At 43.5% G+C, this 121,896-nt stretch overlaps 3 protein-coding genes across 3 annotated transcripts in view; 2 read left to right on the forward strand and 1 right to left on the reverse strand.

Moving 5' to 3' along the window:
- Nucleotides 1-8,016, forward strand: part of LOC134624301 (uncharacterized) — a 22,773-nt gene extending 14,757 nt beyond the window's left edge. Inside the window, exons 3-6 of the mRNA XM_063469271.1 lie at nt 5,999-6,942; nt 7,060-7,129; nt 7,533-7,707; nt 7,851-8,016. Of these exons, the coding sequence (XP_063325341.1) occupies nt 5,999-6,942; nt 7,060-7,129; nt 7,533-7,707; nt 7,851-8,016 (1,355 nt within the window). The remainder of the gene's footprint in view (nt 1-5,998; nt 6,943-7,059; nt 7,130-7,532; nt 7,708-7,850) is intronic.
- A 51,072-nt stretch (nt 8,017-59,088) lies between these two features.
- c1qtnf4 (C1q and TNF related 4) lies at nt 59,089-106,085 on the forward strand. Its single transcript, XM_063469435.1, has 3 exons — nt 59,089-59,145; nt 100,448-100,809; nt 101,866-106,085. Exons 2-3 carry the CDS (start codon nt 100,453-100,455, stop codon nt 102,661-102,663), a joined length of 1,155 nt encoding a protein of 384 aa, XP_063325505.1. The 5' UTR covers nt 59,089-59,145; nt 100,448-100,452; the 3' UTR covers nt 102,664-106,085.
- Nucleotides 106,086-107,338: 1,253 nt separating this feature from the next.
- ndufs3 (NADH:ubiquinone oxidoreductase core subunit S3) lies at nt 107,339-120,780 on the reverse strand. The gene is made up of 7 exons (XM_063469449.1): nt 120,673-120,780; nt 120,385-120,450; nt 110,765-110,862; nt 110,346-110,495; nt 107,918-108,043; nt 107,712-107,831; nt 107,339-107,625 (listed from the first exon to the last, which is right to left on the reverse strand). The coding sequence occupies exons 1-7, from the start codon at nt 120,725-120,727 to the stop codon at nt 107,455-107,457; spliced, it is 786 nt and encodes a 261-aa protein (XP_063325519.1). The 5' UTR covers nt 120,728-120,780; the 3' UTR covers nt 107,339-107,454.
- Between the last annotated feature and the right edge of the window lie 1,116 nt (nt 120,781-121,896).

Below are 121,896 nucleotides of genomic sequence, written 5' to 3' on the forward strand. Positions count from 1 at the left end.
TACTAAAAGTAATTAATTACTTGAAAAGTAACTATTGCGTTACTTTTTAACCCTCTGGGGTCCAGGTTATAATTGGCCATTTTTAACTACTTTTGATGTTTCCTCTACATTTCACCTAAAACTATTTCCTTTGCCTTGTTTGGTATCATCAGCACAACCTCATGTGTCTGAATTTACAGTCATGTTTTCATGTTGACATACTGTATTAACACAATTGATCTAAATTCAGGCAAAAAACATAAAATCAGAGTAGAAAAAGTTATATTTTTACTGTAACAACCACAAACATGTTTATTGAATCATATTTCATAACTTTAAATGCAAATATAAATTGTCAGTTTTAAAATTATATGCACAAGTTTTGCAAACAACAAAGTTATTTGCATCCATTTACCTTTTACCCTTTTTAAAATAACCATTTCAAACTATTTACAGAACAATCAGCTGTTCTTCAATAAGATGCCACAAATTATTTGTGCCACTCCAAAAATAAGAATAAGAATAAGAACAACTTTATTTATCCCGAGGGAAATTCTTTTGTCATGTACATGCTCAAAGCAGCAGGAGAGACAGAGGAACAGATAAATAAGATATACAATATATACACTGTTAACCTTTGCTGTATTTTTCACAGTAAAATACCACAAAATGCCCAGTAACTTACCTGAAAACATTTCTACAGTTAATTACTGTAATTTGCTATGCATTATGGGTATATTAAGGTTATTTACAGTAACTTACTGTATTTTTTAAAATTGCGGTAGTAGTTATACCTACCGTTAACACATTAGCAGTAGTGCTACTGTATTATGTGATTTGAATGGTTCATCATACTGTTTGTGTATTTTTACTCTTTCAGTGGTTGGTTGCAATAGTGCATTACATTTTAACTCTTGAACCCTGAACAAGATTCACACTTCCTTTTATTAATTTTTGTACTTGCCACTATTCTGTTGTTGGATTTCACTTAGGCTGTTGCTGCTGTCTGTTTTTTTGTGTAATTTTGTACTTGTGACAAGTAGTGAATAAAGTTATTTAAAAAAGACGCAGAAAGGCGAACTTTAGTCAGTGGAGAATATTGTAATAATTTGGCGGAGGCTTCTCAGTCGAGCAGTAACTGAATTGCTCATTTACTGAACGTGCAACATGTACAGAAATCTTCTGGGAACTAGTCAACCCAACTTGGTGAAACACACACTGAATGTATGCTGGCCCCGCCCACCCACCTACCTCTACCAACCACCACTCCATATCCTGACTGACATGACCTGTGATCCAGTGATTGACAGGAGAGGAAAGACAGGCCAACTTTGTTAGCTCTTCGTTAGGATATGCTCGAGAGGACAAAAGATTTTGCACCTCGTTATTGTTGGAACTCTGTGTGGAAACAGCGAACGGGACGTCATAAGGTAATGCAAATGACTCTCCTACCTAACATACTCGTTTATTAATTTTTAAGAGCATATATATTTTTTGTGCGTGTGGGGGGGAGGGGGGGGCTTAAACTCAGTGTTAGCTTGGTCGAAATAGCACATTAGCTGAATTATTCTGGAAAAAATAGGTTGTGTGTGTTTTTTTTCTTTTCTTATTTAAATATATATTTAGATATATATTTTCCACGGGGAGGGACGAGGAACACAGGCGCAACGACAGTCTTTGTCTTTTTCCCGCCGAGTGTGGTGCATTGTCCTCCTGCGCTTCTGTTCTATGACTATTGAGAAGCTGGCCATGCTAACAGTGGCACATTTAGCTTCAGCTCTTTGAAAGACAAGACAAAGCAGCAGGTAAAAATACACATTTAATGAGAATAAAGAAAGACAACTCTTTTTTTTGGAAATTTAGAGACTGCTAAAACAATCTTATCCAGTTTTGAGCTTGCTCATGTAGGTTAGCCTGCTTTATTTAATTTTGTGTGAGCTGCAGTACACAACATTAAAAAGTTAAGATAACATTAGGTTGGTCGCACGAGGAACTCCAACCTAAGTTTAATATTTATTATTTTTTTAAGTGGGAAGGGGAGCATGTCTTTTTTCTTTTCTTTTTCATAGGAAAACCATGTAACCTCTGTGTTAGGTTAGTCAAAAGAGCAATTAGTTGAATTATTCTGGAAAAGATGGGTTGTGTGTTTTTTTCTTTTATTTACTTATGTAAATATATTTTTCAAGGGTTAAATAAATGCAACATTAAATTAACAATTGTCTCTCTGTCTTTTCCCGCCCAGTGTGGTGCATTGCTGTCCTCCTGCCCTTGCTGGCCGCGCTGACAGTGTGATGTAGCCTCAGTTCTTTGAGAGACAAGACAAAACAGCAGGTAAAAAGACATATTTATTGAGAATAAAGTTAGACAACATTTTTTTGGAAATTTAAAGACTGCTAAAACAATCTAACCCAGTTTTGAAGTTTCTCGTGCAGGTTAGCCTGCTCTAATCTCAACTGTGGTTTATTGTTTCATAGGTTCCATTTAAAAAGCAAGACAGTGTAGTGGTCTGTAAATTAGTCGCAGTTAGTTGCAGTGCCATTGTTAAGGGGTTTAACGTCCTCCAGTGTTTCAGGGTCTGCATGGTTTAAGTTAATAACATTGATCTATAGATAGTTTTTCTTTTAACTTTTTCCCATTTTTTGATACAACCCAAGCAATGTAGATCCCTTCTTTAATAATAGAACAAACAGATAATAGATTGAGATGTTTTTCAGTCACTGTTGTGTTGTTGCCATGCTCTTTGCAAATTAAAAGTTAAGTCAAATTCACACACATGCAGCCATGTACAGGTGTAAATTTTGTGGTGTTTGTAGTTCAGAATTAAGACAATTTTGTTATCATATGAAGAAACATCAGCACACAGCTAATTATCGATTCACATGTGGAATAGAGCAATGTCCTTCTTCCTATCGAACATTTTCTGCATTCAGATCCCATATGCACAGGAACCACCGCTATCGCAGGGCTCAGACTAAACACACCCATTTTAAAGGAAATCTTGCTTGTGGAGTTGAGGCGTGTTTCTATGTGGCAGAGAATATTTCAGCATTATGCACTCACTTGAGATTTCATATTAAAGATGGCAAGAAAGTTGTCTGTCCTTACGATGACTGCCACAAACATTTCAGAGTGCGCTCATCTTTTGCCACACATTTATCCAGGAAACATAAGCCGGTGATAACAACTCAGGTGTCAACTCTCCCCGAAAATATAGACTGTACTCAGCCTTCTGAGGAGAATCTGACTCCAACTCCATGTGATCATCTAGAGGAGTGTGATAATCAAGAAGAGACATTTTTACATAATTTGGCTCTTTTCTACCTGAAAATGCAAGCCAAGATGCTGTTGCCAGCGAGCACAATACAGTGTATTCTTGATGGATTTCAGCATGTCCATAGCACTTCTATGTCAGATGTTTTTGACAAGTTGAAGGGCAAGCTTTCTGAGCTAGACATACCACAAACTGAGATAGAAACGATTATTCAAAATCTCTCTAAAGAGGATGTCTTCACAATATACAACAAAGGAATACTCAGATCTGACAAAACAAGGAGAACATTTTACAAGCAGTATTTTGACTATGTTGAACCCACCCAGATTTATCTGGGAAGTGATGCTGCTGGAAAGGAATGCTTTTGCCAGTACATTTCCATCAAAGAGACATTAAAATCCCTCCTTAGACAGTCAAGTGTTAAAGAACAATATCACCAATCCAAAAATCATACCTCTTCCAACATGGTTGTAGAGGATGTGGCAGATGGAAGAAATGTAAAAGAAAATGCTCTGTTAAAAGACAATCCTTCTTCATTGTCCATCATCCTTTACCAGGATGGATTTGAGGTTGTGAATCCTCTTGGGTCAGGGAAGAAAAAACATAAAGTTTTGGGGGTTTACATGAGTCTAGGTGAGGTCCAGCCACACAATCGCTCTTCAGTTGATCCCATTAAGTTGGTGATGCTGTGCAGAGAAAGGGACTTCAAGACATTTGGTCAGGAGAAAGTTTTCTCAAGTATTATCACAGACCTTAAAGATCTAGAAGATACAGGGATTGAGACAGATGATGGAAATACCCTCAAAGCGGCCTTGATTTCCATTTGTGGAGATAATCTTGGTTCACACTGCTTAGGTGGTTTCACTGAAAACTTCAGTTGTAGTACGCATTTTTGTAGATACTGCTTGATTGAAAGGAGAGACTTTGAAAAGACACCACTAAAGCTTGGTCCAAAAAGAAGCATCACTGGTCTCAAGGAGAGTGTACAACAGCTATCCACCACTGACCAAGACATGGTACAGGGGGTAAAGTTTGACTCACCTTTCAATTCTCTGAAATATTTTCATGTCTGCACTGGGCTTCCCCCATGTTTGGGTCATGATTTATTTGAAGGTGTAGTCTCTGATGACTTGGCATTGTACATCAGTCATTTAGTGAAACAGGAAAAGCATTTCACTTATGCACAACTAAACAGGTCGATCACACAGTTTAAATACTCAGGGAATGATAGTCTCAGTAAACCATGTGAGGTTAAGGAGTGTGGCAAAAAACTTTCTGGTTCTGCAACACAGAACTGGTGTCTGTTGCGACTGTTTCCATTGTTGGTTGGTGACAGGATAAAAAATCCTGAGGACAGTCAGGTCTGGCAACTGTATCTACAGCTCAAGGAAATGGTTGAGCTCATATGTGCTCCCAAGATCCATCATGACCAGATTGCATACCTTAAGATAATAACTGAGGAGTATGTTCATTTAAGACACACAATTTTCCCTAATCACCCACTCAAGCCCAAGCATCACTATTTACTGCACTATAGTGACCTCTTTTTGCACTTTGGGCCTCTTATTCGTTTGTGGACTCTCCGGTTTGAGAGTAAGCATTCGTATTTCAAGGAATGCGCCCGGAAACTGCACAACTTTGTTCACCTTTGTAAAACACTGGCAGAAAGGCACCAGCTGCTTCAGGCGTACCTCAGCAGTGGACCATTGTTTGCTCCAGCAGTTCAAGCAGTTGGTGAAACTAGTGAATATGATGAGCAGTTGTACAATGGTCTAATTCAGGAGTCTGTCAGGACAGCTGGCTTGATGAAAGAAACTACGTCAGAGGTATCAGCAGTAGTTTACAAAGGAACAAAATATTGCAAAGGGCTTGTTGTTGCGATGGGTCATGATGAATGTGGCCACATCTTTGGAAAAATCTCAGTGATCCTCATCAGTCACAAACAAGTACACTTTGTTTTGGACATCCTTCAATCTGTGATACTGATCAACCTTGGACTTCACTGTCTACACAATTCTGAGAAAAGATTCATATGTGTTCAAGCAGACAGTTTGTTTGATTACTACCCTCTGCCAGTGTATATCGCTTCAGGTTTAACCGTTGTATCTTTGCATCATTCAGTATCATCCTCTTAATTCATTGCAGATATGCACAGTGGCAGCCTACGTCATGAAATTAACCTGGCATTACCTGACCTGCATGAAGAGACAAAGAGGGCAGTTATTGAGCACCTGACAGACATTATTGGTGTCAGAAACAGAGAAGATCTCCTGTTTGTTGAGCCTGATGATATCAAGCCTTTCTTGACACCAATTCAAAGTCGAAGACTTGTTCAAGTATTCAGAAAAGGTGAGAATGCATTAATGTCATAAATGGTTGCAGACCTATCTTGAAAATAGTTGTAAATTAGTTATTTTGAGAGTTATTTTGAAATTGTACTTTATTTTTCAATTCATAGTTCATAAAAAATCTAGCTTTCAAAACTAAAACTAGCTTTCATTGCCATTGGTATTATTTCTCCAACACTCTTGCTTTTGTGTCTCATATAAGAGTATTACTCAATAAATACTCCAAAAAACCCATCTGTACATAGTTAATGTGGAATTGTTCCGCTGTGTTTATGTGTGTGTGTGAATATCGACGACCAAGTGGAGTCTGGCTCTTCAAACAACCCAAAGGAACCTGAAACCACCTGCTCAACAACTGTGCAAGTGCCACTACAGGGTAATTCACTCTGTTCTGCACAAGCATCAGGTCAACTCCCTTCCACACAACCAAATGTAAGCAACACCTCCTGGATCAGCAATTTTTCAGTTCCCTGGGAGAAGATGCCAACAAGACTTTCACAGGCCTTGGCATCCGGTGGAATGGCTCACCCAGAAGACAGGAGAATAATGATTAGGACTGTTGTAGAAGAAATGCGAGTACACTGCCCCAACCCTAACAGAGCTGCTTTTGGGGAGGTAGCTAGAGCTATTGTATCTAAGTATCCCGCTACCTTTGCAGATAAGACTGCAGAAGGTGAGCAATTAGGCTGTGGTTATTATTCCCTACTCAAACAGCTTAAAACAAGAGTTGAACATGTAAATAGAGACAATGTCAGCAGCAGAATCCGGCAGCCAAGGAAAAGGTCTACCAGGGAAAACAATGAGGGTGATGTTGCCATCAAAAGGGCGAGATCTGAACTTGATAGCTATGGTTGCATCAACTGGCAACCCACAACCCTACCAGAAGGAGAAACGACTGAAACTTTGGAGACAAAAAGACAGACTATGTCAACTGTCTTCAGATCAGCAGGTCCTCAAGCAATTGAAACAACAGATGTAAATACTTATATGTCTTTGACTTATATTTACCAGAGGCACATGCTTAATTCTTGGCCTGCCCCCACCTTATGTGAGGTTCAAGAGCATTGGCCATTTCTTTTTACTAAAAGAGGCCTCTGCACTCACTTCCACACACTCACAGATATTGAGGTAGATACACGTCTCAGTGAAGCCCTTCTTACGAAAGGAAGGAGAATTTTGAACTTCTTTCAAAGCCAGAGACTTCAGTGGAACAAGGAGATTGAACATCTGCTACGTGAGTGCGACAGTGCAAAGCTGAACCACAACCAGATCGTCACAGCAGCCATCCTTCTTCTGATGAAGTACTTCCAAGAAAAAGAGGACTCAATCTTCATCTTGGCTGATGTAATTATATTTAAAATTTTACACATGCACTCTCAATACTGTGAACATAAACAAAGGAAAAATATTTCAATGATTTTGGGTATCATCATTCAAATCATTTCCTTTTGTGTTTTAAAGGCTTTTTCCACCAAGATGTCTGTTGAGAGAGAGATGACCTTACCCATCACACCAAGGGTAATAGCGCTTGGTAAGTAAATAGTTTCAATCCTCTTATAATATTTTTGTAAAAAGTCTAGGTAATTATTGTGGTATTTGTACCCACAACAACTTACTTAACAGGGGTTTGTCTGTTTTATATTGTATAAAAATAGAATAGTTTGCTGCTGTTTCTCTTATTATTTATTATACACAATGACCAACAGGAAAAAACAGCCTAACTTTTCAGCACAGGCCAAAATGCCAAAACATTAGGCAGTTTTTTTCCTGTAATTGATCATAATTTTCATTACATAATAAATAATAAGAGAAATAGCAGCAAACCGTGTGGATTCTATTTTTGTACAGTGTGAGGCCTGCTATCCAGCATTCTTGTGGAAACCTTATTTGTAAGGGTGAGCACATTGTCTTATTGGACTCTTGTCTGTTTTTAGGGAATAATTTCATGTCTGCAAGCCGCTGGATGGTCAGTTTGGAGGGCAAGGTATTTTATGAGCCAGAGCAGATGCATGACTTTGCCAGCACCCTTGCTGTCTTCTTTGCGTCATACTACGTTTTCAACCTTGAGTATCAGGAGTCAGCGTCCATCACACTGGAGATGATACAGAGGTAAATACTTTACACCATTAAAGCTTAGACCATTTAAGAATGAAATATATGTGATAGCTTGACTACAGTTGCAGAAACATATAGGTGATTGCTGTAATGTATGTTTTAATTTTGAAATTAAAGCAGCCTTTTTCCGTTAAAAGGTTCTTTGTGAGGATCAATCCAGACATGGGAACAAAATGCCCTGCAAAACTTGGTACAAGCCGCAAGACAGGTCGTGTCGTAAAGAGGAAGGTTACAAGCGTCAGCCCTCGGATCACCACCTTCCTCCAGCGGCTCTCTGAGTTTGAATGGAGGACTTCCAACTAGGTAAGAATACAGAGATGATAATATCTTTTACATAGCTGATAATTATATACATACTGTACACACATCCATACAACAGTATGAATGATCTCAGACAGATGTGAACAAGTGAATAACCTGAGCAAACATGAATATTGATGATGTGTCTTTGACAGGTGGTGATGAAGACTACGCTGAACCCGACCATCCTGGTAACGGAAATCTAAATCCCATTTCACATTCTATTTCCTGGGACCCACTGATAATTATTACATTTTGTAAATGATTTTTGTTTTACAATTGTAATAGTTTATTTAATGTTCATGCTGGTGGGTTTGTCCTGTTTTTAGTGGAATGAAAAACTGTTTTCCTTAAAAAAAATCAGACACAGAAAGGTGAAGGACTGTGTAGTTTTCATGTACGCTTCTATTTATTTTGGTTATTGACATTGTTTTTATTCAGTTGTAAAATGTTTTTCTTGTTAAAATGTTTTTTATCAACAATAAATGTTGGTTTAATTCACTATTCTGAGACTACTTTATTGAATTATATTGTTTTTTGTTAATGTTCTTATATTGAATATGAATGTTAATATTATTTTATATGCTGTAAAACACAATTACAGTGTTATACCATAAACCACATTTGCAGTACAGTGATACTATAAAACTTAATCACGGTAAGTCTTTCTAACTGTAAACCACGTTTACAGTAAAGCTGTCATACTGTAATATATGTTTACAGTAAAGTGGTTGAACTGTAAAACATCACAACAGTAAAGATACTGTAGATCAGTAATTACAGCAACTTACTGGCAATAGTGTTGCCAGTAAGTTGCTGTAAAAATACAATAAAATGTCTAACAGTGTACAATAAGAATAGTAGTGTACAGTAATATACAGTAGGATAGTGCAAGACATAGTATCGGCTAACTCTAACGAAGTAATATCCTGGTGAATAAATAACTTAACTATCAGTGCAGGCGATTCTAGAAAGTGACAAAGTACTGTGCAATAGAATAAAGGGAGTAGCAGCGTATGATGGGGGGATGAAACAAATATTCAATAAGTACTCTTGGGTAATATTGCACGGTCTGGAAGGGAACAGAATAACATTGGTAATAGTCTCAGGAGAATCACCTACAGAGTGAGGAGGAGTTAAACAGTCTTATTGCCACCGGTACAAAGGATTTCCTGTGGCGGTCAGTTCTGCATTTTGGGGCAATGAGTCTTTTGCTGCGTTTGCTCCGATGGTCCATCATGGGGGCGTGCATGGGGTGGGAGGGGTTGTCCATGATAGAAAGAAGCTTTTTTAGCATTCTCCTCTCAGACACCTCCTCCAGGTTCTCAAGTCTGACACCCAGGACAGAACCAGCCTTTCTGATCAGTTTGTTCAGCCTGTTGGCATCAGCTGTCTTCACCCCACTTCCCCAGCACACAGCTGCAAAGAACACGACGCTCTCCAACACCGAGTGATAGAACATGGTCAGCATTTTCCTACCAACATTGAAGGACCTGAGCCGCCTCAGTAGGAAAAGCCGACTCTGCCCTTTTTTGAAGATAGCATTGTTGTTCTTGGTCCAGTCCAGTTTACAGTCCAAGTGTACCCCCAGGTACCGGTAGTCCTCAACGATCTCCACATCAGCCCCTCTGATGGTGACAGGGGTAGGAGGAGGAGCCTGCTTCCTAAAGTCCATAATCAGTTCCTTTGTCTTTGTGATGTTAAGTTGTAGGTGGTTTAGCTCACACCACTCGACAAAGCTGTCCACCACACTCCTGTACTCCTCCTCCTGTCCATCCCTGATACAGCCCACGATGGCAGAGTCATCCGAGAATTTCTGCAGATGACATGACTGAGACTTGTACCTGAAGTCAGATGTGTAGAGAGTGCAGAGGAAGGGTGATAGGACCGTCCCCTGCGGCGCCCCTGTGCTGCTCAGGATGTTATCTGAGCGGCAGCTCTTCAGTCGGACATGCTGTGGTCGATTTGTTAAATAGTCCGTAATCCAACCTACCAGCTGGGCGTCCACCTGCATTTCCGTGAGCTTATTCCCCAGCAGTGATGGGGACATAATGTCTGTCCACTATAAAGGAGAACATCACAGCCTGATACCTGCAGGTCTGACAGCAGCAGGTGTATCACTCCTGTTTCTACCTGGAGACAGCAGTCGCCTCATTGTTCTGACACACAACACAAAACTATCCACAACACTACACACTAACTACACAAGACAACACCTTAACTACACGCTAAACGTCACAAATCTCTCACATCTCAAAACTAACTCTCTCTCTCTCTCTCTCTCTCTCTCTCTCTCTCTCTCTCTCTCTCTCTCGCCGTCACTCCTAAAACTTCCCCCTCTTTCTAAATGTTGCACACTTGGATTAAAATGAATTGAAACCAGTGTGGCTTTGTGAGTTCGCCTTTACTGTATCATCTTGTATCTGCTTACCTGCAAACAGATATATTGGCATAGCACAACGTTACACACATTTGCAGTCTCACACAACTCTTATAGGCGCACTGCCTTATGGTTAGTGGCTGGGCTTATTTACTCCCGCTAGAGCTGCTCATTTTAGGGGATACTCCCTCTTGTGGTGTAACGGAGGAATAACTACCCTTCCTGAACTATGTCATTTTTGGAGACTGGGGCACACATTATTTTATAACAATCAAAGAAAATACATATTTGAACAATCAGAACATTTAACTGAATATAATATTGTAACTAAAGATTATGGGGGGTGTATGGGGGGTGTCCTGTTTTGTCCACAGTGTCTTTCTTGTCCTTACATAAACAACCAAATGTCATGTTTCCATATCAGTTTTTGATTGGTCGACATGGTGCATTTTTCCACCAACACGAAAGGGCTGTTTTTTGGGGTTTTTTTTGTTTTTTCTTTGCTCATAAGCAGAGAGTGCTTGCTGTGCTGTCCTTAGACAGTAAACGTGACGAAACTATTGAGGAAAAACACGCGTATATATTGTTTATCATGATTCTGGTTTTACGTGGCCTATCAACACAAAAACTGGTATATATCACCTTGTTGCTTTGTCTTTAAGTGGTCGTGTGATTGGCTTACCACGACTACTTTATTCTTCCTCAGTCAAACAGCAGCACTCATGCGATTGTTTTGCCCCCTTAGCTCCAGGTGTTCTGCTAGACAGTGATCGTGATTGCCGTCCGCGGGAGCGCACAGCTGCTTAAAGCTGTAGCGTCCAGACGTAGTCAGCTACTTCCGTGCTACTGATATAAGATGCGGTAAGCTGAACACAGCTTCAACCGTCTGTTTGTTGAAAAATAGTAACGGATCGCATTTTCTTGTTAGTAACTGTAACGGCGTTGTAACGATAGGAATAGTAATTAGTTAGATTACTCGTTACTGAAAAAAGTAACGCCGTTAGTAACGCCGTTACTTGTAACACCGTTATTCCCATCACTGAACATATGTAAGTTATTCAGTAATTGTGTAATTTGATTCAATTTTATTTTATTAATCTATCGTTAAATCACAACAGCAGTTTCCTCAAACGTGTTCAAAGTGGTTTGTTAGGTAAAAACAGCAATAATGCAATGAATACTGAGTTCAGTTTCTAATTATTCTGACATTCCCTTTTTTTAAATGTTCAAATAAAAATATCTGTTAAATTTCCTTCATGAAACAGTTGGGGGTCACTTTCCTGCCTCGCTGCATACGAATGCACCCACATCCTCCATCAGCACATTCACAGTCACAAATGAAGGTGAGATGTACGAGCGCCAAAACATTTTCACCAACTCATGTTAACAAAAACATTATTCTAAAAAGTGAAGAGCACTCATTCTCACAGTGAATTACACACTCGGTGTTTAATTCTGACAACTAAATAAATACATAAAGCTTTAATTTTCTGCCCTGTTGGACACACCTGATATATTGTGCTTGCCTACTTCATTTGATGTGATGCCCACGTTTGAGTGGATTCGTATGTCGCGGCTCAGAGTGCACAATAACCACACCAGGTGTTTAATGGCTGAGCAGCTTAGTCTCCAACACGTTTCACTTGAAATTCAACTTCGTTGTTTTGCCCATTAATTTGTTGGCATATTAATGGCAAAGGTGTGTGTGTGTGTGTGTGTGTGTGTGTGTGTGGTTGAATGGCTGTGCTCAGCATTCACACTTTGTTATGGGATGAAAAGTGTTCCCACAGAAGAGAGCAGAAAATCATTGGAGCTCATTATGTGGCTGAGCTGTGCTGGTTGTGGAGCTGTCATTAGCAGCGTCTCGGAGGAGCTAATGAGAGACGTCCTTCTGCTTCTACAAAGCTCTTTACAAACTCCAGCTGTAGGCTGAAGGCTTACCTTACCATTATTCTTTCACGTGATTGGCCAAAGCTCCAAACATAGTGTAGCAAAGAGTCCAGAGCAGGTGCAGGAGTACGCTTCTTCCACATCACATAAATTAAGATATACTTAAAAGGTTCATATGTAATTATTATGAGACACAAATACTGTGACAGATGTGACCACTGCTCTTTGCAGAGTGTGAGAGAGACGGGCCCTGAATGAACAAGGGATACAACAAGATGCCCGTCACTGAGAGGCTACAAACTGCCAAACAAAGACTCCCAGCTCTACCCACCAGACTGTAGAGAAAGACCAAAGAAGCAGAAAGGGCAGCACAGAGCAGATCCATAATGGTAGGAGTCTACCAGAACCCAAGCTGTAAACTGTGCAGGTCCTCCAGAGACTATTGAGCAGGCAGGATGAAAGGTGCAAGCTGGGACCGCACTGAGAGGCACAACCAAGTGGCTGTGATAGTGTACAGGAACATTTGTGCTAAGTATGGATTAGTGCAGACCTTCCCAAAGTGTGGGGCCCGCCCCCTAGGGGGGGCGCAGAGCCATTGTAGGGGGGGGCGCAGTGTGAAAAGGGAAAAAAAACAAAACAACAACGCTTGGACACTGCTAGCACGGGGCGCCCACACAAACGCAAAGCAGGAGATGAAGCATCGCTGAATATGTTTCCAAACCAACTTCATTCTAAGCCAAAGACTAGAAAATATGGTGAAGCATATCTTCCCTTTGGCTTCACCTTGCACAAGTGCCGAGGTAGGTCTCCCCTGCAGAATTGGTTTTCCCTGCATCAGGAGCACGTGTTGGGTTCTCCAAATCACGAGTAACCAGTATCCCACATTCTTGATTTTTAGTTCACAAACACTTGTTGTAATGACTAACTACTCCTGACATGTTGGAGATGTTAGCTGTTTATACAGTAAAGTTACAGCGGGATACAAATAACATCAGGCTGATCCTGCCACAATTTGTTCCCCGGTTCAAATCACAGACAAACAGCATCCCACAGCTGTTTATGTTTTTGAACCCATTTAGCACAGAGAGGCATTTTTTGAAAAATGTATTGATAGCAATGTTGAATATTATTACACAGGAAAAAACAACTACATGTAAAATAATCACACCGTGACGCCTCTGCCTTTGTAAATGGAGGGACAGTAACTGCGTGTGTATGTAAGCGTGTAAAACCTGCAGATAGAGACAAAATACTGTTAATCTATCTGCCATTCTGCAGTTCATCTCATGTAAACAATAATGTGGCACACAGCGTGACATGAAAAAAGGCACATACCTTTGATGTTGCGTAACGAACTCTGTATTCCTCGTCCACACTAAACGCAAAAACTGAGTTTTAAAAAATCTCCGTTTTCAGTGATTCGAAACGCCGTTTACGTGTGGACGAAAGGTCCAAACGCATAGAAACAGCTGCGTTTTCAAAAATACCCGTGTAGGTGTGGATGTAGTGTAAAAGAGTTAGTAGTTTATTTCCTTACTACCTGTAATTTATTGCAGATTACTTGTATTTGCTTAATTGTTTACTAAATGTTTGAGGTGTGAAATAAACCGCAATGGAGCAAAATATGGGTGTGTGTGGTTGGAGGATGTGTTTGTGAGCGCGCGAACATTTTTCTTGTAAAACAAAGGGGGGCTTAGCAAAAAAAAGTTTGGGAACCACTGGATTAGTGGCATGATGATGGGTCATTGACCCAGCATTTGGAGTTTTTATATATTTAGATTTTTATGGTTTAAGTTCATCAGGTTGTTCATTTCTGTTATGCCTAGGTTGCCTTTATAGTTCACTGTTCATTAGATTCCCCTCGTGTCTACCCCCTGTGTTTAAGTCTCCCTCGCCCTTCATGTGTTTCATGTCTGCATGTCTGATATTGTCATGTTTGTCTCATTATGCTTTCTGTTTTATTTTGAAGAGGTCTGGTGTCCCATTGTGTTTAGTTTCACTTCCCCTGTTTAGTCTGTGTGTTTCCACTCACTCCTTCTCCGATCGTTTGCTTTGTCTCCATGTGATGTTTCCAGGTTTATGAATTCATGTCAGGTTTCTCCATGTTCTTGTTCGAGGGTTTTTATATTTAGCTCACCCAGATTAGGTTATTGTTAGTTTCGCCTTTGCTTTTGTATTGTTTACCAGCCTACAATTAACGGCTCGCTTTCAGTTAGTATTAAGTAGGGCTGGGTATCGTCACTGATTTCTAGAATCGATTCGATTCCGATTCACAAGGTCCTGAATCGATTCGGTCCACGATTCAATTCAATTCGATTTGAATCGGGGAAATTTTGCCTCAGACAGTCAGAAATATTATAATTCAGATCATGCATCAGTACATTTCCATATTTTTATATCTATAAAAAGAAAGCTGACCCTTGCAAGTCTTTATCAAAGGTGTGAGCATCACAGCAGATGCCTTTGTGTCAAAGTAGCTGAAGATAAAACACAGAAAAACATGAAGGTAGTTTTCCTGGCCTGGATTTTATAAAAATATTCTGCAGTAGATCAAAAACGAAAGAAAACCATTAATCAACATCTGAACATTACCTGATGCTGCTGAAGTGAAGCAGAGCAAAGTTACAGAGGTTTGATCAGAGACACGGCTGGGCGTTTTGCATTTTGCATAATTTTAAAAAGTTTAAATTTCTTCAGTATTGAACAGCAGAAATGAGGTTTTCTTTTCGGAAGTAAGTAAAAGTAAAAAAACAGCGGCCGACAGTGCTGTAAGCAACGGTAGACTTGTGCGTAACAAGCAAGCGAATAATGCAGAAAACAGATTTTTAGACGGGAAACTGTTCATGAAGTACAGAGAGAGAGAGAGAGAGAGAGCTGTGCATGAAGTGTGATTTTATCGTGGTGGAAGCAAAACAGCAAAAGTCAGAGTGAATTCATGACGATATTTATGTGAAGTGTAGTTTGGATCTTCTTTTGCTGCTGGTTCAGTCAATATTGTCTGGAGAGAGATAAAAACCTGCAGCTTCAGAATTGAGCACAAAAAGGGCGTAAACACAAAGCGCGGACGCGGCGAAACATCAGAATCAGCGAGGTGTCGGCTTTCAGCCCCGACCGTGTCCGTGCCATTGGTGAGAAAGGCGACATCTCACTGATTCTGATCCGTCGGCGGGTCAGCGCTTTGTGTTTACGTCTTTGTGCAGAATCTGTGTTCCTGCTCATATATTTTTTTTTATTATTTTTTTTTTGCCTGTCCCGTTTGGTTCTTTTGCCATCAGAATTGTTGTCTAAAGGCGAAGAAAGATGCCCAACGGATTTACTTTACCAAATGGACCATCCCAGCCTTGCCGTAATGGTCTATTTGATTCACCTTTTATTATTTATTTTATTTTCACTTGCTGAATACAGGACAGACTTGACTGGGGGAAAGAAAGGGGAGAAAGAAAGAGGGACAGAAAAACAGCGGAGAAGAGGGACGGGGAAAAAGGGCAAAAAACAAAAACCAACAGAATAAGCAGACAAAAAATACATATATCGATCACCTGGATCACCTGTTGAGAAAGAAAAAAGAAAACAAGCAGAAGAAAACGAGAGCAACATAATAAACAACATCACAATGATATATGGGAATATAAATAGTAAATATTAAACATTATTGTGCAGCACGTAAGATCGACAGAGCACAGTGTGCTTTGAGGTAGCAGCCAAAAAGGGTGTAGTTTGTGTGTGTGATCACCCGTGTGTACACCTGTGAGCATGAGCGCGCTTGTTTTTTTAAAAGGTTCCTTAATGTAATGATCTGCTAGAGGGTGTGGGGGGCCACAGTCCCATCCTCCAGGGCATGAAGCAGGTATGGAGGAGATCAAAACTCCAGACATCCAGAGGCCCCCAGAACACAAGAGACCAAGGAAGACCAACAGAGGGGCAGCCGCGCCACTATCCCAGAAAGAGCTGAGGAGAGTCCCAGATGAGGGGTCACTCAGCAGCCGTGGAGCAGAAGCCAGGGGGGGTTGCAGTGACGTGCCCGTGAGCTCCGCCGGCAGCCAGCTGTGCCAGAGTGACCGAGCCCCAGGCCGAGAGGCCGAGGGCACCCCACCTCCGAAGTGGCCCGAGCGAGCCCCAGGCTCCAGGCCCCGATAAGCAGCTGCCAGGGAGTGAGCTGGTGTGTACCTGGGCGCCCATCCCCGGACACAAAGAACCACCAACGCACCGATGTCTGAGGGCGTCCGCCACCGGCAGGGGAAGTGGTGGGGGGAGATAGGCCTCCATACCTTGGAGGGCCTGAGATGTCCCCAGAGAGGTGGCGTCTGATACCCAACCTGACATATAGACACAGACATACAGGCACACACAGATACAAACATCCACTCCCACCCTCATGCTCTCAATTGCAATTACTCCACACTCAACCAACGTGGAGACAGACATAAAGAGACACTGTACACACAATCACACTCCCCAAGCGTACTCTAAGAACCGGGTCTAGGTACCCTTGCCCCTGGAGGGGGAAACTGCACTCAGGCCTAGGTGGTGTTCCTGCTCTCATTTACTGTTTGAGCTGGTTGGTGGTTGTTGAAATTTTGTGAGGTTTAACCTGAGATTCTGTCATTTCAGGCAAAATAAATTTATATTAAAAAAATCGATTCAGGATTTTAATGAATCGATATCACTTTATCCAAGCTAGAATCGATTTTAATCGATAAATCGATAATCAAAACTCACCCCTAGTATTAAGTCTGTTTCCACGCTGTGTTTCATCTGCATTTGGGTGCATTATTCACACACTCCACACAGTCTGCTTCAACCACACTGTAACATTAGAAGTCTCGAAGTCCTGAAAGAAGACACCACCAAAGTCGGTTTAACTAAGGTTAGACTGGTGTTAATTCATCATGACTGCCATTAAGTTTCCTAGAAACAACTTCTTTCATTAAAGCTAGCTGAAAGGCACTTCTCGCATTCCAAGTAGTCGAACAACATTTCTTTCCTTATGCCCAATTTAAAGCTGATTTACTTTTTATTGTGGGTTCTGCGTTTGCACATTTGTGCCTGAAGATTCATTGATGACCATCCAGTCGATAGCTGCTAGTCCAGGAGCCAGGGCTCAGCAGCTTTAGATGTTTCTGTCAGGTCTAATCAGTGTGATGGAGCAGAACACAGACAAACAGCACAGTATTATACCACAAAGGTTGCTGCAAGGAAAACGTCTCTTTAGCAAGTCTATAATATCGTTTACATCTGCTTAGAAACCATTTCATCTGACGTTTGTGTGATTTTCTGGCAACATAATTGCAATACTGTGCTCAGATAGTGTTTTAACATATAGTTAAACACATACTTTAGCTGAATGGTGCATAACACCATCATACCATGACATGACACAGGTCAGGAACACAAGAGAGTCTTTATAAATGTCCACAACTGATGTCAATCAGTTTGGTTTGATGTGATTAAACTTAACCATAAACCCTGAGGATAATGCACCAAGTGTTTGTCCTCAGCTCTCTGATCTTTGGTTTCTCTCATTGGGTCTGTTTTTTTGTTTTGTTTGTTTACAATATTATGCTTTAAGGTGATATATTGTAAACAGCTGCTATATAAATAAAACTGAATTGAAATAAATAGCACAAACCTAATGATCATACCTGATCAGGCACGTGCACAGACAAAACCCAGCTTCATCCAGCCAGCTGCCCTTTAGGCCCCGTGATAAGTGTCTGTATGCAGGACAGCTCTTTGCTGATTTTACTTTATAACTTTATATTTAGTTTTACATTTTGCACATGGTATCAATTCCCAATTGTATTTTTGAAGTTCTGCTAGACCACACGTTTGATCTTTGTTTGGAGCCGCAGTATATCTCAAAATATATCTCAGTACCTTCCGGCGCCGCTCCGAGCTGGCAGCCAGTATCAGCAGCTCCGACCTGACCGAGTCCTTTTTTCTCTTTAATATATGTTTCTTTGTTGTTTTTGTGTTTATTGTTTTTGTTTTTCTATTGTGGACTGCTGTCCCCCACAATGGAGCTCAGAATTCTATGGACAATGGTGTTCTTTTTTAAATTTTTTACGGCGTCTTTGTCCGGAGAGCGCGTGGAGGTCCGACCTCCCATTGTTTACAGCAGGGATCAGCTGTTAGCCCTCGGAGCCTCCGCTGCCATGCCTACCGCTGAGCAAGCTAACATCCCCCGCGAGGTGAGGAGGAAGAGACGCGGTACTCGGGCCAGGATCGGGCGTCGCAGTAAAGTTAGGAGGTACCGGCCATCGATTCCATCTATTATTATGGGGAATGTGAGATCTCTCCCCAATAAAGACGAGCTGGCGGCTCTAATCAGACATCAGAGGAGCTACAGGGAGTGCAGCGTGATGTGCTTCACAGAGTCGTGGCTAACTGCGCTAACTCTGGACTCACACGTAAACATGGATGGTTTTCATCTGATCCGGGCCGACAGAACAACGGAGAGCGGTAAGAAGAGAGGAGGGGGTCTGGCTGTGTTTGTGAACGATAGATGGTGTAACTCTGGGCATTTATCTATCAAAGAGACGCTATGCTGTAAGGACATTGAGCTGCTAGCGGTTAGCATGAGACCGTACTATCTACCGCGAGAGTTTACACACGTGATTATGATAGCTGTGTATGTCCCGCCCTCTGCTAGCGCTGCAGCAGCCTGTGAGGTCCTGCACACTGTAACCAGCAGACTCCAAACACAGCACCCTCAGGCCCTTTTCCTGATCTCTGGGGACTTTAAACACATCTCGCTGTCCTCCACTCTCCCCACCTTCACCCAGTATGTTACCTGCCACACCAGAGACAATAAAACATTGGATTTATTGTATGCCAACAACAAGGAGGCATACGGCTCATCACCTCTCCCTCCCCTGGGGGGCTCAGATCACAATCTGGTTCATCTCCAGCCTGTGTATAAACCTCTAGTACACAGACAACCAGTAGTGAAACGCACAGTAAGGAAATGGTCGGCAGAGACTGAAGAGGCCCTGAGGGACTGTTTCCATTCTACTGTGTGGGACAACCTCTGCAGCCCCCTGGAGGATGACCTCAACAGCATCACAGACTGCATTACGGATTACATGAACTTCTGTGTGGACAACACCGCACCCAGCATAAAGGTACGGTGTTTTTCTAACAACAAGCCATGGATAAATCCTGAAATTAAGGCTCTCCTCAAGGAGAAGAAGAGAGTCTTTAGATCTGGAGACAAACAGGAGCTGAGAGTTGTTCAGAAGAAGCTGAAATGGAAGATAAGGCAAGGAAAGGAAAACTACAGGAGGAAGATGGAAGAGCAGCTGCAACAAGACAACATCAGAGGGGTTTGGAACAGCCTGAAGACAATCTCAGGACAAAAACCAACCCCCCAGGCTGCAGGAGACTTGGGGTGGGTGAATGACCTAAATAAATATTTTAATAGGTTTGATCAACCACCCACCCCTCTCCCAGCATTGTTCCCCCTGCTGCAATCTCCTTCATCTTCAGGGACTGCCTGTCCTTCATCTCAGGACTTCACACCTCTCAGCTTCACACCTCCCAGCTCCCAGTCATTACACCCACCCCCGGCTTCTGTGGACTCCAACACTCCCCTCCCCCAAAATCCACTCTTTCTATCTCAGCACTTCAAGTGAGGAATGAGCTTCGCAAGATCAAGGTGCGGAAGGCTGCAGGTCCAGATGGCGTCAGCTCCAGGCTCCTGAGATGCTGCGCAGATGAACTGTGTGGCATCCTAGGTCATCTGTTCAACCTGAGCCTGTCACTGGGGAAAGTACCACAGCTGTGGAAGACCTCCTGTGTGGTACCGGTACCAAAGACCTCCCATCCCAAGGACCTCAGCAGCTACAGGCCGGTAGCCCTGACATCACATCTGATGAAGACCCTCGAGAGGTTGGTTCTAAACCATCTGCGCCCCCTGGTGAGGTCTTCATTGGATCCGCTGCAGTTTGCTTACCAGCCTGGCATCGGGGTGGAGGACGCCATCATCTACCTCCTGCACCGAACTCTGACTCACCTGGAGAAGCCTGGAAGCACTGTGAGGATCATGTTCTTTGATTTCTCCAGTGCTTTCAACACCATCCAGCCACGACTTCTGAGAGACAAGCTGGAGCTATCGGGAGTGGACCACCACGTGTCCCAGTGGATACTGGACTACCCCACAAGACGCCCACAGTATGTGAGGACACAGGGCTGTGTCTCTGACACACTGGTCTGCAGTACGGGGGCCCCACAGGGAACTGTGCTGGCACCGTTCCTCTTCACCCTCTACACTGCAGACTTCTCCATCAACTCCCCACGCTGCCACCTACAGAAGTTCTCTGATGACTCTGCCATAGTCGGCCTCATCACAGGTGAGGATGACTCAGAGTACAGACAGTGGACTCTGGACTTTGTGGACTGGTGCCAGCAGAACCACCTGCTGATCAACGCCGGGAAAATCAAGGAGTCGGTGGTGGACTTCCGGAGACGCAGACCCACCACACTGACACCGGTGAACATCCAGGGAGTGGACATTGAAACAGTGGACTCTTACAGGTACCTGGGTGTTCACTTGAATAATAAACTGGACTGGAGCCACAACACTGATGCTCTTTACAGGAAGGGTCAGAGCAGACTCTACCTGCTGAGGCGGCTGAGGTCATTTGGAGTCCAGGGAGCGCTTTTAAAGACCTTCTATGACTCTGTGGTGGCATCTGTCATTTTTTACAGTGTGGTATGTTGGAGCAGCGGTTTATCGGCAGCTGAGAGGAAGAGGCTGGATAAACTCATCAGGAAGGCCAGCTCTGTTCTGGGATGCACCCTGGACCCAGTGCAGGTGGTGGGAGACAGAAGGACTCTGGCCAAAATAACATCTCTGATGGACAGAGTCTCCCACCCCATGCATGTAAATGTTGTTGAACTGCAGAGCTCCTTCAGTGCCAGACTGCTGCATCCTAGATGCATGAAGGAGCGTTTCCACAGGTCCTTCCTCCCTGCAGCTGTCAGACTGTACAATCAGAACTGCTCCCAACAAACACAGATGTTTACATCAGCGCTGTAACTGCAATAAGTTAATCAACCGATTCGCACTACAACCTGGTTTGCCTCTTATCCTTAGTTATTTTTATTTAATTTAATAACTGTACAGTACTCTCTGTATATAGTAATTTTGTCCTTAATGTAAATATGTAAGAAAAATTGTGTATGTTTCTGTTCTGTCCTGTGTTCTGTTTGTTTGTATATGTGTCTTTTTGGCTGCTGTTACAACCAAATTTCCCCTTGTGGGACAATTAAAGGATTATTCTATTCTATTCTATTCTATTCTCTAAAATTCCTTTACTGCTGACAGCCAGGTGACAAGTTGTCCAACCTGTCCATGTTTCCCATCATTAGAAAATAATGATATTACTACAACTTGTACAACTTATTATTTTATATATACAAAACCAGCCTGGTCTTGGGACGTTTTCTCCACCTGCGGGTGCAGCTGCCCCATGTGGTACCCCAGATACTCTACCTCCCTGCACACTTCTTCGGGTTGGCTGCGTGCCTCAGGGACTCCAGGACTATTATAAAGAAGAGAGAAAGGTGAAACCCTCCTCAGAAGGTCTGACTCGCATACCTGCAGTCTGATGGACTCCAGTTTGGTGTTCACGTCATCCCAGCGGCGGCCGCACACCCTCGCCAATGCCAGCAGCCGAGTCTGCAGGGTGCCCTGGAAGAGCAGAGTTAATGTTCGACTCCTCCTGGTCAGGCTCTCCAGCTGGATGAGCCGAGGTCTCCCCTCTTGCCGCAGCCTCTGAACACAGAAACACAAATTGCATGTGAAGCAGGAGGTGCAGATTTTTTTGCTATTGTTTTCTAAATCCAGGCTTGATCACGTGGAGGTATTTGGAAAACCTTTTTAGCCAGCGGACGACTGTTGTCTCGCAGAAAGTCAAATCAAATGTATGCGACACACAATTAATTCACAAGAACACATTATAAAAAACAAGTCCAGTTCTTGCCTGATTTCAACTGAATTCTGCATCAAAACAGGGTGACAGAGTTAAAACGAGTGTTTGCAGCAAATGTGAGCACAAAGCCTCACTTTGTACAAGCCTGCTATTAAAGTTCTCCTCTATGCAGACGACTTTCCTGTTTTCAAGGCACAACTTGGATCTGCTGTACAAATCTTATGGATACACACTAAATGAAACAGTAGTGTGCACGACTCCAGATTCTGATCCCTCATCCTAATATGGTCCCAAAAGGCTCACAAAAAACAACATAGCAATAGCAATAAAGCAAATGTTGAGGCTTCAAAATACAAAGTCCATAAACCAATGACTGACATGGGTTTTATCATAAGGGTGATAAATATACAACATATGTTCTTAAGACTAAAAGTATAATACAGATTTTAGTCTGAGAGATTTGATGTTCATTTACCTGCAGATGCACTATACGTGCCTGCTCTGTGGTTTTCCAGAACGTTTTGCAAATAACTATTTAATACAGGAAGTAAGTGAACTAAAACAAGTCATCTTTCTTTGTGAGAGGACAATATTAATGAAACAAACCTCAATGACATCACAGAGATCCCTAAAGATGCTCCTGCTGCTTCTCTTCCTCCTCATCCTAAGCTTCCTTCTCCTTGTCCTCGACTTCCATCCAATTGTAATTCAATCTAAGTGTGTTTCTCCCTCCTCTTCCTCATTTTGTTGGAGCTGTGAACAGAATTAGTGTGAATCTGAACTAATTTGTACAAACGAGAAAAATCTACAGCTTTTTGGTCAGAGGTGGTCTTGTGATTTAAGCCGGGTAGATTTATGTGTTGATGCTACCTGCTTCAGCTCTACGACTGGCTTCTGAGTGATATTTACATCCTGGCTGGATTACAAACTTTAGCCACGTGCTGAACTTTGGCCCAGCGTTGATACGACTTGTTAGTATAATGACTTCTTCTTGGCTTAATGTATGATGGTGGATAAATGAAATGTACAAAGAAAAATTAACTATATTACAAAAGGACATCTATCTTGGTAACATCAAATGACCGGAGCATAACTTGTCAACTAGTCTGAAAATAAGTTATACAGGAACAGTCAAAGACACACCTTCTCATGTGTCACATTTCTATTCATTCAAAACACTTATGCATAGCTGTATTCTATACAGCTCTTACAGAATGCAAAGTACAGGCTGATGTGAGTATTTAATGTACGGCTCAGCTCTACTGAATTTTGAATGAGTTTCTAGAGCAGACACAGCTCACATCACAACAGGCTTCAGGCGCCATTTTAGTGACTTTAACAATATAAATTTTAATTTCGGTCTAGCTGACATTAGGTTATGTACGCAGCACGCAACAGAACCACATATTTTAGAAGCCAAAGGTTCAAATCAGTTGGGAGCACCTTCACTTAATTATAACAGTGGTTTTCTTAGAAAAACAGTTCTGTATACCGGATACTAAATTGCGTTAACGTCAACGGCTAACGTATCTAACATAGCTAACCGTTATTGTTAGCACAACATTAACAGCAAGCTACAATGACGAGTAACAAAAACAAAACAGTAAAAAAGTTTTAATGAAAATGTTTTACCTTTTCCAACAGTCCCAGAATCCAGAGCTTCAAAGACGAGCAGGTACTGAAGACTGTTATCCGTTTCGCTGTCACCGGCCGTGAGAAAGTGTTTTTTTTCCCTTAGAAAGGTCAAGGCCCGCCGCTCGCGCAATCTGTCTGCGCATGCGCATCCCAACAACTCACCCCGCAAACCCACTTATCTGTGATCAGTGGGTTTGCGGGGTTAGGGGTGTGGGGGTAGCGTCTTTAGGCTTTGGCCCCCACCCCTGCCACCAGTATATTTTGAAGCAAGTATTTCTAACTTTTATTTGAATATTCAGTTTCCTACCATCTGCTCTTAAAGGGTAATTGCCAGGTAACCCGTCCTCCCCCTTCGCACACACATGCACCCAAACAAAACACACAGTATAATTCACAGCCTCATTATAGTGAATAAATATTTATGCCATTTTACACCATCAAACTTAGATAGCTAAGGATAAAGAAAGAACCATCTACAAAATAAAAAGGTTCTTTGACGTATGATGGTTCTTTAAAGAACCATGAAGACATCTGAAGAACCATTTAAGAACCATAATTTTTCTGAGAGTGGATGATGACATCATCCAGGTAGGTGGCAGCATATGCAGCATCCGGACGGAGCACCCAGTCCATGAGGTGCTGGAAAGTGGCAGGGGCTCCGAACAAGCTGAACGGAAGTGTGAGGAACTGTTACAAACTGTACGGAGTGGAGAAGGATGTTTTCCTTGGACTCTGCAGACAAAGGCAAAGCCGCCACAGTGCCCACTCCACCACAGGCCACTGAAACACCTCTGCTATGGCCTGGAATGACTCCAGGAACACCTGGGGGTTGCCATCCGCCCTGATCTGAAGCATCATCACCGACAACGCTAGGAGGGGCAGCAGCGCAGTCGCCCCAGTCTGTCCAGTACTTCAGTCTGGTCTGGTTCTAGGGTTTGTCCACATGCTGCCTTCTGCTGATGCATCAGGAAAGGAGGGGGACTGAGGAAAGGAGGGGGACTGGCAGTGTTTGTGAATGACAGATGGTGTAACCCTGGGCACATCACTGTAAAAGAACAACTCTGCAGCAGAGACATTGAGCTGTTAGCCGTTAGCATGCGTCCGTACTACCTGCCCCGGGAATTCTCGCATGTTATCGCGATAACAGCGTATGTCCCCCCCTCGGCCAACGCGGATGCAGCCTGTGACACTCTCCACTCAGTGGTCAGCAGACTGCAAACACAATCTCCGAGAGCCCTCCTCATAATATCAGGGGACTTCAGTCATGCCTCACTGGACTCCACACTGCCCACCTTCACCCAGTATGTGACCTGCCCAACCAGAGACAATAAAACACTGGACTTACTGTATGCCAATGCAGAAGAGGCATACAGTTCATCACCTCTCCCTCCCCTGGGCAGATCTGATCACAACCTGGTGCACCTTGTCCCTGTGTATGAGCCCTTAGTGCGCAGGGAGCCACCAGCCACCCGCACAGTACAGAGATGGTCGCAGGAGAGCGAGGAGGCTCTTAAGGATTGTTTTGAGTCGACTGTGTGGGAGGTGATCTGTGACGACCACAGAGAGGACATCGACAGCCTTACTACATGCATTACTGACTATATTAATTTCTGTGTGGATAACACCGTACCTACCAGGACTGTACGGTGTTTCTCCAACAACAAACCTTGGATTACCCCGGAAATTAAAGCTGTCCTCAAGCAGAAGAGGAGGGCCTTCAAATCCAGAGACAAAGAGGAGTTGAAAAGGGTGCAGAGAGAGCTGAGGGGACTGATAAGGAATGGGAAGGACAGCTACAGGCAGAAGATGGAGAACCAGCTTCAGCAAAATAACGTTGGTGAAGTCTGGAGAGGCCTCAGAATGATCTCGGGCCACAAACATCAGAACTCTCTGCCTGGGAGGGATGTGAGGTGGGCAAATGAACTGAATCATTTCTTCAACAGATTTGATTCAGCCATGAGGCAGTCTCCAACATCGGCTGCAGACTCACCCACCCCCACTGCTGCTGTTCCACCTCTGACACCTCAGACACTTCACACCTCCTCTATTCACCCTGCTCACTCCTCCCCACCCCCAACAACAGCATCCAATACACAATCAACACAAGGCTCCAGCCTGTCTCTCTCAACCACCCAGGTTAGGAGGGAACTGAGGAGGATTAAAGCCAAGAAGGCAGCGGGTCCAGATGGCATCAGCTCGAGGGTCGTCAGGTCCTGCGCGGACCAACTGTGTGGGGTGATGGAGCGCATCTTCAACCTGAGGCTGGGGAGACTCCCACAGCTCTGGAAAACCTCCTGTGTTGTTCCAGTGCCAAAGACTTCACGCCCCAAGGACCTCAACAGCTACAGGCCGGTGGCTCTGACATCCCACCTGATGAAGACCCTGGAGCGGCTGGTCCTGGCTCAGCTTCGGCGCCTTGTGAGCTCATCACTGGACCCACTTCAGTTTGCCTACCAGCCTGGCATTGGAGCGGATGATGCCGTCATTCACCTCCTACATCGCTCCCTCGCTCACCTGGAGACCGCTGGGAGCACTGTGAGAATCATGTTCTTTGATTTCTCCAGTGCCTTCAACACTATTCTTCCCTCGGTTCTGAAGGACAAGCTGGAGAACTCTGGAGTGGACCATCACCTCACTACCTGGATTTTGGACTACCTCACCGACCGACCACAGTATGTGAGGACTCAGGGCTGTGTGTCGGACAGGGTCGTCTGCAGTACGGGGGCCCCACAGGGAACGGTTCTGGCTCTGTTCCTCTTCACCATCTACACTGCAGACTTCTCCCACAACTCCACCCAGTGCTTCCTGCAGAAGTTCTCTGATGACTCTGCAATAGTCGGCCTCATCACTGATGGGGACGACAAGGAGTACAGAGGACTGACTCAGGACTTTGTGGACTGGTGCCAGCTGAACTACCTCCAGATCAATGCCAGTAAAACCAAGGAGCTGGTGGTAGACTTCCGCAGGCACAAACATCCTCCACTGCAACCACTGAACGTCCAAGGTATGGACATTGAGGCTGTGGACAGCTACAGGTACCTTGGTGTTCATCTGAACAGCAAACTGGACTGGACTCATAACTCAGACGCCCTCTACAGGAAAGGGCAGAGCAGGCTGTACCTGCTGCGGAGACTCAGGTCGTTTGGAGTGGAGGGCCCACTCCTGAAGACCTTCTATGACTCTGTGGTGGCCTCAGCCATCTTTTATGGTGTGGTCTGCTGGGGTGGCAGCATCTCTGCTGGGGACAGGAAGAGACTGAACAGGCTTATCCGAAGGGCCAGCTCTGTTCTAGGATGCCCTCTGGACCCAGTGGAGGTGGTGAGTGACAGGAGAATGGTGGCTAAGCTGTCATCCCTGTTGGACAACATCTCCCACCCCATGCATGAGACTGTGACAGCACTGAGCAGCTCCTTCAGTGGGAGACTGCGGCACCCACGGTGTGGGACGGAGAGATTTCGCAGGTCTTTTCTCCCCACTGCTGTCAGACTCCACAACAAAGACTTTAACTGATCATACACACACATCCACAAATGTGCAATAACACAAATGTGCAATAATCTTTTCTGGCATCGTTGTATTTTTACTCAGTTGTATATAGCATTTGTATTCTATTTTTATCTTATTGTATATTTTATTCTATTTTATTCTACTGTATATAGTATTATATTTTTATTCTATTCTGTACAGTTGTGTACTGTATTTATTCTTATTTTATTTTATTCTAATTGTCCTTCATAACTTTTGCACTGTCCACTTCCTGCTGTGACAAAACAAATTTCCCACGTGTGGGACTAATAAAGGTCATCTTATCTTATCTTATCTTATCACTGCGAGCATCTGAGCGAGCAACTAGACCGGCTGCACGCGCGATGGGTCCGACATGATGAGCTGGGTTTCAGCACCACTGTGAACCACAGTCACAAATCACAACACTCTGTCTGCTTGTGATTCGCTTTTATTTGGTTTCAGATCCGACAGTTTCAGTCCACGACCTGCCAGCTTTCTAGCTGTCTCCACCCTCCTCTCTCCAGTACCAACGTCACTGAAGAAGTGAGAGCCTGATTACTAAATGGGTTTCAGCTTCCCTGCCAGCCTCAGCAGCACTGCCCCTTGAGCCTGTCGCACCATATATCGAATTATAGAATTTATTGGTTTTCTTTTATTATTACCTGATAAGATAAGATAAGATAACCTTTATTAGTCCCACACGTGGGAAACAAATTTCCCACGTGTGGGACTAATAATAGTAAAATATAATAAATAATATGTATTGCAATAAATAAAAAACTATGTATGTAAGCGAGTAAATGGTGTGCTACTATAAAGGTGCCTTTATTTTGGTGTCTGTTAGCTGCTGTGTGATTATTCTACATCAACAGGCGTGTGTGTCTAATCCACATTCTGCAAAGGTAAAGCAGCCCTGAGTAGCTCCGTGCTGCGCTGGTCCACATTGAGGCAATCTGTCTTCGTTGCTTGTAATTTACATGGTAACGTGCTGATATTGAGGGAGCCTATCAGAGAACCCCTGCAGAGCAGTGTGGGAGCTCTGCCTTTGCTCGGTAACAGCAGAGATGTGCACACTCTGACCTTGAGAATATCTCTCCTCTTCACCCTCATCTGCTTGCATCTATCAGATTCTCTGCAGAGTAAAAGCTTGATTTGCTTTCTTTTGAAATAGCTGGAGGGCTCTGACTCCATGCAAGTCTATTTTGGATTTGGGTAAAAATTACAGAGAAAGTGAAATTAGGTGTGTGATACATTTGTCACACTGGTAATAACATTTATAAATCCAGAACAAAGACCGAGGCAGCTTGGCAGATAGTAAAATGAGAATGTACCTTAGTTCAGGATGGTGTTGGCACACTGCACAGGAACCAATTACTACAAAGTGGGATTAATGGATTAGCAAGATTTCAGGCAAAACAAGGTTTTCGGAGTCACAAAGGTGACTCCTTTTACCGTCTAAATTACTGTCAAAACCAACACATAGCCTGGTCGTGCGTTTCACGTTAAAATTGTCTGAACTTTGAATGAAGGACCATGTCATTGCTGTATTTCACTGGAAGAGGCAGTGCATTAAAGTTACCGCAGCACAGTCTGTATGTATTGTCATCATGGGAATTTCCACGTGTTCAGTTGCAGAAAATTGGAAATATGTTTTTATGATTGGTCTTTATTAGCTGGAAAATCAGATTTATAGAGTTGAAACTGCACTGAATGAAATAGCAATTAGAAAATGTGTTGTAGACGATGTTACACATGTAGTCATTTCCACATCTCCTTCATTAGTGTATACGACCATGTCAAACCTGAATGCACTGAGTGGCCCACGATGTGTAGCTGTGTCACATTTAACGTGACAGCTTTAGTGTGTAGATGTTTCGCATGACACTATTCTGTCAAGGTAAAGCAGTACTGAGCACACACTCACTGGCAGAAGAAGTGGGGTATCTGATGTCCCCATATTGGCGTTTTTCTGCATCATCACAATAACGCTGGTCTGGGATCAGCATTACAAATGACCAGTCGTGTTGTTGGTTTGGGAAAAACAAAACAAACAAACATCATTCTAATGAATTTTTATGATATTCTGACTTTTTGCTTTGGATTCAGTTTAGTTTCCAGAGCAGGTTTGGGAGTTTCACTTTAAACATTATTGTATGTCAGAGGTAAGATTTGGGAAAACCAGTACAACAAAGCATCTCCGATAACTAACTAAATGTTTTTTCACATCTAGATTTATTTTTCCTTTAGTTATAACCTCGCATATTATCAAGTTCGGTTTGCTATATGACACATTTAGGGGACTCGCGTTGTTCGCTAATGAGTTTAATAGCATTAGCTAACTTCTTAGCTAACGTCTCAGCTAATGCTCAGACAAAATCATTGCAATGTTGATCCTGGATCAGCGTTATTATGATGATATAGGAATAACACAGAGATATCAGAGTGGCACAATATTTCCAGCTGTGAATTCAAAAGTTTACCTGTAGTCCTACCAGCAGGTCAGCTTGTACCATGTTGGTGATCATCAGACGGGGACTTCACTCTGTTCTAAGTAGCAGTAAGTGTGATAGATTTGCTCCACTGTACCTGCAGCCACACTGGAAAGCTTAATGCGGGGCTTAATGAAAGACCAACTGATACTAAGGAAATAAATCTCATTAGTCTGGAAAGCTCAATAGTACATTTAACAATTATACGAGCAGGCTTATTGTCAGCAAATTAAAGCGACATGATGAGGTGTGTTCCGCTCGAATCAGTGGATTCATCTGTGCTCTTTGGCATGTACCTTTTAACAGTATGAGAGGCGGTTGTGTGTCCCATTTGTGGATGTTCATTATCACTCACAACTACTGGTAATTATTCAGCCTGTCATTCACACAGTATTTGGGGGCGTCTGATTGTTACAAGGGGCAACGCAGCTTATTATGTTAATGCCTGCATGCATTAGCAGTGACTGCATACCCTGACTTGTGTGTACATAACCTACTCTGAAATGTTTTGACTAATTGATATTTAATAAATTGATGTTCTGTCACTTCAGATTTAAGCAGCAGTACTCTGTCCTTAATTAATATGAATTTATTAAGTACTTACAGTTTAATGCAGCGTGATGATGCTGCACTTAATGTCAAAGCAGGTGACTTTTAGCTCGTGATGCATTTCCACTCGAGGTTAGATCCCCCCCCCATGCAGTCGAGGTGTTTTATCAAAACGCAGCAGTGTGGAGCACGTAGGTGGCTAACTGCTAACAGCAGGTATTAATAGCGCATCATTTCCTTCTGTCTTGTCATACCGCCGCCTTTTTTAGCTCTCTTGAGGGAAGCATGTTGTTCAGGGTTTCATACAGTAAGAAAGCTATAAGCTGTTAACTTTCTGCTTGTCTGTTTACTCGTTAAGGAGGAATTCATCCAGATGTGAACTTTTGTCAAACAGTTCTAGTTGGCATTAGTAAGCATGCTTGGTACGAGCTCTAAAAGGATTCAAAAGGCAGTAAACTTAAGACAAATGCTGTACCTTTTATCCATTTGTATCTATATCTAAGTGCTATGAAATGGAAATCTGTCAAAAGGTTTATTTAACATAATGACTCAGTTCCAGTTTCTGAGATGAGTTAAAAATGTACCGTGGTTTCATTCATTCAGTTGGACGATCAACACAAAGATAAATTGTCAAATTCATTTGTATTTATTTTCTTACCATACTAATTCATACACATTTTCTCCAAATAGCTCCTAACTGTGCTCACCTGTGTTCTTAATCCACAAGTAAAGACTTGAAAGTGAATTCAACAGATTCTGGAGCTTCTTAAGATGCTCTTAGTATGAGTGGGTACTCGCCAGTCTCTTGATCTCTTATTTCTAATATCATTTTAATGCTTTTGGAAAATGCCTGAAGGAAACACCCAATAGCTCTGTTGTATTCTCAGCTTCTTTACGTACGTATATCATCTGTTAGAAACCTGCAGACCAGCAAAGACTTTCCCTCTAGCAAACTCAAAGAGAAGCTCCACACTCCAAACCATATAACCTTTATACCTTTGACACACCAACCCTAACCTCTGCTGGCATGGGAAGAGGAAGAAGATTTTATTGCCTCCTGTCTCTCCCATCAAAGCCTGGGCATCCAGAGAGAAACAGCACAAGCAGAAAAACCCCGGGGAAATATCAGGACACAACCTGAGAGATGAAAATGGAGAGAGGCAGAGAAAGGTGAGATGAGGCGAGAGACAGAATGTAAATGGCATCGAGAGAGAAAGACTGAAGGTGTGAGATAAGAGAAAGAAAAGGGAGGTTCAAGGAGGAAACAGAAGGCAGGAGAGGGAGGAGGAGGAGAGGTGATAGCGAAGCAGAGAAATTGCATTTTGATGGAGGCAAATTGAATCAAGTCAGCAGTGGAGGCCTCGGGGCAGAGCGACAGATTGAGACGGTCATGTCAGCACGGAGAGATTACTACCGCCTGTGTGTGTGCGCGACGTGATGATTGCCTGCCGTCACAATCATAAAATGTCGCACAAGAATGTTTGTGCACGCACTGTGACAGCGACCCCCTATCATCAGGGTGAATGAGCAGGCACGCACACACACCTATGATAGTAACAGGAGACCAGGGAGACACTCGGGAATAAAAAGGAGTCAAAGACAGGTATATGAGATTGTCTGCTAAAAAGTCATCATCATCATCCACTAACAGGATTACACAGCAGGGATGCTGCTGAGAACTCAGCTCTGGTTTGAGGAAACTTTGAAAAAGCAGTCACACTGAGGAAATCTGTGTCACATGAGTCATCGGCGTGAAAGAGAAAACGCGTCTACCCGGGCGAGCACACGTGATCTGCTTTTAATTTACACGTCGAGGTATTAAAATATCACACAAACAGCTCGGTCCACGTGAACGCTTTTCATATTGGACTGTCACGCCCTCTCTCACCTCCATCAATGTGGCTTTCAAGGCAGCGGCTTGGAGCTCTGTTTAAGTCGTTTTAAGTGCAGTGGAAATTTTAAAAGCAGCATCAACCCAATAATCTTGAATGATGTCATGAAAAGTATGAAACTGTCACGGTTCTGGGTCATTTTGACCCAGCGTTTTCAGTTTCTTATGTTTTTGGTATTCTTCTGTGTTATGATTTATGTCTCATTCTTTAGTTATTATTATAAATCTATGTTTCAGTTTATTCTGGTTTAGGGTTTAGTTCTTAAGTTTTGTTCTTGTGCCGTCATGTTTAGTTTAGTCCTGTGCTTAGTCTTCTCTGCCCGTGTGTTCCCTCTGTGTAAAGTCCGTGTTTCTTAGTCTGTGTCTTTGTGAATTGTTTCCTGGTTTATTTTGAAGGGTTATGTCTGATGTCAGTGTTTCTAGCTTCGCTCCCCCTGTCTCGTTACGTCTCATTCCTCCCAGCTGTGTTCCCCTTCTGTCTCTAATTCCTTGATGACTGTCTCAGTGTATTTAAGCCCCGTGTTTCTGTGTCAGTGTCGCGTCGTACCCTCAGATTTTGCCTGTGTGTTTCCGGTCTCAGCTTTCATTGTTCTGTTCATTGCCAGCAATGAAGCTGTGGTTTTCAGTTGCAATTTTGGCTCCACGAGTCCTGCGTTTGGATCCTGATCTCCGCCTGCCTGCACAGAGAGCCCTGACAGAAACTGAAGAAGGATGGGGGCAGGCAGGTGGAGCAGCATCTGTGATGTGTCATCAGCAGACTGAATTAGTGACGTGTGATACATCTGATCTGACACAGAGGAAGAAAATCTAAATCAAAAGTAGTGTTTTTCAAATTATAGCTTTCAGAGTGTTAAATTATGAAGAATTATCATAGAAGAAATACATTTTAAATATTCAAACATTTGATAAATGCATGGTATTTTTATAATTTAAAGCCTACAGTGGCTGCTTTACTGCGAGTATGTTTTAATGATACCTCTCCAGTTTGATTGCTCTACATCTTGACTAAATCTAGTCTAAATGAATTGTTATGAGGTGACTGCAGGGACGCACATATTACTCCAAGCTAAACTCATACAGCGATTTATTGTAGCATATATTTATGTCATTACTTTTTTTCATAACCATATTTATTAATTTGAACAAATGGGTTTAAAGGACGCGAACAAAAACACTAAAACCTAAGTCGCTGAAATAGCTCCACACATGACTCCACTTACAGTTAGCCATTGTTGTCAACTGAGTGAGCGAGCACACGTGAGCCGTGACGCATTTATACAGCTGTGTTTCACATATCACAGTGACAGGAAGTAGTTCCTACCAATCATTTAGACCAGCGGTCCCCAACCCCCGGGCCTCGGACCGGTACCGGTCCGTGAGTCGTTTGGTACCGGGCTGCGAGAGTTGAGGCTCAGGTGTGAAATGTATGGTTTTCAGGGGTTTTATCGGTTTTCAGCGTTATTTTGTTATCGTTTTTATCGTTAACTCGGTTTTCCTGGGTCTTTTCAAGTGTGTTATGAATAAATCTTCTTTTTTTCGGTACCGGTACTGGTTTTATTTTGTTGTATTTATCCGCGACACCCTAAAGGCTGGTCCGTGAAAATATTGTCGGGCATAAACCGGTCCGTGGTGCAAAAAAGCTTGAGAACCGCTGATTTAGACTACCCAATGACATTTTTACTTCCCACTGTGCTCCTGTTAATGACACCACAGGTGGTGTAACACAGGGCCACAGCTTCCAGGTCAGACAAATGAAACCAGTGCCTTAAACCAGTATTCTACAGAAACTCTGTGCTGCGAAATGAGTTCAACACACACTTTGTTATCGAGACATCCCAACATTGGGAATCAGGATAAGCACTCACATGAAGCTCAACTCACTAAGCTAACCCAGGATTCCCACTGCGCATTCACATGAACTGGGTGGTGTCAGCAACATCTGACCAATCCATAAGAGCCCTTCATGCATCCTATGACTGTAAGTGCCAACTTCTCCAGTCAGAGACATGATCAGGTGATGTTAAAACAGTCATTTAAAAATCTCTAAAGAACTTGAAAAATATAACAGTTAAATGACCCCTGATTAATGCTGCAGAACACGATTAATCTGGTGATTTAATGCACAGATAAAAATTTTAATTAAATTTAATTGCCAGGCAGTGCCAGCCCTGCCAGAGAGTCCTCAGGCCACCCTCATGAAGTCTGTTTGTGATTGTTTGATCACAGACATTCACAGCTCGAGCAGTGCTCATCCTGTTCCTCACTGCACAAAGGAGCAGATACCGGTCCTGCTGATGTAGCCCTGTCCAGCTGTCCCAGAGTAACTGTCCTGAAATCTCCTTCATGCTCGGTGCTGGCAGACACAGCAAACCTGGCAAACAAGGAACAAAGCTAAGATTGTATATTTACTACCAACGCTCATCAGGGAAAGAAAACGCTGCACGCTATTAAAAACTAAAAACATTAGAGCCTCCTACTTGACCCGTCAAGTCTGCGCCATCTTTGAGGAATTGTTTATCTCCCGGTCTCTTTTGTTCTAACATTAAAACAGCGTGTTTTCCTTTGGTTATTCCGGGGCACCCTTAGTTAAGAAATAAAGTTTATTCTGCGTGCATTCCTGCGTATTGTGTTTGCTTCTGGGTCTAGCTTGCGTGTTAGAACTACGGTTCTTGACAGCGTCACTGTTATGAAAAAGACACACAGCTTGCCATCTCATAGTTCTACAACATCTAAAATCACTCTGTTGTTAATTCGTTCACTAGATTAGCCGCTAGCATACGCAATGTGTTGGGGGCTTGTTGCTGGCTAGTTAGCGATGCTACACACCTGTTACTCTAATAGTCTGTATTATTGAAGGATTCAGGACTCCTTAGGTTTTGTTATCCATTTTTAGACAGCGATGAGATCATCTGCACACTCCAGAGGCCCAGAGTCACTGTTAATATCAAATGGTAAAATGGTAAATGGCCTGCATTTGTATAGCGCTTTACTCAGTCCCTAAGGACCCCAAAGCGCTTTACACTACATTCAGTCATTCACCCATTCACACACTGGTGATGGCAAGCTACATTGTAGCCACAGCTGCCCTGGGGCGCACTGACAGAGGCGAGGCTGCCGGACACTGGCGCCACCGGGCCCTCTGACCACCACCAGTAGGCAAACATGGGGTTAGTATCTTGCCCAAGGATATTTGGCATGTAGCCAGGAGGCAGCCTGGGATCGAACCACCGACCTTCTGATTAGCCTGAGCTACAGCCACCCCATCAGAAATATAATGCTGTCCTTTGAGATTTTAACATAAGACTGTGAGTGTAATGGATCTAAAACTGTTTAAATCTTCAGAGCCCTCTGCAGCCTGGTAACATGGAAACTTTAAAAACAGCAGCAGAAGGTTTCTGTAGTGTAGTCTAATTTGTTCTTTTCATTTAATAATATAGTCCATAGTATATCAACAGCTACATTCACCCTGGAGAGAAACTAGTGAGGGAGACCATCAGGACCAAGCTGGGTTTCCTGGGTCCAGAGGTTTGGAGAAACTTCTTCCCTTTCTTTCATCACAGCTGTCCTGTGCCGGAAGTTCTGTTGACCCGCTGAAAGAGGCATCATTTAAGAAACAACAGGAACACTGAAGCTCATCGCATTGATCAAGCAGGAGTCATGATCTTCACCAGCAGCTCCCTCACAGGGAAATCTTCAGCACTCCTCTGTAGGCCCGATCCAGGAGATGGATAAACCCAGCATTTCATGAACACTGTGATGAGACCTTTGGTTTGTGTAATGTTATAAATACTCGGATACTCCCCAGAGGCTCCGGACTTTTACATAAAGATATTATATTCAGTCCTGTAGAAAGTTATATATTTAAAAATATGTGATCCTCTCTGGTTACTCTGGTATGAATAACTCTGAATCACTTTATGGTAAATAACACACCATCTGCAAAAAACTGTGAAAGAATTCCAGATGACAAGTTTGTAGTTCAACATACAAGTGACGACCTTTGACCTTCATCAGGTTTTATTTAATTGTGTTAGTGAAAATCTCACGTGCTCTTCATGCAGCTGAGTACATCAAGTGTTTAAAATGGAAGCTGTGCAGGTCTGAGATCAGCAGCTTTGTGAAACACCAAACTGAGGTCCTGTTAATGCTGATATATAGTGACACAGTTACATGAGTGATTAATCCTTTTGTTTTTTTGTCTTTAACTTTATCAATAAAGCTGCAGCTTTCACTACAGCACATGTGGTACTTTAACCTTTGTACTGTTTTCATCAGTTCATTTTGCAGTTAACATGTGAACATGTTGGATGATCTGTCTGCTGTCACTGGGTGGTGCTGAGGTCTGAATCTGAGGGCAGCTCCTGTAATCACAAACAGAACAGAACCATCAAACTCAGATATAAAGTTTATCTCAAATCTGAAATAAAGCTGATTCTTCTGTCCTCACACACTCAGGATCTGAAGTTCTTCTCTTACATTTTTTCAGTTCTACAGTTTAATCCATAGTTACAGATTAATGAGGAGTTACTGAAGTACAAGCTTAAAAAAAATTGGTGTTACTGTCTTTACACATGTGGAGACTGAAAACATGCTGTTTGCACATATTTAATATTCAGCTCTGCACAGGAGCTGCAGCAGCGTGCAGCCTGTTTTTTACAGTATAATACTTGTAATAAAAGTACAGTAACGGTAATTAGTGACTGAGTAGCCCGGGGCGTTTCTCTTGATTTCTTTAGTCAGGGTAAATTCATTCACCTGCATGGGTTAGCTAAACGAACCCTGACAGCCGAGTGCTCATCTTAGCTAGTTAGGTCCTGAGACCTTGACCTCGTTTAACTTTTATGTTTAACGTTTATGACCCATACTGCAGCCAGACACCAGGGGGCGATAGAGACGTTTTGGCTTCATTTTTGGGGAGCTGTCGCGTCGTCCATGTTTTCTACAGTCATTGGTTCAGACCTCTGACGGCGCTGTTGCTGCAAAAAGACTTCCGGTCCTGTACAAAACTTTTGGAAAACAGCTTTTTGACTGTGCTGCACTTTACGAGCCCATCTCGGTTCATTCTGAATCAAAAATGAAGCTCATCACTTTTTATGCTCCTGTGATTAACACACAACCTTGGAACTGGAACTTGTGACTCTTTCACACCTTAGCTATCTATTTTAAGTGCTCACAGCCGCCCATAAACTTAGTACAAGTAGGTAAGGTGTTTTCTCACATGCACTGAAGCTCTGACCTTTTCTAGAAGTAACCTGACAGAGCTGCACAAATGTCCAGCATAGCTGGATCAGATTAAATGGGCTTTAACCTGATCCAGCTCCCTAAAACAAAGTCAATTTGATGTCCAGTTGCTCCCACTGACACGATCTCAGGCATGCCTAACAATTAGCTGTAAGTGAGGGTTTTCTGTGTTGTGCCTCCTGTTGCGCTATTATTATTCTTCAGCTTCCTGTTGTGTGTTTAATGTCAAAAAATATGAATTTTGAATAATATGCTGACTGAATCTGATGTTCGTGTTTCTGGTCGTGATTCTGCTGATCATTAATTAGCAGATACGTGCGTCTGCACAGGTTCCTGTCATCCAAATATGGTCACAACAACGCTGACGCTTCTTTAAATCTGAAATGAATGGGTGTCAGTGTTTACATTCATTTTTATACAGTGCGTGTCATTCGGTGTTTCACACTAAATGTTGCTCCGAGGAGTCAGCTGTTCACTTCTTTTGGAAACTATATTTTAATTTAAGCCTGTTTTTGTAGCCAAAATCAGTGTCCTATGTAACTCCACTTCAAAACTGATAACCAGCATTAGGATACCTGTAATCTTTAACTGGGCTTTATAGCTCTGCCTGTTGGATGCCCCAGCATACGACGCAGGTCCCATGAAAGGAATGTGGGACCCGCACAGTGTCTGAATATTCAGACGTTCTGCTCGTCTCCCTGATGTTTTGTCGTCTACTCGCAGAGCTCAACAATGCATCTGAGACCAATTCTCTCGAAGCAACTGGAGGAAAGTCGAGGAAAGAATCGTTTCTCATTCTGACTCATCCACATCACAGCGTCATCTGCATTTATCATCAGCAACATCAACAAGAGATGGTTTTGTCCTTTCCGCTGTGAGACTGAGCCCACTGTGCAGCTATATTTAGTTTGCCAGCTTGCTCCATAAAAACAGACCTAATGATGAAACTAGGGCAGCCCACAGTGGCAGAGCCCCTTGCAACCTGAAGCAATGCTCTCAGAAACCCTTGATGTTAATAATAACAACAACCCAGAGAACCTGCGCGCTTCATTTATGTACCAGCTTTTTCTGCTGTGAAAGGCACGTCTGTGATTCTGTTCTTTTCCACAGCATGTTTGCAAACAGCAGTTTAATCTAAAGATCTTTCCTTGAATGAGTTTCTAAGATACAAGTGTGAGCAGGATGATGAAATAACACTGCAGAGAGGCCACTGGTTAGTATGCAAACACAGCAACAAAGGTTCGGATGTGGGATGACGCACACCTGGCTGCCATCTGTGTTTTCACAGTGAGGAAGGAAAATACAAGATATAGATCCAAGATTTTGTTTTCAAACAAATTAATTAAAAATCTTCCAGATATAGATAATCAAACATTAAATATAACAAATCACCAGAGCAAATCAAAGGCGATTCAATGCAACTTTAGCATATTTACATATTTCTGATATTCAGGAAAGTAAAAGACGTCCTTCTGGTGACTGTGAAGGCTGAGAGTGCTCGTGGATTGCTGTGATGAAAAATTAAGCAGAGGGAAATTGGGATCTCTTTAATGAAAGCAGACTGTTACATCACGGCCACGGAGGAATACTTGGTCATTTACGCGTCAGCCTCTACTCACACTTGCACATATTTCCACAGAGGCATAAGATCCAGGGTGAGGAATTATACTGTAGGCATGCATACACACACACACTGCACTGATCATAACACTGCTATCCAACACTGCAGTCAGTAGCCTAGTGATACAGTCACAGTCTGCTTTATGTGACAGAAGTGAAGAAGAACTGAAACTGAATATAAATACTCGGTCTTTAAAATGTAAAAATGGAGAAAAAACAGTAGATGCATAAGAAAGTCAGCTAACACCAGACCATCTCCTCTGTGATGACTGCAGACATGTTAACAGATAGAAAAAAGCAGCATCTTATGGGAATCAGTGCTGATGCTAGCATACTAGGCTAACTACCTTCTACATTAAAAACAGACTTCGATAAACCTCCATGGATTAAGATTTCATAACTAATAGGATGAATAGAAGATCAGTTTCAGGTACACTGTCAATCGTTTTAATCATGTCTTTTCTCTGATAGTCGTCTGCAGAGAAATATATTTGGTAACTGCAAATAACTGCAATGTGGCTAGTTGTTCAGAGTGGCTAACAGGCCACACTGTATTCAGCTCTCCTGACACAGACACTTACTTGACCTTGAGGAGTATAAATGGTTCATTAGTGAGGAGAGAGTAAAGTGAAAGATTGACAGATGAGTTGGTGCAAGCTGAGCGTAAAAGCAAACCTACCAATTTGCAGGTTGTTCCTACCCTCACCAATGGTCACAAGTAGTAGGAAGGAAGCAAAACAATTTTGGTTAGGATACAAGCAGTGGAAATGAGTATCCTCCAAGTAATATCTCAGCTCTCCCGTAGAGCTATGGTGAGGATGTACACGGTATGAAGGCATGTTATTAATATGCTATAACTATAAGTATGTACAGGCTGTAGTGGTGTACAAGCTATGTACAGGCTATGAACAGGATATAAATATGAAAACTATACAGAAATATGAAATTAAAAAAGCTATACAGAAATATGAACTATGCAAGTTATATCGTCTTGATGCAGGCTCAATCATCCAGGTAAGTAAATCTTCAAAAGTTGATTCTGTTCATCTGGATGTAGCGCTTAGCGCTACATCCAGATGAACAGAATCAACTTTTGGAAATATGCAAGTTATAAACAGTTGTAGAATTAAAATGATCGTATTATACAGAATGTTTGTTTATACAGAATTATACAGTAGTGCAGTTAAGATAAGTGAAATATGTGGATAATTTCTACAGAGGCTATATAAAATGCTAGTGGTTGTGAGTGGTGGTTCAGCCATGTTATTATTGTGTGTATGAGGGTCCAGTTGTCCATTTGTTTGTTCCTGTCCATTATGTGTGTGTAGGTGGTTGTGGGTGTGTGTATGTTCAGTCCATGAGTTAAATGTGGGTCAGACTTCAGGAGGCAGAGTTCAGGAGTCTGACAGCTGTGGGGAAGAAGCTGTTCCGGTACCTGGTGGTCTTAGTCCGGAGGCTCCTGTAGCGCCTCCCAGAGGGCAGGAGGGTGAAGAGTCCATGTGATGGGTGACTTTGATGATTATTGCTGAACACGAAAAAAACAACTAACAGTGTGGGATGGGGGCAATGGCAACACAGACCAAGGAAAACACAGCGCTTAAATACACAGTGGGAGCAATCAGGGAATGGGAGACAGGAGGGAAACACAACTGGGAAAAGTCAGACCTAACAAGATAAGGGAAGCAAAACAAAACCTAAGAACTAGAAATCACTGAACAAAGGACTAGAGCTAGAAATACAAAATGAAATAATAGAAACACTAAGTCACCGACTAAAGACAAACAAAATCAAAACCACTGGGTCACCAGACCCAGGTACCTAACAATGACGTGGTTCAGGCATCTGAAAAGGATATTTCCCTGGGTGCCTCCAAGGTGAGGTGTTTCAGGGAGACCCAGGAGAAGTTTCAGGGAGAGGCTCCTGGGGCATTCTTACCTACGACATGCTGGAGTGATAACATGTCTCAGCTGACTTAATGTCTGAACACCTTGGTGTTCTTCCAGAAGAACAGGAAGTCCTGGTCATTTCTGCTTAGACTGCTGCCCCAGTAAACTGGACAACTGGCAGAAAATGGATGGATGGATGCATGGATGGATGGATGCATGGATGAATGGGTTTATGCAGTAAAAAAAACCTTTGTTCTCATTTTAGCTCATTGTTACGGCTGTCAAGCAGGGGATGGATCAGTCCTCTTGTTGTGGTCGGGTCCACTAGACCGGCCGTAACATAATTGGGGGCTCATTCATTGTGATTTTTTTTTTCCGCTTGGGTTATTCATGATTTGTTTTTGGGTGTGGATGCGCTCATTAGTGGGGGGGGTTAGTAATGAAGTAAAGTGGGGTGGGTATGGATTTTTCACTGGACGATTTTGATTCCTTTGTGGAGTGAGATTGAGAGGTGTCGGAAAGCGGATTTGCTACTTGTGGCTGATTACTATGGTGTGGAGGTGTCTGGCAGTGCTCGTAAGGCGGAGTTGAGAGATGCGTTGAGGGGGAAGCTTGTGGAGAAAGGGGTGTTGAAAGGGGCTACTGTGAAAGAGGCGGAGAGCGCAGCGGTTGAGGCTGGTGCTGATGCGGCAGGCGCGGTTGCTACAGATGCAGCGACTGATTCGGTTTCTGACCCGGGTGAAGGTACGGGGTTTGCAAATTTGCGCCTCACACTCCATATAAAAGAGGTGGAAAACCGTAATAAGGCTCTGGAGGTGCAGGCTTTGCATCTCCGCATCAGAGCCCTGGAGCTTGAGAAAAGCTCCCCGCCGGGGCCCCCAGCGTCACCAAGCACAAGTGTCTCCACTCCTAGTAGTTTTGATATCAGCAAGCACATCTCGTTGGTCCCTCCGTTCTGTGAGTCGGAGGTGGATTCTTACTTCAACGCCTTTGAGCGCATAGCCGCCACTTTGAAGTGGCCGAAGGAGTTTTGGTCTCTCTTGCTCCAATGCAAACTGGTCGGGAGGGCGCAAGAGGTATGCTCGAGTTTGTCTATTGACCAAAGTTTAGACTATGAGACCCCGAAGAAAATTGTGTTGCAGGCTTATGAGCTCGTTCCGGAGGCATATCGTCAGAAATTCAGAAATCTTTATAAAGCTGCTGACCAGACTTTTGTGGAATTTGCTCGGGAAAAGAGTGTGTTATTTGATAAGTGGTGTGGCTCGTGTAAAGTTGAGACTTTGGCCGAGTTACGGACTCTGATCTTGTTAGAGGAATTTAAGAAGTGTCTGCCCGAGCGCATTGTGACTTATTTAAATGAGCAGAAAGTCTCTTCCCTCACTGATGCCGCGCTTCTGGCGGATGCGTTTGTTTTGACCCATAAGAGTGTGTTTTGTGTGGCGAATTCATTCCCGGCCGTGGTGCCCGAACGGAAACAGTCACCGCAGTGGTTGTGCAGGGATAATTCCGCTGCCGTGAATAAAACCATTCCCCGTGTGTGCTTTTATTGTCATGGCTTTGGGCACTTGATCGCCGTGTGTCCGGCGCTAAAACGAAAGGAAGCTGATTAAATGGCGCCTTCTTCAGTGTTCACCCCGATGTGGGTGGGAATAAGGAGGTTGGCAGTGATCCCCGTTTGTTTCCCGCGGGTTTGTTTCCTTAACGGGCGAGGAAGCTGATCAAGTGCCGGTGACTATTTTGAGGGATACCGGTGCATATCATTCTTTCCTGTTGGAGTCTGTGTTGCCCCTGTCAGAGCAGTCGTCATGTGGCTCAAACATATTGGTGTGGGGATAAAAATGAGTGTTACAAGCGCCCCTTTGCACATGGTGTATTTGCAGTCGCCTTTGGTTTCGGGGTATGTGAAAGTCGCTGTGCATCCGCGGTTGCCGATCGCGGGGGTTTCTTTCATTTTGGGGAATGATTTGGCAGGCGAGTGAGTTTTCCCTTCTCCGGAGGTTGTGGGGATTCCGATTTCTGCTGCTGACCCAGCCTCCCTCCCGCTGGATATATTTTCTTCCTGCGCAATTATGCGGGCCCAAGCTCGCAAAATGGAGGGGGTGATAGATTTGGAGAACTCGTTTTCGTCTACTGCAGGTGGGAGCCACGGGTTAGAGACTCCTGAGGGCTCTGAGAGTGTGATGAGGAGTGATGACTCGGCTATGTTGCCCATATATATGAATTTGAGCCTAAATATCACGAAGGAAATTCTGATTGAAGCTCAACAGCGTGATGTTAAGCTAAAGCCCTGTTATGCTTTCGCTGCAAAGCAGGGGGAGCCTGACGTGCCAGTGACATTTTTTATTGAGCATGGGGTGTTACAGAGATCGTGGTCTCCTGACCCAACTGGCCTGCAAAGGGTAAATCAGGTAGTGGTGCCGAAGGAATATCGGTCTCGGGTTCTGAGCCTTGCACACGATGCCAGCTGCGCTGGCCATCTTGGCATCAATAAGACATATCAGCGCGTACTGCGCCATTTCTTTTGGCCTGGTCTTAAAGCTGATGTGGCGAAACATTGTCGCTCATGTCACACATGTCAAATGGTGGGAAAACCAAACAAGCCAATTCCGCTGGCGCCCCTCCAACCTATCCCTGTGATTGGGGAGCCCTTCGAACGTGTGCTATTGGACTGTGTGGGCCCCTTACCGAAAACAAAATCTGGCCATCAGTATATATTGACAGTAATGTGTTCCGCCACTCGTTTTCCTGAGGCGTTTCCATTGCGTACCGTGAGGGCCAAAAGCATAGTGAGAGCTCTTGCAAAGTTCTTTTCCACTTTCGGGTTGCCCAGGGTAATACAAACTGACCAGGGAATGAATTTCATGCCAAAGATATTTGCGCAGGTTTTAAAGGAGCTGCGAGTTGGCCATCAGACATCCAGTCCATATCATCCTGAGACGCAAGGGGCTCTGGAGAGGTTTCACCAGACGTTGATGTCTATGTTGTGCAAGTATTGCCTTGAGACTGGTAAGGAGTGGGATGAGGGACTTCCCTTATTGTTGTTTGCCTTATCGAGAAGCCAATCAGGAATCCCTCGGTTTCAGCCCAGCTGACCTCGTTTTTGGACACACAGTGCGCGGGCCTTTGCGATTGCTTAAGGAGAAGTGGTTGTCTGAATCGCATCGGGTGGAGCATAATGTGTTGGATTATGTGTGTGCTTTTAAGAAACATCTCTCTCGTGCATGTCAGCTGGCCCACGACCATTTGAAGCGAGCCCAGGGCGGCATGAAAGCATGGTTTGACAAGAAATCTGTGGTTCGGATTTTTGCCCTGTGGGAGAAGGTGCTGGTTTTGGGGCACTTCGTTGCTAACTTCCTGTGTTAAGGAAGTAGGGCGCTACGTTTCCGGTGTGATATTCGCGTCTTGTTTATGGTCGGGTTTTCCAAAAAAAGTCAACCAAATGGACGACTCAAGCGGCGAGTTACATTTCTCAAGATGTCTTGAGCATTTACCGAATATATCTGTAGATAATGTAGATCGACTTGTCGATATTTTTCCCTCGCACCTCAGCGCAAAAGAGAGAAAGGGTTGAAATTTCTCAGTATTTGTATATAAAGTTCCCTCGTTTATCGCGGGTGTTATGTTCTAAAAATAACCAGCGATAGATGAAGTCTGCGAAGTAGCCAGCTTTATTTTTTACAATTATTTTAGATGTTTTAAGGCTGTAAAACCCGTCACTACACACTGCTAGTGATCGATGTAGCGATTCTGTACTGTACAGGAGAGCACGGCACGGAGGAGCTCGACAGTGATCTACAGCCGATCGGGACGCAGAACACAATGCGCTTTAAAAAAAAAAAGCATGCAAAATTGCACTAAAAGAATCCGTGAAACAGCGAGGCTGCAAAAGGTGAACCACGTTATAGCGAGGGACCACTGTAACTGTGAAGATAAGTCACAACATACCCTTCGTAAATACTAACATATAGAGACCCTTACCCGCAATCATTCATGTAATTTTTTATATCCTGTGGCTTTTTTTCACGGTTTGTTGACATGCTGTGTAGATGTGTACTGATATCGACATAACGGGGAAACATCTGTCTCTGACCTGTAGTTTGAATGCTGAACATTTGCCTGTTTAAATCATAAGAACTGTCTCTATACAGAGATGTGCTTCTGAGTGTGGACGATGTGTCTTCTGCATGCAGTAATGCAGTTCTGCTTGTGCTGAGTGATGTAAACAAACAATCGATCTACGCTCTTCAAACATCAAAACTGATCATTTGATTTTGTTATGACACAGCAGTGGTGAGTGTTCCCACCTCTGCTCTTTGTAACTTAACATAATCTTTCCGTTTTCGTATTTTGGACATGATTTTTGAGTCCACCTTCGCAGTAGCAATTGACTGCAAAATAAAGCTACCGGAAATGTACAACCCTACACCCTTGACACAGGAAGTTAGCATTTTCTCGTGCACAGGGTCTATAAACAATAAACTGTTAATGTTAAATGCTACAAAGTTATTCCTATCTATCATCATACACATACCATCCATCTATCCACTCGCTTCTCCTTTTCAGGGTCGCGGGGGGCGCTGGAGCCTATCCCAGCTGGCATAGGGCGAGAGGCGGGGTACACCCTGGACAGGTCGCCAGTCTGTCGCAGGGCTAACACACAGAGACAGACAAACATTCTCGCTCACATTCACTCGCGCAGTCACACCTATGGACAATTTGGATGAATCAATTAACCTATCCCCATAAACTGCATGTCTTTGTGCAGCAACAGTGCTAACCACCGTGCTGCCCATCATACACATACCTTTGTTATAAAATGGTGTGTGGATATGATGAAAACTATAAATGTTGAGGTTATATGTGACACTCACTATACAGTCATTGCAATACAGTTTCAATTTTCTTACACAAACAGTAAAGAGGACTCATATTCATTTCAGCTTTCACTTATTGACTTTTCTGCACTCAACCTATATTAGAAATGTCTTTTAAATCATAACACAGACAGAATAGAGTTGTCTTTCACTTGGCAATATTTTTCCTTTCCAGCCATTTTCCCTTTGTTTTTCTCATCTTATTGATTCCTCACACACTCCCTCTTATATGTCACCTCCCTCTTATATATGCATCCATACATCTCTTTGTTCTGTCTGTCTTTCTGGGCGCTGCACAGCAGTAATAAAGCATAATGTTAGGGAGGATGAAGATGTCATGGCGGGCTTATCCTTGTATCTCTATTTCCACAGATGAAACAGAGCGTTGTTATTAAACAAGGTTGCCTAGAGCTGCCTACGCACCGTGTCACCTAAAATATCCCCATATCCACAACATCCTCTGCTTTTAAATTCTGCACTTTAAAGAGTTGACATTTCAAAGTTTTTTGTGAAGCTGTTCTCTAATTAACACCAGTGAAGACGACTCTGACATTCAGGCACCGAGCCAACAGAAACACAAGCTCCCTCTTTCCCGCGCTGACAGTCAGAGAGGCCATCTCTCCACATTGCTCATGTACAACAGCCATGTTGTAGGTTAATTGGCTGATCCCAGGTGGATGGAGTGATTGATGACCATGAAGAGGCAGAGAGGGACTGAGTAACAGACTGACACCGATGCAGAGTATGGCAGTTGGGGGAAAGAGAAAATTGGGGGACACTGAGACTAATTTAGCATCTTTCCCATCATTACCTGATAGCTGGGGGTGGGTCATTAGCTGAGCCTGTCCTATATGCTGGCTTCATGGTGCAGGATGAGGAACACCTGCTGAAGGTGGCAGATGGCAGATACAAAGAGCCCTGAAATAGACACAGTCAGGAGGGGACTGGTTCACATGATTCAGCTCTTGCTCCATTTCCTGTTGTTGGTTTATGTGTAGAAAACTAAAGGACGGATTTATTTCTTTTCATTTTTAATGGAAAGGCTTGCATTTAAGATGTTGCTCAAATTGTTGCAAAATTAGATGCAAAAGAAAATGCATATAAACGTCTGTATATAAACCACTAGCTTTCTGTGGTAGGAACAATGACAATAATGTACATTTTGGCATCCTTTTTTAAAATTGCTTTGAAATGAAAATGTCAGATGCTTGACATTTTTGTTTCAATAGATTGTTGTAATTTTCACCTTGATTGTTTCATTTTTATCCCTTCCCCTCCCCAAAAGTAAAATATGACGCAACACAAAGGTTTTGAAGTTACTTTGTTAAAAGATCCAAGATTGTTATGAAGAGTGTGTTAGACTGAGGCAGGCAGCTAAAAGCATTAAATCAAAAAAGATGAAAAGAGTTTAAGCTGCTCTAATTTAGGCTCAACAAATACAGGCGAACGTGACGGAGTGAAGGTGTCAAAGTAAACTCGGTGTAAACTCATTACACCGAAGCTTTAAGCATTAAAGTTGTTACTTTGTGTTAAAACATCATTCAATAAAGACTATTTTATAAATTAAACCTTTTCTTTTTAACTATATAAGATAGCTTACTCAACAACTCAACAGCCTAAGAAAGGAGTGCGTGTGCAATGCACTCAGCACACACATAAATGACTGTATTTACTTGCATTAAGTCTAATATGTAGTTGCAGCTGACAACATTAGCATTTACTGCGTCTTCCAGAAACCATTAGACATGACCTCTCTCAAACATTTTTGTTTTTGTTTTGTTTTGGGATTTTTTGTAAAGCTTGGGAGTAAGTGCTTAAAAGGATCATCCCAGTGTCTGTTTCCCATTAATGTGGCTGCTGTGGCTCTCTGGGTCATGGTAATTTTATTCTCTCTGTCTCCACTGTAGAGATTGAAAAGGCTTCCTTGATGTTAGAAAAAATTACCATTGAAAGCGGGTAATTTATTTGTTTACTTTCCATCAGACTTTAAAACAAACATTAAAAGTGATTCACGTTAATATTGTGCCTTCTGGAAAAGCTGCAGGAAGCTCGTGCTATTTGTTCTGATGAAAAAAAGCAAAGCTCACATTATACAACTTACCTTGTTGGAGCATGCGTCTGTGTGTGTGTGTGTCTGTCTGGGGCTTTTTGACCCTCAGCCCCTGTGGGACGTGGTCATTGAGGGAGGGGCTCTCCACTGGATGCTGCATGTGGGTACTTGTTGGTTCAGGGGCACGTGGCTGGATGTTGTGGTGTTGTCAGGAGGGGGGGCTCTGCCGATGTTTGGGGGTCTGGAGCCCTGGGACCTGTTCTTGGCTTGTACCAGGGTGGCCAGCCTCTAGCAGGGTAGCTGCCCATCGCCTCTGGTAAGTCCTTTAGCTTAGCTCCTGCCCTGCAGAAGCCTATCGTAAAAAGAATTCATGGCGTACAAAGAAATATACATTTTTTGTTTATTTTGTAGTGTACTCAACCTCAGTGAGACAATCTACATCCTGCAGCTATTTTCTTTGTTTTTTTAACCATTCAGCCATAAAAGACTGATGGGGTTTTCTCATCACCTGATCGATGGGCAGTGTTAAATACCCCAATTCTTTGATCTTTGGGCTGAAGGAAGAACAACACTCGGTGTATAAATGCTCAATCAACAGTTTCTTTATTCCATACAACACTTTGAGCATTACAAACTTCCGAACGGGAGATGTGCACAGAGAGGGTCACAGCAGATCTGGAAGTGTCTGACAGTTACACAGACTCTAATAGCTCCTCCCCCTCCCAGTCCATAGGGACTGAGTAAAGCACTATACAAATACAGGCCATTTACCATTTATAACTCAGCAGGATAATGCATCATAAAACAGTGTAATGATTTCACAATCTTTAATCAAAGGCATAATGTGGCTTATAGCCGTATAATGATTCAACAATTCTTTGATTAGAAGTATAAGGTAGCATATAATAGTGTAATAAGCAGCGAGATTTTCAAATTGTTATCATAAATGTGTCTACTAAGACTTGTTTTGCTATCCTCATTCAATTTAATTCAATTCAATTTATAATCAGAATCAGAATCAGAAAGGGTTTTATTGCCAAATGTTGAGCAGGTTTACAACATTAGGAAATTGCTGCGGTACTTAGTGCAAACATACTGTCATATAACGCTTAAATAGACATAAAAATAAGAATTAAAAGTGCTAAGTAGAAAGATATATACATGAGTGCAGGTGGTGATCAGTGCCAAACATGGGATGATGCAGTGAACACAGTGTAGGGTCATGTGTTAGTGGTGGGAACAGTCAAATGGTTATTGTTCATGAGTCCAACAGCAGAGGGGAAGAAACTGTTCTTGTGGCGAGAGGTTCTGGTGCGGATGGACCGGAGCCTCCTGCCTGAGGGGAGCAGGTCAAACAGACTGTGTCCAGGGTGAGAAGGGTCAGCTCTGATCCGAGCTGCACGCCCCAGTGTCCTGGAGGTGTACAGGTCCTGCAGAGATGGGAGTCTGCAGCCAATCACCTTCTCAGCAGAGCGCACAACACGCTGCAGTCTCTGTTTGTCCCTGATAGTGACTCCAGCGTACCACACGGTGATGGAGGAGGTGAGGATGGACTCGATGATTGCGGTGTAGAATTGCATCATCGTCCGTGTTGGCAGGTTGAATTTCTTCAGCTGCCTCAGGAAGTACATCCTCTGCTGGGCTTTCTTTATGACGGAGGTGATGGTGGGCTCCCACTTCAGGTCCCAGGAAGCGGAATGAGTCCACAGAGGTGATGAGGGTGTCAGTCAGGATGATGGGGGGGAGTGGGGCTGTGTGCTTCCTGAAGTCTACAATAATCTCCACTGTCTTCTGGGCATTCAGCACCAGGTTGTTGTGGCTGCACCAGGACACCAGATGTTCAACCTAAATATAGTGCGCACTATATAATATATATGCGCACTATATAAGTGCAACCTTATATAGTGCGAAATCACAACAGTCGCCTCAAGGCAGACCCTACAATAACACATACAGAGAAGAACATAACAGTCACATGACCCCTATGAGCAAGCACTTTGGCGACAGTGGGAAGGAAAATCTCCCTTTTAACAGGAAGAAACCTCCGACAGAACCTTGCTCAGGGAGGGGCGGGGCCATCTGCGGCGACTGGGGTGATATTCCCTTTCTCATTCAAGCAAACTTTCCAGCCAGTTAGCATTAAATCTATGAAGACAATCTTCAAACAACATGCTTTTTAAACAGGACTTTTTAGTGCATCTTTTCATCTTTGGACAAATTCCCACACCATAGTGATGGAAATTTATAAGGCTGCTATTTCTTTGTGTCAAGCTGACCATACTGAAAGAAAAGCTCCATATAGTCTTACTTTGTCTCCATGTAATCTTTCTGTAATCTTTTGCACACAATTTATTCTGTGATCATGACCATGGCAGATAACTTTTCTTTATACTCTAGAGCTGTATCTGTTTTTCTTTCAAAAAACATGCAGACTGCTGCGATGCTGTCTGTACTGTTGTTTGACCACTTTACAAAGGTAAATAAAATGCATAAAGAAATGCACCTCAGTTTATTTCAGACTTCCATAACAAGGTTGGTCGCAAAAGTAAGACACCCATGGATGATTGGATCTTGAGTCAAAGATGGAAAGTGAATGATCATTCTGGAAAAATGCACTAACAGCCCCTACCTTGCAAAGATAAGGGACAAAGAGAGATGACCTTTTGGATCCCACACAGTCTCCACTGGGGTCTTCGGGATTGAATCACATTGTCCCCCGTTGTGAGAGATCAGAATGAGTTGAAGGGAAGTTATGAACTGTTTCTGAGAGACAAATAACACCAGGATCCTTTTCTAAGTAGCTGACAGCTGGTAACTGTGCAGGGGGGGGTCTAGCAAAGTTTTGCCAGGGGGCCAGGTAGGGCATTAACAGGGAAAGGGGGGCACAAAGAAATACTTTTCTTTCTTATTCTCATTTAAAATGTCTCGCTTTAATAAATAGTTATCTGAATCTTTCAACCAAAGTGGTCATCTGATATAAAACGTATAGAAATCATACATATATACCAAGAAGACAGCGTACATCACTGTCACAACAGCATTATTTTCATTATACCATAATACCTGGTGGGCCGGTCTCTACTCGAAATGCCCAGGGTGATTTTTTGTCCCAGACCAGCCCTGCCTGTAGTAAAGTTTAGCAGATAGATAAAAGTAGGGATTTTTCAGCATGTGAAACAAGTCTGGCAAAGAAAATCCATCCAAGGAATGGATTTCAAGTCTCTAAATGTGGTTTATATTATGGAAAAATATGTGGACAGAGCTGTGTATTTTAACACCTTGAGAGAAAACATTCAGAATGAGATAGCTAATGTAGCTAAAAGGAAAAAACAGATCATAGAACAAAAGGTAAGATAGATAACAGGTAAGAAAAATTGAAAAGATTTTGATAAAACTGAAAAATCACCTGAAGGATTAGAGTGAACAGATAAATCTTCTGAGAGAAAGTCGGCCTGTAGAAAGGAGCCATCACGACCCAAATATGTGCAATTTTAGTTTTTATTTTAATGTACACATTCCAGTGCCAGCTTCATCCCAGCTGCCAGCTCCTTTCCTATCAGTTGTGCCAATCGGCTCTTTACTCCTCCGGCCTTGGCCGCTACTAAAATAGGAAAGGGATGATTTGATGATGCTTGCCGGCTGTGACAACCAGCCTTCCCTGATATCACAACCTGAACATACTGCTCCACCCCTCCCCTGCAGCTGAGCCAAAAACCACACACACCCACTGCCTGACTTAGGCTGTGAAGCCATTTGGCTTAGCCTACATCGTGCGACCACAAAGGGTCCTTGCTGACCCTCCCTGAGTCATGCCCCTCTGTTGTGCAGGCACTGTTGAGGTTCCTGGGACTGGAGCAAATTTTCTCATGACAACCTCTCCAAAGTGTGCAGCTTTGCTCTTGGACCTTCCTCCCAGTTTTCTTTAATCAGGTCCAACACTCCCCACATCTTCATGCCGAACAGAAACTCAAGGAGAGAAAGTCCTGTGGAGGCCCGGGGCACCTTCGGCTCTGCAAAGAACAGAGGGTCTAACCAGCGATTCCAGTTACATTCATCTTTGCACTTTTTTTTTTTTTTTTTTTTTGCCTGTCCCGTTTGGATCTTTAGCCATGAGAATTGTTGTCTGAAGACCAAGAAAGATGCCAAGCGGATTTACTTTACCTAGTGGATCATCATGGCCTTGCCATATTGGTCCACTTGATTGACCTTTATTATAATTATGTATTTATTTTATTTTATTTTTGGTTGTTACAGAGGGGACAGACATGACTGGGGGATATGACAGCGAGCAAGAATGAAAGAAAGAGAGGGAGAGAAAGAAAAATAGAGAGGGGAGAAGAGATGGTGAGAAAGGGGGGAAGAAAAAAAGAAAAACAAACAAACCACCTGGATCACCTGTATGGAGATAAAAAAAAAAAAAAAACAGAAGAGAAGAGAAAACAAAAAAAAAGAGCAACATAATAAATACAACACCATCACAATAAACTAGCTAGCAGTAGATAACAGTAGATACTAAATATTACATGTTATTGTGCTGCACGCAAGATCGACAGCGCACAATGTGCTTTGAGGTAGCAGCCAAGAAAGGTGTAGTTTGTGTCTGTGAACACCTCTGTGGATCAGCGCGCTTGTATTCAAAAGGTTTCTCCATGTAACGATCTGCTAGGGAGTGTGGGGAGCCATAGCCCCGTCCCCCAGGGCATGAAGCAGGTATGGAGGAGATCCAGGCCCCAGACATCCAGAGGCCCCAGAGTACGAGGACCCAAGGAGGACCACCAGGGGGGCAACCGTGCCACCCTCCTGGGAAGAGCTGAGGAGAGCCCCAAACGAGAGGTCACCCAGCAGCCACGGAGCAGAGGCCAGAGGGCGTTGCAGTGACGTGCCCGTGGGCTCTGCCGGCAGCCAGCTGTGCCAGAGAGGACGGGCCTCAGGCCCAGAGGCCAGAGGCCTGAGGGCACCCCACCCCTCGGATGGGGTCCAGCCGGACCACAGGCGCCAGGCCCCGCCAATCGGCCACCGGGAGTGAGCCGGTACATACATGAGCGCCCAGCCCCAAACACCAAGAACCACCAACACACCAACATCTGAGGGCATCAGCCACCGGCAGGGAATGTGGTGAGGGGAGATAGTCCTCCATACCTCGGAGAGCCTGAGATGTTCCCAGAGAGGTGGAGTCTAAGACCCGACCTGACATATAGACACAGACGAACAGGCGCACGCAGACACAAACACGCATTCCCACCCCCATATACACAAACAAATACTCGGCACTCACCCGACGTGGAGACAGACACAAATAGACACTGTACACACATTCACACTCCCCACACATACTCTATATCCCAGGTCCGGGTACCCCTGCCCAGAGGGGCAAACCGTACCCGGACCCAGGAGATGTAACCCTTCTCTCTGGGGTGGAGGAAAGCTGACTGCCTCCTTATCGGCAGTAGCAGGGACGCCCCGCATCTCAGACCCCAATCTGACAGCCAGCACCTCCTCCCAGCCCCCCAGCCCTGACAGTTAACAGAACGGGGGTGAGTGAAGACCCCAAACCTCCCTCCGCCCGCTCACATGTAGTGTTGCTGCGTGCTGTTCTAAAGTGCATTTAAAACACAGGAGGGCATGGTGCTTCCTGCCAGAGAGCAGCACGGCTCCTCCCAAAAACCCTCAGTGTCTATATGCATTTAAAATTGAGGGAAGGGCACCAGCGCCAGAGGTGGGTTTGAATACACAGAACATCCTCTGGACGCTGTATAACGTGCCCATCCCCAAGGCCCTATATGTTTGTGTTATGAGAGTATGAGTAATGTGGATGTCTAGGTTGCGGAATAAAATTGAGGCACAGGCGGCCAGAAGAGGACAGAGGGGGAGTGCCTCCCCTGCACCCTGGTGACACACCTGCACCCCAAGCCCTGCGTGTGTGGGTGTGGTGGAGTGGGAAGAGGGAGGCAGCTGAGGATGGGGAGGGAAGAAAGGGAGGGGCAAGTGGCCCCTCCCTGTGGCCAGCTCCCCCGCTGACCCCAGTAGGCACCCCCACACTCTGGAACCCACCAGGGCAAGGGGCCCCAGGCCCATCCGGACCGGGGCCCACAGCAGCAGCACCACCCTGCCCCACAGAGTCCGGGGCAGCCCACCCGACCCCACCGCAGAGAAAACTGCACCCACCCCATCATCTAATCTTCTCCCAGACTACACAAGGCAATAGACACCCAGGTTGAGTCATTCTTCACCTCTCCTATATCTCTCCCCCACCTGCAGAGTGAGCTCCTGTAGAGAGGAGACCTCCTGCATCTTTGTAAATTAACTTATGAATCATGGACTTTGAAGTCTTATTCAGCTGCTCCACCAAACCGACAGTTGTTAAATGTGTTCGGACCAGAACACATTTAATGCCCAATAATTCATATGGTTCTTTCATTGTGCGAGACATGAACGAAGAGCCCTGGTCAGTCAGTGTCTCTTTCGGGATTCCAACTGCTTCAGGATATCGCGTTGCATAATCTAATACATGGAGTGTACGTGATATCCACGTACACTCTGGTGACATTACCCTATGACGTCCATGCCAACGTGCTCAAACGGGACCTCCATTCACTCTGCAAAAGCACTTCTGGAATGGTTGGATGGTTAACCAGCTGGCATTCCAGGCAGAATGCAGTGCAACTGCGCACATCCGCTGGGATATCCGGACAATCAAATCGGGCCATTATTCACTCCAAAGTGCCATATGCCCTGCCATGGGGTTATAATGAGCCTCCTGGAAAATCCTTCCCTGGCTGCTTTTAGGCACCAACAGCTGGGTGTGTTCTTTGTGAGTACGAGTGTCGCAGCTCACTTGATACAATCTGTCCCTAATCAATACAAAATGTGGATCTGTAACCTCTGCTTCAGGTCCGAAGGCTGAACGTAGGGCATCCTCCAAGACTGTTTGAGTAGAAAACCTTCAGTGTAACGAGGCACCTGAACCGGTGGCCCCTCCCGCAAAAGCCGCACCATTTCCTCCTCCCCACAGTCAGCGTTGGACAACTCCGCGTCACCGCTGAGCGCAGCAGAGATCCCGCATGTCCCTGCTGGTTGCAAATGCACCGATACACTGTCCCATTAACCTGCTGCACCCAGGCCAATCTGTCGCCAAAATCAAGGGGTGTGTCAGGCACAAACTAACCCCATATTTAATTTCCAGCAGCACCAGAGGATATTTATAAATGTCTGCATGCACACATCTAACCTCCACCCACTCTGCCTCATGCCCGTGGATGAACCAGGGTTTGGTGGGCACTCCCAGTGGAAGTGCCCCAGTCGCGCACACATCCAGCACTCCTGCCCCGTGAGTTGGGCATGGTGTCCATAGCTGCTGGGGTCTACTGAGAAAAAACAGACGAGAAGGGATTAGTGGGGGGAAACGACCGGCGGCCAGCGCAGTGGTGGCACCTGGAACCTCATCCTTGGGCCCAGGACAGATCGGACATTTGGGCGGGTGCCTCTACCGCCCATGCTGGTTGGGGCTCTGGCATGCCAGTCCTGGGTTTCTTCAACTCTGTAGAAAGGACTCCGGCACAACCCAAATACGTGCAGTTCTGGTTTTTATTTTAATGTACGCTTTCCAGTGCTAGCTTGATCCCAGCTGCCAGCTCCTAACCTGTCAACTACACCGATAGGCTTTGTCCTCCTCCAGCCCCTAGGGAGGGCATGATTAGATGATGCTTGCCAACTGTGATAACCAACCGCCCCTGACACCTCACCGTGAACCCACTGCTCCACCCCTCCCCTGGAGCCAAGCCACAAACCGCCACAGTGTCTGAAATTCTTCTTAGAGCCTCAGTGTGTCAGAGTAGAGCATGACCTCAGCTGTGCCTGTGGCTTAAACTATTTGACTTTGACCTCCACTCCCAACATACAACAAAGATGTACAGCACATGGTGGAAACAGACATTTTCAATGGGAAAGTTTTACATCAACAAGCTGACTCATGACATCATGGTTTTCTCCCTTAGCCCCACCAAACAGACCCTCCAACTGACCCTCAAGTGTACCAATGAACAGCCCGCACTAGTCCTTTGACCATGGTCAACATGCAAAAGTTTATAGAGATAACATGAGAAACGTGCTTCAAATAGCAGTTTCAACAGTTTTTGATACAAAGCTCCATGGTGTCACACCCACAACCTGTCATGGAAGAAAGCTCCCCCTCCCTGACCCAGTTTATGCCAGAGGTTTCTTCCTGTTAAAAGGGAGTTTTTGCTTCCTAATGTTGACAACTGCTTGCTCATAGGGGTTGTCTGGTTTTTGAGGTTTCTCTGTATTATTGTTGGGTATTTACCTTGAATATAAAGCACCTTGAGGTGACTACTGTTGAGGTTTGGTGCTGTATAAATAAAATAATAATATAAAAGAATAAGAATGAGATTTAATTTTTTTTCTAAATAGTACAAAATGAGACAGCTGCAACTCTTCAAATTTTACAGTTAGGGTAAACTCTGCACTGACAAAAAGAAGAGCAGACAAAACATGTACCATATTTTTCAGACCATACGGCGCATTAAGCGAAAAAAAACCAGTCAAACTTTACTCAACTCATTCTTCTTGATTCCTCCACTTCCCTACCATTGATTCATTAATGTTGAATTCTCTGCAGCTGCTCTATTCCCATGTTGTTGCAGTATATTAATGACTAACCTCGTATTGTGGATGGATTATCTCAGTTGTTCTCCTGACTGAAGTTTGGTCCGTTTACAGCATCCTGCCATGCGATTGCATTTGTCTCTAACCATCAGGAACCCTCACGTTAACTTTTATCGAGTGGAAAAAAGTTAGCGTTCATCCTCCAGCTTCACTGTGTTTATGCTATGCTAACATAGCTGTGTCGCTAGCGATCACGTAGCACATCATTACTACCAGCTAGCCCAACTTCAGTAACCCTACAAACGTGACTGCTGTTTAGTTTTCTGTCTTCATTTATGTTGGAAGTGATAGCAGAGCTGTACGTTTGAATTTTTCAGAAACCTCTCAGTCAGAACATGCTATATCATGTTTAGGTGGAAGCTAGCGAGCTAACTTCCTGCTAACTTCTAACTCTGTTACATTTAATAAATCTTGTTTTCATGGATGCCTGGATGTTAAACTTCATTGTTACACCTGGTAAAGCAGCAATGCTGATCATTTTATTAAAGATGAAAGAATTTAGACAGTTTGTAACTCTCAGTGATGCCGCAGTGTTCGTTTGACTTTGGGACCTGAAACGGACGGAGTTTAGGACCCAGATTACTCCGCGAGGCTCCTGACTACAGTAGCCGTAATGCTCCAACAATCCATCAAGCGGTGCGGCTTCGTAGCTTACCAAAGTCGTACTAAAACATTTTTGACAGATTTCTGAGCGCCGTGTAGCACATAAAATCGGTTCGAGGTCAGTAAGCACAACCAGAATTCATACATAAGTTAAGTTATAAATTCATCATCAAACAATCCACTGTGAAGTCGGCATCAAGCAGTGATGAACTCATCCTGATGTTTCTAAACATGAAAAGGAAGAAACTGACATTCTGGCTTCATCTAATTCTCTATCTACCAGAAAAAAAATCAAGCTTGATCTGAAGAAGTAAATGCAGTAAATTTGTCCTGCAAACTTAATTCAGTGTAGACACCTGGATTGGGCCCATGGGCTTGTTACGTTACTTCACACTAAAGCAACTAGCTTGTCACAATGTCACTCTAAGCTTACTCACAAGGTCGGCTGCCTTGAAGGCAAAAGGCTGTTACCCTTCTTCTAATTTTAGCTTCTGTCAGACCACAAGCACAGCTCATGTTGTCTGAGTCCAATCAAGGATCCTGAGCTTGGAAGCAGTGGGCAGCCATAGACATCATAGTTACAGTGTTAATTGGTCATGGTTTTAGAAGCGTGGTTGGAGACATTAGAGGCTGTCTCAGTAACACAAGCCTCTCTAATGTTTCAAACAGTCAGACAAGATGAAAAAGAAGACCTTTTCAAACAGTTCTAGACCTCAAAAAACCCCAAAGACTCAATGAAGACAACAATATGTGGTGAGCTGACACCAGTTCTTGAAAAGCACAAACAAACTGGAGCTTATTTATTCAGTTGTTTGCTAACACCACAGTCTTTCTAGTTTTTCTTCAGTTATGTGTGAAAAGTTACAAGAATATCAGAAACACTCTGTCAGTGTCATCCTGAGCTTTGGTCCATTCACACTCATTTACCTTCAAAGTGGGTTGCATGTGTCCTGCCTGACATTAGATCTGTTAGGCCTCATTGCGTGGCCTCACTGCCCACTCTTTTAATTCTATATACGCGTATTGGCCAAAACACAAAGAGTGTGCCAGTTTGCCAAGAAGCGTCCAGGAAGATGGAGAGCAACCGAGCGCGGCAGCCTGCCAAAGGCTGACCGAGAAAAGCGAAAGCACAGGAGGGATTTAGTCAAGTGCTCATTTAAATATGAGTGAGCAACAGACTGTGGAATTTGAATGAGATTATAAAGGAAGACGGGTAGGATGAATTTCAATTTGAGAGCATTACACATATTCTCTGTGTGTCTCTTCATCCCGCTACTCCCGCGCCTTACCCACCAGCCTCCCAGAGGTGAGAAAATAACTCCCAACAAAGAAGCGGGAGGGAGGAAGTTGGCAGCGCTGTCGCCAAATAGCGAAGCCCAACGGTTGTTATGGCACGGAGGCTCCTCCCCTCCCATTATCTGTGAACGTACACACAAACACGCACGCACCAGAAAACACAGGTGGGAACACATACACACGCACACACACACGCACACACACACACACAGACTAGGATCTAGTTTAACAGAGCATCATATCCGAGTGCATCTCTCCAGTACTGCAGTGGTACGCATTGCACCTCATCTAAAAGCTCTTTATCAAATTATAGCCTCCAATAGCAATATAGCCGTACAATATATCCATATATATGTAAAAAGACAACATGAGCAGCAGCAGGTCGAGGGAAGGCACTGAAGTAGGGAGAAAAAGGCAGATGGAGAAAACACAGTGAGTTACGGGGAAAAAAGAGCAAGAAGGGAAAGCCGGGAGGGTGGGAGAGCAGACTACGAGAGAGAGAGAGGGGGGGGGGAGGTTTATCCAGCAGCGCTGATGAGACAGAAGTTTCAGCTCTGTGCGTCGCACACGGCCAGGACAGAAGAGACCTTCCGCATACATACAGGTGAGACAGCTCACTTCTTCTTCCCCTCTGAAGCACGGCTTGTAGCCTTTGTGCATGCTGAAACGTAATGCAGACATTCAGGTGCAACAGAGAATGCTAGGAACTTGGTGCTGGGAGCGCAGCCTAAGTTGTGAGTGTGCTGGCATGCATCGAGCGCATCACTTGGGGTTCAGCAGATGTCCTGAGAGACAAACAAGACAACCAGTCCAGAATGTGCATTGATTTTTCTGATAAGTAATTTCCCAGATGAGCTCAAAAAGCAAGGGGCAGCGTAAGTGTTGGTGTGATGTTAATGGATGCTTTAAGTGTTGCTTGCTGTGTAAGTACTGGGAGAAAAGAGCTATACTGCCTTCAGTGCGCATTCAGCAGTCATGCCGCGTCTGAGCAGCATGCATTATTTATCTGCACTGATCTCCAGAAACAGTGACACCTCACAAAAGCAGAGGGTGTAATGCATATAATGTCTATATAATGTCACATGTGGCAGCTGGGCTGATATAATGCACTGTGGGAAGGCGAGCAGAGGGACAACCTGCAGCTTGCATATGTTTAGCTGAGCTACAGTTGCTTTGTCTTGTTTGTAACATCTTGCCACGGTGGGTTGCAGTGTGGCAAAGACAGCATGCGTGGATATCCTATGGTTTATTTATCTGCCATTATCTGCGGCAGAGATACAGGAGAGCAGGAGGAGGCTGTGAATTAGGCTGAGGAGATGAAATCTCTCTTATCTTAAGATGGGTTTTCTGCACAAAGGCGGTTACTCCTTTTGTCTGCAGATACAATATCTTAATCCGCATCAGTGTAACATACAGCTGCTGCGGGCTACAGATTGATCCTCGCGCTCAGTGTGTGTGCAGATTACACATTTGTCAGGGACATATGCTGGTGTTATTTACAGCATCTGTGTGTGTGTGTGTGTGTGTGTGTGTGTGTGTGTGTGTGTGCCTGCATCCAGCTGCTTCTGCCTTCTTTTATTGAGGAGCTCTTGATGTCCTGAGAGCAAACAAAGAAACCTAGAGTTATGAGATATAAAAATATACACACTGCCAGCGCAATAAATTGACAAGTAAAGAATTGCCTCAACCAAACACAGCCCGGGGGGAGGGAGCATCAAGCGGTTGAGGAAAGTTTCAAGCTTGTTGCTTTGCAGTAGATTGCAGCTGTAAATGGTGTCGTTTTACCTGTTGTACGGTTTTACCATACAGACAGAGCCTTCAGTTTTCAGGCCCCTCTTCTGTGGAACCAGCTTCCAGTTTGGATTCAGGAGACAGACACTATCTCTACTTTCAAGATTATTCATTACTAAGATTATTCTCTCACCCCAGCATGTCACAGCAGATGGCCCTGCCCCTCCCTGAGCCTGGTTCTGCCGGAGGTTTCTTCCTGTTAAAAGGGAGTTTTTCCTTCCCACTGTTGCCAAAGTGCTTGCTCATAGGGGGTCATATGACTGTTGCGTTTTTCTCTGTATGTATTATTGTAGGGTTGACCTTACAATATAAAGCGCCTTGAGACAACTATTGTTGTGATTTGGTGCTGTGTAAATAAAATAAAATTGAATTGCTGTATTACGTCGACCATCCTTTTGACACCATACACTCTATGCAGACGATTAGATGTAGCCACATGACATTACGCACTGGTTTGTGGACTTTTTGCTTTTTGGCTGCTGCTTTATCTGTATCATGATCCTGGGTCAGTGACCCAGCGTTTTGAGCTTATTGTTATTATTTTCTAGTTTATTCTGATTTTGTATTTATTCTTTAGGTTTGATTCCAGTGTTTTATCATCCCTACCTGTGTCTTTCCTCTGTGTGTCCCCGAGTTTGTGTTGTAAAACAGTCTGTGTGTTTCCTGTTTTACTTTGAAGGTTTGTGTCTCGTCTTGTGAATTAGGTTCAGCTGTGCTCCCCTCCTGTGTGTCCTTCCCTCATGACCTTGTGTGTATTTATAGTGTGTGTCTGCCTGTGTTCCTTGTCGCGACGTCTGCATTACTCGGTGTAACCTGGTGTTCATTCTGCGACTCTCTGCTTACATTCTCTGTGCATTTTGCTCCTCATCCCGTGTCATTATGTTTGCAGGTTAGTTCTTTAGTTTTCCCCAGTTTAGGTTTGTTAACGCCCCGCTCTGCTCTTCCTGTTTTGTCACTTCTGTAAATAAAGCTAACTCGCACCCCAGCCAGTACCTGCATTTTGGATCCTTTTTCTCACCACACCACATGACTGCTGCCCCAGCCATGACAGTCTGAACGTATGGTGTAGAGCAGGGGTGCCCAATCCCAGTCCTCGAGAGCTACCGTCCTGCAGCTTTTAGATGGATCCTTGTTCCGACACACCTGAATCAAATGAATGGCTTGTTATCAGGCATTTGCCAAACTTGATGGCATGCTGAAGAGGCAATCAAACCATTTGATTCAGCTGTGTTGGAGTAGGGATGCATCTAAAAGCTGCAGGACAGTAGCTCTTGAAGACTGGGATTGGGCACCCCTGGTGTAGAGCAATTCAAGCTTGGTTATTGTCACGTTACATGAAGTTTATAGGTGGAAGGCACAGACACAGAGATCTACTAATTAGTCCTAATTAATCAAATTTGTATATTACTTGAATTCCATTCACCAAACAGTACAGTATTTTATACAAGGCTTTTTTTTACAAGCTTTTTAATGCATTTGGAGGCAACCTCGAATGGCCATTAGAGGAACTGCAGTTTTTGGCATTTAGCCTAATTTTTTGGTGGTTATTTGGTCACCACTGAGGTGCCAGGTCTCCTCAGTGGTCATTCAAGTTGCTGAAGCTGTAAAATCTCACTGTGACTCAACATTCAAGAAGACTCTTCTCCACAAATCATCATTAAGGAAGAAATGCCTCTAATGCTGTTAACAGGACACCTCCGACAGCAAATAAAGTAACGTTTTATATTTGTAAATCCTCCCCGAATGCCTAGAAAAGTGAGGGTTCATTTCTTTGGAAACACAAAAGCATGTGTTTCGTGGGATGCTTAACAAAGAAGTAAAACCAGCAGCTTAATAAGTTCTTTGGCTTAAGCAACCAAGTTTTATTCAAGTGAGCCCTTTTTTCATAATAAATACGAGCCTGTAGCATTTAGTGACAATAGCATGTGAAGATCGTAGCTTGAGGCGACTGCATTTACGTACTTCTGAGGATGATGTTTGGGGTTTTAACAGGCTGACTGAGATTAAAATAGTTGCAGCTACACAACCCCAAAGCTTCTGTAAATAACATTTAATCTTCTGCATTCCTGCACCAAACAGTCAGCCTGTCTTGTTCATTTATGCTGACAAGCTTGGATTGGAAAGCAACATGTTGCATGCAACAAAGGGGGAAACGGTTAAAAGGTGCAGACCTTTTTTTTCTAGCATATTCAACACTAACAGCGTGGTTTGTATGAATGTGTGAGAGAGAAAAGGCCGGTAACCCTCTCAAATATTCAAAAAGAAAAAGCTTGAATGCTTGAAAAACAGGGCAAAGATTTATTCAAGTTGAAGCCATGCTGTTCTCAGTCAGTCTCCTTTTCGTCGTGCTTTAATTCTCATTTAGAAAGAGCTCACTCTGCTGCTCACTGTTCCAACTGTGACTGTGCAGCTTTTCCCAAAGGAACGCCTTCTGATGGGAAAAAAAAATCTATATCAATGCATCCATTTTTTCTGGATTTCTCCTGACACATGAAGGGTATAGGAAAGAAAAACAGTGGTCCATCTTTTCATTGGCCACATCTACACATAGTTCAGGCGTTCAGTGTAAAAAGGCACTGAAGGCATAAAGAGCTGATCACTACAGATCCAGATCCATCACGATGTTACTGAGGTGTGACCACCAGTGCACTCACTTTAAAAAGAAAACAGCAGAAATGCAGTCCACTTGTACTCGTGCTAGAGAGCTACAGAGTTTTCTTTGTTTTCTTTGTATTACTGTGGGGGCTTTACTTTACACCTTGAGAGAACTGTTGTTGTGATTTAGCATTAGATTGATACATTGAAGTCAAACATTTGCAGAAAAATAATTTTTGTTGTCCTTTAATCATAGTTTAAAATCTCATCACATATCATTTAATATTAATCACACAATTACTGAGCAGTAAGCATCACCATTTTTATCCTTGGAAAATAAAAACACTTAGATGAACCAGAGATCACAAAAATAGATAATGATGGTGAAATTGATATTCTGAGATAATTTCTGTGTTTTTGTGCTTAATGGTAAATAACTGAGACACCTGAGTGATGTATGAGCAACTAACTATGTGAACAACCTTCTCCAAGTCATCTGGGGTAGCAGTGTTTGATCTTTGAAACGTCACAGGAAACACAACGTTTCAGTTTGGAAATAGTTTGTGCGAATCCAAGCTCAGCCACGAGACATTGCTGTGTTTTATTTGTCATGAATTGAAGAGAACAGCTTTGGGGGACATTAAGGCCACCGTCACAAAGAGACCAGCTGGCAACCTGCTGTCAGCTCGTCATAGGGAAGAATGAGGGAGGTTGCTTGGTGTCTCTAGGTGAAATCAGTCACAAAGAAGTATTTGGCACTGCATTGAAAACCTCATTGTGATTGCTTTGGTTGCTAGCAGATTAGCATGATCACGTGTAATCTATGAGAGAGTTGCCAACAAGTGCAAACACTTGTTAACTATTCGGTAAGCAGCAGTGAAACGGGAAACAGAGACCAACCACCTGTAAAGAAAACACCTTTAAAAAGTGGTGGTTTCAACAGAAAGGCACACATTTTATTTTGAAGGTGAACGCTCTCCATTCCTGATTTAGCTTTTTCAAGTTTCACTACTTGTCTGTGGTTATTTGACAACTATTTGCAGACAACTTGTCATCTTCTATACAAACTACAGGCAACCACAGCAATCACAGGAGTCACCGGTCCCCTGTGTTATTGAGGCTAACCAGGCTATAGTGTGACATTAAAGCTCCCAGCACCTTCCAAATAAAACTGAATGTGGAATATTTGCAAGAGCCACTTCAGTCACTGATTACCCATCTGTAAGCACCAACCAGAATACTCAAAGCAGGTGGAGATCTGTTTGTTCAGAGCTTGCCAATCTTGAAAGCACAACATGCATCCCACGCAGGAAAAAGAAAAAACTACTAAGCCGAGATTTTGACCAACAGCAGGTGAGCGTGTTGTGGAACAGTGGACACGGCAAGTGTGAATGCAAAGCACGATGTGAGAAGCACACAAGGAAAATAGAGAGACGCACTCTGATTATTTTAAACCTCACACCTCGAGCTTTGGATCAGTGCGAGTTACAAACAAGTCCCAAAATAAGCCCCAAGAAGAGGAACGTGACAGCACTGCAGCAGAGGATGTCTTTGAGCTGTACGGCGTCATCATCTGACAATCCCTCTGTTGCTGCACTAATCTGTCTCCAGCAACATCCTGACGATATCACACACACACACACAGACACACACACACACACACACACACACACACACATACACACACACACACACACACACAGTTCACTCCACCCTGAACCCTTTCATACTTTCCCCAAAGCACAGTCCCTACACCGAATGGAAAACAATCCATCTGTGGATTCATCTGTTGTGATTATACAGGTTCATAATACTGCAATGCTTTTGTTTCCTCGCTTTCTCAGAATTATGTAAAACTGAAATGAGGCCATGGAAAAAGACTTTCGGACTGCCTCGAAGAGATTCTAACAAACCGTCAGGCGACTCAGGAGGGGAAAGCGGTGTTCTACCTGCACTGTGTATAGTGCAGGTGGAGCGCTGCTGACTTCGACTGAGAAAATTGTCAGGCGGTGGAAGGAATACTTCAAGGACCTCCTCAATCCCACTGGTCTTCCATGGCGGAAGCAGAGTCTGGGGACCAAGGGGATGACCCGCCAATCTCTGGTGGCGAGGTCACTGAGGCAGTTAAACAACTCCTTGGTGGCAGAGCCCCTGGGGTGGATGAGGTCCGCCCTGAGTTCCTGAAGGCTCTGGATGTTGTAGGGCTGTCTTGGTTGACACACCTCTAGAATATTGCGTGGAGATCAGGGGCAGTACCTCTGGACTGGCAGAGCAGGGTGGTGGTCCCCATCTTTAAGAAAGGGGACCCGAGGGTGTGTTCCAACTACAGGGGGATCACACTCCTCAGCCTCCCTGGGAAAGACTATGCCAGGGTGCTGGAGAGGAGAGTTCATCCGTTTGTCGAACCTCGGATACAGGAGGAACAATGCGGTCTTTGTCCTGGTCGTGGAACACTGAACCAGCTCTTTATCCTCTCTAGGATACTCAAGGGCACATGGGAGTTTGCCCAACCAGTCTACATGTGTTTTGAGGACTTGGAGAAGGCCTTCGACCGTGTCCCTCGGGGTGTCCTGTGGGAGGTGCTCCAGGAGTATGGGGTGACTGGCCCATTGCTACGGGCCATTCAGTCCTTATACGACCGTTGCAAGAGCTTGATCCGCATAGCCGGCAATAAGCCGGACTTGTTCCCGGTGGGTGATGGGCTCCGCCAGGGCTGCCCTTTATCACCGATTCTGTTCATAATTATTATGGACAGAATTTCTAGGCGCAGCCAAGTGGTGGAAGGCTTTCACTTGGGTGGTCTCAGGATCTCATCTCTGCTTTTCGCAGATGATGTGGTTCTGTTGGCTTCATCGGGTGATGGCCTCCAGCTCACACTGGAACAGTTCGCAGCCGAGTGTGAAGCAGCGGGAATGAGAATCAGCACCTCCAAATCTGAGGCCATGGTTCTCAGCCGGAAAAGGGTGGAGTGCCCACTCCGGGTCAGGGACGAGACCCTGCCCCAAGTGGAGGAGTTTAAGTATCTCTGGGTCTTGTTTACAAGTGATGGGAGAAGGGAGCTGGAGATTGACAGATGGATTGGTGTGGCGGCCGCAGTGATGCGGATGCTGTACTGTTGTGGTGAAGAGAGAGCTGAGTGTAAAAGCGAAGCTCTCAATTTACCGGTTGATCTACGTCCCTACCCTCACCTATGGCCACGAGCTGTGGGTAATGACCAAAAGAACGAGATCGCGAATAAAAGCGGCGGAAATGGGCTTCCTCCGAAGGGTGGCTGGCCTCTCCCTTAGAGATAGGGTGAGAAGTTTGGCCATCCGGGAGGGGCTCAGAGTAGAGCCGCTGCTCCTCCACATGGATAGGAGTCAGCTGAGGTGGTTCGGGCATCTGACAAGGATGCCTCCTGGGCGCCTCCTGGGTGAGGTTTTCCAGGCATGACCCACCGGGAGGAGGCCCCGGGGCAGACCCAGGACACGCTGGAGAGATATCTTTGGTGAAGCATGCAGACTGAAGCAGCCAGGGATCAAAATACCAACCACCCAATTAGCAGATGACCTGCTGTGACCCTCAGCCACCCCCTAACTGTGGTATGAGAAGAAGACTGATGCCCATCTACAAACTTTGTCAAACAGAAGTTCACAGACCAAATTTATCACCACTTACTACAGGATAAAAACAAACTGGCAGCCACTGCTGGTTTTTACAGTGGCTCTTTAGGGACAGCACAGCTGTCAGCTGGTGCGCCTCTTTTAGCCGACTGAAACATCTTTGTTCAAAATTTTAAAAATCTTAAGGAGACTTTTATTATCGCAATTCAGAAATACCAGGAAGGATATAGTCAGGGGTAAAAATAGTTCAGAGGTGTTTTCACAAGCAGAACAACTCATCTGTGTGCAGGCTGCCAAGAGATGAGCGGAAAAACGGAGTCACTAATCCAACTTAAGGTGCAAATAGGTGAGAGCATGGGCTGGTGCTAAATATAGTAAGCCCAGATGATTAATACTACTGACTTTGGATTCTTCGTCCATGAGGTTGAATTTGAGTGTCACAAAGTTTACACAACAGAATGAAGTGTGATCTCTTTATTGACCCGTGTTGTGGTAGCTAAACGTGATGTGGACACCAAACTGACTGGACAAACACGACTCAGGATCAGCAGGTTCATCGCTGTCAGCGTGTTTGGCATTTAGTTCAAGAAATGCTTGGCATAATCAATTCAATTCAATTTTATTTTTACAGCGCCAAATCAGAACAACAGTCACCTCAAGGCACTTTATATTGTAAGGTAGACCCTACAATAACACATACAGAGAAAAACCCAACAGTCACATGACCCCCTATGAGCAAGCACTTTGGCAACAGTGGGAAGGAAAAACTCCCTTTTAACAGGAAGAAACCTCCGGCAGAACCAGGCTCAGGGAGGGGCGGGGCCATCTGCTGCGACTGCTGCAAGCTCACTAAGCCGCTAGCAAGTCTCTGGACTCTTCTGCTGCTTTCATTGTCCTTCAGTACACAGATGCATTTTCAGTTTGTAGAGAGGATTTGATTCAGTCAGCACCATGGATGTTTGATACACTCACTACTTAAGATGCCATGGATTACACACCTCCGTTTATGAGAGAAAATGGATATTTCTTAAGCATTAAATAAACGCACCAAAAATAAGTTTGTGGAGATTTCTAACTATATGCTCAGAAGAAGTTCTTTGATTCTGAAGATGTGTCCTGCTAGTCTTAGATCATTAAACCCGTCATGGTGGGCTGAAAATATCCTCCTGTGCTAATTATTCACCTTCCTCACAAGACCGTAACAGCTGACCACAAATTGCAGGATAGTTTGCGAAGGGAAGTTTGTTGGTGTTTAAATCTTACTGAAATCTAAACCAGCTCCTTACCTGACTGACATCTGTGTCTTCGACCCCTGTAATCGCACATATAATGGGCCGAGGCAGCAGTCAGCTCACTCCAGCTGCTGCGTCACTCGTACCTCGTATGTCACTGATGAATCGAACCTCGCCGTGTTTTCTGGCAAGAAACTAGGCTGCTGCCACAGCTGATATTCTCCTTGCTTTCTCTCTCTATTCCTTCTCTCTTTCTGTTTCTTTAGCAGGTGAATTGACAGGATTGAGAGAGCAGTGTTTCTGCTTTGGGTTTTCTTTGTACTCAGACTCTGGCAGGAAAAAGAAGACACTTACAGGATGGATTAGAGTTCATAGAAATTGATCTCTGCTGTTGTTTGCTAGGGCTGACAAGCTTGGCTTACACCTCCAACTCTTTTTTTCTCTTTCATATTGGGTCTGTCAGTTCTCTCTCTTTGTCTTTCCGTCTTTCTTTCCATCCCTGCCATGCATCCCATCCCCAGGCTGGTCTGTGTGTCTACAGTTGAGCAGGCAGCTGACAGCTTGGTGACAAGTGCTGAGGAAGGGAGGAGGAAAAGCAGTAAAGAGAAGGAGGGAGGGAGAGGGATTAATGCGAGGGGCAGAAGCAGCAGAGGTCTGTCACTGCACCTCCAGATAACAGCCCCCCAATTCTCTTTGATATGAGGCCCAGGTCGCCAGGCTGCTCCATCAGGCTGCTCCATCAGTTTGTATTTTTGAGGAAGGGTTGGGCTCTTATTATACCTTCCTCCCTTTATTTTCTTTGTGCATTTTTAAAGGGAGGAGAAGAGGAACCAGTGTAGGGTGGTGCCAAACCTCCAAAGAATAAAAAGCCAAAAGTAGAACTGAAAGAACCACCTTTGGGAAAGGACAAGAGGAAAGAAACTGGTTATCCACCCAAAGCACGTTCCCCCTGCTGTGCTGATAAATACAGGATGGTGTACAAGAGGAACTGCATGATGTCTCAGCAGTGAGAGGTTGGCAAATACAACACGGGAAATGTCTAAACAACTCGACTGCTAAATCAAAACTTTAATACAACAGATACAGACACACTGAGATATATCTATATATATATATATATATATATATATATATATATATATATATATATATATATACACACATATATATATATATATATATATATACATAAGGTGACAAATGCTCTGACTTGAGATATATATATATATATATACATATATATATATATATATATATATATATATATATATATATATATATATATATATATAAGGTGACAAATGCTCTGACTTGATATATATATATATTTGGCAATTAGACTCTGATGACCCATCATGGGAGAACTGAATCCCAGCACTGATAGGCTTTAGGACACCTCCCCGGAGTCTGAGGCTTAGATGGAGCTATGACTGATGTATCTGTGAGTTCGAGATGGGGGGAGCAGATGAGTCTGAAAGGGACAATAATGGAGACTTAAACCAAACAACGGGAGGCTCATTGGCTCAAAGAAGGTAGAAGGAAGATGATAGGACAAGAGTAATGATGTCAGACAACGTTAGAATTGATATAGAAACATGTTTCTACAGGTGATATAGAAACGTGTATAAATCATAGGTTTTAAAAGATGGATGTAACTTCTGGTTCTAAGAAGATTTAGGAACCTTAGTCTTAATCTTTAGGAACCTATTCCTAATTAATACCTTAATCCTACAGTCCTTCCAGTGACCAGCAGGGGCAGCTCCTCATGCCAATCCTCTTGTTGCAAAAAGAGTCTGATTGTATAGAAGTCTATGGGGAAGCGTCTCTAATGCTAACTTATCTATGACTTCAGTCAAGATTTTAATTGTGAGTTTGTGGTCTCTGTTCTTAGTTTCAAGTCTCATTTAATATGATATGATGTTCATTTTGTAATTTTTCCCCATTTATAATAATAAATTAAACACTAAACATGGAGTGATTTGGAGTGTGGCTATCTTCTGATTGATAAGTACCTCACTAATCAAATTAACGAGTGTTGTCATTCTGGCTACATCCATCTTTTCTATTCAGTCTAGGGTATAAATACATTCACATTCATTGTTTTGTGTTTTTTTCAAAGCTTTCATTTAAGCGTATGTTTTTACTGCTCTGGGATTTATGCTCCACTCACAGGTCAGGAGCTGAGCTGTGTGCACAGGGCAGTTTTCAGATGGGGGGGAGCAATGAAAGGACCTGTTGAAACAAACAGACCTTGTGATGAAACACTTTTCATATTCCTGCAGAAAACAAAATCCACCAATAGGCTTTATTTTTTATGTAAATAGCAAAGAGCCTAATCCAGCCCTCCGGCTTTTCACTTTCATATAAACTTTACATGGATTTCCATAAACCTGCCGTAGATAACGATGTGAAAACGAGGCACACATAAATCCCAATGAACCCGACCCTCTGACGTCGTAATGCCCCTCATGATCAGGGCTCCTGTGTGTGTCCTGCCCTTTGCAGCACACTCTGTTTAAAGTTGAAGACATTTACTGTAGCACCAAAATATAATATCAAGTACCTCATTTACACTTAATTCAAATCTAACATGGCAGTGAACTGTGCCACATGTTTGGTAGAGCAGCAGATAATGTTAAGCTGTGAGTCATTCTGAGATAATCTGCCGTAGCTCCTCAGATAAAACATTACATTACAATAAAGATGTGCACACAACAGCCAGAGGTTAAGCTGCAGTGATATAGATTTAATCAGTGGGACTTTTCCTAACTGGTAATAAATTAATTTTGTATGTCAAAATATTTACAATAAATTACTCAGTCCCAGTACACTCCCTTATTTAGATTTGTATGTACTGATGGTGGACGTGATGTTTGTTTGTTAGATAACATTACCAACTATTGTGCTCATGCTTGGATTCACATTTGATTTCAATTTGATTAAAACGTACATCTTAAGAGAATATTGGAGCAACAGAAATTGCTCAAGTCATGTAAACTTGCACTATTTTATAATCTGCTACTAGAAGATTACGACATGTCAGCTGAATGGAGCTGGTAGCTTTCAGTGTTTGAATGCAGATAACACTGCACAGGTGCAGCCTCAGGCTTTCACTGCTCACACCTACACTACACTTTAATAAGACAAGTCTTATTGAAGTCCATCTCCTTCTCTTAGCTGATGAAGGGACCAAAACAAAACTAGAATGTGTTTAAGGACAATGAAAATCAGAGACATATTTGAATCCTCCATTTTACACTTTGTCAGATAGCTGTTGCAAAAACTGTTTTAGTTAAAAAGCAGAAAGTCCTGCTTCTAAGCCTGCTTTAGAAGACAGAGTGAATGAGAAGCATTACAAATCTATAAAGGTGACTTTGAGGGCAACAGAAGGTTTTTTAGCTCAGACTCGGGGTGTTACCTGTCATCCTCCTTCTGATTATACGACCCGTGTAATGCAGACATCAGTGGGGATGCTAAAAACAATCTTCTACAGTAGAAATCTTTGATCCAGTCCCAAAGGGCATAATCATTCAGGATCACCCCGTGACTCTTATTTCTTCTCCTGGGGGGCTGCTCCTTCTGATAATGGACATAATCATAACACTAGACTGAACACTTTGATGTCCATCCTCAGTCCCAGTCCACATTTTGACATTGACTTCTAGTCAGAGGTGTGAACTTTCATATCCACCCTCCCTCAGAAGCTGTGCTTTGATTTTGCCCTCCCAGCAGGTAGGAGCCGAGGGAGGCGGCTTCACAACATCAGTCGCAGCCTGCTGCCTTCATGGGAAACAGAGCAGACAGTATTGGTCATTATGGAGGCCTTTATGTGCTTTTCACCGAGTATAAGGGCGAGCACGGGCATGCATGTGCAAAATTATTATCATCAAGCTAACTGGAGGACATACAGGGTAAGATGGGCGTTGTAAGTTCTTTGGTGGAACAAAAAAAGAACCAGGTAACATGTATACTGGTTTTTATGCTTTTTCAGAGCAGTGGTGTTACTGGGACTTAATATGTACGTCCTGTGCTGTGGTGAACTCTATTGACCTTCATATCAACCCGTGGTAAAATCTGATGATTACAGGTACTGTGGATAAACTACAGCACATTTCTGTGTAAAATGCAAGTTAAACAGTAGAATCCATCAGTTCTGTTTGTCCCGATTTAAAATGTGATGTGTTTGCTTTTTTGGTTCAAACTGTAAATAGAAACAATGCAGTAATTAAAACATGAGCCGCATTTTGTGCCAGCGTTGGGTTTTCTTTTTCAGCCGTGGTAGCAGTAACTTCACTCTGCTGTTACCACTACAGTCGTTTCAGTTTAACCACATAATACAGATCAATGTCAGATGAGAAACTGCTGAAATGCATTCTGGGAAAGTACATAATCACAAACCTGTGTAGAGAAAGGTGACTGAGGGGAGCAACATTGTGTCGTGCGCTCTTTATTCTAAATGATGAATATGGAGCATGTGGTTATGCCAAGTGACCATCAGCTGTAAGTTTAGATTTAACTTCATCAACCGTGTACAAACTGTCTTTTTTATACTTGGTAAAAAACTGCACATTTGTTTTGGTACAGCCTGATCCTGTTATATGCAACTGATCACATTATAATCATCGAGGGAAATCTTGGGGTAGACACGAGCTCGAACCACCAACAGTGGTCCGTACACTGGCATCTTTCCCTTTGTAGGCTTACAAACCACCAGTGCCTTGTTTTTCATCTCGTTCACCTTCACAGTTTTCACCAGTTTCACGAGAACCTGGATGTTTGCGGTGAGCAACTTGAAACCTCGTTCCAAACATAGCATGGACCGTACTCACCGTGTGTTATCTAAATGTGTAGAGGAGGCCATTTAAAACATGTCAGAAACATCCAACTTGTATTTCTGACAACTTAATGCTCTTTGAAACATTTTAGAAGGAAATATGTTTTTGATTTATGCTGAGCTTTTAGCACTTTTTGTTTTGAACTCACCGTCACTCTTGGTAATCATCCAAATAAGTCAATCATCAGCAGAAAACTACAAGGATTTGAAACAATCAAAAATCTCACTGCTGCTTCCAAGCAGTCCTTCCTGCTGATGCCATGGAGACTACTTGCTGCACATCCTACCCATCCCTCTCATGCATCCATACAGGCAGATTTCACTGGATTCCCAGTGGTCTCATTTATCTGTAGCTAGCAGTACAGAAGCAAAGCAAGCATAAAAGCTATGTTTTTAAAATTAGCAGGTCATTTCAAATGTCAACAAATACGGCCTGAAACAGACTATTAACTGGATTTTGAAACACATTATTGAAACACTCTCATTAAGCACTTTATCCAGCTCTTCTGACCGAGGTGTTCCCAAGCCAGAGGTGTAATCTGTCCAGCGTTTCTGAGTATGCCTCATCCCAGGAGGACATGCCTGGATTACCTCGCACAGGAGATGCCCAGGATGTATACTGATGCCTGTACTACGTCATCTCACTCCTTTAACGTGGAGGAGTGGTCCCTCCTAAGTGACCACAGCTAAGGCTGAGCCTAGCCACCTTTAGTATCCACCATCTCATTCTTTAATCCGCAGGTCATGAACCAAGACCTGAAGATACTTAAAGTCCAGAACCATGGCCCTGGGCTTGCTGAATTTCTCTTGTTAGTTTGTATTGTTACATTTATTTTACAATATATTTTTTCTTAAGTAATAAAAAAGAAATTTAAAGGTAGAAGGAAGCTGCAGATTCAACACTTGACGGTTTCCTGTGTGTTATTGAAAGAAAGCACCTCTGGTACTCTCAAAGATGAAAGGCTTCATTTTGATTGTACTATGTGCTTTGAAACACAATGAAATCATCGCTCTTAATGTGCTATGTTCATAAAAATCACTCCTTGAAACTGATGACAGTGATATTGCTTTAATCTACAGTAAAGGCAGTTGATGAGATCACACATGAAATAAGCTGATAGACTGTTACCGTTCCTATTGTCCTGCAGCATCTTATATTTCTGTTCATTTACAGCGTCCGATGAGCATCTGTACCACTAAACACGAAGTGTCGTGCATGCTGCTCTCCGCTCAGCAGCCGTTGGATTTGGATCGGCTCTCGCTGACTCTGTCTGTGTGGCTTTCAAGGTTGCGTGCTGCAGTTCCAGTGAAAGTCATTTTCAAAGGAGCTTTTTTACTCAGATGCCAGTGGGAGAGGAGGAATCAGCAGCCTGCACCCCTGTGTGTTTAGAGGACAGGAGGAGGGAGCTGGTCTTGAGCTGGAACTTCATGTTTGCTCCAGCTCATAAAGCAAAACATGTTTCATCTGTTAAGAATGGGTAAACATGTCTGCAAATGGCAAATTATGCCTTTGGTTCCCATTTTTCAGGCTTTTGCCATTTAAACATGGCAGCTTACTATATGGATGTTTTTTTAGCTGAAACGTTTGTGAGATAAACCATGTGTCACATTTTCGGTTTTGAATTTACTTTGGATAAGAAACGGTCAAAAGCATCAACCAGCTTTGTTTCAAAGAGTGTGATGATAGCACCCACAGCCTGATCCTGATTACTTTAGTCATTACACAGCCTACGACTGCAACCATCAGGCAACCTGTGCTCCCAGGGAAAATATGTATTCTCCAAATAAGTGTAACTATTTGCTGGAAGCTGCTGTGAAATCAGTTGCTAAAGCCCGAGGATTAGAGACCAGTAAGGCCCCATTAACCATCGATTGCTGGGGAAAGGTTTGTATTCCACGACAAATTGTTTGCTGAAGGTTGATAGCTGTCGCTAATGTGAAACTGGCTGCAAAGAGACATGCGGTGCTGCACCGACAGCATGAAATTGCTTTGGTTGCTTTGTTGGTTCCATGCAAACTACAAGCGATGATCTGCTGGTGACCAAAGCAGGCACAAGGACATTTTTGATATGGCATCATCGTGGTCAACAACCTCCAGCAACCACTCCAGAAGTGACTATTTTTCCATTGCAGTCATAAGTTTCCAGACGATTTCTAAGCCTGTGGTTCACAGGACATTTAACATATGCTAATATGTAAAACTCTCACTTTAGGGGGTTTTATGTATTTGTTACCTACATGATGTTAACAATATTTTGCAGTGTATGTGCTTAGTTTCATACCTCAGAATAAACATGCGTCATCACCTCCCTCAGAACGTAGCCAAAGCTCACCAGTCAAGGAGACATGACAGCGACTTCATGCTTAGAGAGGCATCACTTATACCAACAGTCCCTCTACTGCTGGTAGTAGCTGACAAAATCTAGTAGCAAAGTGCCCATAACTGTAATTTACTGCCCAGCACCAGAAAATCTATGAAGCCTGTTAATGCACGGGGATGTAAACAAGCGGTGTTATGAATTTTTCAACAGGTATTATAATATAAATTTGAGTATATTTTTTTTATTTGAATCATCATGATTACATGCAGAATGTGGTACAACAGTAGCGGCTTACAACCATCAAAACACAGTGGAGCCTCTATCATGGTTTGCAGTGTTAAAATGTATTCCACTACAGATTACAGATTACATGCCCCAAAATGTATTTTGTAACGTATTCCGTTACGTTACTCAATGAGAGTAACATATTCTGAATACTTTGGATTACTTAATATATTATCATGCTTTTTACAACTACATGAATGAACTATTGCTGTGATTTATTGCTATTACTGAAGGTTACTCTCCATACCAATACCAACTAGATGTTTAAATCTTAATATAAATGAGTAACAGTAGGTGGACCTTAGGTAAGGCTGCACTTTTTGCAGCGATCTCGTATAGAAAACTATTCCGCGCGTATATAAAACAGGTCCGCGGCTCCGAACCGTAGTAAAGGGACCTCTGGCTAATACGTCGGGTTCGTGTCGGGCTCGTAGCTGAAAACTAGCTTTACTTTGTTGTCTGGGTCAAGTTTGCCAGCGAGAGACAGAGAGAGGCGTTGAAAGGCTGCTCCCACCTCTGGCGCTGGTGCCCTTCCCTCAATTTTAAATGCATATAGACACTGAGGGTTTTTGGGAGGAGCCGTGCTGCTCTCTGGCAGGAAGCACCATGCCCTCCTGTGTTTTAAATGCACTTTAGAACAGCACGCAGCAACAGTACATATGAGCGGGCGGAGGGAGGTTTGGGGTCTTCATTCACCCCCGTTCTGTTAACCGTCGGGGCTGGGGGGCTGGGAGGAGGTGCTGGCTGTCATATTGGGGTCTGGGATGCGGGGCCTCCCTGCTACTGCAGATAAGGAGGCGGTCTGCTTTCCTCCACCCCAGAGAGAAGGGTTACATCTCCTGGGTCCGGGTACAGTTTGCCCCTCTGGGGGCGGGGGTACCCGGACCTGGGATATAGAGTATGTTTGGGGAGTGTGAATGTGTGTACAGTGTCTATTTGTGTCTGTCTCCACGTCGGGTGAGTGCCGAGTATTTGTTTGTGTATAAGGGGGTGGGCTGGGCCCCTTCCGGGGGGTGGGGTGCCCTCAGGCCTCTGGCCTCTGGGCCTGAGGCCCGTCCTCTCTGGCACAGCTGGCTGCCGGCAGAGCCCACGGGCACGTCACTGCAACCCCCTCTGGCCTCTGCTCCGTGGCTGCTGGGTGACCTCTCGTTTGGGGCTCTCCTCAGCTCTTCCCAGGAGGGTGGCACGGTTGCCCCCCTGGTGGTCCTCCTTGGGTCCTCGTACTCTGGGGCCTCTGGATGTCTGGGGCCTGGATCTCCTCCATACCTGCTTCATGCCCTGGGGGACGGGGCTATGGCTCCCCACACTCCCTAGCAGATCGTTACATGGAGAAACCTTTTGAATACAAGCGCGCTGATCCACACAGAGGTGTTCACAGACACAAACTACACCTTTCTTGGCTGCTACCTCAAAGCACATTGTGCGCTGTCGATCTTGCGTGCAGCACAATAACATGTAATATTTAGTATCTACTGTTATCTACTGCTAGCTAGTTTATTGTGATGGTGTTGTATTTATTATGTTGCTCTTTTTTTTTTGTTTTCTCTTCTCTTCTGTTTTTTTTTTTTTTTATCTCCATACAGGTGATCCAGGTGTTTTGTTTGTTTTTCTTTTTTTTCTTCCCCCCTTTCTCACCATCTCTTCTCCCCTCTCTATTTTTCTTTCTCTCCCTCTCTTTCTTTCATTCTTGCTCGCTGTCATATCCCCCAGTCATGTCTGTCCCGTCTGTAACAACCAAAAATAAAATAAAATAAATACATAATTATAATAAAGGTCAATCAAGTGGACCAATATGGCAAGGCCATGATGATCCACTTGGTAAAGTAAATCCGCTTGGCATCTTTCTTGGTCTTCAGACAACAATCCAAACAGGACAGGGGGAAAAAAAAACAAAAAAACATATGCCTTACATATGAAACAGGAAAATACTGCCGAGTAATCCATATATTTCAACAAAGTAACTGTATTCTAAATACCACCTTTTTAAACGGTAACTGTAACAGAATACAGTTACTCATATTTTGTATTTTAAATACGTACATGTATTCCGTTACTCCCCAACACTGATGGTTTGGTAGTGTGGCGTTGGGGGTCTTCTGAAAACTGTTGGAATTATCAGTGTCACATTTTGACCATAATGCAACAACATCTGGAAAGCATCTGATTGGCAGCAGCTTCATTTTTTAGTTTGTCGTTGATCCTGAAAATTCAGTAAAAGCATACTTTGGTAGAAAAATGGAACACTTTAAGTCAAATATTGGCCTCCCAGAGTGTGTGTGTGAATGTGTGTGCACACATGTGCGATGAGAGATACTTTTGTTTTGGGGGGTTTTGTTTTTTCTCTCGCTTTCACAGAGCAAAAGCAGTTGTACTGGCCTATACAATGCAACAATAGTTCTCTGTGTGGCTTTGATCTAATGAAGCATAGTGTGTGTTTGTGTGTGTGTGTGTGTGTGTGTGTGTGTGTGTGTGTGTGGTGGGGGTGGGTGTATCAGAGAGAGAGCGCTATTGTTCAGAGGAAAGCAAGAGCTGGGTTACACAATGAGACTGAATCAGCTGCTTATATCTTCGTTTTTGCTGAACCGAAGGTCTTGCCATAGAAATTGAACCATGCTGTTTTAAAGAGTGATAGCACGGCTATTATTAGAACAGTTACAGTTACTAACATCACATCAGAGCACTGGCTAGTAAACATGATGAAAATGAAGGTTTCTACCATCACTGCACATTGGTGTAAAAGCTAAAGGTCGAAGGGAGCAGCTGGCCTCAGTGATAGTTATTACCAACATGAAAAGGGAAATAAAGATTAATTTAGGAGTAGAGACTATGTCTGCATTATGGTATGAAATATTAAAATTCAGGTTTGCATTTGTCCACAGCTAGGGGTGCATGCAGGCAACCAGTTAACCCTGTGAATAACCACAGAAAAGTACATACACTTTGTTTTCATAGGCTTTATGCAGCCGTGCGTACACGCTGTTACTGTGAACTACTAAAAGTGCATTTCTTCTATCGTCTTTAGCAGCGAGTGGAAGCAGACTGTCTCATTTTTCATCATTTGCATACAGAATCACTGTTTGCTCCACAAGTTATTTGACAATAATTTTTTAATAAGACAATATCAAAGTAGACGTGCAATTTTACAGACTGTGAAACTGAGAGAGTCACAGGAGAAGTGGGTGAAATGTGCTTTTGTTGTTCAGAACAGAAGAAAAGCTACTGAGGAACAACAAATGTGATGGAGGCGATCGATCCTTTAAGTTCAGGGTACAGAACGCTGCTGCAAGGAAAAAATAGACTTTAAAAAATCACCTAGATAGGTGTGTTCATAAACATGCAATATAACAACAAGACATGGTTGCAGTTTCACTGTCCTTTATAAAGCTTATTTATGTGTTAGAAAGCTGGTCTGGTCTGTGTGTGCACATGTCATTTATACATGTGGCCAAAGCACTACAGATTATTTCTGCAAATGATGCAATCTGATGGAGGACAAGGGTTTGTTTTAAGAGCTTGTTTGCTGCCTGTTGGTGTTGGAAATGGGGCTGATGAAACACTTGGTCTAAGCTGTAGAATAAGCTGCCATTAAACCAAAACACTGAGCTAGAAGAGGCTAAAAGGCTACACATGTCTGCACAGCTGGGTAAAATCTGTAAGGTCCTTTTACAGAATCCCTGAAGTCAGTTTATTCAGTGCTACACAGTACGTTTGTCTGTTTGTGCCAGGTTACAGGTTATAGAGTAAAGTCTTGCCTTTCCTTGAAAGACTTAGCAGACTAAATATTGCAGACATCAATCATGCATGTAGTCTTTCACATTTACTAAGCAGTGTCATCAGAAAGCAAGAACATTTTAGAAAATTAAGATATCAGATTTTATCACACTGGCTGTCAACTTCATGTCAATGTACATGTAGGTCCAAACAATCTTGGACAATGACACAGTTAATTTGAAATCACACAGTACGTGTGTGACTGAAGTACAGACTTTAAGCTTTAATTTGAGGTGCAAACAAAAGTATTGCATTAACTGTTTCACAGTCATTTTTATACGCATGCCTTCATATTCAAAGGCTCAAGAAAAATTGATAAAGCTGTTTTATGATCAGGTCAGTTTCCTCATAAGTCCATGAAAAATTCAGCAGAAATAAAGACTTGAGTTGATTCCAAGAGTTGCATTTTATTTGGTCTCTCTTCACTGGAACTCTCAGTTTGACTGTCAAAGACACGTCGATGCAAACGAGGAAGACTGAAACAAACAAAATCAGAGTAATAATAAAAACATTAGCATTGTCCAAATCAAATCACCATCTAACAAAGTCAGAACATTCATGAACAGATCGCTGCATCACTGTCAAGTCTACAATGAAGAGACACGTTCATACAGTAAATGAAAATAAAAAGGGGTTGCAGTGGTGCAAAGCACTGGTTACACTGACGAATGGGAATGCCATGAAAACAGAAAAGGCCACACAGGTCTGGAATAAAGTTCTTTGGACAGAAGAAAGTAAAATTAACTCACATTAATCAGAATGATGGGAAGAGAAAAGTCTGGAGAAGAAGAGAAATAGCTCATGAGGTAAAACATACCATACCAGTATTATGGGATGGGCATGCACACGGCTGCCAGTGAAACTGTGTCACTAGTGTTTATTGATGATGTGAGTGCTGATAAAAGCAGCCGGATCAGTTTGAATCTGCTCAGATTTGGCCAAATGCTGCAAAATTAATCGGACAGTACTTCACAGTCCAAATGGATCCAAATGGATAGTAGCTCAAGGAATACTGCAAAGAAACTGGATGTTCACCAACAGCCAGGTCAGGAAGATGCTGGAGAGAAAACTGAAGGCAGAGAGAGCCATGAACAAACACAGTGGGACTGAAAGCGGCTGCAGAGGCAAATGACCAGAAATGTGTCCACAAATGTAAACTGCAGCTACACTTTAATGTCAGTCTTTTTTGGCCTCGTCTTGTTTACAGTTGTAAAAAAAACTGAGCCATGGAGGAAAAAAGACTTTGTGCTCATATTGGTCAGTTCACACAGAAGAGACAGAACCATGATGACTCAAGAGGACTTTAACGTGCAAGTCCTTCTGTCACAATGATGTGAAATGTCTCAGATGCATTGGTTCCATTATTAAACACCATGAGAAATAAAATGCTGAACTGTTGAGCACAAAATTTGTTCTTTTTTTGTTCCTGTCCTACACGTTCCAGGTAAGGCCTGGCATTAACATACGGTGCCTCTTTACCTGTAACTTACCTATAAACAGAACACCTCGCTCATAGCACAACAGCTTCTCAGCTTCAGTCATCGTCCTTAGATTAGCTGAGGAAAGCTTAGCTGAGGGTTAAATGGGAGATGATGGCGCTGCAGTTTGTGGACAGCAGCAGCAGGAAAAATGAAAACATATTAACAGGTTCTCTTAAAGGTAATATGAACTAGTCATCCTGAGCCAGCTGGAGAAAGCTGGAGAGTGGCTGTTTTGCTTCAGTCTGCAGGCTAATGTGTCTGTTATCACCTCGAGCAGATGGCTCAGCATGGAAGAGAGAGATTCACACACGCACGCACAAAGAAATCAACTCTTCCCTGCACATCCACAAAAACACTCTGAAGCATGTTTGTCATGCACATGTACAGCAGCACAAAGCTAAACGTGAAAAAATTCCCCACAGAAACCAAATATTCTGTCCACTACTGACATTTATTCATTTCTGAGTGACGAGAGGGTAACGAAAATGATTTAAAGGTTTGCTGGGAATCTGCATAAAAATACAGCCACAAAAATATTCTAATGGAGGGGAAAAGGTCATATTTAAGCTGGTGGGTATAAGCAATGTGTCTGTAACATTCCTCTGTAGATTAAACCATGCACATGCCGAGGTGACAAAGTTGCACTGCAAAAGAAAACTTGGTGTGTGACCTTCAACATATTTCTTTTTCAGCAAGCTCCAACTAGTGCCAAAGTATCCTGACACATGCTGTATAACTTATGTATACAGTGTATTTAGTGTTTGACCAGATTATTTATGTTTGAGAAAAGACATGGTTGTAGTTAATCATCCTGAAACAAGATACTGCGACTCTCAGTGCATAAGCATTGAATGAACTATTGACACATATGCAGTAGAATATAGACATAAAGTCATATACAGGGAGGGAAATAATAATTTGAACCCCCGCTGACTTTAAGAAATCAAGAGTTTCTAACTGTTATGATCATTTCATTTTAATGGAGAGAGACAGAATTCCCAAAGCCAACATGACGTAATACTTGGTGGAGAAACCCGTGTTGGCAAGAACAGCAGTAAGATGTTTCTTCCTGTAGCTGGTCAACAGGTTTGCACATATCACAGGAGGGATTTTGGCCCAGTCCTCTTTACAGAAACTCACTAAATCCTTTAAGGTTTCTTGGCTGCCACTTGACAATTCGACATTCAGGGTTAGGGTTAGGGTTAGGGGTTAACCCTAACCCCTAACCCTAATGCAATGAAGTCATCCTGAACCCTTAGCAGAAAAACAGCCCCAAAGCATAATGCTTCCACCTCCATGCTTGACTCTTTGGGTCATACTCAGCATTTCCTTTCCTCCAAACATAGCAGGTCAAGTTGATGCCATTTTATATAAGCATTGCAAATTTCTTCTGTTTCACACCAAGACTTGTTACCTTCTCAGTAAGCCTCGTGCTGATGATCTTATAGCCCATTCCAGCCTTGTGCAGCTCTGGGCATAAAGCCAGTCTGTGGGAGCCCACATTCTGGCTAGGTTGTAGGGGATCAAGCACTTTTGTACGGTGGCCCCTAGAGACAAAGCACGTACAAACTCCAAAGCACGTACAAATTCCAAAGCACGTACAAATTCCAAAGCACGTACAAATTCCAAAACACAACGGAAGTGCTCCAGGATGCTAGGCGCAGTGTTGAGCTTTTGTTACCTAGTGGCTACACAAGTCAGGAAGTACCAACGACTGGATTTGGTGTGTGGTAGTAACAGGTAAATGAACATTTTTTTTAAATTATTTGAATATATATGAGTGTGGTTGTTCTATCCTTGCAGGTGTTTTCCGCTGGTACTCCATGTGTTTGCAACAAACTTGCCTTTTATTTTGCAAATCGAGCTCAACACTGCCCCTAGCGTCCTGGAGCAATTCCGTTGTGTTTTGGAGTTTGCATGTTTTGGAGTTTGCTCGTGCTTTGGAGCTTGTACGTGCTTTGCAGTTTGTACGCGCTTCAGAGTTTGTAAGTGTTTTGGAGTTTGTACGTGCTTTGGAATTTGTACGTGCTTTATCTCTAGGGGCCACCGAAACCAACCAACAAAAAGCCAACAAGGACCCCAGACCAAAACATGAGCAAAAAGTCAAGCATAACTTTGAAGGTCAAAGGTACAGAGCTCAAAACAAGACAGCCCTGGAGGTCGACAACACACGAGTCCGTTAACACTTGGTTCCAGAGGGCGACCCGGAGGTCGGCAACACAACAGTCCATGAAGCCTCCATTCAGGAGGTCTACCCGGAGGTCGGCAACACCAGACTCCAAACGAAAACAGTTCCAGAGGCCGGCAACATGGAAGACGGCGGAAAAACAGTTCAGGAAGCCGCCCATGACAGCAAGGAAGTCCAGCTGACGGCCTAGAAAGTGGACGTGGCTTGGCAGGTGCGCCAGGCAAGGCAGGATGCTGGACGGGCTCCTCAGACCCTCCAGCTGACGAGACGTGATGCTGGCTGGGTTCTCCTGAACCCCCAGTTGATGTAGACGGCGGCATGGGAGCTGCTGAAAAACAGTCCATAGTGCCCACAATCTGTAAACAAGAGGCCATGAAATTAGTAGCGTTAATGATCACTGATCCTGAGCCAGCAGTCTTTACGTTCTCAGAGTCTGAGTCAGTCTTAATTGGCCTAAAGGTCCAGTCTCTTCAGACACCGAAGAATTCAACATAGGCTGGCTGAATTCAATCAATGACAGCTCCTCATAGTTCAGAGAGGCTGGTCCAGCCACACGAAAAACAAGGATCACAACCTGGCCCACAAAAACATGACTTAGACCTTTATGGTGAGGCTCGAGGACAAACATTAAATACTCAGGTATGTATCTGGTTAATGACAACTTAACAGCATGATAGTGGTAAGTGGTACATTTACTTGGAACCACGCTTGAAGTGGACTGTAACTTATGAGTGTTGTTTCGATTGTATGGAGTAATGGGTGCAGATAACGCTGCGCTAGAATCCTTAATGGAAAGAGATGACTTTTCAGATTGTGAGTGGGAGGTAACACTGTTATCCCAACATGAAACCTCATCTAGTGATGAGTTTACAGAACCAGAGACGACAGACATCACGGTAACTCTGGGAGGGGACAGCAGAAGTTCACTAACAGTTAGACTGGACTCCCCACTTTCAGCCATGATCACCTGATTGGAGGTGACGGTGCTGGAGTTACACAGTTCAGAAACATCCTGCTTAATATTCAGAGGAAAACAGATTTCAGGTTGAGTAATGTTACCGCTTGGATTTCTATGATCTGAATCCGTGTTGTTGTCTGTGAGTTTCATAGTGAGTCTTTGACCAGCATCTATAGTTTTTAGTTCTTTGCACACAACAGCAGGCAATACCTTATCACTTGTCACTTCACACACAGTCTGTTCACACTTTAATTCAGGACTGGCCACCTCTGAAATGTCTTTACTTGCTATGAAAGCAGAGGGGCCTGGAGGAGAAGAAACACAGTCTCTGAAGACGGGCTCCAAAGCGCACTCTCCATTTATGTCACCAAAAGAGGGTGTGGCTTGGGAACCAATCAGTTTTGGTACATCGAAATCTTTATTTTGAACAAGATCCCCAAACATGACTTTCTCCAGTGACTCAGTAACACCATCATTACCTTCTTGAAGGCTCCTGGGTGAGCAGAGCAGACACAGGACGGGAGGCATCGGTCACACATAGTTCAGTCTGTGATGGAACCCCTGGCACAAACACCTCCACCCCACTGCCCACACTGTTCATATTATGATCTGTGAAAGTCTCTTTTGGTCGAAGTGCAGCATCAGAGGTCCTTACAGGAGTACTAGAATTGTCCATAATTATTATAAACGTCTTTATCTTCACAAACAGGAGGACACATGACACAGGATTCCCCGGTCAGCTCAGCAGCTGAGCCGTCAATCTCCTGTTCGGAAGGGCGTGACAAAAACACAGGCTGAAACTCTCCAGTGCTGGAATTCACAGTCTGTGTGGGTCTTAATCCTTGTGCATAGAAGCCAGACGAACAGACCACACCATTCTCAGTACTACAGTCGGCCATCTTCACACTATGAGTCTCTTTTAACTTTGACTCTTGAATCTGTAATTCTGAATCTAGTTCATCTTCTTATGTTTCAACGAAGACTGGTGATGAAAGGCTGCATTCACTCACCTCCGGTCGTTGCGCAGCGCAACGGCGATGCGAACGCCGTTTCTTCTTGATAGTGGTTTCCAATGAACCAGACAGCGGTGCCTCATGCGCGCCAGGCGGCGTTGCAGAGCCTGGGGAACTAGGTGCTAACGGAGCGGTAGGTGAGAGTTTCTGGCAGCTCAGGGGGCCCCCGAGAGCCAGGCAAGTTCCCCGAAAAATCTCGTCATAGTTAGGAGTGAGCCACGGCTTCCACCGGAGCTCTTCCTCTAGTTGAGCGCATGCAGCGCTGGTCGTGCTGTCACGGCGGGGTGCACCGGTGTGTAGATGAGGTAGACCCAAAAGCAGACACAGTGAAGACAGAACTAAGTTTCCAAAAATAAAGCGAGTCTTTATTGTGGCTGATGGCATGAGAACAACTCTAGAGACACACTGAAACTGGGAAAACTAAGGGGACTAAGAACACTGTGTAAACTAAAAGACTATGACACTCTGTGAAAGAACTATGAAAAACTATGAACAGAGAGTAACTAGGAATGCTGTGAAACACAGTGAAACAATGAGGGAAAACTATGAAATCTGTGGCAAGGATAACACACAACCTGACAAAGAACAGTAAGAGACAAAGGACTTAAATATACATATAAGGTGATCAGGGGAAGTGGAGACACATGAGGAAACAGCTGACTAGGATGAACATAATGATGCACAGGAAATGTAAATCAAAACACAAAGACATGGAAACTTGACTTTCAAAATAAACAGGAAAACATGACAAGATGCAGGCATGACACAAACTTGACAACATTAACTAGGCAGGCAAGAAACATGACCAATAACGCACAATGAACAACAAGGGGAACTTTAACACAGGGGAAGATGACACAAAGAAATTAAGAAACAAAGGACTAATAGCAAACTTGAAATTTACTGGATGAGCTAAACTGAAACTAGAACACAAATGAATACAAAATGACACATTAACAACCCACATACAGTACCGTGACAGATTCATTAATGTTGAATTCTCTGCAGCTGCTCTATTCCCATGTTGTTGCAGTATATTAATGACTAACCTCGTATTGTGGATGGATTATCTCAGTTGTTCTCCTGACTGAAGTTTGGTCCGTTTACAGCATCCTGCCATGCGATTGCATTTGTCTCTAACTATCAGGAACCTTCACGTTAACTTTTATTGAGTGGAAAAAAGTTAGCGTTCATCCTCCAGCTTCACTATGTTTATGTTATGCTAACATAGCTATGTCGCTAGCGATCACGTAGCACATCATTATATACCAGCTAGCCCAACTTCAGTAACCCTACAAACGTCACTGCTGTTTAGTTTTCTGTCTTCATTTATGTTGGAAGTGATAGCAGAGCTGTACGTTTGAATTCTTTCAGAAATCTCTCAGTCAGAACATGCTATATCATGTTTAGGTGGAAGCTAGCGAGCTAACTTCCTGCTAACTTCTAACTCTGTGAAATGTAATAAATTCTGTTTTCATGGATGCCTGGATGTTAAACTTAATTGTTACACCTGGTAAAGCAGCAACGCTGATCATTTTATTACAGATGAAAGAATTTAGACAGTTTGTAACTCTCGGTGATGCCGCAGTGATGCCGCATCTTGATCTTGAGGCCAAGATCAAGATGGCGCCGGTGTGTTTGGCAGGCCGTCTCCACTGCTCTCTGCTGCTTCTTACTTTTCTGCTAATATGCTATTCAGGTGGCTCTGCATTGCTAACCTATGACCGGCTTACTCTTTTAAGTCTCCGGCCACCCTATACCTACGGGTCATATTTTCATGGATCGGACCCGTGGTGTAATTTAGGAGATACTAGTCTGCCGCGGACGGATCACCTCTCAGGAATGTACCGCCGATCTCCGCTTCCTCCGCTTCCTTCACGCAGGAGACGCTACAGGAAAAGGGGTAAACGGAGTGGTGTCCGTGTCCGCATTAAGGCTTACCTAAAGGCACGGTATGTGGCTGGCTTCGACGTCGATGTGGATCCTCTCCGCCTTCCCCCGACTTTCTGGGAGCACTTTACCTTTAGATTGTTTAGGCATCGATGGATTCGCCACGCTGAATTCCAGGCCCGCCCTGCCGCCCCAGTGGTTTATTCGTCGGCTCGATGTTGGATTAAGCCTCCTAAAGGCGGTGTGTGCTATGGCAACCTCTGCCGCCTGAGACGTGCTTCCAACTGCGACTCGGCGACTTCGACTCGGATGGCGCTATTTAATGTTAGGTCGTTGACGAATAAGACTTTTATTGTGAGCGATTTTTTTACTGCTACAGGACTGGATTTGCTATTCATGACGGAAACTTGGATTCGTCCCGGTGAGTCTTTCCCTTTCTCAGAGCTCCTTCCTCCGAATTGTGCCTTTTTTAGCTCACCGAGACCTTCGGGCAGGGGTGGAGGACTGGCAGTGGTCTTTAGGAATAAATTCCGCGTACGGCACCTGCCCTCCCCTATGTTCCCTAGCTTTGAAGCCCAGCTGCTGGAACTTGCTGGTACCCCCTTGACTCTCTGTGTTGTGATTTACCGTCCTCCGAAATATAATAAGACTTTCATTAACGACTTTGGTGACTTTTTAGCATCTCTTTACCTAAATTATGATCGTGTTCTTATCACTGGTGATTTTAACATTCACATTTGTTGCAAAGATGATGGTCCTCGACGTCTTGTGCGCATTATCAATCCTGGGACTGTAGCTGAATTTTCAGCTGCTTTCTCTAAATCTGTTCTCCCTGACATTGATTGTTCTACACCCTCTTCAGTTGATGATTTTGCTAGCTCCTTTCTCTCTACCTGCTCCTCTTTACTGGACGTTGTGGCTCCTATGAAAGTAAAAAGGCCTAGAAGCTGCTCTCAGCCGTGGCTAAATGAGTCTTTACGCGCTTTACGACGCGTTTGCCGCCAGGCTGAAAGGCGGTGGAAAAAAGATAGGCTCCAGGTGTCTTTTGATATCCTTCGCAGGACCCGCCTGGAATTTCAGAAATCTGCCAAGTTGGCTAAAACGGCTTTTCTGTCGGGTGTCATTGCGGATAACAGTCACAACCCACGCTTTTTATTTAAAACTTTTAACTCATTGATCAATCCTTGTCCAGAAACGCCTAGATTGGCTTCCTTAGCCCTTTGTGAAAAATTTTTAACTCATTTTACAGGCAGAATCTTATCTCTTAGAGTCTCACACCCCCCTGTGATGAGTCAGGCACCAGCATTAAGATGCTCTACTAACCTCAATCAGTTTAATCCAGTTTCGCTTCCTACTCTTAAGGGTATAGTTGATCACCTAAAAAACTCAAACGCTGCTCATGACATCCTTCCATCTCGCATTATTAAAGACGGGTTTAACATTATCGGGCCCTGTATCTTATCATTAATTAACCTGTCACTGTTATCGGGTTGTGTTCCGGCTGCCTTTAAACACGCTGTAGTGCAACCTTTACTCAAAAAGAGCTCCCTTGATCAGAATGACCTCGCTAACTTTAGACCTATTTCTAAGCTCCCATTTCTGTCTAAAATCCTAGAGAAGATTGTTCATTCCCAACTTCAGGCTTATTTGGATGCAAATAATATCGGGGAAAAATTCCAGTCGGGGTTTAAGCCACGCCATAGCACAACTGCATTACTGAGAGTCTTTAATGATCTTCTCTCAATTGCTGATTCAGGGCGCCCTGTGGTATTAATTTTGCTTGATTTGTCCTCTGCTTTTGATTTGGTGGACCATAGTGTCCTTTTAATGAGGCTTGAGCATCTGGTGGGAATCACAGGCAGTGCCCTTAGCTGGTTTAAATCCTATCTCTCAGAAAGGTCTTTTTCTGTCACCATGGGTACCTATGCCTCCTCCATTGCCCCTGTTACCTCTGGTGTCCCCCAGGGGTCTGTGCTGGGTCCCATGCTGTTTTCATTATATTTGTTACCCTTGGGTCGAATCCTTGATAAATACAATTTCTCTTTTCACTTTTATGCGGATGACATTCAAATCTATTTTGAACTAGCTGAGGATGTCACGTCGTCATTGCAACACTTCTCTGATTGTATGAATGAAGTTAAAAACTGGTTACTGAGCAATTCTCTTATACTAAATGATAAGAAGACTGAAATTCTAATCTTTGATACTCCCTTCTCCTGGGCTGAATCAACTGGTATTTTTGGGCCCTTTGCTGATTCCCTTTCTGACACTGTGAGGGACCTGGGTGTTGTCTTGGATAGTTCCTTCAAGTTGGACAAACATGTGTCCTCCGTAGTTAAATCGAGTTTCTATCAACTACGTCTAATCTCTAAGGCCAGGCCCTACATACCACGTAAGGACCTGGAGAAACTTATCCATGCCTTTGTTACATCAAGGTTAGATTATTGTAATTCCCTTTATACTGGTCTCCATTCTGCCCTCATTCATAAACTGCAGCTTGTTCAAAATGCGGCTGCGCGTCTCTTAACTGGAACTGGCAGGTTTGAGTCTATTACTCCAGTTCTTTCCGACCTGCACTGGCTCCCTATTAAATTTCGTATTGATTTTAAAATTTTATTGCTCACTTTTAAAATCATAAACAACACCGCGCCCAGCTATCTTACGGATCTCCTCAGTTTTTATATCCCTGGGAGAGCGCTTAGATCAGCAGGCCAAATGCTCCTGGTGCGACCGAGATCTCGGCTCAAGACCAGAGGTGGCCGCGCATTCGCCGCTGTCGCACCCTACCTCTGGAATACCCTCCCCCTAGCTATTCGGGCGTCTGATTCAATTCAATCTTTTAAATCTCGATTAAAAACTTATTTGTTTAGCCTTGCCTTCCCCAGCTCTTAGAGCCCACATCCTTAGTGTATTGGAACTTATTTTTATTACTTCTTAATGATTATAATGTTTTAACCTTCAGCCTTTCGGGTTGTGCCTACTATGCCTGGTCTATTATTGGTTAGTTATGTCACCTGCCTGTTAGTATATTTTATGTGTATTTTGTATTTTATGCTTTATATTTGTATTTAATATTGCTCTTAACTCATTTTGTGAAGCACTTTGGCATGCCTGTGGTTTTTAAATGTGCTATATAAATAAAATTGTATTGTATTGTATTGTATCGTTTGACTTTTCCGCGAGGCTCCTGACTACGGTAGCCGTAATGCTCCGACAATCCATCAAGCGGTGCGGTTTCGTAGCTTACCAACATTTTTTGACAGATTTTTGACCACATAAAATCGGTTCGAGGTCAGTAAGCACAACCAGAATTCATACATAAGGCGCACTGTCGATTTTTGAGAAAATTAAAAGATTTTAAGTGCACCTTATAGTCTGAAAATATCGTAATATTTCCTGGGCCCTGTGGTTGATATTCTGCCTCTCTCCATTAAAATGAGACAACCATAAAGATTACAGGCTGTTCCCTTCTTTGTAAGTGAGCAAACCTACTGATTCAGGGCATGAAAGGATTATTTCCCCCACTGTTCATATAACCTTAACCACATTATATAGGGCAGAAACAAGCATGATTCAGATGTGTGAACCCACATGTGCACAAAAATATAACTTTAATCAGCACACACAGATAAATTCACACTCGCAGTCACACATTTCTTCTGATACACACCACCAGCAACCCACGCAGCAGAGACTACACAAAAACGCACACCACCACCCACATGACAAAGTTATATAGGCCACATGAGCACGCACAAACACACACACTATTACTGTATTTTAAATCCCCAGTAACCACTCAACAGCTAGATCCAGTCCAAGAAATTCTGCCAGATTTGTTCATCGTTCTTCTTTTTCTCCACCTTTCCTCCATTTTCTCTCCCTCCTCCTGTCCTCCTTTTCTCTCCCATCTCAATCGTCAGGTATCGATCTGTTTCCAGGGAGGAGAAATCAGCCCTTCTCCTCCCTCTATTTTTAGACGCAGGGCATATCTCGGGGAGAACCACAGCACGAGAGAAAGATGGACTAGAAGCACCAACTCTATTGACAACACAAGGTGGTGCTTAATCTGATGGCGAGCTGATATTAGAAAAGAATAAAGACAAAGCTCGTAAAGCACTGAACCTGCCAAGGATACGCTGTCTCTGAGGATATTTGGTTCACTCCGGTGCAAACCGTGACACCACACTGATATGCATTTGTAGTATTTTAACTAACTTCTACAAGAGAAATTCTCTGTGAGACTCTTTTAAAATCCTCTCTACAAACTCAAAAATGCATGAAGGTCAATCTAAGAATAAGGCTGGTTTTGAAATCCCCCACAGGCTGACCTTTGGAGACAAAGAGGAGTTTGGCTCACATGTTTCTGCTGTCTGAAAAACACACAGATATTTCTGTGTGTTCCTCAGTGTCTCTGCTTAATCTGTGGATCACACAGAGTGTAGATATTAGAAATCACATGGTGAAGAAAACTATTATTCAACTGAGCATGATAGCTTATAGCTTTACCTCTACAAACAATCATTATGGCCTTTCAAGAACAAACACAGATGAGTATTTAAAACCCCTTTGAATCCATCACATCTGTCCCAGCCTGTTTTATTTTCAACCCCATCGAACAACAAGATAAGACCTTTTGAGTAAAGCTACTTAGATTTGGGGAAACAATTTGTTCAGGGAGGCCATGAAATCAAGCTCAGCTGATTCTTTTTCTAACTGCTCTGCCTATAGTTGCTTACACCAACAAGCCGCTTTGCAACCCACCTTAACCCAGTTCCTACTTTGATGACTTAAACTGACTGAATATCTTATCAGTTTTCACTGATGCCTACTATCAGTTTGGGGATCTTGGGGTTTTTCTTCTCCACCTCTCGCTCCATGTGTACACATATTGGCAAATACAAATTACTGCAGATGGAGGTAAAAAAAACTTCTTTTATCTGTTGTTTTCTTGGCTAATGCACAAATCTCTGAATCTCTTGGGAAGAAGGATGCCTTTTCAAATGCAGGTGCAAATGCAGGCTGCTTTGTGTTTTAGCTATCAGAAAATACAGCAGCTCTGTAACACTCGTGCTGTGTATACAGTGAACAGACACACAACCAGCTCTGTGCTGCTGCTTCATCACTCAGCTGAGCGGTGGGGAGTCCCGTACAGACAGTGATTGATCCCCTCTAGGATCAGAGCTCTTTTGATAAGATTGCTGCGACTGTCACTGAGGCATGCAACCTTTCATCTTTTGTGATAATGCAGAATTTCCAGCGAGGTGAAGGGCATGGTGTTAAACTGGCAGAACACAACAGTGCAAAAGCACATGGTTCATACTCCATGTATTTTATGGCAAATACATTAATTACACAACTTGCTTTTGTAGTTAACCAAATGCCAAGAAGGTGGAAAACATTCATTAGGAAAAGAAGTTTCAAAAAATCTTCTTATTACATTTATTAAGTCTTTTGTCGTACACTGTACAAAATACAGCTGGAGCCTCCACAGCTGCAAAATAAACTTTGACTCTTCCCGAACCATCTGCACTGTGTTTACCGTAACGGAAAGAAGAGGAGAGGTAATCCTGTACCTCCAGCACATTTGGTGTGTTGATGTTCAGTTGCAAATAGTTGAATACACACTAGTCTACCACTCTCAGGTATTCTGAAAGCTCATCCGCCGAAGTGTCCGGTAGCTGCAGATCCTGTCAAGAAGTTCTGAATATAAGACTTTGGGTAAGACCGCCACTGCCTAGGTGTACAGGGGGCAGAGCGAAAAGGATAGTAATCTGTGTTTAACGCAGTTCTGACCAGTGATGAAATATCTCAGCTATAAGTGTTTCATGTTCTGCATCTGTGTTAAAAATCCAAGTTTATGCTTTCATTTTGATACATACAAGAAAACTATTCTGGAGGTCTTCAAAACAACACTCTGAAAGGATTAAGAAGTGCATCAATGTGCAGGACAGTCATTCAGGACATTTTGAAATGTGCTGAAGACACTGGAGAAATCAAAGAGCATCATTTGGACAGCCCCTCCTGTCCTGTCCAGATGGATGTAGGCACGGTGGATTAGGTGTATCACGGCAGCGCCAACTCGTACATCCGGTTGGTTGGCGAACTGAGTAATGAATCAGTCCCCATGGATTTTCCCAGAACATGTTTCCTGGCGCTTTGAAACAGCTAGTACTGACACGGATATTTGCATACCATGGAGTTTAAGAACTCACTGAATATTTGGACAACTACAGATAAACTACCAAGCAGTCTGAAGGCAAGACAAAAGAGGACGTTTGATGGCAGCATTCACATGTTTGTTTGTTTGTTTTTTGCTTATTGTAATTTGTTTTTCATGCGTTCAGTTCCACCTGATTCTACAGTGTGTGTAAACACAGCTCTGGCCTACTTCTGTTGTTACCCTGAGACAAAAAGCCAGAAAACACAAACAGTATTTAAGGGGAACGAGGATAGGAGATGTTTTACTCCAGTACATAGTAAATCCTCTGGCACGTGGAAGAACAGGCGTCTTTTGTTAAAAGGAACATATCCAGGACTCACTGGGACCATAATGGGATCTCCCAGTCTGCTCAGGCTGCCCAGTATTCCCCTCAGAAAAAGCTGCTGGACTCGTAAGCTGTTCAAAAAGGGAATTCTGGCTTCAGCCCAGTTAAATATAGAAATCAACGTATGAACAGACATTTGGAGATAAGTAACTAGTAAAAAGAAATAGTAAATAAAAGTCATGGCAGTAGTCAAATTCATTAGCTGATACATTTCCTCATATTTTATCTGTCACAGCTGATGTTAGTCCGATGGCTTCCCTCAGTCTCTGTATTGGCCATCATAGCCGAGTGCTAGCAGTCACACTAAGTTAACATATGGTTTTATTTGCAGGAGGATTAAACAGAGCTGTTGTCCTCTTGAAACAAGAGCACACTCCAACGAGGTAATTAATTTGTGAAGGCTCTGCTGAAGCTGTTGAGCTTTAAGAATAACAAAAATATATTTCAGTAACATAACACTAAAGTAATTTCCACAATTTATTAATTTATTATTACATGTTTTGGTTTCAGAACATATACACATATATATTATGATCCAATAAGTTATTGAACTTACACTTCTGACTGATAGATAACAAACTGCCTGTGACTTGGAGCCTATTTAATATTAGCAGCTTCACCACTTCTGCACAGTCTGTCTCGGCCTGTGGTGAAGCAAGAAATTAGAAACACAATCAACAGCAGAGTGAACAAATATGAAAGTCAGCTATCCCGTGATGACTGAGCCTCTGCAGGCAGCAGCCCCTATCGTCAGGCGTTTTGTTGCCAGATGGCAGATAACTCGTATCTGAGCCAATACTTCATCTTACTTGCAGCGCTTATTGTTTACAGACCTCTGGGCTTGCGGTACTTACATTAGTATTATTTGTTTTCAACCTTAATACATTATGTCATTTTATTACTGCAGTAATCACCGGACACCACTGCTACTGAGTGAAACTACAACAAGTAATCAAATGTTGTGGTATGCTACTCATTGTGCTGTAAATGTTAGCATGCTACCATGCTCAGGCAGTTAACATGCTTAAAGGGGCTTTTGGCCAACAGGGATTACTGTGCTAGCACCACTGTGTTGTCCATATGACCGTCATACACGTTTACATGACAGAAACAACAGTAGGTCTACTTTAACATCGACATGTTAGCATAATCAGTAAACATATGTTAGCATATGTTCAGGTCAAAGCAGTGCTTTGCAGCATCGTTAGTGTTTTTCTGTTTGTTTCTGATTAAAATGAAGAATATTCACTGCAGCACACACTGAGCAGCACATAAACACACTCAGTGTGTAACAGATATTGTTGTGTTATGCATACTAAAAACCTTGTATAATCAGATAATTGTAACCACACAATTACAACGCTCCGCGCATAATAATGTTAACACTAAACTTCAAGAAAGTCAGCCAGAAATATGTACCTGAGGTGCATTTTAACTATAGAACTGTGCAGGGCACTAGAAAGAGGCTCATTAGTTACATTTTCTGAAAACGTATCACCATGTACTCTTTATTCTTGAACGGACTTACTCAGCTCCATCCCATTCTGCTGCTTCACTCTGTGCTTCACTCCCATGGGTGCTCATTATGGAGGAAGTTTGTTTGATCTGTTCTTTTATTACTGTTTGAACCGAAGCGTCTCTCTGCGGAGAATCTACATGACTAGTTAAAACTGCTGCCATTACATAGACAAACACAATTTTTTAATGTAAGGTGCCATTATGTGAACAAGACTAACTACTGCATCATCTGCTTTTTTAAGAGTGTTATGATTCATAAAGGAAAATTATGATATCTGCAGCAAGCTGTGACTGCAGCACTATTCGCTCTCTCAGAAAGGATTTCTCTCTCTGCTGCAATGGGACGAGTAATCACACAGAAGCGATCAGTTGTGCCTCGGTGCCCTAAGTACAATTAACCACTATAATTAGTTTCCATTTAAAGAGGTCGATTTAGTATAGCCATGCAAGAAGAACATTTAGTTTCACCAGTAAATAACTTTATAGAAGTTATAGATACACTGTAACTGGAAGAACCAAATAATATACAACACTTTACACATTCGATGAGGTAAGAGGCCACAATGCCAGTTTGTCATGAGAACAAATTCTAATCAATAACAGCCAGTAAAAATCCCAACAGAACAAAATATACGGACCTATTTCCTGCTTCATATAAGTTATATACACGGATCAGCCATAACATTATGATGTCATGCATGTGAAGTGAATAACACCGATTATCTCTTCATTCTGTTCCCTTCTGTTGGGGAGGACGTGACCTTTGTGTCCTCAAAGTTAATGTGTTAGAAAACTGGACAAGCTTAAGGAGTCAAAACGTTATCCCCAGTCAGTGTGTGTGCTGTGTATATGCAGCCTGTATGTATGAACCTGTTTTAAGTCTTATAGTTTCCACTTTTCTCACCATGCAAACCTGTTACACTACTGCAAAAGTGTTGCACAAAGTTATGGTGTGTTTACTGTGTTTGGTTTGACAGTGAATGTTGGTCTATGCGTCTAAGCTTGTGCATTTAACCCAAGTACAAACATGCAGTTTATAGAACCATTTCCAAAAGAACAAGAACACTGTGTAAGAGTGTAAATTAAGGCATAATGCAGTCGAATATAATGTGACCAAAAGTGTGTGAGACTCTAAGAATGATAGTCTGGCCCTCGGGTGGAGCTGTACTAAAGGGATTCTGTCATGGAAATCTCTGCATGGGCTCAGGAACACTTCTAGAAATCACTGTCTATGTTTGCCCACAAATCTTCATCATGCATGTGTGAGCACTGCTGAAACACTGCTGTCGTCTCTGCGCCAAACTGTAAGCTGACTGGAGCAAAGTGGAAAACTGTTCTGTGGTCACACACTTTTTTATTATTTTGCGTTATCTGGACTGAAGAGGAGATGGACAGTTTAGAATCAGTACAAGTTCAGCAGCCTTCATCTGTGATGATAATCAGGTGTGTTAGTGCCTGTGGAACTGGATCTGGAGAGGCAGCATCAATGCTAAAGGTACATACAGCCTTGTCTATTTCAGCAGGACAAAGACAAAAACTGCACACTGCAATTCTTACAACAGCATGGCAGGGTAACTGAGCTGCCTGCAGCCCAGACCGTTCATCAATACAAAATATTTGGAGCATTATGAAATGAAAGACACGGCAAAGAAGATCCAGACAAGAATCAGAAAAGAACGAGTCGACATTCGTCTCCCAAAAGCAGCCGGTATCCCTGATTTTCCCAGATGTTTACGGACTGTCGTCAGTAGAAGGGATGCTACACGTTCGTAAACATGGCCCAGCTTCAGATGTGTTGCTGTCAACAAAATCAGAAGCACCTATTTTCTAAGTGAAATGGTACATTTTCTCAATTGAAACATTTGATTTGCTGTCTGTGTTCTACTGTAAATAAAATCTTTGCATTCTGTTTCTATTTGTATTTTCCACAGCATGCCAGCTTTCTGCAGTTGTGATGGTGAACATATGTGCAATGCTGTCGTCTGGGTTGGTAGGCAGATTAGCCATATCTTTGTCAGGTCACCAGTAAAAGATCCATCATAAAATATGATATAAAAATATGTAGACATTTGGTTTAATAAAATAAGCAGCATCCAGAAGTCACAGAGTATCAGAGTGCCTTCCTCTGCAAAAATCACCTGTGAGACGGGAGAACCCTGCAGTGTGGTCGGGAAATGTTACTCACTTTTAATTGGTCTTGTAAGATACACTGCACTCAATTTCTTCATGGAGCAGGACCGTCAGCCACTCCAGTTCAAACTGACCTTGACCTAACCTAACAGTTACCATGGAAACCACAGCCAAATCTAGAGGAAACTTTACAACAATGCTGCAAACTAACCAGCTCCATATCCTGCACTAATATAATCTGTCAACGTCTGCAAAATAAAACAATAACTGAGATATGTCACAGTGTCAAAAATGAATCTGACAGTATGGATTAACCACTTATCTCTAAATGTTTCACTTAATGAGTTTTATGCTTATTGTTTTATTTTTTTTATCAGCTATAGTGTTTAAAATAAATGAATAGTACCTACGTGAGGGCCTGGGAGGGAGTGTAACACCAGAAGCATAAGAGTAAAGCAGCACCCTCGCTATGAGAGCATTCACAGCTACAGTGCAGAGAGCCAGTAACAGCATCAGTCGACTCAAGCATTGATTTTGAGGGGAAAGTGTGTGACAGGGTTTATGACTATATAAACCTTCTGATACCTCACTGTCACTTGTCATCAAACTCCACCGTCTGCTCACAATTTGAATTAGAGTTCAAATTCTTCTGATTGTGTGAAATACTGAAGCATATTGTTGACACAACTGCAGCTAATTTTCTTCATATTCTCTAAGGTTCTGCGTTGTTTGTTTTGTAACTGGATGGTTGTTATATATAATAAGCCCAAATGTAAAACCAAGGTGGTGAACATGTATTCGCTGTGCCTTAGTGCAAACCTGCCAATCTGCTCTAGCTTTAAGACTAATGAGCAGCTGTGTCTCTATAGCGTCTCATGTTTGTCATAATGGACTTAAATCTAAAATGTAAACTGCAGCATCAGCTGAACATGGAGACCACTCCCCCGAGTCCCTGCTCCCTACATGTTAAGCCTTGTCCTTTTGTTCTGACAAGCTTTCAGAGCCCTGCAGCTCCACCTGTGTGTGTGTGTGTGTGTGTGTGTGTGTGTGTGTGTGTGTGTGTGTGTGTGTGTGTGTGTGTGTGTGTGTGTGTGTGTATGTGTGTACGGGTTCGTACTATCCTGGTGGGGACCAAAATCTGACTTTTACTATCCTGGTGGGGACTTTCTGCACCGTGGGGACCAAAATCCAGGTCCCCTCGGGGTTGAAAGCAATTTTCACACTCAAAATGCGGTTTTACTGTCAGGGTTACAATTAGGTTATGGTTAGGTTTATGGTAAGGGTTAGGGTTAGGCATTCATTTTTAATGGTTAGGGTTAGGGTAAGGGGCTAGGGAAAGCATTATGTCAATGGGATGTCCCCACGAGGATAGCAAACCAGACATGTGTGTGTGTGTGTGCGTGTGTGTGTGTGTGTCTACTTCCTGTTGGTTCACTGGGGGAGGACAATGAGACAATGAAAGCGCTTGTTGCTGCTAATAAAGAACATAATACCTCCTTTACTGAGCGCGAACTGCTTGAGTGATTCAAACCCTGCTCTGGGACTGCGTGTTTTTCTTTCATTGAAAAGCTTTTTTGTTGTCGTTTTTGATGTGCAAATGTGTAGTTGCTTCACTGTATGGGGGTCAGGTTTGTCCAGTGTGGTTCTAATGTTGATACAAATATGTGCAAAAGACAGATGTGGCTGAAATGACAGCACGGTCTGTAATGACCAGGAAGGGGCAGCTTCTCTGACAGCAGAAGAAAACCTGATTGTAATGAAGTCGACAAGAAAGTGATGCTTTGGCTTCTGCAGGTTTGTCCACTTATTGCAGTAACAGTGTTACTGAAGGCAAGATGATATTTATTTTGTAATTTATAAAGGATAAAAACACAGGCTGTGATTCAGAGCTTGTGTTGCTACCGTATGAGAGTGAAGTGTTCCTCAGCTTCTAAGACAGGCCAAAAATTCACTCATCTCAGCTGGGTTTTTAAAACTAATCTAGATGGCAGTGGACAAAAAGCTCAGCTTGATGGAGCCTTTGCTTAACAGTTGAAGCTCAGTTATTTATTATTGTCCATAATTCTCTACGATGGACATTGCTGTCAGGTGATGTTTTGAGTTGGTGCTAAATTTCAGGAAGTTTCTGCTGGTTCAAGTGTGCCGACAACTCTGACTCAGTGAGAGCAGCTCAGGTACATCCAGGAGGTCATTGACTGCCTCAAGGGCAGTGGCAGCAGCAAAGCAAGGCTGAGACAGCACGTAAGCATCCATTTACAGGTGTGTGCGTGCGCGTGCATGCGCGTGTGTGCGCGTGTGTGTGTGCATATGTGTGTACGGGTTCGTACTATCCTGGTGGGGACCAAAATCTGACTTTTACTATCCTGGTGGGGACTTTCTGCACCGTGGGGACCAAAATCCAGGTCCCCTCGGGGTTGAAAGCAATTTTCACACTCAAAATGCGGTTTTACTGTCAGGGTTACAATTAGGTTATCGTTAGGTTTAGGGTAAGGGTTAGGGTTAGGCATTCATTTTTAATGGTTAGCGTTAGGGTAAGGGGCTAGGGAAAGCATTATGTCAATGGGATGTCCCCACGAGGATAGCAAACCAGACATGTGTGTGTGTGCGTGTAGCCGCTAAGACTGGTGGACCTAAATCTTCACCTCCAAGTCCGTTTACATACAAGAGGAAGAGGAGTGAGTGGGTCAGCACGCAGGGCACAGAAACTAAGCTGGCTTTGAACACACAGCATTTATTTTCCTTAAAGAAAATAAAAACAACCAGAATCACAAATACCAGTTAAAATCCCCCGTATACAATAAAAAGAGTGTTCACAACCCGCTAAAAGCCCTGCCGGCAGAAATCACTATACACTAAAACAGAACTAAATGAATGTTTTTACATATGCTAAAAACTTCCCCCCAGAGTCCTATATTCCCCCAGTCCAGCCACACGCGGGCAAATGTTCGTTATCTAAAACAGGAGAGGAATTTATCTTCTGGGATGGAAACCACGCCGGCCAGAAGAACAATGAGGGGGCTAGGGTTAGGGTTAGGGGTTAGTGCGTGTGCGTGTGTGTGTGCGCGTGTGTGTGTGTGTGTGTGTGTGTGCGTGTGTGTGCATGCGTGTGTGTATTCACAGTCACATCTTTGGGCAGTTTAGAATCAACAATTATCTGAATCCTACCAACTGCGTGTCTCTGAAATGAGGGATGGAGAGAGAACTCACACAGGTACGAGGCAAACACTTTCAGGTGTGAGGCAATGGTGTTAACCACCACATTACTGTGTTGCCACGGTGATGATTAAGAAACCATCGACAGAAAAAAAACTAGTCCAACTCTTCTCCACAGAAATGGGTTCTGGTTTATCTCCATGTGCTAGTTCACTATGAGCATTGGTATCAAATCATGTGAAGGGGACGAATACGATGCAATGAATGAAACAACCATTACAAATGTTGCAGCCACTAAGCAGCAAGATAAATGAACACAAGGCTTCAGGCAGCTGGAGCTGATGTGCTGTTCAAGCAGGTTGAACACAACAGGGTTATTTATTAAATCCCACTCGGAATCATGGAGTAAGACAAGGCAGCAACTTCCCTGTCACGTATTGATTATACACTGCTGTTTGCCAAGTGATCCATGGAAACCTTTCTACGATAGACTGCCACAAAAACCGCAGCCAGGACTGAAACTCTGAGATGTGTGACTGAAACTTTACAAACCTGTATGTGAGGTAAACGTGTCCCTTCTTTCTGACTGTCTACAGATAAGATGCTGCTCCCAGCCGGCCTGTTGATTGGTCTGCTGTGCCTGAATCACCTGGGCAGTGCGTGGGGTTTCGCCCGTCTGCTTGATGATGTAGAGCTGCGCTCAGCTTTCTCGGTCGCTCGCACCAGCAGCATGGAAGGTGGGCCGAAGATGACGGTGACCTTTGACGCTGTTTACGTCAACATCGGTGGGGACTTTGATGCCAAGTCTGGTCTGTTCCGCTGTCGTATCCCTGGAGCCTACTACTTTTCCTTCACCGTGGGAAAGTTTCCACATAAGGACCTGTCTGTGATGCTGATGAAAAACAGGAATGAGGTGCAGGCCATTGTGTATGAAGAAAATGCAGGGGAGGAGAGGAAGGTAAGCTTCAGAGCTTCAATCTTATTTATGTTTTTATGTACAGAAAGCTGCTAGTGGCCAAATCTTATAATCCAGTACTGCTTTACATGTTCAGCAGGTATCCATCAACTTCTGTCCACTAATTACAGGTTAGGATTACTACACTTGGAGGATGAGACTGACCTAAACTTTTATTCCCTTGTCAAAGTGGGTAATAAACACCCCAGTATCCCTAATACACCTCTGCTTACTATAATAAAGTGACTGTTTTTTAACTTTGGAGCCTGCTTCAGGTTTTTGTGGAAGTGAGCTCCAGCTCCATAGTTAGTACTTTGACTGGCCACAACATTAAATAATCTACCTTACATTGTGCTCATACACACAGCTGGCTCAGTAGGACACGGTCAAAGGAGCTCAGAGTGGATCCTGATCTGTCAGGCACTGGGACTTTGGGACTTTGCTTTGTGAAGTGAAATTCCTGACAGTGAGAACTGTACTGAAGGTGTCCTGGGCTAAGATCCCCCAGCATGAATCTGTTGTGTTTTTAGTGCTCAGTCAGAATCAAGAAGACTGGGTCAGGGTCTCTGGCTCTGTGTCATGTGCCTCAGCTGTCCTGAGGGCACGCTCTCCCACTGGGTGAAGCCATGCACACCTTCTGGTATATCCCAGTGGCATGCACATGAATGTCAGGACCCAGAGGTTTCCCAGCAGATCATTGCATTTCATGCACATTTAAAAAAATGCAAAAGCTTCTAATCTAATCAAGCTACCATAGTTCCCCAAATATGGAACTTCAATAACCTTCAAACAGGCTCTGCACTTTATAGAGACATATAATTGATTGAATCAATCTCTCTCGATGTTTTTTCTCCCCATATTTACAGCGCTCTTTCATGATTTCAGAGGTTGTGGTAGCACTCACAGAGTGTGTGTTTGTGTGGGGATGGGACCGAGATCAGATCAGAGCGGATTATGTCGTCCAATGAAAGGCTGTGTGACAGGATCATGTGTTTGTTGTTGATGTGAAACAGGCCTTGGTATGACTACACCAGGATAACAGTCTGCGTCATTCCTCAGGTGCAGAGCCAGAGCGTCATGCTGCAGCTGGAGTTCGGGGATACTGTCTGGCTCCGTCTCCATGGCGACCCTCGCTACGCGCTGTACAGCAACACCGGACACTACACCACCTTCAATGGTTACCTCGTGTACCCCGATGTCTACGGCTACCAAACGCACCGCCATCACCACCAGCAGCACGCCGACTCCGAGCAGCCACTGCAAGACAACGTCCCACTGCCGAGCGACAACCAGGCCCATACCAGACCCGGAATGACGGATGGGGAGAAGGAGCCGCAAATAAAAGAGGAAGAAGAGGAGGAGGACGAAGAGGATGACCAGAGATCTGCTTTCTCGGTGGGGCGCACCCAAAGCATTGTGGGCGTGAACCAACTGGGCATGCCGCAACACCAGCCGGTGAGCTTCGACACTGCATTTGTTAACATAGGGGAAGACTTCAACGTGACAGAGGGAGTGTTCACCTGCCGCATTCCCGGGGCGTACTATTTCTCCTTCAACGTGGGCAAGATGCCACAGAAGACACTGTCCGTCAAACTGATGAAGAACCGCCTGGAAGTGCAAGCGATGATCTATGACGATAGCCAAGGTGAGAAAGCTCTGCAAAGCCAGAGTTTGATGCTGTCACTTAAACCAGGGGACACAGTCTGGCTCTACTCCCACCAGAGAGATGGATTCGGTGCCTACAGCAACCATGCCAAGTACATCACTTTTACCGGCTTCCTGGTATACCCAGATTTTCCTGCTGCCGCCACCACCAATACTGCCACCAGCCAATCATATGCAGACAAGAAACCCTAGCTGCAGCACCTTGGCTAGGCACCGAACATTTCTGGAGGAATTCATACAAGATGGAAAAGTCTCAGATTTCACAGAGTACTGGGGAGCTGTACTCCAAATGAGTGCTGCTTTGTGGCTGTCTTTCTGCTTCATATGAATTCCTTCACAAAGTCACAGGGACCCGGACTGAGTGCAGCACTTACAACAAAATCAATGTTCAGCCAGTGGCTTCCCAGGATATGACGTTGGCAGATGTGAATATTTAACTCTTTAATGAAAGTTCAGTGGTTATCACCCACTCACTCCTGTGCTAGCTCATCAGTTAGCGTCCATGTCTTTTATACAGCTCAAAAACAGAGTGGGATTCAGAAACGCTCTGTGATATACTGTTAATAATTATTATATGATTGGATGGATATTGGGACAAGACGGTGGACTGCTAAGGTGGAATGCTAGCAAGCTAACTTGCAAGTTAGGCAACAAAGATAGGTTAGCGAGCTGCATGTGCGATCACAGATATCTGATAATTAATGCCGCTGTTAGAAAGTCACTCACAAACACTGAGTCCAAGGCGGTGCAATAAACACAGCAAGTTATTTTTAGACAGCAGCAATGAAAATGCCCCAAAAGACAGTTTCACTTCTCGCTATAAAGATAAAGAAAAAAACTGAACCCAACTCTACACCTGCGTATTTCTGCTGCACTGAAACTGAGTTGTTTCCGTTGTCAGGCCCAAGTGGCTCATAGATTTGGCTTTGTTAGCTTCTTTCTTTAGACGAGGCTGCTGCTCGTTGCCGCTTGATGACTTTAAGTTGTTGGCAGATAAACACATATGTTACTTGCCAACTACATTGCTAGATTAAGTGATTAAATGAGGCGACTTTAGTTAAAGTGTTATACGATTATTTAATGTTGACAGCTGGCCAGTGCGTACCACAGTACATCGTCCTTGTAAAGTCTTTATATTTGATTGCATTTTGAACATAAGATCTTGCTCTGAAGAGAAACTTGTAAGCATGTTTTGATAAATGTGCAGTAAATGTCCTGTGTAATGTACTGCAGAATTATAAAGGAAGGGTTCAACTGCAAAACGATGTACTTAATTCCATTACATTGAGCAAAATGAAAATTCAAACTGCATGCATACTTCAGTCTGAGCTGTAGACAAGGCAGTGAGCCATAAAGCTGTGGTAGATAATCACTGAATTTTTCATTTTTTTGAGCAAAATATTCCTCCAAGTGCATTTGTTACCCTCGTCCAAGGTGTTTCTGCTTGTAAAGTGTCTTTACTTTCTTTGTCTATAGAGGCATGTAAATTGATATGAAATTTGTGTATTTTGTGTCAAAACGAGTCTTTTTTTTTTAAAGTTTGGTGTTTCTCGCCCAAATATCGGCCGCAGGAGGAGCAGAGCGCGACGGGAACAAACTGACGTAGCTGTAGAAATGTGCAGACTCCATATCCATCCGACTGTTGACCACATGCCACCTCTGAGCCTGCGGGGATCTGGACCTTAATTTGATTTCTAATTCTAGCGGCGCTTAATTCATGTCTTCAGAACCACTGTGGGGAAAATTTAATTGCTTCTCCCGGCTGCTATAATATGCATGTCTGTTTAATTTCACACCGCAGGGGAAACGATGATGCTGTTCAAGTTGTGATGAACCTTGACTTTATGAAATCACCTTCTCCGTTGGAAAGGCAACATGTGAAATCATACTTCACTTTTACTGAACATTTACATTCTTATTACAGTTAACTGGCTATAAATTCACAGGAATGAGGTTCTCATATAACCAACGATCTAAACCAGGGGTGTCCACCTCCAGGCCTCGAGGGCCGGTGTCCTGCAGGATTTAGATCTCACCCTGGGTCAGCACACCTAAATCACATGATTAGTTCATTACCAGGCCTCTGGAGAACATCAGGACATGTTGAGGAGGTCATTTAGCCGTTTGAATCAGCTGTGTTGGATCAAGGACACATCGAAAACATCCAGGACACCTGCCCTCGAGGCCTGGAGGTGGACACCCCTGATCTAAACACACCAGTGTATAAAAAATCGGACGACTGCCGATCCTGAGCCACACAAAAAAATCTCTATTAAAAATTAATTAGCCCAGGAAAGTAGTGAAAAGCGGTATCGTACTCTTGTGTATAAACACTTCCTCTTCCTCCAGTGAAGTGCATTCAGACTGAAGCACCACAGCAGGGGTAATCATCGCGTGGGTAGCCACGCTTCAGTTGGCAGGCTGAATGGCAGTGAATGTTGCAGCCAATACACGTAACTCCTAAAATAATCCAAACAGCCACGCTATTAATAAACTAGATGCCCGTTAACTCGCTGCGGTCCTGCCAGTTTTACCGGCCCTTGGAGCGCCACAATGGTGGAAGATTCATTGGAAGGAAACATAAACAGTGGGCTGGTGCAAAGTCATTTGGACTGATTAGGAAAAAATACAAGCTGCATTATAAGAAGCATGCAACCCTTCATGTGTCCCTGAATTCTGACTAGCCCTCATCTGGCAGTAATGTGATTAGTTGCTAATATTAAGAGCAGAAATTTCTAACCACACACACCGTGGCAAAGGTGCAGACGGAAATGAGAGTGTGCAGCAGCACGAAGTCACATCAAATGGACCAAGGTGTGGAAAACTGGGCTTTAAAATGATGAGAACCTGAAGAGATAAACCTGAAAATGTTCCCAAACGACAGCGTTAGAGTAGTGGAAAGTAAAAAGAAAAGTCTTTGCTTCATTGTCACATCTTTTGGGCGCAGGAGAAATGATTTTGCACCAGCTGGTCTCCGGCTTCAGGTGGCTCCACACTCACAGTCTCACTACAATTTCCTGTCCTTTACAGGCTGCACTCACGTCTGGGAAATTCAGAATAATATGCGTTTTTTTTAACAGTATGAAATTACACTGTGAGCGTGGCTCATTGCAGATATATTCTGTCACAGTCTAACACTTGGTGGTTTGAGCCTCAGTGAGGAGGAGTGCACACAGGTGGAACGCCTCAGTTCTGCTTCCAGAACCATGACCAGTCTGCAAAGGTGTCCAGAAATCCTGCCAAACTCGTGTGATGCATGCATTTAAGTGAAATACATGAAAAAGATACTTTGTCACGATTGCCGAGCAGCTTCACAGACCCACTCGATGCCTGCTGTGTACTTTTCTTGATTAGTGACTTATCTGTATAGTAACTGACGATATGTTGGATGTTTCGGGTCTGTGCTTCTCTGTTTCTGATAATCCCCAATGGAAGACTGTGTATTAGTAAATATGTGGCAGACATGGGTCGAAATGTGCTCGCTTTCTGGAACAGCATCATTTTACTCGGCATGATTGAAACTGTGACCCTGCTTATGGGGAAAGAGGGCTCAGTTTGACCCACAGCCTGTCTGCAGTAGTCTGCCTCACGTTGACTCTTTAAAGTGTTTCGAGTATTTCTTATTTGTAAAATGAATGCTTCAATGAAGATGTTTGACAAAATAAAAAAAGAAATATAAAGGTTTGAGTGTCATTCTGACTGCGATGAAACTTTCCAGCTTTATATTCAGTGCTGCAGCGCCACCTGCTGGCTAAACTTAGTGGGGGGGTATTATATGAAGTTCATAACAGTCACAGCAATGTAAAAACTATAATCACAGTCACATGAACATCCTAGCCTCGGTAGGAACAGTTTATTTGGGGCCCGTAATAAAGAAATACACAGCGTCCCCCAGTTTAGTTACCTCGGGCTGCTCCCTTATTCGGCACAGATTTGATGCTGGATGCCCTCGTGTCAGGAACACGCCAGGAACAAAAGGATGCTGCATCATTTGTTAGAAATGAACATTTTCTACCTACCCAGGGCTGAATTTAAGAAAACTCTGAAAATCAAAGGGAAGGAAACGCAGCACGTTAGCTCATTTTGCCAAAAGAACAATTCTGAAACTCAAATAGCGTCAGTAGTTTGTATGGCCCCCATGCGCTTGCATGCATGCCTGACAATGTTGGGCTCCTAATGAGACAACCGATGGAGTCCTGGGTGATTCCTCCCAGACCGGAGCCAGGGCATCGCCGAGCTCAACAGTCGGAAGAGCAGCCAGGCAGTGGAGGAGTCGGACTGCCTGTACAACCTCTGCAGGGTCCAGTTATCTTGTCATGCGACCAGTAGTGACACTGAGCCCAATTAAATGCAAAACCCGTGAAAAAACACAAAAGTGACTTCTTCAGTCACTTCTTCTTCAGAGACTGAAGAAGAAGTGACTGAAGAAGTCACTTGGATGAGTGACGAAACGTTTCTTCCACAAAACGCTACGTCCAGATGAACAGAATCAACTTTTGGAGATTTACTTTCCTGGATGATTGAGAATGCATCGAGATGTTTAAAAAAAAAAAAAAAAAAAAAAAAAAAACACAAAAGTTGAGGTCAGCAACTGGGGTGCCAAAATTTTAGTTTTTTTTTCCTACTTTTTGTTTGAATTCCCCGGGTCGATATTCTTCTGCTCAGGATTCCAACATGAATGTAAATTCTTTAAGCACTTATTTTGAAAAATTAAACAAAATAAGGCTTTTTATTTGTGCATTATTGGGTTTACTTTTAAAAACATTTTCCCAGTTTATGGTGAAAGCGACAGGTCTGTACTCCTCTGTCAAACCCTTTCAGGTACTTTTTGCATCAACTGGAAGAAAAAAAGTCACAATATTCCAGATGTTTTACTAGTATCTTTATTTACATAAATATCAGGATTGTTGGGGGGGTTGGACTCCCAGAATAACACAAAAACAAAACACGGTGATGAAGATGTGGAGGCTAAACAAGAGGACGTCACTTCTTCTCAGGGGCCTTTTCACCAGCCTCCAGCTTGGGTGCATCCTCTTTGGGATCTCGGTAGGCGGGGAACACCTCCCAGGGCGTGTTTAAATCAAACTTCCTAAACTCCTGCGCCAGCTCCACAGGCTCCGCCACCACACGTTTCAACTCATCGTCATAACGAACCTGCAGAGGGAGGCATGCTTCGGGTCAGGTTCTTCTCGTCTCTCACATTGCTGGAGTTGAATAAAGTGGACTCAAAGTAAACTCACCTCCACATATCCCGACAGAGGGAAGTCCTTCCTGAAGGGGTGACCCTCGAAGCCATAGTCTGTCAGGATCCGCCTCAGGTCAGGATGGTTGGCAAAGAAAACTCCAAACATGTCCCACACCTGTGGTAATACAGCTTTGCTCTCAGTTTGTCTGTAATGTTAGTATAAACCGCTGCTGAGTTTCACAAGTGCGGCGGGCGACTCACCTCCCTCTCGTACCAGTTGGCGGCCATGTGGACGGGGACGGCGGAGTCAACCGGTGTTAACTCATCGGTGTAGGTCTTGACGCGGATACGGGAGTTGTAGCGCAGCGACAGCAGGTTGTACACAATCTGTAGACCAGCACACACAGTGAGCCAGAGTACTATAGTACACAATCAGTGCATGAATCAGACTACCTAACGTCCCACCACAGCCCTTCTCTTGGACCGAGTCTGGACTTTGAAATGATTCTTTTCAGCTCTTCTGATCGGTTGGTGTGCTGTGATCCTGTCACATGACCTAAAGTCACCAGGCTTCAGCTCTCAGAGAGATGGCCTCATATTTGACTCTAGAACCCCCCTCAGTACATAGAGCGATGCCCCTAAATGACTCAAGGTGCCAAAGTTCTGTGGCTCCAGACAGGCCTTGGCCTTCCTGGTGCCGCCCCTGCGACCCGGCTCCAGATAAGTGGAAGAAAATGGTTCACTGGATGAAGGTTAGAGCCTGAGCATTTAATATTGAACTGAAAATTTTTATTATACATATTTATATATATTTATTATATGTTATATGTGGTTTTTGGTGCTTTGGAAAACTGTACAAAATGACCAAAACACAATAATAAATACAATTATTATTGAAAGTGGTGGTAGAAGTATTTTTAAAGGCTTATGGTAAAATGTCCTAATGCAGCCAGGCTCTATGATGCACAGTCAGAGGGACTGCTCCATTTGTTAAAGAAGTACAAACTAATTCAGGAACAAATGTTGATAAATCACAGACGCTGCTGTGAAACGTCTTGAAGCACAGACTGGTGCCGACGCTCGGTTGATAAATGAGCCGCAACATTGCAGAAATCTCCTGGTTGGTTCAGACACACCGGTGCACACCAAAGCTCTGCTGCCACGTTCCTCTCACAGAGGCTTCCAGGCTGTCATCAGGTTCATCACTGAACATGCTGACTGAGCCCTGCACACTTTGAGATGCAGTGTTTGGGTTTATTCCAGATTCCTGGAGCGTTGCCTGTTCTGACCTTGAGGTACATTTGTCTGTCTTGAATGTTTTCACTTTTTTATAATTCTTCTTTCTTTCTCATTGTAGAATAATGGACTGATGAGCATACATAATTGCTTCTTTATCGGTGCTTATCTTTCCTCCTTGGCTGGCCGTGCTGATGATCAATTAATCAAATGCATTGATTACCAGCACCAGGCTCTACTTTCCCTCATAATTCCTATCAAAGCATTAATTGTAGACTTGGTCTTTCACACACTGCTTCTAAATTTTGGCTACATTTTTGTTAAACAAATAATGACACAAGCTGTGTCCAAATTCATGGGCTGCATCCTCCTGAGGACCCGGCTTTCGCGGTCTACGTGGGCCGGGTCCTCAGAAGGTCGGGTAGGCCGGAAGTAAACGGCCGTGAAATGGGACGGTCTAGCCTTCTGATTAGCGTCACCGCTGTCTCGGTGGAGTTTAATAAACTCGGCCGTCTGCTCCTTGCTATTTAAAATATAACAGGACACTGGAGTAAATTCTCGACCGTCTCATACTTCTGATTAATCAGTTTTCTGTTTGACGTTCAGTCAGCTGTGTGAAAACCACCCGGGGGATTAATAAAGTTTTATTTTATCTAATCTAAGATAATAACTTTGATCTCAGCCAAACCGATTTACTCACGAACAAATAAAACACTGAAAAAGCCAAACAATAACATTTTTAGGTTGTCTAAGTGACTTATATATCACGTTTAACCCGAGTAGCGAAAGTCCGCGGTGATCTGAAAATGATGTGCCGGGAGTTGTGCCGTTCTCGGCGGCTTCAGTGACCCTCGAGCTCCCGGCTAGCTATCGAGCTGGTGGGTAACAGACGTCTCCAAAAACGTCGAAGCACTTTTGCAAATATGTGGTGTCTTGATAAACCGAGCAGATATTTAAAGTTTACACAGCTACTTTCTCGCCTGAAAATATGTTAAAAGTTTATTTTGTGACCCAGAAAGATTGATAAGAGTAATTTTAAAACTTAGTAGCGGCCGCCATTGCCGGAAACTGGAGTTTGCCTGGGTCACGCTATGAATTCTGGGATATGGTGGGCCACGAAAGACACACCCGACCCATCCTTCAAATTCGGGGAAAAGGAGGACACATTTGTCGGCCGCTTTCGGAGGAGTCTACGAATTGGGACAGCCTTCGGCGCGCCGCTGTGACGTAATCGGCCTACAAATGCGTCCTCAGGAGGATGCAGCCCATGAATTTGGACACAGCTACAGTGTAACATGTTATGTGTTGTTGTTCACCTGCACTGAGAGTTCTACTTTCTTGTTACCATGGCTACACAGGCATGCACCTGCAGATAGGATGCTTTAATGCTTGCCTCTCTTAGCAATAACCTCAGGCAGCTCAAGGCTCAGTCAGTTCCAGTTTATCTCTGTACCTCAAAACGGTTCTGCCGTGTCGGGATGTCGACAGCTGTCAGGTCAGTCATGTTCCTGAACTGAGCATTGGTGTGGTCCCTCAGGAAGGTCAGCACAGGGATGACTCCATCAGGATGGATCATCACCTCCAGCTCGTTGTAGCAGGTCACCTACACACATGAACACAGTCTTTTAGGCCCTGCTGCAGGTTTCTGTATCTAAACATGCATCCATCCATTTTCTTCCTTATTCAACTCAGAGTAAATCCAAACATAATAAGTCTAATTACAGTTTTAAAATATTTAATCAGGTCTTGATTAGTAACGGCACCAACACATTGATGGCTTTTCACAATAACTGTGAAAAGCCATCAATGTGCTGTCTCGGTCAGCAGCAGAAGAGTGTACGTGCTCCCACTGTGATGTGAATATGAACTGACCTGGACCTGCTGAATATATTTGGGCATCATCTCTGCCACATACTCCCCAAACGCTGCCAGCTGGTTGTGAGCGACAGCATCCTTGGGCCTGACGGTGGCTGCAAAGAGCAGAGGAGTCGACACCGTAAATTCACCACAACAGACACTTCAGGCTGTGCAACATTTGACCAGAGTCACAGACACTGGGGCTGTTCGATATAACCATATATATCAGACGACGATATAAAAACGTCTATCGTTTCATTTTACGCTATCGTTTGTTTCGTGGTGTCACAAAATAAACTGTTTACGGCAATATTTGGTCACCGTTTTGATGGTCACTGTAGTGGCTATATTAGTTTCTTAAAGTTCTCTCTTTCTCTTATATTTAATATAATTTAAACCACACTACGGACAGACAAGCGCCTCTTTTTATGCGTTGTCGTTAGCAACAACGACGGTAAAACCATCGCGTGTCCGCTTGTTTATTTTCCACAAACCTTTCACAATAAAGCTCAAGATCCTGTTGAGACTTTTCAAAATAAACTAAATCACATGAAAGAGTATGCAGATTATTTACGGATGAGAAGCAAAAAAGAGCCGTCAGGTGCTAAAAAATAAACCTTAGACTCAAACGTTAGAACAGACTTTTCCCCGCAGCACGCCGTGTAATAAATACTCACAAAGAAAACGGCGGCCGTTACAACTTATGTCTAAAAATGTATCGTTTCATGCATCGGTTAAAACACTCGACTCCAGGTACACGACGCCCAGCTGGAAACACTTCACGCAAGTCGAGCTGCCCGAGATTCACAGAATTTACAAAAAATGTTACATTTTTGTGATTTATATCGTAATCAGGACGATAGATGTCTTATATCAGGATATGAGATTTTGGTCATATCGCACAGCCCTAACAGATGCAAATATGCTTTCATTATGTGTGCCTATGCCAAGAGGCACACATATTACTATTGCTCGGATTTATTATGTGTGCCTATGCCAAGAGGCACACATATTACTATTGCTCGGATTTATTATTCTTATTATTATTATTCTTCAGTTTCCGCCTGAAATTTTGCAGCGAATCTCGCCCCGCAGTTTTGAGACAAGCTTCATATATGTGACCTCATTTTGTGCGGCTGGATCTGGAATGGTGTGCTATGACTTTTGGTGTTTATGAATTTTATAGTTTTTTAAATATTAATATTTTAGTGAAAATTTTCCCGCGCCTCTCTGCCTAACAGTTTTGACATTAGGGTTACATATGTTAGATCATTTTGTGCGGCTGGAGCTGGACTATTATGTCATGACTTTTGGTGTTTATGACTTTTATAGTTTTTGAAATATTTAGATTTTAGTGCAAATTTAGGCCAATTCATCTTTTGGCGCCAAATAAACAGACTTCATTTGTGGTGTGTTGGCGCCATCTTTTGGTCCCATTGAAACAAATTTCAAACTTCATTTGTGGTGTGTTGGCTCTCTCTAGTGGTATGCCGGGAGTGGTACAGCCTGTCTACCCTTATTTGGATACCGTAATGATGACAATATCAATGGCGCGCACAGCCTCGCTGCTTTCAGGAACCATTGGAGGTTTTAAGGTTGCGCGAACCATTGAATAGTTACGGTAAACACAATGGCTTCTATGCTTGGTGGAAAACTCCATATCCCACAATTCATAGCACACCTCTGCCGAGTTACACAATGGCGGCCACCACTTCGTTTTATATGTCTTTTATTAGTGTTTCTAGGTCACAAAATCAACTTTTAAGATATTTTCAGGCGAGAATGTAGGTAGGTAAACTTCAAATATCTGCTTGTTTTATCATATTAGCGACAGTGCTCTGACGACCTTGGTCCTGCCTGACAGCTAGCCGGCTACCTAGCTAGCTGCCGCACTTGGCTGCAAATGCACAGCGAGGGGACTCTCTCTCTCCTTTCACCTCCCCGGTCTCTCGCAAATGCTCGCACAGAATCGGAGTTACAGCTGGATGTGGAAAAAATAACTGAGTTGTTTGGTGGTGCTATAATGCGGAGCTACAACAGTGGGCAGCTATCCACCGGTGTATGACAGAAAGGACATGCCGCGACCGCCGATCGACCGGTGTTTGCTAACGCGGAGGTCAATCGTGGATCAGGGAAAGCGAAGGCAGGAGCGTGAGGTGCACTGAATTTCAGGTAAGAAGTTATGACCTGCACTCTATTTGGGTCAGATATAAACCGAGTTTAGGTGTAGTTTATTTAGCAACATTTCTCTTACGTGTTGCTGATAGCCGGCTAGCTAGCTAGCGCCGCTAGCTTAGCCAGCTAGCGCTGCTAGCGACCCTTCGTGAAAAACCACCCAGGCTTGGCTGATAGTGAGGTGGCTAAAATTTGTTTCATCGCCCGATCGCTCGGCAAGGGTCTGTGTCTTAGCTGGACTTATTTTTCATTTATATGGGCCGATGATGCTGGTCGATGTGGAAAAAATAACTGAGTTGTTTGGTGGTGGAGCTACAACAGAGGGCAGCTATCCACCGGTGTGTGACAGAAAGGACATGCCACGAACGAGACATACAAGGCGGTGAGGCTACCGCCGATCGACCGGTGTTTGCTAACGCGGAGGTCAATCGTGGATCAGGGAAAGCGAAGGCAGGAGCGTGAGGTGAACTGAATTTCAGGTAAGAAGTTATGACCTGCACTCTATTTGGGTCAGATATAAACCGAGTTTAGGTGTAGTTTATTTAGCAACAGTTCTCTTACGTGTTGCTGATAGCCGGCTGGCTAGCTAGCTAGCGCGGCTAGCGACCCTTCGTGAAAAACCACCCAGGCTTGGCTGATAGTGAGGTGGCTAAAATTTGTTTAATCGCCCGATCGCTCGGCAAGGGTCTGTGTCTTAGTTGGACTTATTTTTCGTTTATATGGGCCGATGATGCTGGTCGATGTGGAAAAAATAACTGAGTTGTTTGGTGGTGGAGCTACAACAGAGGGCAGCTATCCACCGGTGTGTGACAGAAAGGACATGCCGCGAACGAGACATACAAGGCGGTGAGGGTACCGCCGATCGACCGGTGTTTGCTAACGCGGAGGTCAATCGTGGATCAGGGAAAGCGAAGGCAGGAGCGTGAGGTGAACTGAATTTCAGGTAAGAAGTTATGACCTGCACTCTATTTGGGTCAGATATAAACCGAGTTTAGGTGTAGTTTATTTTCATTGTGCTGACTTTTTCAATCACTTACAATAACTCGTACTGCGTGCTAGCTAGCACGACGGGGACGGAGTTTGTATACAGCTGTGTGCACGCTAAGTTACCGATGTTACCGATGTTGAACTTTATGACAGCCTCCCCTGTCATTCTCTCGCCTGTTGAAACTTCAGTCATGAAACTGATCAATGATCGGCTTTTCTCTCTTGTTTGTTTATCGCTAAACAACAGCAGCACGTTTAAGCTTGATCAGCTGTTGTTAGAATTCATTTGCTTTTAATTTCTAGTATCAGCTGATGTTTGCTGCAGCCACAGCTGTAAAAACGGCTGTTCCAAACCAGATGTCCTTACTGAATCATCAGAGCTGAACTGGTGATGGAGAAACAGGTTTACCCTTAGGTGACATGAATGAGTTGAAGGGAAATTACGAACTGTTTCTGAGAGAGGAATATACACCAAGCTCCTTTTTTTGTGTAGCTGACAGCTGGTAACTGTGCAGGGGCGGATCTAGCAAAGCTTTTGCCAGGGGGCCAGGTAGGGCATTAACAGAGAAAGGTGGACACAAAGATATACTTTTCTTTCTTACTCTCATATAAAATATTTAGCTTTTATTAAATAGTTATCTGAATCTTACAACCAAAGTTTGTATAATAATACACAAGATTGGCTGTAGACCATTGTTCATCATTCAGAACACTGTGTAAAAATAACAAAAAACAAAAAGTGAATGCAAAAGTGCATAAATATTTATTTTACGTGTTTGATGTGTGTGGCGGGGCGTGGTCTGCAGTGCCGCTGCAGGGGAGGTGGACCCACCTGAGCGGCACCTGCAATCACGCCTCTCGGGCGTAGTCTGTGCTCTCTCGGCTGTTTTTTGGGTGTGTGTTGGGCTGTGAGTTGAAAAGCTACAGCTGGCTGGGTGGGTACACCAACCATGTGTGAAAAGTGGTCCATAACGTACTGGTTCAAAGCGTGTTCGTGCAAACATTGTCGTGTCTGCCGTGGTACAATGGAACTTCTGCTCATGAACCTGTGTGCACAGCGTCTGCAAATCGGGGCTGTACAAAGTCACTTCATCTTTACCCAAAACTGTAAACTGTCATCTGTGAGGCGCGAGCGGTGTTTGTTTTTACCATAATTCATGGTGGAGAATGGCTGCTCTTCTGAGTTTTGCTGTCTGTAGCTGTATGAATGGCAAACTACACTGATTAGCAGCGGCATAGGCACACTTAAAATTTCTTCTGAAATTTTCGCTTTCTAGTTATTCTTATTATTATTATTCTTCAGTTTCCGCCTGAAATTTTGCAGCGAATCTCGCCCCGCAGTTTTGAGACAAGCTTCATATATGTGACCTCATTTTGTGCGGCTGGATCTGGAATGGTGTGCTATGACTTTTGGTGTTTATGAATTTTATAGTTTTTTAAATATTAATATTTTAGTGAAAATTTTCCCGCGCCTCTCTGCCTAACAGTTTTGACATTAGGGTTACATATGTTAGATCATTTTGTGCGGCTGGAGCTGGACTATTATGTCATGACTTTTGGTGTTTATGACTTTTATAGTTTTTGAAATATTTAGATTTTAGTGCAAATTTAGGCCAATTCATCTTTTGGCGCCAAATAAACAGACTTCATTTGTGGTGTGTTGGCGCCATCTTTTGGTCCCATTGAAACAAATTTCAAACTTCATTTGTGGTGTGTTGGCTCTCTCTAGTGGTATGCCGGGAGTGGTACAGCCTGTCTACCCTTATTTGGATACCGTAATGATGACAATATCAATGGCGCGCACAGCCTCGCTGCTTTCAGGAACCATTGGAGGTTTTAAGGTTGCGCGAACCATTGAATAGTTACGGTAAACACAATGGCTTCTATGCTTGGTGGAAAACTCCATATCCCACAATTCATAGCACACCTCTGCCGAGTTACACAATGGCGGCCACCACTTCGTTTTATATGTCTTTTATTAGTGTTTCTAGGTCACAAAATCAACTTTTAAGATATTTTCAGGCGAGAATGTAGGTAGGTAAACTTCAAATATCTGCTTGTTTTATCATATTAGCGACAGTGCTCTGACGACCTTGGTCCTGCCTGACAGCTAGCCGGCTACCTAGCTAGCTGCCGCACTTGGCTGCAAATGCACAGCGAGGGGACTCTCTCTCTCCTTTCACCTCCCCGGTCTCTCGCAAATGCTCGCACAGAATCGGAGTTACAGCTGGATGTGGAAAAAATAACTGAGTTGTTTGGTGGTGCTATAATGCGGAGCTACAACAGTGGGCAGCTATCCACCGGTGTATGACAGAAAGGACATGCCGCGACCGCCGATCGACCGGTGTTTGCTAACGCGGAGGTCAATCGTGGATCAGGGAAAGCGAAGGCAGGAGCGTGAGGTGCACTGAATTTCAGGTAAGAAGTTATGACCTGCACTCTATTTGGGTCAGATATAAACCGAGTTTAGGTGTAGTTTATTTAGCAACATTTCTCTTACGTGTTGCTGATAGCCGGCTAGCTAGCTAGCGCCGCTAGCTTAGCCAGCTAGCGCTGCTAGCGACCCTTCGTGAAAAACCACCCAGGCTTGGCTGATAGTGAGGTGGCTAAAATTTGTTTCATCGCCCGATCGCTCGGCAAGGGTCTGTGTCTTAGCTGGACTTATTTTTCATTTATATGGGCCGATGATGCTGGTCGATGTGGAAAAAATAACTGAGTTGTTTGGTGGTGGAGCTACAACAGAGGGCAGCTATCCACCGGTGTGTGACAGAAAGGACATGCCACGAACGAGACATACAAGGCGGTGAGGCTACCGCCGATCGACCGGTGTTTGCTAACGCGGAGGTCAATCGTGGATCAGGGAAAGCGAAGGCAGGAGCGTGAGGTGAACTGAATTTCAGGTAAGAAGTTATGACCTGCACTCTATTTGGGTCAGATATAAACCGAGTTTAGGTGTAGTTTATTTAGCAACAGTTCTCTTACGTGTTGCTGATAGCCGGCTGGCTAGCTAGCTAGCGCGGCTAGCGACCCTTCGTGAAAAACCACCCAGGCTTGGCTGATAGTGAGGTGGCTAAAATTTGTTTAATCGCCCGATCGCTCGGCAAGGGTCTGTGTCTTAGTTGGACTTATTTTTCGTTTATATGGGCCGATGATGCTGGTCGATGTGGAAAAAATAACTGAGTTGTTTGGTGGTGGAGCTACAACAGAGGGCAGCTATCCACCGGTGTGTGACAGAAAGGACATGCCGCGAACGAGACATACAAGGCGGTGAGGGTACCGCCGATCGACCGGTGTTTGCTAACGCGGAGGTCAATCGTGGATCAGGGAAAGCGAAGGCAGGAGCGTGAGGTGAACTGAATTTCAGGTAAGAAGTTATGACCTGCACTCTATTTGGGTCAGATATAAACCGAGTTTAGGTGTAGTTTATTTTCATTGTGCTGACTTTTTCAATCACTTACAATAACTCGTACTGCGTGCTAGCTAGCACGACGGGGACGGAGTTTGTATACAGCTGTGTGCACGCTAAGTTACCGATGTTACCGATGTTGAACTTTATGACAGCCTCCCCTGTCATTCTCTCGCCTGTTGAAACTTCAGTCATGAAACTGATCAATGATCGGCTTTTCTCTCTTGTTTGTTTATCGCTAAACAACAGCAGCACGTTTAAGCTTGATCAGCTGTTGTTAGAATTCATTTGCTTTTAATTTCTAGTATCAGCTGATGTTTGCTGGAGCCACAGCTGTAAAAACGGCTGTTCCAAACCAGATGTCCTTACTGAATCATCAGAGCTGAACTGGTGATGGAGAAACAGGTTTACCCTTAGGTGACATGAATGAGTTGAAGGGAAATTACGAACTGTTTCTGAGAGAGGAATATACACCAAGCTCCTTTTTTTGTGTAGCTGACAGCTGGTAACTGTGCAGGGGCGGATCTAGCAAAGCTTTTGCCAGGGGGCCAGGTAGGGCATTAACAGAGAAAGGTGGACACAAAGATATACTTTTCTTTCTTACTCTCATATAAAATATTTAGCTTTTATTAAATAGTTATCTGAATCTTACAACCAAAGTTTGTATAATAATACACAAGATTGGCTGTAGACCATTGTTCATCATTCAGAACACTGTGTAAAAATAACAAAAAACAAAAAGTGAATGCAAAAGTGCATAAATATTTATTTTACGTGTTTGATGTGTGTGGCGGGGCGTGGTCTGCAGTGCCGCTGCAGGGGAGGTGGACCCACCTGAGCGGCACCTGCAATCACGCCTCTCGGGCGTAGTCTGTGCTCTCTCGGCTGTTTTTTGGGTGTGTGTTGGGCTGTGAGTTGAAAAGCTACAGCTGGCTGGGTGGGTACACCAACCATGTGTGAAAAGTGGTCCATAACGTACTGGTTCAAAGCGTGTTCGTGCAAACATTGTCGTGTCTGCCGTGGTACAATGGAACTTCTGCTCATGAACCTGTGTGCACAGCGTCTGCAAATCGGGGCTGTACAAAGTCACTTCATCTTTACCCAAAACTGTAAACTGTCATCTGTGAGGCGCGAGCGGTGTTTGTTTTTACCATAATTCATGGTGGAGAATGGCTGCTCTTCTGAGTTTTGCTGTCTGTAGCTGTATGAATGGCAAACTACACTGATTAGCAGCGGCATAGGCACACTTAAAATTTCTTCTGAAATTTTCGCTTTCTAGTTTTTCTAATACAACCGATTGTCTCGCTGATGTTCTGAGGACTCTCCTGAGCATTAAGGAAACACGGATTCAGATTTTTCCTGGTTCCAATCTGATTACAAGTGTTTAAATAATAAAGTCACTGTGAGGGACAGTTTGGGAATCAGTGCTAATATAAAAGCAACTTCAGGGTCAATGACGGTGCTTCTAACTTTACTAAATAAAATCAAGCAAATAAAATATTTTGAATACAAAATAAAGATTTCATCAACAAATCATTGAAAAGCTGAACATCTGAACCACTTCAGAACGTCTCTCTGCTTACTGACTGCAGCACACGAGCTAGCTCCAAAGGTTCAGCCAATCCTCATAAACCCTGTTATCCCAGTTCGACCTGACAATGACCCACAGAGCTTCTTGTGATGTCAGGAACCCGGGCCTTTCTCAACCTGTAGATGCCTCCCAAGGTTACTGAAAAAAATTCATGTCAGTAGGTCAGCACTTGTTCCTGCAAGTTTCCTCTGAGGTCTGGACTCATGGATTCATGCTACTGTTCATTAGTCACCAGGGTGTCGAACTTCAGACGAGGTACTATCCCAACTATCCTTTTTAAAAGCTTTGACAAGTTGGCAGTTAATGTTGTCACTGGGCCTGTACTGTATAAGTAAACTGTGTGATGTGAAGAAACACTGTACACTCTATACTGCAATGATGTCTCCATAGGCTTTAAATATTCAGGAGCAGCCAAAACTAAGTCTTACTCAATATTGTGATGACTGTGACAAATATTTTATGCAAATAGACGATTTTGTCATTTTCATGCTGATGCAGCAGGGGTGAGGTAGTGTTTCCCACCCCTGTCATATTCACATGGTAGCTACTGGATATTGATAGTTATAAATGTGAATGTGTGTGTGTATTCTTATGTTCTGGGACTAAATGTTGTTTCAGTCAATTGTTTTCTTCCAATTATCATTTTTAAAAAACAAAACTGAAACACAATGGCTTTATGAACAAATGTAACTAAAAGTCCACGTATAGCCTTAACATTACAAAGAATATAAAATGCCAAAGCCAATCATGCCCCTCATTAGCAAATTGTAAAGATAAAGACAACATCATGAGTCATTGCTGGGACTCCCCTCCCTAAGGAGGATTCAACACAGATGTTTCAGCCCAAAGCTCAGACTTAAAGAAGCGGCACACTAAGCCAGCAGCTGTGCTACACACACGCGGTGTCGCCTCTTTGTTGCCAACTTTGTGTACCAGAGAGTTTTTTTCTCATTCATCTGACACGCGCACAAAGTCACGAAAGTCTTTTACTGCTGGGAAAACACTAAATTTTCATTTGATATATGTAGTGCTTTATCTGATAGGTCGAGCTTTGTGTGTCTGTCAGCAGACAAATGTGATCAGCAAAATAACATCACAACAGTCACAAACACAGCAGCTTTCATTATGGACCCCACTCCATGTGCTGTTACATATATTTGGACCCTGTGGATATTTTTAAAGCATCTGTGAGTGTTTAAACAAAAAGTCCGATGTTTTTAGCTGTAAAACGTTGCTGTGTGATGTTAGCACCGGGGACAAAAACAACCCGTCACTGCAACCATGTCCGTAGGTACAAACTATGATTTGCTGCTCCATACTCCCACAGTAACGTCCTGTTAACTAGTTGAGTTAAAACAAATCCTAATGCCATTCTAACTCTGGGGTTCTCATATATTTGACAGCTATTAGTCCTAATGTCAAACAGCTCGGTGGTTCAGCGGCACTACCCTGCACGATGAGTTAGTGTGTACTCACGTCTGGTCTCGGTGCTGGAGCCCTGCAGTCTGATCTGCTGCTGCAGGAGACACGAAGTCCTCGCAACTGAGGAGGGGACAGACAGAAAGGATCAATCACAGAGGTACTGACGAGTGAATCCGCACTGCTACACAAGAGCTGGCTAAAGGTAGCATTAGCTAGCTCGAAGGTCAAACACGGAGCATTTGACAGCTGAAGACGACACTGTATTGGTAGCACGTAAACGGACGCAGGCTAAAACGAATCACTGCAATTTACAGCCTGTATGTGGATTTATAGTTAACGTACTGTTAAAACTCCTTCCAAGACCTCCGCGGACAAACCGTACCAACGACGCCGCCATGTTGGCTTTCTCAAGTTTCCTCTTCGGGCCGAGAGCTGACAATTAGCGGCCAGTCGCCCCCTCGTGGACGGGAAGACAAATGTCACTCAATGTGCCCTGGAAAATGGTGGTCATAAATATTTTGTACTTGTAAATCAGGATGTGTATGTGTAAAAAGAATTTGTGTGTGTGTAAAAAGAATTTGTGTGTGGACTTAGCCAAAAAATACGTGTGAAACTCTGCACTCAAGTTTCAAGTTACAAGCACGAATTTTGACCCTGTTTTTCTTCCTTTCATCTGATTGGCCAATGTCATGTCAATCACAAATTTAACTATCCAATCAGAGAACAGGTGGGTTTGGCTGTCGGAGGGGCGCTTTTTTGAACTGCAGGTCCTTGAAGGGTAATACAGTTTGAAGCTGGAGGATCTCTACGTAAATATCCAATAGAAGCTAGGTCCCCAAACTTTCAGCAGCTGTTGAAAGGATAAAGTTGTGGTATATCAGTGGTTAGAAATACCATCATTACTTTAGGATTAGTTTAAAAGACACGTCCATCACTGACATGTTCAATATGATTACTATCAAAGGAGAAAATAAACCCTGTGTAGTTTAAAAAAGACCCTTTAATTTAATCAAACTGAAATGCTGCTGAACTGTGATGGACGTGTCTTTTAATCTTGTCAACATAATCCGTAATCACCTAAATCTGCCATTTATCATCTTGTAAAATGTTCCCTCTGCTTCTGTTGCACATCTCGCTGACACTCTCTTCTTCACCTGTCCTGTGCAGCTGGTCCAACCCCTGCATGCCTCCTTAAACTGGTGTGTTTAAATCTCTTTACCTCTGTTGTGAACTTTACACAAAGTTTGTGGTAACAAAATCAAACTGATGAAGATCTCCTTTGAAAAACACACACTCACGAGACAAAATAAAAACAGACTTCTCAAAGTAAAAGCAGAGCCCTCACAGTTGGTAGTACAAAACACAGTGACAACGTGCGTATTAGATACCCTCACTCCAAAAGCATAAATACATATATAAAAAATGAATCTCCAAGAATATCATCCTAAAAAATGGCACTGAGGGGGGTGTTACAGTGAAAAAAAAGCAGCTAAATTTTCATCAGAAAATGCTGAATTTGAGTAAAAACAATGCTCTGCAGTTTGATGCTGTCGTTACAGACAAAGC

Source organism: Pelmatolapia mariae, linkage group LG1 (genome assembly GCF_036321145.2).
Source record: "Pelmatolapia mariae isolate MD_Pm_ZW linkage group LG1, Pm_UMD_F_2, whole genome shotgun sequence".
Lineage (NCBI taxonomy): Eukaryota > Metazoa > Chordata > Actinopteri > Cichliformes > Cichlidae > Pelmatolapia > Pelmatolapia mariae.

What these genes read in the sequence shown, in the direction of transcription:
- ndufs3 (XM_063469449.1), bottom strand. Translation starts at nt 120,727, where the DNA reads ATGGCGGCGTCGTTGGTACGGTTTGTCCGCGGAGGTCTTGGAAGGAGT. An exon ending in CACGGCAGAACCGTTTTGAG is followed by an intron (nt 108,044 to 110,345) that starts GTACAGAGATAA and finishes GCTGGTCTACAG; the next exon opens with ATTGTGTACAACCTGCTGTC. An exon ending in CTCTGTCGGGATATGTGGAG is followed by an intron (nt 107,626 to 107,711) that starts GTGAGTTTACTT and finishes CTCCCTCTGCAG; the next exon opens with GTTCGTTATGACGATGAGTT.
- c1qtnf4 (XM_063469435.1), top strand. Translation starts at nt 100,453, where the DNA reads ATGCTGCTCCCAGCCGGCCTGTTGATTGGTCTGCTGTGCCTGAATCAC. An exon ending in ATGCAGGGGAGGAGAGGAAG is followed by an intron (nt 100,810 to 101,865) that starts GTAAGCTTCAGA and finishes GTCATTCCTCAG; the next exon opens with GTGCAGAGCCAGAGCGTCAT.